The sequence below is a fragment of the Dendrobates tinctorius genome, unplaced genomic scaffold (assembly GCF_039654945.1).
Source record: "Dendrobates tinctorius isolate UK_male_01 unplaced genomic scaffold, ASM3965494v1 ptg000129l, whole genome shotgun sequence".
In the NCBI taxonomy this organism is placed as follows: Eukaryota; Metazoa; Chordata; class Amphibia; order Anura; family Dendrobatidae; genus Dendrobates; species Dendrobates tinctorius.
The window spans coordinates 24538848-24663980 of NW_027361797.1; the positions used below are offsets into that span (position 1 = coordinate 24538848).

At 44.4% G+C, this 125133-nt stretch overlaps 2 protein-coding genes, 1 long non-coding RNA gene and 2 pseudogenes across 7 annotated transcripts; 3 read left to right on the forward strand and 2 right to left on the reverse strand.

Moving 5' to 3' along the window:
- Window positions 1-241: 241 nt before the first annotated feature.
- BFAR (bifunctional apoptosis regulator) lies at window positions 242-85586 on the reverse strand. 3 transcript variants are annotated; one of them, XR_012219880.1, is made up of 9 exons: window positions 78332-78484; window positions 62155-62493; window positions 55803-56010; window positions 41496-41665; window positions 39021-39165; window positions 28934-29104; window positions 12904-13106; window positions 3866-4200; window positions 242-2114 (listed from the first exon to the last, which is right to left on the reverse strand). XR_012219880.1 is itself a non-coding variant. In XM_073542877.1 (8 exons), exons 2-8 carry the CDS (start codon window positions 62406-62408, stop codon window positions 4008-4010), a joined length of 1344 nt encoding a protein of 447 aa, XP_073398978.1. In that variant the 5' UTR covers window positions 62409-62493; window positions 85457-85586; the 3' UTR covers window positions 242-4007. The 3 variants fall into 3 exon arrangements, 2 of the variants coding, with proteins under 2 accessions (XP_073398978.1, XP_073398977.1); XM_073542877.1 differs by lacking the exon at window positions 78332-78484 and adding an exon at window positions 85457-85586 and having other exon boundaries at window positions 242-4200; XM_073542876.1 differs by having other exon boundaries at window positions 242-4200.
- Window positions 56517-58369, reverse strand: LOC141047877 (developmentally-regulated GTP-binding protein 2 pseudogene; annotated as a pseudogene).
- Window positions 58423-59083, forward strand: LOC141047821 (developmentally-regulated GTP-binding protein 2 pseudogene; annotated as a pseudogene).
- Window positions 85587-85627: 41 nt separating the features above from the next.
- LOC141047674 (fibroblast growth factor receptor substrate 2-like) lies at window positions 85628-98238 on the forward strand. 3 transcript variants are annotated; one of them, XM_073542879.1, is made up of 6 exons: window positions 85628-85717; window positions 86007-86077; window positions 89237-89423; window positions 92706-92819; window positions 96323-96456; window positions 96582-98238. In XM_073542879.1, exons 2-6 carry the CDS (start codon window positions 86012-86014, stop codon window positions 97374-97376), a joined length of 1296 nt encoding a protein of 431 aa, XP_073398980.1. In that variant the 5' UTR covers window positions 85628-85717; window positions 86007-86011; the 3' UTR covers window positions 97377-98238. The 3 variants fall into 3 exon arrangements, with proteins under 3 accessions (XP_073398980.1, XP_073398982.1, XP_073398981.1); XM_073542881.1 differs by having other exon boundaries at window positions 85630-85717; window positions 96326-96456; XM_073542880.1 differs by lacking the exon at window positions 85628-85717 and adding an exon at window positions 85778-85923.
- Window positions 98239-101381: 3143 nt separating this feature from the next.
- On the forward strand, window positions 101382-106619 carry LOC141047878 (uncharacterized). Its single transcript, XR_012219921.1, has 3 exons — window positions 101382-101654; window positions 105634-105773; window positions 105945-106619. It is a non-coding gene; the product is annotated as an uncharacterized lncRNA (long non-coding RNA).
- The last annotated feature ends 18514 nt before the right edge of the window (window positions 106620-125133 follow it).

The window sequence follows — 125133 nt, forward strand, 5'->3', positions numbered from 1 at the left end:
AGATTCTCTTGCACTCAAGAGCTCCATAGCATCTGCAAGGTCTGCACTATACAGTCCCCTGAAGAGAAGCTAGGGCCTACCGGAGGATCCGCCAGTTCTCTGGTGGGCCAGTCCAACCCTGCGCTTATGTAAATGTACAAAGTCAACTAACTACTATGACCAACAACCTGTTTTCTAGATTGTTTATTCTGGATATAACTGATCGGTGCAATTGTGATGTTATTACATTTCAGTCACTCCAAAAAATTAACTCTTTATTAACTTGCTTATTACAAGAAAGGGTTTCTCAAACATCATACAACGCCTTGCAAAAGGTCTAATAATTCATATTTTGATTTAATTTAAACCAAATTCCTAAAAGAAAAACAATTCTGAATTGCGGGGTTTGATTTTCACAGTACTTGCATACAAAAAAAGAGACTAATTTGTGAAGGTGCCATCACAGTGACACAAAGTTAACCTAAAATAAGTTCATTTTGTTGGTATTAAATAAATTAAGATATTTACATTCTGCAGAAAATACATATGTACAAAGTGTTACAGTAAAGCACAGCAAGAAGAGCACGGATGTACATGTGCGGCTATACTGGAGCTCAGCACTGGCCAGAATGAAAGGTGGGAACTGTAAGAGGCAGGAATGGTGCACGTTGTCGCACATTAGCTTTCTATAAGAAGGCCGCCCCCTTATAATGGGTTATCCTGGCTCACTTTCGTATTGGGAAGAGGTCATTGAGGCTACAGCTATCTGATTGCTTGCGAGCGTAAGTGGCAATCAGACATGGTATTTTTTTTAGACCAGTGGGCGACAGCTTAATTTGGCCGATATATGTAGACAGAAAGGGGTATTCCCATCTCCAAGATCCTCTCCCAATATGTAGTAGGTGTAGTAATATTAGAAAATAACTCCAATTAGAAATGTAGTATATAGTTCTTCTGATTGGCTATGTCAGGGCATTGCAGTAGCTTAGATATCCATGGTTACGACTACTCACAACTAATGGTCAATATATGAGTGGTCGTAACCACGGATACCTAAGCTACGGCAATGCCCTGCACATGGTGAAACTGACAAAGCAAATCAGAAGAACTATACTGAATTTCTAATTAAAAGGTATTTGCTATTACTACTACATCAAATACAGATTTAAGAAGGATCTTGGAGATGGCGAAACCGCTTAATGTCACCAGTCCAGAAATGAGCGGAACCTGGTTACCCCCCCATGTCTGATCACTGGAAACCTAATTTCCAAACTTACAGCGGTCACGTCATACCCCTACAAAAGATAACCATGATGCCTACAGCATTCTTGGCAGAGGTTTAAAGAGGGTTTTGTCAGCATAAAATGACTGTTCCATCCAACCATGGGACCTCGGTGCACTCTTGGCACGGTACCTGTAATGCCAAAGCTGTCTATCAAGGAAGATGGGCCAGAGATCGATGAAAACCGAGGTGTAAAAGTGCACTGAACTGCTCTCCCCACCAAGGGTGCACTGAGCGCCTGTGCTTGGTTTGATCAGTTATTTTGTACTGACAAACTTCCTTCAATATCTGCAACTTTAATGTCTGGTTTCATTTAACTGGAAGACATTGCAATATAGTCTTCTACCCCAAAATACAAACAAAACCGGTCTAGTATTGTTATTAAACGTATGTCATGTATAAAGGCCATCTTCTAGGCTGGCATGTTTTATCAGATCTGGGTACATGAGGATATGGGCAGTGAAACTGAGCTACAGATTATGCGTGTTCTCCAGCCTAGAGATCATCAGAGGGTGCCGCCAGAGGCTTATCTTAGGCCAGCACAACAATATGGACACTTAGTTAATTTATTAGATGTCATTCAGCTACTACAAAGTCTCTTCATCTATTCCATTTACTTACTGGCATCGCTAATAGGCGGCCCTTAGAATACAGGCTCCATTGGCAGACAAGATAATGAGAACTGCTGCTGCAGGCAGTTACCTTACCGCCAGACACTTGCCACCGGGACGTGTGTTAAATACTTGATGATGGAAATATCAGTAGGATTGAGGATTAGGATTTATCATCTGCATCGAGAAGCTGGAGTGCGCCTCTCTGAAAGGTGGTCCAGAAGGTGAAGGATTGTGAAACACTATGGAGAATAAGGAGCACATTAGCATTAGAGACTGCCTCTTGAAGCACTGGTGGCAGTGGTACGTGCCAGATCAAAACTTGTCTTTTACAGATATGATAATAAAACCACCTACACAGGTAGGCTGAAAGTGTTTGTAAGAGATTATATATATAAAAAAAGACGGTATAAAAAGGTCTAACCACCACAGCCCCAAATGCAAGCTAATCCAATAGTCTCCAGGTGGACAACAAGCGATCATGTCCTTTTTCGTCATTACCTGATGCTTGTGATTGGCTACAGCGGAGTAGTGACTGGAAATGAATTTTATTCATAAACATATCTGACTGCTCCAGCCAATCATAGAGACCACCAGCCTAGCCTTCACTTCACGCAGCCTTAGCTAGAGTCACGAGTGTTAAAAGAGGATGAATATAGCAATTTCCATCAATTTTTAAATCAACAGTTTTAAAAACCCTCTAGACAGCTTTCAAGGTCATACACACAAGGCTTGCAGCAGTTTTACAGGGTCAGAAATGGGTGAAAGACTCACTTTAAGGCCGGAATCACACATGCGAGAAACATGGCCGAGCCTCACATGTTAATACCCGGCACTCGGATCGGAGCGTGCAGCCGCATAGCAATACAGGGAGCCACATGCTCCGCTCCCAAGTATTAACATGCAGACTCGGCAGTGTTTCTCGCATGTGGGATCCCGGCCTAAGAAGGACAATTGAGCTCTTCTAGCAGTAAAGGAATTTGTACCAAGGACAAAAGTTACTTTATTCATAGGATAGGGGACAACTTCTTGATTGCTAAGGGACCATTAGCTGGGACCCCCCACCATTGACCACGAAAACCTCTGCGCCATTTATTCCACTCCGTTCTCTAGTGTCCCATTCTCCAGATCAGTGGGGTCCTAGGGGGTTAAGAAGTCATCCCTTATTCTTTGGATTTGGGGGTAACTTCCATATTTGGTACAAACTATTTAATTAGGATTAATAAATTGTAAATTTATTGCATGAGCCTAGCGACAAAGTTATTCGCACAAAGCTTAGAGGCAGGGTAGGGTCATTATTTGATTCCACAATGCAAGAAAGTCATACAAAAAAAAATGCGAGATTTCTACAATATTGAAAAGTGACAGATTTCTGAAAACATTATTCTTTTCACATTTTAGAATTACTAAAAATTGCACTTCGTTTGTTGCTTAGATTCAATATCCTTCAAAGTAAAAACACTAAATAACTTAATGTCAGAACTATTGCTAGTAGCAGGACACAAGGCTTAGCCCGCACAGGGGAAGAATATGGCAGATCTCAACTGCACCAATTTTGGAGCCAATTACTTTATAAGCGTTAATTTGAAGAAAAAAAAAGTGTAAGAAATTCTAAACATGTTGAAAACTACAATAGGGGTACAGCATATAAAAATATGTAGGCACCCCACTGTCAGTTCTCTTGAAATGGGGGAAATGCAAATTATAAGCTTCATTTAAAATGGTCAAAACTTAAACAATGTGTGAATAGCAAATCAAATTCTCACTGACCGCACAAAAACAACCAAAAACGCGCCCTATGTGAACGCAGTCTTAATAGGATAGCACTTAAGCTGCGCATTATTCCTATGTAGGCTGTAAACCAGAAATTCACTCAAAATCTCCAATGCTCTAAAATAGGACAAAAAAAAAAATAAAATTGATGCCTAAGGGAAAGGAAAAAAAAAATTGCATAATTACACTTAAAAAAAAAAAAGTATGAAAATATTTTGACCTTAATAGTGCCTCTTGGATTTAAAGTCTTATTAAAATAAATGGATCACACAGTGACTGTAGAAAGAGGAGACGTCTTCCAGCCTTTAATTCAGTGTCACGACTTGTGTCCAATCCTGGGAAGAAGGAGAACTTCTCAGATCTCACACTGCTTGGGTCTCCAATCTTCGGAACTTTTTCACCACCAAGTCAATGTTAATGATTGGGTTGAAATATAAAGCCCAGTAAAACAAGCAGTTGCAGACAAACTGTGGGATTAAAGACCACAAGATGGCAACAAAAAGTCCTTGGGTTGACATCTTCCAAAAATGGCCCCACATGTGTCGAGGAAGGGACCTGAAAGAAAGAGGCGAAATGTGTTAACACGGTGATGACGTAGCTTACACTTACACAGGAAAAAGATCTCAGAAGCAAGTCTGCCATTAATCGATTACATTATTTCATTTTATAATTGTTCAAATAAAAATAATTTATTAGAGGAGAGTTGAGCAAAAAGATTCACAGGACGGTCCAGAGACCCTGACAATAGTCCGTGGAATCCAGACCATAACACTGAAAACCTCTGTAGGCCTCTTTTAGAAGTTGTCCCAGTTGAATCAGCTACAGGAAAGCGCTGTTTTTGTAGCGGATCTGCAGCTGGCATTTTTCACTCTATACTTAGAAAGAGGGCAGCTTTTCTTTAACAGACCTTCCAAAACACGTGTTAAAAAAAAAACCCACCAAAATGTATGTGCACATGGTGTTTATTAGACTCCATTGTAGCTTGAATTCTGCAGCCAGGATCATATTCCTCACCAATCGTTACACCGATGCCTCTACCTTGTGCCAGTCATTACACTGGCTACCCATCCACTCCAGAATTCAGTATAAACATATTACACTCACCCACAAAGCCCTCCATGGCTCAGCACCACCCCACATCTCCTCCCTTGTTTCAGTATACCACCCTACCCGCGCCCTCCGTTTTGCTGATGACCTGAGGTTAGCATCCTCAATAGTCAGAATCTCCCACTCCCGTCTCCAAGACTTTACACGTGCTGCGCCAATTCTTTGGAATGCAGTTCCCAGGTCAATACGATTAGTCCCCAATGCCCACAGTTTTAAGCATGCCCTGAAAACGCATTTATTCAGACTGGCCTATCGCCTCAACACATTAACCTAATCTATCCCCGTGTGGCACAGCCAAAAGTTTTACCATAACCAGGTTCCCCGCATCATGTTCCCACATGCTTTATGCATCCATTAGCCCTCTGTGTCTGTACTGTTACACTCTTAACATTATGGCTGGTCCATACAATCAGGGCAACTGTTACTTTCCGTGTCTACCTCTTTCCTCATAGACTGTAAGCTTGCGAGTAGGGCCCTCTTTCCTCTTGGTATTTGTTATAATCTATGTGATTATTGTTATGCTGTAATGTCTATTGTCTGTACAAATCCCCTCTGAAATGTAAAGTGCTGCGGAATATGTCGGCGCTATAGAAATAAAATTTATTATTATTATACAGTATTGTAGCTGCCGAGTTTTTCAAGGTGAAACAGTTTCAGAAAACACCGGCAGTAAAGTTCCTGACGCAGCTAGGGGTTGTTCTTGCGCTGACGGCACATTTCGCTCTGTGCTATCAATGTAGAGCAGGGTGGGAACAGCCTGAAGGAGGAGTAGGTTTCTGAAACCTGAAGCGATTAAAAGACAAGACAAAACATGTGCAGAGCAATGTGGTTTATTCATTGCTGTGGAGTCTGTTTATTTTATGGCATGCTGGGGAATCTGCCTGAAAAAAATGCAACGTGTGCCTATCCTAATATGGGGTCCTGGGACCTCTACCGATTAGCGACCAGCACCCCATCATTACATTGCACACATGACAGACGTCAGATGTCATAGGTGGTGAAGAGGTTCACAATGCACTGGTCCAATCCCCACAGACTATCAACACAACCACTGGACCAGGTAATGAAAATATTTTTGCTCAACTTAATCACTTGCCGCTCTGATACTGAAACTTCCCTAATAACATGCAGCCGTGGGGACTCGAACACATTATTGGAGCACACAGAAGACACTCGGATAACACCGGAGCATGCTCAGATAACACCTTATCCCAGCACGTTCGCTCATCACTAGTGAATACTATTGCCGCAACAATCTGATGCTATTGGAAATGGTATATTATGTTTTGGGCAGCGTCCTTCCTATTACCTGGAAAAGGTCATTTACATTAAGTGATAACGTTGTTGATGAGACATTATCTTATCTGATATGAGGCAAACAGACATTACATTTTTCAGCAGTCTATAACCTGTATGCCCATATTAATAGTTTGTATAGAGCAAATGTAGTGACAGATTTCCTTTAAAAAGACAATAGGTTCATAAACCTGTTTTTCACATATATACACTACCGTTCAAAAGTTTAGGGTCACTTAGAAATTTCCTTATTTTTGAAAGAAAAGCACAGTTTTTTCCAATGAAGCTAACATTAAATGATTCAGAAATACATTCTATACATTGTTAATGTGGTAAGTGACTATTCTAGCTGCAAACATATGGTTTGTAATGCAATATCTTCATAGGTGTATAGAGGCCCATTTCCAACAACCATCACTCCAGTGTTCTTATGGTACTTTGTGTTTGCTAACTGTGTAAGAAGGCTAATGTAAAGTTAGAATACCCTTGAAAACCCTTGTGCAAGTATGTTAGCACAGCTGAAAACAGTTTGGCTGATTAGAGAAGCTATAAACCTGACCTTCCTTTGAGCTAGTTGAGAATCTGGAGCATTACATTTGTTGGTTCCAATAAAATCTCAAAATGGCCAGAAAAAAAAGAACTTTCATGTGAAACTCGACAGTCTATACTTGTTCTTAGAAATGAAGGCTATTCCATAGGAGAAATTGACAAGAAACTGAAGATTTCCTACAACGGTATGTACTACTCCCTTCAGAGGAGAGCACAAACAGGCTCTAACCAGAGTAGAAAGAGAAGTGGGAGGCCCAGCTGCACAACTGAGCAACAAGACAAGTACATTAGAGTCTGTAGTTAGAGAAATTGACGCCTCACAGGTCCTCAACTGGCAGCTTCATTAAATAGTACATGCAAAACGCCAGTGTCAACCTCTACAGTGAAGAGGCGACTCCGGGATGCTGGCCTTCAGGGCAGAGTGGCAAAGAAAAAGCCATATCTGAGACTGGCTAATAAAAGGAAAATATTAATATTGGCAAAAGAATACAGACATTGGACAGAGGAAGATTGGAAAAAAGTGTTATGGACAGACGAAGCCAAGTTTGAGGTGTTTGGATCACACAGAAGAACATTTGTGAGGTGCAGAACAACTAAAAAGATGCTAAAAAGACGCCATCTGTCAAGCATGGTGGAGGTAATGTGATGGTCTGGGGTTTCTTTGGTGCTGGTAAAGTGGGAGATTTGTACAAGGTAAAAGGGATTTTGAATAAGGAAGGCTATCACTCCATTTTGCAACGCCATGCCATACCCTGTGGACAGCGCTTGATTGGAGCCAATTTCATCCTACAACAGGACAATGACCCAAAGCACACCTCCAAATTATGCAAGAACTATTTAGAGAAGAAGCAGGCAACTGGTATTCTATCTGTAATGGAGTGGCCAGTGCAGTCACCAGATCTCAACCCCATTGAGCTGTTGTGGGAGAAGCTTGACCGTATGGTACGCAAATAGTGCCCATCAAGCCAAACCAATTTGTGGGAGGGGCTTCTGTAAGCATGGGGTGAAATTTCTCCAGATTACCTCAGCAAATTAACTACTAGAATGCCAAAGGTCTGCAATGCTGTAATTGCTGCAAAGGGAGCATTCTTTTATGAAAGCAAAGTTTGAAGGAGAAAATTATTATTTCAAATAATCTTTTTTTTCGAACCTTGTCAATGTCTGGACTAGATTTTAAATTCAGTTGGCAACACATTTGATTAACCCCTTCATGACCCAGCCTATTTTGACCTTAATGACCTGGCCATTTTTTGCAATTCTGACCAGTGTCCCTTTATGAGGTAATAACTCTGGAACGCTTCAACGCATCCTAGCGATTCTGAGATTGTTTTTTCGTGACATATTGGGCTTCATGTTAGTGGTAAATTTAGGTCGATAATTTTTGCGTTTATTTGTGAAAAAAATCAGAAATTTGGCGAAAATTTCGCAATTTTCAAATTTTGAATTTTTATTGTTAAACTAGAGAGTTATGTGACACAAAATAGTTACTAAACAACATTTCCCCACATGTCTACTTTACATCAGCACAATTTTGGAAGCAAAATATTTTTTTGTTAGGAAGTTATAAGGGTTAAAAGTTGACCAGCGATTTCTCATTTTTACAACAAAATTTACAAAACCATTTTTTTTTAGGGACCACTTCACATTTGAAGTCACTTTGAGGGGTCTATATGGCAGAAAATACCCAAAAGTGACACCATTCTAAAAACTGCACCCCTCAAGCTACTCAAAACCACATTCAAGAAGATTATTAACCCTTCAGGTGTTTCACAACAGCTAAGGCAATGTGGAAGGAAAAAATGGACATTTTAATTTTTCCAACACAAATTTCCTTTCAGCATCAATTTTTTCATTTTCACAAGGGCAACAGGATAAAATGGATCCTAAAATTTGTTGGGCAATTTCCCCTGAGTACACCGATACCTCATATGTGTTCATAAACCACTGTTTGGGCGTACGGCAGGGCTCAGAAGGGAAGGAGCACCATTTGACTTTTTGAATGGAAAATATGCTGGAATATTTAGCGGTTGCCATGTCGCGTTTGGAGAGTCGCTGTGTGCCTAAACACTGGAGCTCCCCCACAAGTGACCCCATTTTGGAAACTAGACCCCCCAAGGAACTTATCTAGATGCATAGTGATCACTTTGAACCCCCAGGTGCTTCTCAAATTGAGCTGTAAAAAAAAAAAAAGTACTTTTTTTTCACAAAAATTATCTTTTAGCCTCAGTTTTTTCATTTTCACATGGGCAACAGGATAAAATGGATCCTAAAATTTGTTGGGCAATTTCTCCTGAGCACACCAATACCTCATATGTGGTCATAAACCACTGTTTGGGTGCAGGGCAGGGCCCGGAAGGGAAGGAGCGCCATTTGACTTTTTGAATGGAAAATTAGCTCCAATCGTTATCGGACACCATGTCGCGTTTGGAGAGCCCCTGTGTGCCTAAACATTGGAGCTCCCCCACAAGTGACACCATTTTGGTAACTAGACCCCTTAAGGAACTTATCTAGATGTGTAGTGAGCACTTTGAACCCCCAAGTGCCTCACAAAAGTTTATAACATAGAGCAGTGAAAATAAAAAATCATTTTTTTTTCCTCAAAAATGATTTTTTAGCACGCTATTTTTTATTTTCACAAGGGTAACAGGAGAAATTGGACCACAAAAGTTGTTGTCCAGATTGTCCTGAGTACGCTGGTACCCCATATGTGGGGGGGGGGGGGGGGGCACTGTTTGGGTGCACGGCAGGGCGCAGAAGGGAATGAGCGCCATTTGACTTTTTGAAATGAAAATTGGCTCCAATCGTTAGCGGACACCATGTCGTGTTTGGAGATCCCCTGTGTGCCTAAACTTTGGAGCTCCCTAACAAATGACCCCATTTTGGAAACTAGACCCCCTAAGGAACTTATCTAGATGCATAGTGAGCACTTTGAACCCCCAGGTGATTCACAGAAGTTTATAATGCAGAGCAGTGAAAATAAAAAAATCTTTTTTTTTTTCCTAAAAAAAAAAATTTTTAGTCTGCAATTTTTTATTTTCACAAGGGTACCAGGATAAATTGGACCCCAAAAGTTGTTGTCTAGTTTGTCCTGAGTACGCTGATACCCCATATGTGGGGGATGACCACTGTATGGGCACACGTCAGGGCTCGGAAGGGAAGTAGTGACGTTTTGGTATGCTGACTTTGATGGAATGGTCTGCGGGCATCATGTTACATTTGCAGAGCCCTTGATGTTCCTAAACTGTGGAAACCCCCACAAGTGACCCCATTTTGGAAACTAGACCCCATAAGGAACTTGCCTAGATGTGTGGTGAGCACCTTGAACCCCGAAGTGCTTCACAGAAGATTGTAACGCAGAGCCATGAAAATAAAAAATCTTTTTTTTCCTCAAAAAATGAATTTTTAGCTCGCAATTTTTTATTTTCACAAGGGTCACAGGAGAAATTGGACCCCAAAAGTTGTTGTCCAGTTTGTCCTGAGTACGCTGGTACCCCATATGTGGGGGGAAACCACTGTTTGGGCACACGTTGGGTCTCAGCAGGGAAGTAGTGACATTTTGAAATGCTGACTTTGATGGAATGGTCTGCGGGCATCATGTTACATTTGCAGAGCCCTTGATGTTCCTAAACTGTGGAAACCCCCACAAGTGACCCCATTTTGGAAACTAGACCCCATAAGGAACTTGCCTAGATGTGTGGTGAGCACCTTGAACCCCGAAGTGCTTCACAGAAGATTGTAACGCAGAGCCATGAAAATAAAAAATCTTTTTTTTCCTCAAAAAATGAATTTTTAGCTCGCAATTTTTTATTTTCACAAGGGTCACAGGAGAAATTGGACCCCAAAAGTTGTTGTCCAGTTTGTCCTGAGTACGCTGGTACCCCATATGTGGGGGGAAACCACTGTTTGGGCACACGTTGGGTCTCAGCAGGGAAGTAGTGACATTTTGAAATGCTGACTTTGATGGAATGGTCTGCGGGCGTCATGTTACATTTGCTGAGCCCCTGTGTGCCTAAACAGTAGAAACCTCCCACAAGTGACCCCATTTTGGAAACTAGACCCCCCAGGGAACTTATCTAGATGTATGGTGAGCACCTTGAACCCCCAAGTGCTTCACAGAAGTTTATAACGCAGAGCCGTGAAAATAAAAAATCATTTTTTTTCCCCTCAAAAAAAAAAGATTTTTAGCCCGCAATTTTTTTTTTCACAAGGGTAACAGGATAAATTGGACCCCAAAAGTTGTTGTCCAGTTTGTCCTGAGTACGCTGATACCCCATATGTGTGGGGGAACCATTGTTTGGGCACACGTCAGGGCTCGGAATGGAAGTAGTGACGTTTTGAAATGCAGACTTTGATGGAATAGTCTGCAGTCGTCATTACGTTTGCAGAGCCCCTGATGTGCCTAAACAGTGGAAACCCCCCACAAGTGACCCCATTTTGGAAACTAGACCTTCCAAGGAACTTATGTAGATGTATGGTGAGCACTTTCAACCCCCAAGTGCTTCACAGAAGTTTATAATGCAGAGACATGAAAATGAAAAAAAAATTTTTTTCCACAAAAATAAATTTTCTAGCCCCCAATTTTTTATTTTCCCAAGGGTACCAGGAGAAATTGGACCCCAAAAGTTGTTGTGCAATTTTTCCTGAGTACGCTGATACCCCATATGTGGGGGTAAACCACTGTTTGGGCACACGTCGGGGCTTGGAAGGGAGTGAGCACCATTTGACTTTTTGAACGCAAAATTGGCTGGAATCAAAGGTTGCACCATGTCGCATTTGGAGACCCCCTGATGTGGCTAAACAGTGGAAACCCCTCAATTCTAACTCCAACCCTAACCACAACCCTAACCCCAACACATCCCTAACCCTAATCCCAACCCTAACCCCAACACACCCCTAACCCCAACACACCCCTAACCCCAACACTAACCATAACACTAACCACAAGCCCAACCCTAATTCTAACCCTAACCCTCTTTTCAACCCTATCCCTCTTTTCAACCCTAACCCTCTTTCCAACCCTAACCCTCTTTCCAACCCTAACCCTCTTTCCAACCCTAACCCTCTTTCCAACCCTAACCCTCTTTCCAACCCTAATCCTCTTTCCAACCCTAATCCTCTTTCCAACCCTAACCCTCTTTCCAACCCTAACCCTAATTCCAACCCTAACCCTAATTCCAACCCTAACCCTAATTCCAACCCTAACCCTCTTTCCAACCCTAACCCTCTTTTCAACCCTAACCCTCTTTCCAACCCTAACCCTCTTTCCAACCCTAACCCTCTTTCCAACCCTAACCCTAACCCTGATGGAAAAATAAAAATAAAAATATTTTCTTTATTTTATTAGTTCTGCCTACCTATGGGGGTGATAATCGGGGGGTTCATTTACTTTTTATTTCATTTTGATCACTCTGAGAGTGATCAAAATGAAATAATGGAATCTGCAGCCGGCAGATTCGGGCGGGCGCACTGCGCATGTGCCCGCCATTTTCTAAGATGGCGGCGCCCATGAACCAGACCCGCCGGACACCGGGAGCGACGGGGGGACTTGGAAGGTGCCGGGGGCGGTGAGAGTGGGTGAGGGGGGATCGGAAGCTGGCGGGGAGCGAAGGGAATGGGAGGGGGGGCAGATGATGACAGCGGCGGCAGATCGCCGCTGTCATTCAGTGGCAGGGGGGGCGATCGCCGGTGGGGGGGGGGGTGTCAAATCGGTGTCTCCAGCCATGTCCGATGCTACTGCAGCATCGGCCATGGCTGGATTGTAATATTTCATCAATTTTCATTGATGAAATATTACTATCGTTCTGATTGGCTGTTTCACTTTTAACAGCCAATCAGAGCAATCGTAGCCACGTGGGGGCGAAGCCACGCCCCCTGTGGTGAATTACAAAGCCCCCTGTATCTGCGGGTCAGGTGACCTTTCATTGACCCCGGTCACCCGACCCGCAGGGGGGCTTTGAATTCATGACACAGGGTATGCGTCATAGGTCGGATTGGCACCGACTTTCATGACGCATACGCTGTGTCACAGGTCGGGAAGGGGTTAATAAAAGTATGAGTTTTCATGGAAAACAAAAAATTGTCTGGGTGACCCCAAACTTTTGAACAGTAGTGTACTTATGATGGACAAATGTATTTGGCCTAAGACACTGGAATTAATTCAGAAATATTGCGTGGACCACCCCTAGTCTGAATGAATTTGGCAAGAACATTTTGCAAATCTTATACCATTATTCTGCACCAAGAAGCAGAAGACAACGTTGCACATACTGAGAGATCGCACCATCACAACGCAGAACATGCTCTTACCGTACTTGGCTGGTCGACCACAGTCTCCAAAATGAAAATAATTCCAGCACTGTAAGCAGCATGGCATTTACTATTATGAATCGAGACGTCCAGTAATGAACCTCTAGCCAGTCCCATGCAAACTCTGCAAGTAGTTGATATGGAAGAAACACATATTTGACAAGGAACTCTCGCCACTGTGTCCACGTCGGATCCTGCAAATCCTGAAGAAGGTATAAGGCATGGTTAGAGTATGAATATTGTGACATTAGTAGCCGACACGAGTTGTCACTCATCCTATGTCTGGAACTGGCTGGATGGTTTTTTCTTTTGCATGTGATTCTGGGGCAAATCTCAGTGCTTCCGCATTGTATGTGTGGTCTGCCACTCACGGTGTGCACCATATAACTACACTTCGCATGCATTACGGGGTGCATGAAAATAAAAAAAAATGGAGTTACATCCAAATTTCAATAAAAAGTGTTACAGTCAATATTTTGTTAAAGCAAATAATATCTTCCTATTCTCAAACCAAAGTCTTATTTTCACATTCAGATCTATTCACAATTCCTCTGGTCACACTCATTGGGCTAACGTTGGCCAAGATCGTCAACTTATGTGCATAGGGGCGTGACTATGCCGTGAACGGGAGAGGACGCTGGCAAGGAGAGCTCCTCATCATCCTGCTGGATCCTGGGCCCTGAACCCCTTTCCTGGTGGCTTACCTAATGCTGGCTGGATCCCCTTAGACATCGGGACCCCCTGGGTACCCCGCGGCAGGTCGGGAGGCAACTTCTGAGAGTGGGCAGCGGGGGAGAGAGGATCGGGCGGCTGGTTCCCCACGAGTCGGCGGCCATCTTGGGCGCGCAGCTCAGCTACTGAGAGCTGCAGCGCCGGCTTACATTGCTGAACCGCCGCCGGGCAGTGAAGAAACCGGCTGACAATCTGAGGAAGCGCCGCGGTGAGTGCCCTGAAAAAGTGGGCCCTGTGTGGTATCCCTCTTCTATTATCTGCTCACTGCGTCGGCTGGCGCCATTACTAGGGGAGGCTCTGTACACCCTCCCCCATTGCAGCTATCTGTGGGGCCCCCTCCCTCCCCTGGCCATAAGGAACTGTACTGAACGAGGCTGGTTGCCTTCCTCAATCCCTGAGGTATCCCTCTGTAGCCTGATCTACAATTATCTGTTACCAGCCCTGCTGTAACCTTCATCTGTGGGGGGCGATACCTGGGCCACACGTTCTCAGCTGTTTTATTAGACCGCACTGCAGATAACCATGAGCCGACTTAAAGGGTCAGGAGTGGCAGAAAAATTGAAGGAGTTTGTCAAACCTGACCCCGCTGAAAGTGCACAACATAATAAGAGCAATTCCTCTCAAGTTCAGCGCAAAAATCGCCCTTCTGGGGGTGAAGAGGAGATGGAGCAGGATGAATTGACCCTTAATAAACAGGTATATGAGCAATTGATGCAGGCTCTCTCTTTGACCAGGACATCCCTGACGGAGAAAACTGAGGATGTTTACACGGAGGTGGGGAGGCTTCGTCAAGATATGCAGGCCATGAAGGGACGCATTACGGAAGTGGAGACAAGGGTGTCCAAGGTGGAGGATACCATTACACCTATGGAGGCTAAATTAACGAAGGTGGCGGGCTCCAAGAATGCTTGGAAGCAGAAGGCGGATGATTTAGAAAACAATGCGCCGGAATAATATCCGTATCGTTGGTCTGCCTGAACGCTCGGAAGGTCAACATCCGGAGCAGTTTTTGGAGGATTGGCTTAAGACCACCCTGAGAGATGAATTCTCCTCAATGTTCGCTGTTGAAAGAGCTCCCAGAGTCCCTACAAGACCCCTGCCTCCGGGGGCCCCACCTCGACCTTTCCTGGCACATTTGCTCAATTGTAAGGACAGAGATACCATTCTGCGTCTTGCACGACTGAAAAGTCCTATTAAGTTCAGCAATGCTATCGTTTCAATCTTTCCGGATTTTTCCATGGAACTGCAGAAGCAGCGGGCACAATTCATCGAGGTCAAGAAACGGCTCAGGGACAGAAACATTGTATACTCGATGATATATCCGGTCCGACTTCGGGTTATTCATGAAGGTTCCTCCGTATTTTTCACGGATCTGGCGGAGGCGACTGAATGGCTGCGGACCCATGGGGGATCCCCTGCGAAGGAATCCTAATATGGCGGCTGTTACTTCGGATCCTTTCAATCAAAGGTCTAATTGGAGCTCTCTCGGCGAATTCCCAGATATCAACAATACCGGACGCTGTGCTCAGTGATGGTATCCCCTTGTTTATTTTTTGATGGGGGCGTGAGACTGTGCTCCTATGTTACTAGGTTCCCGTTTTGTTCTTTCTTTTTCAAAAGTTTTAGTTTTTATAGTTGTTTAGGTAAATGCCGCAGCGGACGCCAATTTTGCTATCTGGGTGGGACTCTGCACTTGGTTTGGGCACCATTATGCATCATATTCAGATAGACGGCAATGGGTTCTGAGCTGATTTGTATGACCTGGAATGTAAGAGGCATTAAAATCCCTCAAAAGAAAATTAAGGTGTTCTCACAAATTAGACATTACCGTCCTCACATTGTGGCTCTGGTGGAGACGCACCTGACCAGGGATGCGATTTGGTGGGTACAGAAACCGTGGGTGCAATGGTTTATACATGCTTTTCACACCAGCTATTCAAGGGGAGTTTCACTGTTAATTCATAAAGATGTTCAGTGGGAGGCCCGGAAAGACCCTGAGGGACGATGTTAGTGCATGCGCTGATTAACTCTCAGAAATATGTTATTCTTTGTATTTATAATCCCCCTCCGGCCAATATGTCAATTATTCAGAAGACCCTGAGCTTCGCTTTGAATTACCCAGATGCACATGTCATTTGTATGGGAGATTTTAATTTGGTCATGAACAGCCATCTTGATAAATTGAGATTAGATGATGGAGTACAGGGTGGGGTCCCCCCCCGGGCACTTCCCAACTGTCATAATTCATGGCGGGTAGTGGGTGACTGGATCCTTGGAGAGTGCGCCATTCAGAGACCAAGGGGTATACTTGCCATTCCTCCACTAAACGCTCTCTGTCTCGCATAGACTACATTTTTGGATCCAGCAGTCTGGCGACGTGGGTAGATGATATTAAACATGGAGGTAGGGGGATTTCGGCTCATAGCCCAGTTATTCTTAAGCTTAAATACAGGCCATCGACTAATAGGATAACATGGAAGTTGAACCCTTTTTGGCTGAAGTTAACATCCCCTGATAGAACGATAGATCAGTTGCGTTGCTTCGTCTCGTCCCACCCCGAATCCCAAAATATTAATGTATTTTGGGATGCTCTTAAAGCTTATTTACGGGGTTGTTTATCCTCTACGATCTCTTACATTAAACGGGTGACATCGGAGGAGGATGGCGACAACGTCTGAAAGATTCGGAGGCAGCCTATATCTCTGATCAAACTAACAGTAATAGGGTGGAATGGTTGACTACTCAGAGGTTATATGCTCAATACACTGACACCAAGACGAAACGTAAATTTTTTGCCCGGCAGTATAATTTTGAGATGGGGAATCAGGCAAGCAATTTTTTGACTTACTTAGTAGGACAGCATAATGCGACTAACACAATTCTACAGATCCGTGATTCGGGTGGTACTTTGGTTTCCTCAACTGAGGAGATACTGAAATGCTTTTCTGACTATTATGGTTCACTATACAATTCTAAGACTGATGTGGATGGCCCGGAGTGTCTAAATTATTTGTCAGAGAGTTTCCTACGATAAGTCCTTCCCAGCAGGGCTTTATGGATGCTGCGTTTACTCTGGAGGAAGTAGAGGATGCCATAAAAGACATGGCTTCCGGGAAGGCCCCTGGGCCGGATGGATTTCCTGTGGAATTATATAGGAAATACCAGGATATACTGGCGCCCCTTTTGTTCACAGTGTTTCGTGGGATTTGGGAGGGGGGATGCATGCCGGAGTCCTTTAATGAGGCCAATATAATAGTTCTTAAAAAGGAGGGGAAGGACCCTTTAGATTGTGGATCTTATAGGCCCATATCGCTAGTAAATGTGGGATTATAACATTTTTACGAAAATTTTGGCCAAAAGAGTGAATTCAGTCATATTAGATCTTGTACTCTCTGACCAAACTGGTTTTATGCCTGGTAAGAGCACCTCCATTAATATCAGACGAGTCCAGTCAGTGCTCCAATATAGCTCTCTGGTACCAGATAATGAATGGGCATTGGCATCGCTTGATGTGGCCAAGGCCTTTGACTCTCTTGAATGGCCTTTTCTCTGTGCATGTTTACAGAGGTATGGATTTGGTGATAGATTCCAAAAATGGGTCAGTGTTTTATACATGAAGCCTATGGCCCGGGTCATCGTAAATAACTCCATATCTGAACCATTTTCTCTGCATAGGGAAACTCGTCAGGGGTGTCCCCTTTTGTGATGGTGTGATATGCTATGTGGATATCATTTTTTGTATATTCCTATTTTTCTATTTCAGTCATTTTCATAGTGTTTTTCTTATTACATTGTAACTCTACAGCCTCACTGTATCTGTCTCTTGATGACTCCCTGTAGTGCATTAATCCCTAAGGCCCTTTGTTCTCTTCTGGGAGGCCTGGAAACCGGCCCCAACTTGTTTGACTACCCCTGGACAAGGAAGAGGGGGGGGGGGGGGAGAACAGCAGCTGGACAGGTCAGTTCCGGTGTGGACAGGATGGTGTTCAGACAGCACTTCAGAGAGAGAAGGACCCATTTTATCCTCTGGTGCTAGGGTTTTGGAATCTCGTTTCCCTGGACATTTTATCCTGATACTGGACTGCATTCTTATTCTGGACTATCTTATCCTTTGTGTGGTGGACTGAAAATGGACCTTTTCGTATTTTTGCCTGAATAAAGGTCTTGGAATTGTTCACTCTTCGCTTGCTCTGTTGATTGTGTGATACCAGAGAAGGACCCCGTGACAACTGGTGGCAGCAGTGGGATCAACAGAGCGTAACCCAATGGAGAACCACCCACAGAGTGAGTACAGAAATTGGACTGCATGCAGTTTACAGGAAAGAGCCAGAGACCTGGGCCTGAACTACCAGGGACTGACTAAAGAGGCCTTAATCGATCTACTGGTGGGCGCTAGCCCGGCCACCTCCTCCCAGATGTCTGAAGGACGAGCACTGGAGACAGGGATCCCCTTCCAGAAAAGCCAGTGGTTGGTGTGGTACGAAGAAGAGATGGTGGTTCTGGGTCCCGGTGTCTCTCAGGAGTACAAGGAGGAGGCTGCCCGCCGGGCACAGCGGAGACAGGAAGCAATGGAACTTGAAAAAGGGAGTAACGCAATGTGGAGTGTAACCCCAACAATCCGGGAGCCTGTACGGATCACCCGGACAGAGTTTAAGCCATTTGATGAGGCTTCTGGAGATGTGGAGGGGTTCTTCAAAGACTTTGAGCATCAGTGTGCTGTGATGGAGGTGTCCCACTCTAGCTGGATGCGTTTGTTAGTGGGGCTCCTGAACGGAAGCATGGCGGAGGCTTACCGAACAATTGATGCACTGCGGAACCAGGATTATAACATTGTAAAGCGGACTATCCTGGATTACCATGCTATCACCCCAGACTCATATAGGGCCAAGTTCCGAGACCTCCCATGCACCACAGGGGGGATCGTTTAGGATATATGCACATAAGATGTCTGAGGCATGTCGGAGATGGCTGGAAGCAGAAAACGCCTTTACTGTGGAAGATGTTATACAGGCGTTCCTTATAGAACAACTTCTTGCCAAGTGCCCTGCAGAGGTACGGGAATGGGTCCGGGAGCGCACGCCGTGTACCGTGGATAGAGCTGCAGCCCTGGCCGATGAAGCCCTTACTATCCGGCCGCAATGGAGGAGGCTTCTGGACAATGAACCACGGCCTGCTCCCGCACCCCATCCCCCTCCAGTTATATCTGCCCTTCCACCTAGTCGCAAGCCGATGACAATCACGCCTCACAATCCTAGGCCCCAACAGTTCCGACCACGACCTGGGGGTATCACAGAGAGGAGGTGTTATGGGTGTGGGCAACCTGGAGTTTTGCAGTCTGGCTGTCCCTCCAGGATTTGGAAGGAGCCCCACCTCGTCCAGTGCATCTTGTACACTCCACCACACCTGAGGAAGAGCTACCACCACCCCCACCAGAGTGGACCACTGACCACGACACCATAGATACCCCTCCTGGAGTGTACGGACTCTGGCCTCTGTCCTTTAGCTACTCAGAGCAACGGCATCGCCACCTGCAGGATGTCTTTATTGATGGATACAAAGTGTCAGGATTTAGAGACACGGGGGCATTCTTGACTATCGCTGACCCCCGTGTGGTTCGACCCGAGGCAATCTACCAGGGTCCGGGAATTCCCATTGCCCTGGCGGGGGGTGCCCGCTAATATATACAGCGAGCTTCTGTGCGTTTGGATTATGGTTGTGGAGAAAAACTGTGTTGGATTGGAGTTATGGGAGGACATCCTGCAGATATCCTCCTTGATAACGACATCGGGGAGTTACAGTGCCAATTTGTGGGAGCAGTCACCCGACTACAGGCCCTTCAAGCACTACGTCATCCGGACCCCACCGGGGAGCAACCACCACAAACCGCATCAGAGTCGGTAAGCAATACTTTCGCTGCTACTACACTGGGAGAGTCTTGGGACAGAGAGGAGTTTAGGCGCGAAATAGAGGGTGACACTACCTTAACAGCCCTTAGGCGAAAGGCAGAAACTGGGCACATGGGAGATAATGGGGATGGCTTCACTCGAGAAAACGGACTGCATTATCGTGTAACAAAGGGCAGTGACCAGGGCAACCCTGACGCAACGACCAGGCAACTCATTGTCCCTCAGAAGTACAGGGCACAGCTACTTCAACTGGCCCATGACATCCCCTTGGCTGGGCATCAAGGGAGAAAAAGGACTGAAAAGAGACTCACCAAAAGTTTTTACTGGCCGTTCGACTCGCAGTCGGTAGCCCATTATTGCCGCACCTGCGATGTGTGCCAGCGAATGCGGAATCCAGGTGCTCGACATAAGGTACCCCTGCAATCCCCGCCCATAATTGAGGAACCATTTCAACGTGTAGCCGTCGACATAGGTCCTCTGGCCCACCCCAGCAGGTCGGGGAAAAAATATATCCTGACCGTGGTGGATTATGCCACTACTTATCCTAAAGCTGTGGCCCTGTCCAGTATTACAGCAGTAAAGGTAGCCGAGGCCCTTGTTACCATCTTTACCCGGGTAGGGTTTCCTAGTGAAATATTGTTGGATCAAGGCACTCAGTTCATGTCAGATCTGGTCCAGTCCCTACGGTATACCTGTGGAGTTCGAGCCATTCGCACCAACCCATACCACCCGCAGACCAATGGACTATGTGAACGCTTTAATGGAACCCTAAAAAATATGCTGAGGGCTTTTGTTGACATTGAAAGAGACTGGGAAAAGTACCTGCCACATCTCCTCTTCGCCTATCGGGAGGTTCCCCAAGAGTCCACAGGGTTCTCTCCCTTCGAACTACTGTTTAGCCGGAAGGTCCGTGGGCCTCTCACTCTTCTGAAAGAACATTTGGAGGGAGACATCTCAGATACCGAAATGCCCATCGTTCCCTATGTTCTAGATCTCAGAGACCGTCTCGCCCAGCTAGCTACCTTCGCTAAAGAACATCAGCGAATGGCCCAGTCCAGACAAAAAAACCTGGCATGACCGTAATGCCAGGAACCTGGAATTTATGGAAGGACAGCAAGTGCTCATGATTACTGCTTCCCCTGCCAACAAGCTTCAAGCAGTGTGGGAAGGCCCTTATCAGGTTGTCAAGAAAAGTAATGACACTATGTTATTGCACTGGACTAGCGGTCGACGACAGAAAACCGTCCACATTAACATGCTGAAAGACTACCACGACCGATCTCTGCCTGTTCTAGCTGTCTGCCACCCCCCTAGTGATGCCGACGACGACGAGTATCTCCCAGATCTCCTCCAGGTTGCCCAAGCGGGAGGATCACTGGAACAAGTGCCCCTGGGCTCCCATTTATGAGATATACATAAGGACGATATTGTTGCCGTACTAAGGCCGAGGGCTGCTGCTTTCTCCTCAAAGCCGGGGAAGACTACTCTCACCAGCCACCGTGTGGAAACCCCCGGACAACGCCCCATCCAGCAGGCTGCCTACCGGGTTCCAGAGGCTGTTCAAGGCATGATAAAGAACGAACTGGAGGAGATGAAACAACTGGGAGTTATTCAGCCATCTCACAGTTCTTGGGCCTCTCCTGCCGTCCTGGTCCCCAAGAAGGCTGGTACAGCATGATTCTGCGTTGATTACAGACGACTAAATGATGCCACCAAGAGTGATGCTTATCCCATGCCCAGGATGGATGATCTATTGGATCGTCTGGCCAGTGCCCAATTTGTGACCACGTTAGACTTGAGCAAGGGGTACTGGCAGATACCCCTAACGGAGGACGCTCGGGAGCGCTCAGCCTTCATTACTCCATTTGGGGTTTATGAGTTCCTGGGAATGCCCTTTGGGATGAAAATTGCCCCCGCTACTTTCCAGAGACTGGTGGATCGACTGTTACAACAATGTCAGGACTTTGCCTGTGCTTACTTAGACGACATCGCCATTTTTAGCACAACCTGGGAGGAACATCTTAAACACTTGGGCATAGTGCTGGACTGTATCCTTACTGCAGGACTGACCATTCGCCCTGATAAAGTGCCAAATAGGGATGGCTGAGGTGTAGTACCTCGGGCATAGAGTAGGGTGTGGGACACTAAGGCCTGAGCCTGCCAAGGTGGAAGCCATTAGCAACTGGTGTAGACCCCAGACAAAAAAGTAGGTACTTGCATTTTTAGGAACTGCTGGTTACTATCGCAAATTTGTTTCTAACTTCAGCACCTTGGCCAAGCCCCTAACCGACCTGACCCGCAAGAACATGCCTAGGAATGTGACGTGGACGACGACATGCGAGAATGCCTTTTCGGCATTAAAGACTGCCCTCGTCACTGCTCCTGTCTTGGCTGCCCCGGATTATAAACGCAGGTTCCTCGTGCAGACAGATGCATCCACCTTTGGGATTGGTGCAGTACTTAGCCAAGTGAACGCCGCCGGAGAAGAACATCCTGTTGCTTTTGCCAGTCGGAAACTACTGGATCGGGAAGTTGCCTATGCCACTATTGAAAAGGAGTGCCTTGCCATAGTATGGGCGCTAAAAAAATTGTAGCCATACTTGTATGGCAGAGACTTTACGATTGTTACAGACCACAACCCCTTCACATGGCTGAATCGCGTATCAGGGGACAATGGAAGTTTGCTGCGGTGGAGCTTGTCCTTACAACCCTACAGCTTCTCCATCCAATACAAGCGGGGAAGTCAACACCAGAACGCCGATGGACTGTCTCGACAAGAAGAACCATAGGCTCCCCAGGCCGACCTACCCCTGCCACTGTACAAGGAATTATAAATAACTGAGCAATGTGGACTAAAGTGAGCAGGCCAGAGGTCTGTGTAGACTTCATGGCGTGCTCACTTATTATGGGGGGGTGGGGGGGAGAGGTTGTGATGGTGTGATATGCTATGTGGATATCATTTTTTGTATATTCCTATTTTTCTATTTCAGTCATTTTGATTGTGTTTTTCTTATTACATTGTAAGTCTACAGCCTCACTGTATCTGTCTCTTGATGACCCCCTGTAGTGCATTAATCCCTAAGGCCCTTTGTTCTCCTCTGGGAGGCCTGGAAACCGGCCCCAACTTGTTTGACTACCCCTGGACAAGGAAGGGGGTGGGGGGAAGAACAGCAGCTGGACAGGTCAGTTCCGGTGTGGACAGGATGGTGTTCAGACAGCACTTCAGAGAGAGAAGAACCCATTTTATCCTCTGGTGCTAGAGTTTTGGAATCTCGTTTCCCTGGACATTTTATCATGATACTGGACTTCATTCTTAATCTGGACTATCTTATCCTTTGTGTGGTGGACTGAATGTGGACCTTTTCGTATTTTTGCCTGAATAAAGGTCTTGGAATTGTTCACTCTTCGCTTGCTCTGTTGATTGTGTGATACCAGAGAAGGACCTCGTGACAACTGGGCTCTTCCATATTGATTTTAGTCCCATCACTTGGATCAATCTGTGCCGTACACAACAACCGGCTTTGGCGCAGGAGGTCCAGCACCGGAAACACTGCGCTCAGGTCACCTTCTGCGCCTGTCCCCGGCCCTTTTTGCTCTTGCTATTGAGTCACTGGCAATTCGCATAAGATCTTCCCCTAATGTTGCTGGTATAGAAATAGCAGGTCGGACGGACACCATAGGCCTATATGCTGACGATATGGTGATATTTATGGACAAAGCGGAGGAGACTCTGACAGGAGTTATCACTACTATAAATAAATTCAGTAAATATTCTGGCCTATATGTAAATTGGGAGAAATCTGCTTTGATGCCTCTTTCCCACACTCCAATGCCACGACTTGAGACTCTCTCCTTACTGCCCATTGTATCCAGTTTTAAATATCTGGGTATTCATATTTCTCAGAGTAGTAAATTTGATCTACAACTCAATATACAACCATTGCTGGAGATGGTCAAAGGTAAATTCGCGATCTGGTGTAAACTTCCACTGTCTGTAGCCGGATTTATTAATTTAATTAAAATATTACTCCCCAAGCTTAGTTATTTACTTCAACATAGTGCAGTAGTGGTGCCCAAATCCTTTTTGGCTAATCTGAATTCCCAAACCACATCCTTTATTTGGGGGAAAGCCAGGCCTAAACTTAAGCTAACCACTTTACAGAGGCCCAAGAGGGAAGGGGGGCAGTGTTACCAGATTTCTTCTTATATTATTTGGCTGGACAGGCCAAGGCCATAAGTACATGGATGACTGGAGGTCATCTCCCAAATGCTGCATGGATTAGTTGCACACTGGGTTTTTTAGAAATGAGGAAAATAAATGTCTCGAGACTGTTACCTCTGCTTCGTCTGGCATGATCGATATGGAGACAGATTAAAGGTACTGTCACACTTAGCTATACACCAGCGATCCCGACCAGCGATATGACGCGGTCAGGATCGCTGGTGCATCGCTAAGTGGTCGCTAGTGAGCTGCCACACAGGCAGATCTCACCAGCGACGGGGGTCGCTACTTATCTGTCACACCAGGCGATCCTGCGTCCTCCCACCCGGCTCCACGCGTCGCTCGTCGTCACAGCAGGAAGCGCCGCAGGAAGCTGACGACGAGAAACGGTCCAGGACGTTCTCGCGCGATCAGCGATAACCAGCGGGGGAGCGGGTTGTAGGTAAGTATCACACAACGATATTGCTAGCAATATCGCTATAAAGTCACAAGTTATAGAGATATTGCTAGCGATATCTCTTAGTGTGACAGAGCCTTAAAGGGGTGGTTGGATTTGGGGATATTATAGCTGAAATGCCCCTATGGAATAATGACTACCTCCTGATGCTACTTGAACATCCATCCGCCGAGTTTTGGGCTCAGTATAGTGTCTCTACGATAGGTGATCTATATGATCATGGAACTTTGGTGTCCTTTGAGCAATTACAAGTTAATCGCAGTGTCCCGAGATCCCAATTTTTCCGTTATTTACAACTAAGATAAGCTTTTCAATCACACAAGATGTATAGGTAATGCCATTTCGTCTCTACCCCTGATAGGGATCCTCAAATCACAGGGCCCTCAAGGTCTCATCTCCTCTCTATATACATATATGTTGTCAGTGGGGACAGAATGTGCCTTAGATTCCGTTAAGAAGAAATGGGGGGGGGCTCATCCCGGATACACAGGGTGAGGAGTGGGAAGAAATCCTGGAGTCGCCAATCTGGGTGTCTCCGTCTGCCAACAACAGGATGATACAATTGTATATTATTAATCAATCATATTTAACTCCGATTCGACTCTTTAAGATGGGCCGATACCAGTCATCGGAATGTCTGAGATGTCACTCAATAGATGCAGACTTTATCCATATGATCTAGTGTTGTCCTGTTGTTGCGCAATACTGGAGGGAGGTGACATTATTATTGACATCTTTGGTACAAACCCCTGTTCCCCTTGAGCCACTGATATGTCTATTTGGAGTGTGGGATGAGGATGCATGGGGTCATTATGTTGGGATTTTTCTACGAGAGACACTGTTTATGGCACGAAAGGTACTAGCATTACGGTGGATGGGAAATTCACCTCCTTCTCTCGGGTCCTGGATCAATTTGGTAATTTCTATTATCCCATATGAACATACGCTGTATAAAAATAGAGGGTGCCCAGGCAAATTCGGAAAGATTTGGGAGAGGTGGAACTCCTCTCACCTCACTTTGCAGAGCAGAGATGTCGCACAGTAAACAGCTCATTATGTGGAAGTAGGCTGCGGAATAGTTTATGTTTTTGTAGACGTAGGTATGGTTTAGAAGCTAGGCAGATTTCATTATTGGCATAATAACACAATGCTACTGTGATTCAATTGGTATTATGTTTTGCTTTATTTATGTACAATTGATGCACACATTATGCTTCGCATTTTCATGTTATTTGAGCATATGTATATTTTGTATCAAGCTTAACATCATATACTAAAATGTGTGTATTGTATAACTGCTTATGGTTTAATAAATGAATTAAAAAAAAACAAAAAAAAAAACAAAAAACTTATGTGCATAGGGGGAGTCTAGACTTCACCAGGACACCTTGAAATATAGGAAAATAAGAATCGGGTGTCTCAAATGTCTGGAAGCAGCCCATTCTCCTGTCCCTATTGAAAATACATGCATGCTCCACTAAGCCAAGCATCCACATGTATGGGGAGGTTCATCCACTGACCATCGTCACAGACTACAGATTATTCTCTTAGACTGTAAGCTCTTGGGAAGAAGGATCATCGTCAAGGCTGAACATACAATCGATTATGTAGGAGAAATGCTGACAATTGTGTGCACAATGAAAGGGATTCTGATCTGCAATCATTATCAATCACAAAAAAGGTAACTGTTAGAAATCAGATCCTTAATCATATTAGTGTTTGTTAGTATGCACACAAGGCTACACAACACAGTGTATTAGCTCAGATCCCAGCTTACCCGCACGCCAGAATTGCCACGTAGTGCGCTTAAGGCTACAGACACCTGTAGGTTATATAACATACAGAAATCCCTCACTGCCCCGCTGTTAGAGATACACGCAACTAAACATTTTGCAAAGGGTATACCAGAGTGTAGACAAGATATGGTTATTTTTTTGTCAAAAACATATGGAAAACTACCTGCAGTTTTCAGATATCACATGCGTTTTTATATATGCGGTAAGTGGCTGAAATTTTACTAATTCGGAAAAAAAAAAAAAAAAACACGTTAAGCACCGTATCTTTAAAAATGCATGCGTTTTCCAAAAGTATGTATTGGACTTAAAAATACTGTCCATGCCTTCTGCATATAGTTACAATGGTAGAGGAGAAATGGGGCATGTACTAGTTCTTCAAGTGTTTGTGGCCAATCATAGAGAAGCAACAACACACACAAACAAGAAAAACACCCCACAATAGCTCAGAGCAGGTTTCTCTGTGTGAGAGATGTAATGATAGCGCTCTGATATCTTCGCGTGGCCAGCTACGTGAATAAATGAGGGGAAATGGGAAGTGCGGCTAAGGCTAGCTGTGCCACATTACAAACCCTTCTATCAGCTCTCCTGATTACAGAGTCTGTCAGTAATCACACTTTTGTCTGCTGTGCTCAAGGAACTTGTAATCACTCTGCAGCGACACCAGGACTGTCATTACATCTCACACAGTAATAACCTACCTCTTCTGGACTACCCTTGTGTGAGATAGGAAACCCAGCTATAGTCTCACAGCAGTGCGATACTGGCACATCTCTAGACAGGCAGTGTAGGGGAGAGGTAATAGGGACGTGACAGTGCCAGTAGAAGAGGAGAGCCAATAGAAGGGTGTGCAATGTGACACAGCTAAACTCGCTGTACACAAGCTATATTGACAGACCATGGCCGCAGACGTCTGATCAGTGGGGATTCTATCAAGGAGACCCACACTGATCACAAAGGTGAAGGAGCACCATTTCAGCTAGCACTAGTGAAATTCTGACTCCTCATCATTAAAAAAGCATTATCAAGACGGAAAAGTTGCGTAATTAAGGAAATCACAGATGAATACATACGGTAAGGAAATGTGAAATATATGCAAATAATTGCAAAACATCTCGATTCAGTATTGTGTATGAGCACCACATGCAGAACCGCCTGCACTTACACGCTTTGGCTGCTATCAATGATGCCATTACTGGTTGCTGAGGAATATTCTGCTGCACTGAATGCACTTGGGCAAATCATCATTGGTTGACAATTGCAGAGGATCCCAGATGTGCTCAATAGGAAACAAATCCGGAGGCGCTGCAGGACTTGGCAGTACGTTTAGGCCATGAAGGCTGTGCACAGTAGCACCAGCAACATGCGCCCTGGCTTTGTCGTAGTGAATTACTACTCCTGGGGCACTTTGGAGAAATGACAATACCACTGATTTGGCCAACTTTATGCAATGCCAAGTTGTTAGTGTACCTGGAACGAAGACTTGGGGTCCAGGTACCGCACATTATGTCACCCCTCACCATAATCCCTAGAGTAGGACCAATGTGACATTCCCTCGTGAAGGCCACATCATGGAGTTGCCCACATGGTTTTGTCAAATGTGAAGAAAGGAGTGTAGTGATCCATTCTGTATTGCAAGTGAAATTAGATGTCACATTCCAAAAATAAGGCGTCAAACAATGCCTACACAAACCATCAGGAGGTGTTTGCAAGACATTGGACTAGGATCCACATGTCCAGTTACAGGTGTTAAACTGATCTCACGCTGCTGCTAACAAAGGCTATTATGGTGCAAAGCAAGATGGATGGAATGGAGGTTTATCTTTTCAGTGATGAGTCCAGCTTTCATCTTGGATACAGTAATATCAGGAGTTTTGATTGGTGACCACATGAGCAATGCAGGGGACCATTTAGAGCTCTTATAGACATTACTCCCTCTTTAATTGAGGTGTTGCTGTCTCTGGGGACGCCCTCGACAGCCATCTGTCTGTATTCATGTATAGCAACATGGTATTTTTGCAGTTGAGAGGTGTTCATTAGATTATGTATGTGTACACATGTATAGTTTGCACATAGAAGTCAAGTTTACGGTATTCTTCAATTGAGAAGTGTTCATCAGATTGTGTATGTGTATACATGTATAGTTTGCACACAGAGTATAGTTCACAGCTGTCCCCTAGTGGACATGGGCACGGATTGTTGGTTTTAATTGTTTTTAACCCTTGAGTGTTTTTTGTGAGGTTAATAAAATTATACGTTTATGGATATTCAAGTGTGCACTGATTATATGTCATGGTCTTTTTTTTTTGCATATGTTCCACATGAGCAATGCAATGAAGAGGCCTAGACACGGGAACCCATCCGTTTTTCAATACAACAATGCCAGACCGTGTGTAGCTTACGTTACGGAGAGCATCCTGCTTGGCCTAAACACGTGCTACCATAACCTGCAGCGCCTCAGATTTGTCTCCAATTCAGCACATCTGGGACATCACTGGTCGGCAACTGCAAAAAGGAGCTGCCAGCAGCAGATCTTGTTGATTTGCCTTGTTGAAATGCATTCGGCAGAACATTCCTCAACCATTAATAACCTCATTGACAGCAGCGAAAGCATGCAAGCGCGGAAATCTCCGACTCGATACGGAATAAATAGAGATGATTTGAAGATTTTGCGTACATTTTTTCATCATTTGCATATCATGGACGTGTAAATCCCCAATGCAATCTCCTTTCCTTCTTGGTATTGCAATCTCAATGTTGAAGAAAGTATATAATAGACTTTCCATAGAGGAGATGATAAACTAAATTAATACACTACAAGTATCATAAATCTGATCCATAGAGACTGGAACCACTGGCCTAGACTTGGATAGGTAAAAATACATGCTACTGGATCAGGAGTCAGTGATGTAACACTTACTATGAATTTGGTAATAATGTCTTCTTCATCCTCCTCCTCCAGAGGACAAGTAGTGTGGATGAAGGGTAAAAAGGTTTCCGAGTAATCAAACAAGTACATGTATAACATGCTGAGCCGCGGCGAGCTCTTCAGAGCATACAACAGAAAAAGGGATTTTCCAGGGTTTACAGCCTTGAGAGAAAAAAAAAAAAAAAAAGAATTACAGTGTAAATGCATTTCTACTGGAAACAACCAAATAAGTATTTTCCTTCCAATAAAACAAAATATCACAATAAAAGATCTCTTCCTGTGTTGAAGGGTTTAATAGAGCCGTGCGAGGGCTCAGTGTTTCTGGGACAAGATGTTGATGGGAACGACACTTATGTCAATGATTTTTTGAGTTTTGTTTTCACGGCGTTCATTGTGTGGTATAAAAGACCCCAGGAATATGATTCTCCATGGTAGTATGATTACAGCGATACCAAGCTTGTCCAGTTATTTTTGTTCAAGTGTAGAAAAAAAATAATGAAGATTTTGGGTACTCATCATAAAATCTCTATCGGAGCCTTCATTGGGGGACACAGGAAACCATGGGTGTATGCTGCTGCCATTAGGAGGTTGATACTATGCAAAAAGTTAGCTCCACCCCAGCAGTATATACCCAGCGACTGGTAGGAAGCTCATCAGTTAGTGAGAAAGCAGTAGGAGAAGCAACAGGTATACAACTATCATAACATAACCACAACCAACAATAAACAAGGGCAGGTGCTGTGTCCCCCAATGAAGACTCCGAGAAAGATTTTACAGTGAGTACCCAAAATCTTAATTTCTCCATCGCTTCATTGGGGGACACAGGAAACCATGCTATGTCCTAAAGCAGTCCCAAGGGTGGGTAAACTTGGTACTGACAAATCAGAGCTCGGGTCATAGCTGCTTGCAGGACCATTCTACAGACATTCGCATATGACTAAACCTATTTGTGAACCTTGTAGGAGTTGGCAAAGGTATGACAGGAAGACCATGTAGCAGTCTAACCAATCTACGAGACCAATTCCTTGCGGTGGGTGACAGAGGAGGCCCCCCACTGAGTGAGAGGAGCATGGTGACCTTAAATGGATGCGATCTGTCCATTAGTCGGTAGGCTTCAGAATAGCAGAGCGAACCAGCAGGACTCGACAGACTTGGAAAGAGCCAAGACCTTTACAAGTACATTCTGGGATTAAGAACAGTGAATCTGCCATCTGATAGGTGCTGTCCTGTGAAGGTAGAAACAGAGAATTCTACCAGGTCCAGTTTGCTTAGAGACCATTCTTGATAAAGAAAGGGAACAAAAAAGGACCTCCTACTGACACTAAGCTAAACTGAAGAAATTAGTGCCGGTCGGTGGGGTGTATACTGCGGAGGAGGAGCTAACATTTTTTGTGCATAGTGTAAGCCTCCTAGTGGCAGCAGCATACACCCATGGTCTCTGTGTCCCCCAATGAAGCGACAGAGAAATCTGCCATACCAGAGTTTGTCAATTATTTGAATAGTAATTACTTTAATTTGCGGTTTACTTATGAATTTGACAATTCTTCAATTTCTTTTTTAGATCTCACATTGCGGGGTCATGTTGGTATGTGTATTTCTACCTCCACTTATTCTAAACCCATGTCTGGGAATAGCATTCTGCATGCCCGTAGCAGTCACCCCCACCATACAATCAGATCTATCCCTGTGGGGGAATTAACCCGAATCTCCAGAAATTGCAACAACCCATTAGAAACAAAGAAACAGATGGAATTATGTTGCAATAAATTAAAAAGGAGAGGATATCCTGAATGGTCTTTAAATAGAGCTACTAATATTGTCCAGAAGAAAAACCAGGTGCGATTTTTTTGCTCCAAAGAGTAATAAACTGGATGATCAAATGGATAAAAAATGGTGCTCTGTGTACAATATAGGCCACAATTTAATTCTATTAAATCTATCAATCAACAGCATCTCCCCATTGTATGCTGAGATGAAATTTTATCATCTATTTTATCATCTGGTTGCCATATAGTAGCCAAAAAGGCAACCACTATTGGTAACATGATTTCCCCTAGTTTATTCACTTCGGATAAAACTCACAAAACGTGGCTTAATTATTCTGGTTTTTATAAGTGCGGTTCTATGCGCTGCAGAACATGTGCTCATTCCGTGGTGGCTCATGAGTTTTCTAATTGCGATAATTCCAAACAATATAAGATTTCACAGTACATTAATTGTAATTCTAGGAATGTCGTATATTTGATCAGCTGCTCTGTTTGCGATCTCGGTTATGTTGGATGTACCACCCGACATTTAAAAACTCGCATTTATGAACATATCACAGATATTATTTCGGTAGGAGGTTTTAACCGCAATTTATCTTCAGCCTCTAAACATTTTATTCTTTACCACCAGAGAAATATTTCATCTTTCAAAGTGACAGGCATTGAAAGAATTGTAAAGCAGCCGCGAGGAGGAAATGTCAGAAAACGTGATGAGGGGCAACACCCCGAAACAGCTGTCTGTGGATGGATACCTGGCCTTGGTATTTCTCTTGTCATATCTGTAAACTCGTGAAGAGCTGGATATCGACTTAAAGGGGCACTTAATATGGTGGTAATGGTGGTTTCCGAAAGGAGCCACTCCTTGGCTGGGTCCTTCCCTGGAGGAAGATCTGGCTAGTCCCGTGTTTGAGACTCTTAAATGAGGCTCCATGGTCTTTATTTGCATATTCGTATTTCCCAGGGAGCAATGCACCTAGGATTTCACTGATTGAGCGCCTTTGCCGGCTGCCGACGTTTTCTTTGACTGGTCTCCCTGAGGTCAGTGATTGTTTTGTGATGTAGAAAACATTTGACACGTAAAGCTTATTAGATTTTCTGCTTAGGAACGTGCAAACCGGGCGGTTTAAATGCATGGAGAGAGATTTTGTATCATTACTAATGTGGAAATCTTCTCAATTGGTGTAGTGTTTTCTGTTTTGTGATCATTCTTTAAAATGTTTTTTTTTTTATTGTTATATGTTGTCTTATATGTCTATAGCAACTTTTTTTTACCTTTTAATTAAAATTACTATTTATCTCATGTGACACGTGTTAATTGTTGTCTATTGGCTGAAGCTATGTATAAAATGTTACCTGCCAGCATTATTGTCAGCGTTTGGATAAAGAACACAGTTCTGGTGTGAACTCTGTCTTACAATATACTACTCAATAAATGGATCTTTTAGAAGCTGGGATTTTTTTCTTCTTTTTAGAACACTAGAACGGCTGCTGCAATTGACCAGGAGGTACGTGGCAAATGGTGCATCTGATACACCAGTGGTCAGAAAATGTGGACAGCACCTGTGATCGACCATGAGGTACATGGTAAAAGGTACATCAGACTCACTGGGTAGGGTACCAAACACTAGAGCGGCTATTCCTATAGTACCTAAAGTCTAATTCCCCATGGATAGAAAAGCTGGGGGGCATAGGGAAAAAAAACACTCCATTGCTGTAGTCAGGTCGGGATACCTGACAGAAATATACTGAGTCTGCAGGAGCTACATTGGGAAGGACTATAAAATACCGTATACATAAACAAAGGACAACCCTGTCTGTCTAAAAGAAAAAGTGTGTCCTGGAGTCATTTTTTTTTTTTTTTTTTTTATATATATAACATTAGAGACCCAGGTGCTATAAGCTACTGAGTCACCAACACTGGATGATTGGGAGGGGGAGCTCTCCTGGAGGGAATGAAATTGAAACATGTACGGCTATGTGCACACGTTGCGGGTTCTGCTGCGTTTCTGGCCCTGCGGAAACGCAGCAGTTCCGCAGACATGGTACAGTACCATGTTAGCCTATGGCATTTCAAATCTGCTGTGCTCATGCTGCGGTTTTTTCCGCGCGGTTTTGCTGCGGTTTACAAACCACAGCATGTCAATCGTTTGTGCGGATTCCGCAGCGGTTTCACACCTTTAACATACTAGAGGTGTGAAACCGCAGGGCAAAACCGCAGGCTAATCCGCAGGAAAACCGCAGGTCACTTTACCTGCGGATCTGCGCGGAAAAACCCGCAGGTGAATCCGCAGCGTGTGCACATAGCCTAAGCGTCTAGACTGAGCGTCTGGCCCAAATCCTGCAGTACAGCAGGTGGATGTCTGCTCATGATACTCAGGGTAAAAAATATGGTGCCAGTAGTCAGCATTAACCCCTTAACTCCCAGAGCTGTTTTCGATTTCGCTTTTCACTCCCCTTCTTCCCAGAGCCATAACTTTTTTATTTTTGCGTCAATATGGCCATGTGAGGGCTTATTTTTGGTGGGACGAGTTGTACTTTTGAATGACACCATTGGTTTTACCGTGTTGTGTACTTGAAAACGGGAAAAAAAATTCCAAGTGCAGTGAAATTGCAAACAAAGTGCAATCCCACTTGTTTTGTGTGTGGCTTTTTTGCTAAGTTCACTAAATGCTAAAACTGTCCTGCCATTATGATTCTCCAGGTCATTACGAGTTGATAGACACCAAATATGTTTAGGTTCTCTTTTATCTAAGTGGTGAAAAAAAATTCCAAAATTTGCGGGGGAAAAAAAAAAATTTGCACCATTTTCTGAGACCTGTAGCGTCTTAATTTTTCGTGATCTGGGGTTGGGTGAGGGATTATTTCTTTTACACGCCAAGCTGACGTTTTTAATGATACGTTTTTGCAGATACATTCTATTGATCGCCCGTTATTGCATTTAATGCAATGTCGCAGGGACCAAAAAAACGTAATTCTGGCGTTTTGATTTTTCTTCTCGCTACGCCGTTTAGCGATCAGGTAATTTTTTTTATTGATAGCATCTGTGACGAACAGCCCGCCGCTGTTCGCCAATACGCGACGGACAGCGGAACCTGTGTCACCAGTCACAATCCCACCACTAACACCGGTGTATCAGCGGACGGAGGGACGCGACACACTGCCGGCACACGGCTATCACAGGCACAGTGGGGGCTTATCTTAGTTATCCCACCACTGACACCATGTGACAAAAATATCCAGCAAGCTAATCTCGCTCTAACAATTTGCCGCAGGGGGGTATTTTGGGTGCCCCACCACTGCTATCAATCTTCTACGAACTGCGGGGATTTATGTATATCCCACTTTCTCAGTTCCACTTTGGAACTCGCAGCTCTCCGGCGCCCCCCTTACCCTCAGGTCAGTCAGGGAACTGCACCTAGGATAGTCGCCGGACGGGCTGCTTGTTGTGGACCGGCGGTTTGGCTACTGCAGTGAGGGAATTATCAATGCTGTGGCCAGAGCCCCTCATTCAGCAATATAAGACCCTTCTGGACTGCCAACTTGCCACAACAACCGTACACAATGCGCTGCCACCAGTCACGGTTGACTTAATTCACAGAGTTAATTAAGAGGGTCCGTGGCAAACCCCTTGAATTAGTAGCAATCTAAAAGAGGTGCTTAGTTCGTTTCTTAGAGCATGGAGACAGACTAAATATTAAATCATTTATTCCCCAAAAAAGTAGGGCAGTGGTTATACAGATAAAAGGTGATATAAAATTGAGACATAAAATATGTACAGTAGACAAGTATAAAACAAAAATGAATGAAAGAAATTACACTCACAGTTGTATATTGTTCCTTAGGCAGCCCATGCGGCGTTGGGGAGGGGCCAGACATCCCAAGACATGGGGGTAGGTCTGGTCAGCATCAAAACTCAGCTCCAACTGCGCGGGATATCATAGGGAATGCCCATAAACTAGGGTTTGTGACCTCATGACAGGGGCGGTCTGGAGGGGTCCCACCTCTCCCTCTTCAAGTTATGATCTGGCTACAAACTTTAGAATAACCATAACTTAGCGAGAGGAGCTCGGACAAACACATGTTTGGTATCATTGGTTGTCATTTATCGGTAAATAGAATCCGAAAACACCAAACATGCCATAACTGAGACATTCTATTTGGGTGCAATCCATATCTCAGTCTCTGGAAGTCCGACAACTATGCAAGAGCCACTGTAGGGAAGCCGGGATCGCGCAGATCACAGAAATATGATTGTTATATCCGTGCTGGGTATGGTTTTTGCAATATGACTGCTTTTAATATTTCTCATATTGATCCCAGCACATTTCCAGAGAACAAAGGATTTCCTTTCCTGTGCAGGCAGGGGGGAAGGGAAGAATTCCACACTAAAGGTACTTGTCACACTTAGCGATGTACCAGTGATCCCGACCAGCGATATGACGCGGTCAGGATCGCTGGTGCATCGCTAAGTGGTCGCTAGTGAGCTGCCACACAGGCAGATCTCACCAGCGACATCGCTGGGGACGGGGGTCACTACTTACCTGTCACACTAGGCGATCCTGCGTCCTCCCGCCCGCGTCCACGCTCGTCTCTCCACAGGAAGCGCCGCAGGAAGCTGACGACGAGAAAAAGTCCAGGACGTTCTCGCGCGATCAGCGATAACCAGCGGGTCGTAGGCAAGAATCAGACACAGCGATATTGCTAGCAATATCGCTATAACGTCACAAGTTATAGCGATATTGCTAGCGATATCGCTTAGTGTGACAGTACCTTTACTTCGAGAGGAAGGGGCCGGTTTCAGGTTTCACAGAGCTGCAAGCAGGGGGGCACTGGTCTGTGTGTGTGTGTAAGCTGTGGGCAAAAAGAGGAGGGGGGAAGCTGCAGCTCCATGCCAGGCTGACAGTTTACAATGTCATAGAATGGAGGATTTCTAGCACATTCCAACAGAAAACATATTTTGGAGACATTGTATATCACAGTATCGCTGCATTCAGAATTGCCCGATCTAAATATGTGTAGGTTTGATTTTTTTTTTTGTTTTATTTTAATTGGGGCAAAAGGGGGTGATTTAAACTTATGCTTTTTTTTTTTTTTTTTTTTAACTTTTGGCATGCTGCAATAGTCTCTATAGGAGACTAGAAGCATGCCGTATTTGATCGGCTCTGCTACATATGGGCGATGCTCAGATCGCCTATATGTAGCAGAAATACAGTATTGCTATGAGCGCCGACCACAGATCTTTGGTTGTCATGGCAACACATCGCTGACCTCCCGATCACGTGGCGGGGCCAGCGATGCGGTCATTTCCGGCCAGGTGCCGGAAGTACTAGTTAAGTGACCACTGTCAGCGATTGACAGCGGGATTTAACTAGTTAATAGGCGCAGGCGGATCGAGATTCCGACGGTGCTTATTGCGGACGCATGTCAGCTGTTTATAACAGCTGACATGTCGCAGCTTTGAGGTGGGCTCACCACTGAAGCCCACCACTTCAAAGCAGGGGATACTGACCGCTGACGTACTATCTCGTCAGCGGTCAGTAAGGGGTTAAGGATAAAAGGGCGTGTTGAGTTCCCGCAGAAGATGAGTACCCGTGCTTCTGGGGATCAAGTCACACATAGATACCTATCCTGAATGCCCCGGAATCCATCTTTGCAGCACGATAATGAAGACGATCATCAGACATCCCGGAGGGACGGGCGGCTGGAGGATACCTGGTCCCAGGCAGTATGTCGGGCGGCTATAAAGGTACAGATACAGTCTTCCCACCCTGCACGTCTGGCTCTGGAGGGAGAGCAGGCTAGGGGGTGTAGTGGCAAAGACCGGTCTGCATCTTCGGTCTTCAAACCCCTGAATGACCGGGTCTGGAGGGCAGAAGGCGCAGGGGGTACTGGCAAGGACCAGTCCGCATCTTCGGTATTGCGGATGCCCCAAACACGCTTGAGGTGAAAGGAGACATGGGGTCCTGCCTGCCAGACACGAGAAGGTACAGTAGTGACGCATTCCCCCACTGTGCTCCCGGTCTCTGGGGGGAGAGCGGAGTGACCCATTACACTCCGCCTCCCAGATCACAATCTGAATCTGAGAGATCATTAATCTAGAAAAAAAACAAAAAGGTAGACACGGGGCAGAGAGAAGCCCGTGTTCACCTCATACTGACACCAAGCTAAAACTGATGAGCTTCCTGCCAGTTGGTGGGTGTATACTGCTGGGGAGGAGCCAACTTTTTTGATTAGTGTCAACCTCCTAGTGGCAGCAGCATACACTCATGGTTTCCTGTGTCACCCAATGAAGCGATAGAGTAATACAAATTATTATTTGTATAGCTACTTTCAGAGACCCTTAACTCTTATTTTTCATCAATGGAGCTGTGTTTGAGAGCTGGTCTTTAGCATGCTGAGCTGACGATTTTATGGATACCATTTTGGGTGTATAGACGTTTTGATAACTTATTATATTTTTACACATCATCTAAATGCTGCTTTTAGAGACTGACAGCAACATTTAAATGGCTAAAGTGGGTTGTTCAGCTTTGGGACTAAATTTGGATGTGACTGCAGATTTGTGGATCCTCACATCACGCATCGCACACTGTCAGGATTCTCTACTGCTGGCAACAAGAGTGGGTGGCCACAAGGGCGTAAGCACGCGATTTGTATTCTGACCAGACATGCACAGCCTCACTCAATACAAGTGAATTAAGCAAGAATGGGCACATCTAGTCGGCATGTGGCTGCATGTATGACAGTGTACAATATGCTCGATGTGAGGAGTCAGCAGTAGGGCGACTGCAGACTTTCAACCCAAACTTGAACAACCCGTTTAAACTACAGCAATCAGAGTAGCAGTTGGAGTCAGAAACCAGCTACGTAACAGAGGGTGTGTGCCTGGTATGAAGCAGGTTCAGCTCCGTAGCGGGATTCATACTTTCCTTAGCAACCTATGATGAAAATGGACATTATAATTATGGGCCTAAAGAGTCACTATTTCCTTTTAGGATTCCTGACTCCAATAGGTGCCACTTGAGTTCCTGTTCTCACTCTCTTTGAAGATACTTTACCTGGCCTGTTAGTGGTCTAAGTAGTAAAGTTTCTCCTCGATGACCATGCCAAACTATCTCACCCAACAAGCAACCTAATTTGCACTGATGAAGAGCAAGAACCCAGAAACCAAAAACTGCAAATGGAGTTCTTTGAGTTTTGGAGAAGATTCTGGTTTGGCTTCCTAAATCATTTTACAAGATTTTTTAAATGGTATTATGGACTTCTAAGATTGCTGCTGACAACAGGTAGAGCAAAAGACTGTTCTCTTCTTCTTTGAAGAAAGTATTTGCATAAGAAAATAAATAAAATAAATTGAAAAAAAAAGAACGGATGATAGATTGAAACCAGATGAAAAATAAACCATCACACAGAACAAACAGTCCATTTATTGGTAGACAAAGAACACTGATGTGTGAATAAGGCCTGTTACACGGTTGTGAGGCCTCAGGCAGCATCACATTTTTCAATAGGACAGGTGGGCTTTTCTGACAACTTCGTTTTAGTAAATGCTTGCATGCCCCAATATAATAATGCCGTAGCACCTATATAAATAAATTGACAAGTGGGTGTTATCACATGGGGAGTGTCCCTACACAATGCAATCAGTGCTGAAGGTACAAGGCTGCTGACGGTACAGATACAAACCTCTGAGAGTATCAGACTGTGAGACTGTGTAGGGACATGCGCCAGAACGGCGAAGGTACCAGACTGTGTATGGACACGTGCCAGACCGGTGAGGGTACCAAACTGTGTAGGGACATGCGCCGGACAGCTGACTATGTCATACTGTAGAAATACTCCTCTTTCACAAATTAATCGGTAACTCCTAGTTTACATATGTATTTTCAGCAGGAGTAACAGAATGACAATGCAGAGTTTTATGAAAAGATTACTGCTTAGGGCCCTTGTCCTGTGAATCCAAGTGATACACTTGTTGAGCATGGATATGTAATTCTTTGAAAAACAAAAACACTTGGAGACAATAACAGTGAATGACAGACAGAAAACAGGTCTAGGAAGCCTGAGGACTACAGCACCTTAGCACCTTCATACTAATGATCTTGGGACATAGACGTTCCCGGATGATATTATCTTGACACGTTTCACTGACATGCAGTGTGGTTGACAGATATGACAGGTCTCCTGAAGATATATACTAGTTGCTGCAGAGGCGCATTAACCATGTCTGGTGCTAATACAAGAAAATAACACATCTCTAATCTTTACTTGTACCAATACAATATAACAGATGAAAAAAAAAAGTTATATACCTTATATTCCCACAAATTCTGAGGTGGCTTCACCCCCAGTGTTTTAACTCTATCCAGCTCCATGATAATAGCTTTCCGGTGACTGTTGCTCTCTATACTGTATGGCTCTTTAGAGAATTCCTCCTCAGCCAGTGTCAACAGGAGCCTGTTTCATAGAATTATCTGTTAGTAGTGACTGCAAATGCTAAAACATACACATCATGGCATTCTGGAGAGAAATGTTCGGTCCAGTGTCAGAAAGCTTGGTCTGAGGTCACAGGACATGGGTCCACCAACAGGATATTGATCCAAAAGGCAACTAAAACATCCAGGAATGGGAAGAGTGAGGCTAAGCCCCAGATTTGGCGCATCTTATTTATGCGCCATTTCTGGGGCGGGTGAGGGGTGATGCGGGTGAGGGGTGATGCCGGGGGGGCAATATCCCTGGCCCCTTCCCAGGCTGTTGTTATCAAATCACAGCTGTCTGTTTAGCCTTTGCTGGTTAGAATTTATAGGGGTGCTCTACGTCTTTTTTCTGGAGTCCACTGTAAACTAAAAAGTAAAGGCTAAGCAAACAGCTGTGAGCTGTTATTAATAGCCTGGGAAACTTTTGGGATGTTGTCACCTTAACCATATTAGCAACATCAGCCCCCAGCCGTGTTCTTTCCCTTTGCTGGTTATCAAAACTACGTGGGCGCCCACGCCAATTTTTATATGTATATTTTTTTTTCAAATTACACACAACATATTCTGAATACAACTTCCATCATTGCCGCCTTGTCCCGTTGATCTCAGGGAGAGAAAGAGACAAGGATTAGAGCTGTCTTCAGCACCCAGCACCTGGGAACAGTGTGAATTGTACAGCTTTTTCACAGGCACCAGTAAGTATCTCGCTAATGAGACATCACAGACAAAATGTGTGTGGCACACTGATGACACACGGATGTCTGTGATGCGTGTAAAAAACTGACAATGTCTGCGGGTTTTGATGCTGTTTTGAAGGCAAAGGCGATGTTCACACATTATGGAAAATCTCTGCCAATTTGGTTACAAGTCCTCGACAAACTCACAAGGAAATACCCAAGTAACGGATTTCTCTCTGCTCAATATACTCAGCATGGAACAGGATGAAAAACACAATTAAAATCAATGCCATGCTTTCACTTTTGTGTGGATTGTTTTCCGCAACTTGTATAGTACTGTAAATTACAGGGGATGTCAGGTGCAGAATCCACAATGTGTGAACTTAGGCAATAGGATGGTCATGTCAAATATTGATTTGATTTCTGTTTTGTTCTTTCACTTTGAATTTTCGTTACTTGATGTAAAACATCTTCGATCGTAAGCTTGCGAACAGGGTCCTCGATCCAAGTAACTGTTGAATTATGTATTACTTTTTAATGTCTGATATGCTCTGTACATGTCCCCTCTGCTGAATTATAAATTGCTGACGAATATATTGACGCTATAGAAATAAAAACCCTCTACTTAACACTTCCATTTCTTAAAGCATTCATACTTCGCAGCATGTTATGTGTATGTATGTGTAAAGCTTTTTCTGATACATAACTCCAAATCCCCTACATAAATCGCAATGGTTAGCAAATATTAAATGCAAAAATTGCTCATTGCCTTTAGTTCCCTATAAACCTTTAGTTCAACTTAACCACACCAACACTCACAGTGCAGATGACCTGGGTTAAAGGGGTGGTCTGAAACACAAATTAATTTCCATCCTAAATGCCAATTTATTTAATATCATAATCCAATCTATTTTCCAGTATTCTTTAATTAAAAAGTCCATTCCATCCCTACACCAACTGCTTTTTTTTTTTTTTTTTTTTTTTTAAACTACTTGTGGGTGCAGCACTAGTTTCTGCAAGCCGGGTAATCTTCTTACAACCCACACTGAAAGTGCGCTCTCTTACTGGCTCATTTTTTCTAAGCAGAACAGGTGGACAAGCGCACTGTCATTGTGCACAACCTACTGAGCACCCGTCGGAATTGACAACCGATGCATGCTCAGTAAAGCAAGGACTAGCCTAGCCCCTGAAATGAACGTCACTGATGACACTTCGTCTCAGGCTGCCTCATGATGATTCCTAGTATTCCAGCCTGCACAGGGATTCTGAAATGAAGCGTCATGAAAAAACAAGTTCCAAAAAAATAAATAAAAATAAAGCAGTTAGTGTCGTGGGGGGAAAGGTAGGGACTTTTGTATTAAATATTAGAAAATAAATTAGATTATGGCATTAAATAGATCGGTATTTAGGATGAAAATTACTTTGTGTTTCGGACCAACCTTTTAAAAGGACTGAGCACCACACAAAAAAAAAAAAAAAAAGAAAACATGCCTTGTACAGCATGTTATTTTATGTTTCTGCTTGCCCACACCATGTAAGATGTCAGGTAATCAGCAGTGAGACAGGTAATTACCTGTCATGTTCCGAGTGAAAATATTCATTTACAACAATAAAATGACACCAGTATTCTCACCTTCCATTAACTCTTCCTAATAAAAAGCTATCTTTGTAATGGGAGGCCCATGGACCCAACTGTTCAAGCCAGAGGACTACTTCTTCAGGAGTCCATTTAGACACCGGTTTGTGAACCAAGAGGTCATGTTCAGATTCCCGACTGCTCCAATGATACACCAGTAATACCACCTGCGGCAGAGAGACAAACCATCTGATGAGAACACAGCTGATGCCCAACATCTACTTGGTTGTGATTCTGTGATACTGAATATACAGAATGTCACACAAGGTTTACAGAGTTAAAAAATAAAATCTGGAGCACTCAGTGATTTAGGCAACCTCCATAATTATCATCATTAAAAGGGGTTGTCCAGCTCAGAGGACAATCTTCTTTTTTACATAAATGCATGTATTTTGGGCTAAAAAAAAAATCATCATTTCTGCTAATGTCTTTCATTAAAAATGTTGCATTGCTGGCCTTTTACAGACTTTGGGTTGCACTGTGTATTGCGGACTGCAGAATGAGGAATCTAAGAATTCATCAGTGAGCTCCTTCTGACAGCTTTTTTCTTCCCCCATTTTTTTTTTTTATAAGCCGATTTCTGAGCATAGACCATATGAAAAGGTGAATATGCAAGAAAACAAAGAGCATATAAATGCAAAATTTTTCATGAAACCAAATTGCAAAAAATATTTTATAGCATGAAATACATGCATTTAATGGAAACTGTTTTTTGCAAATCTCTGCCTTCCTGACCATGCACAGTAAGCTTGGTGTACACCCCTCCCCAGGTTCATTAGGGCTCTTTGCATGCCCAGGGAAGCAGTGAAGACATAGGATCAGGCAGTCATTAACGCCCGACTGGCTGCGTCCTATGTCACCGCTGCCTCCCTGGGCTTGCACAGAGCAACGATGAAGCTGGATGCGTACATCCAGCTTACTGTGCACTGTCAGAATTAAAAATTGTCCTCAAAGTTTGACAAGCCTTTTAAAGGTTATTAAACTTAAAGTCAATAATTGCACAGGTACTTAAAGTCATTGTTGACAAATTTACAGGGGTATTTTATTACTTTTTTTAATGTTTAAAGTTTAGTAGGAAAATATCTTCCTTGGTCGGCAGAAACAAAAAAAGTATATTGAATGATCATCTGTCCCCTTTAGTTTAAGTTCACACAATGAATTTTTAAAGCTGCGCATTTTCGCTGAGCAAAATAAGCCTTCAAGTCTTACAGCTCCAGCAAAGTGGATGGGATTTATATCAACTCAGGCCCACTTTTTTTTTTTTTTAAACGCAGCCTAAACAGAGTGCAGAGTTTCCCCCCATAGAAGCGCATTAGATGCAGAACACCCACAGGTAAAAAGAAAAAACACGTGTTTTCAGTGAGTAACCCACACAGAGCTATCAAGAAAGTTGTGAAAGCCAAATGCCAGGAAGTATCGAGAATAAAGCAGATTTGTTTTTGTAACCCCTTCAGCCCCAAGGGTGGTTTGCACGTTCATGACCGGGCCAATTTTTACAATTCTGATCACGGTCCCTTTATGAGGTAATAACTCTGAAACGCTTCATTGGATCCCGGCGATTCTGACATTGTTTTCTCGTGACATATTGTACTTCATGTTAGTGGTAAAATTTAATTCAAATAACTTGCGTTTATTTGAGAAAAAAACGGAAATTTGGCAAAAATTTTGAAAATTTCGCAATTTTCCAACTTTGACTTTTTATGCCCTTAAATCACAGAGATATGGCACACAAAAAACTTAATAAATAACATTTCCCACATGTTTACTTTACATCAGCACAATTTTGGAACCAAAATTTTTTTTTGTTAGGAAGTTATAAGGGTTAAAAATTGACCAGCGATTTCTCATTTTTGCACCACCATTTTATTTTTACGGACCACATCACATTTGAAGCCACTTTGAGGGGTCTATATGATAGAAAATACCCAAAAGTGACACCATTCTAAAAACTGCACCCCTTAAGGTGCTCAAAACCACATTCAAGAAGTTTATTAACCCTTTAGGTGCGTCACAGGAATTTTTTGAATATTTAAAAAAAAAAATGAACATTTAACTTTTTTTTCCACTAAAACAAATACTTCAGGTTCAATTTTTTTTATTTTACCAAGGGTAAAAGGAGAAAATGTACAGGAAAAGTTATTGTGAAATTTGTCCTGAGTACGCTGATACCTGATATGTGGGGGGGAACCAGTGTTTCGGCGCATGGCAGACCTCAGCAAGGAAGGAGCGCCGTTTGACTTTTTCAATGCAAAATTGGGTGGAATTCAGATCGGACGCCATGTCGCGTTTGGAGAGCCCCTGATGTACCTAAACAGTGGAAACCCCCCAAGTGACCCCATTTTGGAAACTAGACCCCCCAAGGAACTTATCTAGATATGTGGTGAGAACTTGGAACCCACAAGGGCTTCACAGAAGTTTATAACGTACAGCGGCACAATTTAAAAATCATATTTTTCCACAAAAATGATCTTTTCACCCCCAATTTTTATTTTTCCAGGGTAACAGGACCCTAAAAGTTATTGAGCAATTTGTCCGGAGTACGCTGATACCCCATATGTGGGTGTAAATGACTATTTGAGCGCATGGCAGAGCTCGGAAGGGAATAATAATAATAAATAATAATAATCTTTATTTATATAGCGCCAACATATTCCGCAGCGCTTTACAGTTGAACAGTTTCAAACACAACAGTCATAAGTAACAACGTTAACAATACAATAATTAAAGCGAAATAAGACGACCCTGCTTGTGGAGCTTACAATCTACAATGAGGTGGGGGAGATACAAAGCATAGGTTTGTATTTACAATGATGTATTTACAATGACGGTCCAGCCATCTTCAGGGGGTGGGGGTTAGATGGAGATAGTGAATGGGCCACACACACACAAACCTAACATGACTTTGATTACTGAAGGTGATAGGCCGCTCTGAACAAATGTGTTTTGAGCGAGCGCCTAAAACTATGCAAATTGTGGATGGTCCTAATATCTTGGGGTAGAGCATTCCAGAGGATTGGCGCAGCACGGCAGAAGTCTTGGAGTCGGGAGTGGGAGGTACGGATTAGGGCAGAGGTTAGTCGAAAGTCATTTGCAGAGCGCAGCGGTCGGTTAGGCCGGTAGACAGAAATGAGGGAGGAGATGTAAGGGGGTGCCGCACTGTGGAGAGCTTTGTGGGTGAGAACAAGTACTTTGAATTGTACCCTGTAATGAATTGGCAGCCAGTGTAACGACTGGCGAAGAGCGGACGCGTCTGAGTAACGATTAGCCAGATGGACAACCCTGGCTGCTGCATTAAGGATAGACTGGAGAGGGGAGAAGCGCCATTTGACGTTTTTGGCTGGAATTGAGATCGGACACCATATCGCGATTGGAAAACCCCTGATGTACCAAAACAGTGGAAACCCCCCACAAATGACAACATTTTGGAAACTAGACCCCCCAAGGAACTTATCTAGATGTGTGGTGAGCACTTTGACCCCTCCAGTGCTTCACAGAAGTTTAACACGCCCGGGCGTGAAAATAAAAAAAATCGTATTTTCTCCACAAACATGATCTTTTAGTCTCCAGTTTTTTTATTTTCCCAAGGGTATCAGGAGAAATTGGACCCCAAAAGTTGTTGTCCAATTTGTCCTGAGTACGCTGATACCTCATATGTGGGAGAAAACTACTGTATGGGCACACATCGGGGCTCGGAAGGGAAGTAGTGACATTTTGGAATGCAGACTTTGATGGATTGGTCTGCGGGTGTCATGTGCATTTGGAGAGCCCCTGATGTACCTAAACTATTGAAACTCCCCAAAAGTGACCCCATTTTGGAAACTAGACCCCCCACGGAACTTATCTAGATGTGTGGTGAGCACTTTGAACCAGGGCTGTGGAGTCGGTAAGCCAAACCTGCGACTCCGACTCCTCAATTTCCCTTACACCGACTCCGACTCCCACACATATTGCTTATATTTAAGTGAAAAATTTATTGTAGTACAATGTGAATCTCAGACATTTAATCATTTTTATGATCCAATAATCAAGATATTTAGATAGAACAGAATATATATTGGTGTACTACCCGGTTTTCATTCTTTTTGGTACAGATACGATATGGATAGACAGATATGGATAAATGGATAGATAGAGCAGATTTCTAATCTGCTTTTGCTATTGAAAACATTATCTATGAGCTCAAAAACCTTTCAGGTGATGCAGTTTTTTAAAAAGATGATCAGCTTTTGCAGCTGAAAAACGTATCCTCAAAAAACACAGGAAAAACGCTGTGTGTGAATGTAGCCTTAGATCAGGAATATAACAGCCATTTATAGGACATTTCATAACTTTCCCAAACTCCTATGAAAAAATATTCAGCACGTCCTGCATTGAATTACTGTACCCAATTTATTATATATTTTAGGAGTCGGAGTCGGTCCATTTTATACCGACTCCAACTCCACCAAAATGAGCACCGACTCCGACTCCGACTCCACGACTCCGACTCCACAGCCCTGCTTTGAACCCCCAAGTGCTTCACAAAAATTTATAAACGCCAGGGCGTGAAAATAAAAAAATCATTTTTTTCCACAAAAATGATATTTTTGCCCCCAATATTTTATTTTCCTAAGGGTAACAGGAGAAATTGGACCCCAAAAGCTGTTTTGCAATTTGTCCTGAGTATGCCGATACCCTATATGTGGGGGTAAAACACTGTTTGGGCACATGGCAGAGCTTGGAAGGGAAGGAGCACCATTTGACTTTTTCAACGCAGAATTGGCTGGAATTAAGATCAGACGCTATGTTGCATTTGGAGAGCACCTGATGGGCCCAAACAGTGGAAACCCCCCAATTATAACTCCAACCCTAACCCCAACACACCCCTAACCCTAGCCCTAAACCTAATGGGAAAATGGAAATAAATACATTTTCTTTTAGTTTTATTATTTTTCCCTAACTAAGTGGGTGATAACGGGGGGGTTTGATTTACTATTTATGGCGGTTTTATGTTTGGCGGCTGTCGCATGGTAAAAGACGCATTTTATTGTAAAAATAGTTTTTGCATCACCACATATTGAGAGCTATAATTTTTCCGTATTTTGACCCACCGAGTCATGTGAGGTCTTATTCTTTGCGGCACGAGTTGACGTTTTTATTGGTACCATTTTCGGGCACCTGACATTTTTGATCGCTTTTTATTCTGATTTTTGGGAAGCAGAATGAACAAAAACGAGCGTTTCATGAATTTCTTTTGGGGGGGGTGCGTTTACACCGTTCCGCGTGTGGTAAAATTGATAAAGCGGTTTTATTCTTCGGGTCAGTATGGTTACAGCGATACCTCATTTAGGTCTTTTTTTATGTTTTGTCGGTTTTTTGCAATGAAAACAATTTTATATAAAAAATAATTATTTTTGCATTGCTTTATTCTGCGAGCTAGAACTTTATTTTTTTTGCGGGACAAGATGACGTTTTCAACGGTACCATGGATATTTATATGCGTCTTTTTGATCGCGCGTTATTGCACTTTTTGTTCGGTGGTATGATAAATCATTTTTTGCTTCGTTTTTTTATTTTTATTTTTTAAGGGGTTCGCTACGGACGCGGCGATACCAAATGTGTACTTTTGTTTGTTTTTTTTTTATTTTCAAAAAATGAATTTAATGGGGAATTTTTTTTTTTACTAATTTATTTAGCGATTTTTTTAAAATTATTTTTACACTTTTTTTTTTTTTTTTTTTTTTTTTTTACATAGTCCCAGGTGGGACATCACTGTCCTGTGACAGATCGCTGATCTGTCACATCACAGATCACTGTGACAGATCAGCAATCACAGGCAGTTCTGCAGACTTACTCATGCCTGCGCTTTGCAGGCACTGAGGAAGCCAGCTCCCTACAGGCCCCCGGATCCAAGATGGCGACGGGGGAAGGAGTCCCCCGCAGCAGCGCTGCACATTGCGCTGCCGTGGGGGGCTCAGGGAAGCATGGAGGGAGCCCCCTCCCTGCCTATGCTTCCCTTTAACCCCCGGTACACCGCGATCGTGTTTGATCGCGGTGTACAAGGGGTTAACGTGTCGGGGGCGGTCCGTGACCACCCCTGACACATTGTGCCGGGTGTCAGCTGTGATAATCAGCTGACACCCGGCCGCGATCAGCGGCGCTCACCACATGGGCGCCGCTGATCGCATTAGACGTCCTATCCTGCCTTGGGAATTAAGTCCCAGGGCACATGGACGGGATAGTACGTCTAATGGCAGAAAGGGGTTAAAGCATGACATCAATAAGACAAAAAAAAAAGTGAAACGTCAAACGTTATATAACATGCATGTAAAAGCTAACGCAATAACAAAATTGCAAGTAACCCAAGTTACTTAAACTTTTTCTGGCCAAATAGAACAGTACAGCAAGGTTATTTATCATGAGGATCTGTAAATCGTGGTTAAACAAGTTTGTTTATGAATAGGTGTTGTTAGTATCAGCTGTTTTCTTTGTTTTTATTTTAACTTTTTTTGTATGAAGTGAAGATTTTGGTTGCTTACCGTAAAATCTGTTTCTCAGAGTCTTCATTGGGGGACACAGAAATCGTGGGTGTATGCTGCTGCCACTAAGAGGTTGACACTATGCCATGAAAAAAAAAAAAATGTTTACTCCGCAGTAAACACCCCTCCGACAGGCTGTAGGACAATCAGTTAGTAAAAAAGCAGTAGGAGACATTGTCAAGTAAGCCAATCATATAAACATAAGTAACAATCATGGGAGGGCGCGGTGTCCCCCATTGAAGACTGAGAAAAAGATTTTACGGTAAGCAACCAAAATCCTGCTCTCTCTTTCGTCTCATTGGGGGACAGAGAAACTGTGGGACGTCCAAAAGCAGTCCCTGGGGAGGGAGAAGACAAACTTCCTTCAGGTCGGAGAACTCACCACTGCTGCCTGAAAAATTCTTCTGCCTATGCTGGCATCCGCTGAAGCGTATGTATGGACCTTATGGAACCTTGAAAAGGTATGAACGGACGACCAGGTAGCTGCTTTGTACAATTGCATGGCTGATGCCCTATGGTGTACCGCCCAGGAGGCACCCACCGCACTGGTTGAGTGAGCCTTGACCCCAGCGAGGGACACCCTGTTCTTCACCCAGTAGGCTTCCAGAATTGACACTCTGATCCAGCGGGCGATTGTCGCCTTTGAGGCCAGCCGGCCTCTTCTCACACCATTAGGAATGACAAAGAGCGAGTCTCTCTTTCTGAAAGGAGCAGTCCTAGCCAGGTAGACCGTTACCGCCCAGACCAGGTCCAGTTTATTGAAAGAACGCTCCAGAAAATGAGTTGGGGCAGAACAAAATGACGGAAGGATTATATCCTTGTTCAGGTGGAAGGCAGATACCGCCTTAGGAAGGAAGGGGGAGGCCACAAAACAACCTTGTCTTGGTGTATAATCAAAAAAATGGAGGGCGACAGGACAGGGCCGCCAACTCTGCAACCCGCCTAATAGAGGTGATTGCTACGAGAAATACCACCCTCCATGACACAAAGGACACGGGAGCTTCCTGGAGGGGCTCAAAAGGGTGACTCTGTCAAAGCTTCCAAAACCAGGTTAAGATCCCATGGAGCCACTGGGGATCTGTGTAAGGAGGAGCTGTATGCGCCACCCCTTGAAGAAAGGTTTTAACCTGCAGGCGAGAGGCCAATTTCCTTTGGAAAAGAATAGAGAGAGCAGATACTTGGCCTTTCAAGGAACTTAGGGCAAGACCGGCATCTAATCCTGCCTGGAGGAAGGCTAGGACAGATGGCACGAAACAGGGTATAGGTGTGATGTGATTAGATTCACACACCCCAAAAATAAGCCTTCTAGGCTCGATAACAGACCCTGGAAGAAGATGGCTTCCTAGCCTGGATCATTGTATTAATGACTCGGTCCGAAAATCCCGCTGCTCTACGCATTGTGGATTCAATGGCCAAGCCGTCAAATTGGGCAACCAAGAATTCGGGTGGCAAAACAGCCCCTGAGTCAGGAGATCTTGTCTGTCGGGGAGTCCCCAGTTGGTGCTTGCAGGAAGATTGGTAATTTCTGCGAGCCAGGCCCTCCTGGGCCAGTATGGGGCGATCAACATGACCGGTACCCCTTCCGCCTTGATCTTCTTTAGCAACCTGGGCAGGAGAGGAAGGGGAGGGAACAGGTAAGGGAGTCTGAACTGTGCCCAGGGAATGACCAGCGCATCGACCCCTATTGCCAGAGGATTACGGCACCTGGAGACAAAACTGTTGGACGCTTCTGTTCTGTTGAGACGCCAGAAGGTCCACATCCGGAATCTCCCATAACCAGCAGACTTGATGGAAACAAGTCCTGATGTAAGGACTACTCTCCTACTGCGAGCCCCTCCTGACTGAGGAAGTTGGCAGCCGTGCTGTATGTGCCGGGGATGTAAACTGCTGATATTGCAGGAATCGCGGCTTCCGCCCAGCTGAAGGTTCTGGATACCTCGGCCGATGCCCGGGGACTCCTGGTTCCCCCCTGGTGATTGATGTATGCCACGACTATGGCATTGTCCGTCTGAATCCGGACTGGCTGATTCTTGAGGCATCCTTCCCAATGTAGGAGTGCTAGAAAGACCACCCTCAGTTCTAGAAAGTTGATAGACAGTGAGGATTCTTGCCTCAACCATCGCCCCTGGACCGTCAGGCGACGGAATACCGCACCACAGCCCAGGAGGCTGGCATCCGTAGATATCACCTGCTAGTGAACAGGGGGAAAAGACCGTACCAGATGAACAAGGAACAAGGGGGGGGGGGGGGGTTGGGAGTCAGCCACCACTTGAGGGACTGCCTGTCCTGACTGGCAGAGAGAAAGGGGCGATCCAGTGAGGAGATGGACCTGTTCCATTGAAGGAGGATGTCTCTCTGAAGTATCCTGGAACGGAATGAGAACAGAACACACCGACACTGGATACAATATATTGTTCAATTAAAAATAATAGCAATAATAGTTAATACTAAAATTATTAAAATGTATCACCAGTGTCCGGTGAAATCAGTGATAACACACTGTTTAGAATAAATACACCAACCACCAATCAAAAGACCTCTATCCCAAAGAAAGCCAGACAGTGTGTAATTATTAAATTTTTATTATATTTGCATTATACAAGTGGTTATATTAAAAACCAATTAAAACAAAAAAAGTGCACGTATAGGGACGATATAACAACGTTCAAAAAAGAATAATAGGACCCAATTGTTATATCAGAATAAGTATACCACATATATTATAAAATGACCATTTTCCAAAGAGATAGTAAAAAAGTGCAAAAGTGCATCTATTTTAGGAAGAAAATTAAAACCACAAAGTGAAGGAGCAGGGGCCATAGTAAACCATATCTAGCAGCATGCTCAACAACGCAAACCCACGGCCCCCATCAGCACTGGAAATAGACTAAAAAGGAAAAGAGGCAGCATTTGTCCGTCTTCCTGTGATAAAAATATAGGGATTTTTGTGTATTCACCGTAAAATCCTTTTCTCCGAGCCAATCATTGGGGGACACAAAGACCGTGGGTGTTATGCTGCTGGCCACTAGGAGGACACTAAGTAAACCAGAAAAAAGTTAGCTCCTCCCCTGCAGTATACACCCTCTCGCTGGCTGAGATTCTCCAGTTCGGTGAAAAAAGCAGTAGGAGCATAAACAGTTAACAATAACCATAACAATATCAACGCCTAAGAATGCTACAGTGAGCCAATAGGCTAAAAAGGGTGGGTGCTGTGTCCCCCAATGATTGGCTCGGAGAAAAAGATTTTACTGTGAGTACACAAAAATCCCTATTTCTCCTACGCCTCATTGGGTGACACAGAGACCGTGGGACGTCCAAAAGCAGTCCCTGGGTGGGGCGCATACATATGCTAATACCCCATGTACCACTGAGTGAACACCGTGGTACTGCCGATTGCAGGCAGCGCCTGCCGAAAGCTGCATCCGCAGAAGCTTGAGAATGAATTAGGCAATGTTTGTAAAGGTACGCAAGCTGGACCAAGTCGCAGCCTTGCGGAGAGGCCTGAGAATGAATGAGGTAACTTTTTGTAAAAGTATGCAGACTGGACGAAGTCGCAGCCTTGCAGACCTGTTCTCCCGAGGCCTGGTGCCGAAAGATCGAAGAGGCGCTCACTGACCGGGTAGAGCGCGCCTTAATCCCAACTGGGACAGGCACGTTCCTGACATGGTAGGATACCTGAATCGCCAAGCGAATCAACCTGGCTAGACCCTTCCTATGCCCGTCTGGAAGTATGAACAGGGCATCTGACTTGTGGAAAGGAGCCATCCGCGAGATGTACCGTCTCAGCGCGCTAACCACATCCAGGGTGTGGAGGGTCTTCTCAATTCGATGGACTGGCGCCGGAACAAAGGGAAGGCAAAACAATTTCCCCGTTGAGATGGCAAGAGGAGAGGACCTTGTCTAGGAAGGACGGGAACGTCCTGAGAACTACTTTTTCCTGATGAAAATTCAGAAACGGAGAACAGCAAGAAAGGGCTGCCAATTCCGAAACTCATCTGATTGACGTAGTGGCCACTAGAGAGACCACCTTCCAAGAGAGGACGATCAGCGACACGTCCTGCAGCAGTTCGAAAAGGAACCTCCTGAAAGGCCCCGAGAACCGGGTTAAGGCTCCATGAGTCAAATGGTCTTCTATAACAGGGTTCCCCAACTCCAGTCCTCAAGGCCCACCAACAGATCATGTTTTCAGGATTTCCTTAGTATTGCTCAGGATGATAATTTCTTCACCTGTGTAATACAAAGGAAATCCTGAAAACATGATCTGTTGGTGGGCCTTGAGGACTGGAGTTGGGGAACCCTGTTCTATAAGGAGACGCCACATGGGAAACTCCCTGAATGAACGTCTTGAGCTGAAGCTTGGAGGCAATTTGTGTTGGAAAGGCACTGACAAGGCCGAAATTTTGCCGCTGAGCGAGCTAAGCGCAAGGCCTGATATTAATCCGGATTGAAGGAATTCCAATATGGCCAGAAAAGGAAAATACCGGAGGTGATCGACCATGAACCTTGCACCACAAAAAAAGGAAAGTTGTCTAGGTGCGGTGATAGATGCGCATGGACACAGGCTTCCTGGTACTAATCATGGTGGAAATCACGTCGGGAGGGAAACCAGCCTGAGCTAAAAAACCAGGATTCAACGGCCACGCCGTCAAAGACAGGATCCCGGAATTCTGGAGGTAAATAGGGCCCTGCGAGAGTAGATCCATATGATATGAAAGTCGCCAGGAGCCGTCGGTGGCTAGTTGTATTAGTTCTGCATACCATGCTCGGCGCGACCAGGATCACTGGCACTATCTCCGCTCTGATCCTCTTGATGACCCTTGGAAACAAGGGAAGGGGGAGGAGAAGAGATGTACAGGAGCCGGAACCGGAGGAGGGGGCGGTGACGATAGCGCGGGCGGCGCTATTCAAATTGCAAATTGCGGCCTAGTGGGCCGGAAAACCTGGGACTAAATTTATGGCCTACCCACTGTAGGTGTCGGGGGCGGGGAGGGGGCGGCGCTATCGAGGGCGGCGCTATTTAAATTGCGGCCTAGCATGCCGAAAAAGCCGGGGGCTAAATTTCTGGCCTCCCCGAAGTAAGCGCCGGGCGAGGGGGCCGCGACCGGGCGCCAGTGTACCACCGCTGACGCTAAGTCAGCGCTTCTCCCGGGGACAAGGACCCGACCCCATACCTCCAACTCCTGTGCTCAGTCAGGTCGTCGCTGTCCAGGGTCTTTCAGTCTCATCCTCCAGGCGATGTAGCAGAGCTGGAGGAGGTTTTACAGGGGGGTATTGCTCAATCGATCCACCCTGTGGTAGGGGGACGGAGAGCTCTGGGGCTGATTCAGGGCATCCGAAAAAGCGCTGTTCTGCTACGTCCTATTGCGCTTGCCCTCGTATCCGTGGAGTACCGACCATAAGTGCCCCATTCGTCGCAGGAAAGTGTACGTAAAGGGTTACTCCACGTGCTTGCCTGCTGTTGGTTCGGGGGAGAGTGGGCCGTAGAAAGGAACCGTCGCCCCCTTCACTCCATTAAAAAATAAAAGTTTACCGAAAATTCAAAAATAAAATAAAACGGTGGGGTCTGAAACCAGACCCAAGTGCCTCCTACAGACACTAAGCAAGAACTGGAGAATCTCAGCCAGCGAGAGGGTGTATACTGCAGGGGAGGAGCTAACTTTTTTCTGGTTTACTTAGTGTCCTCCTAGTGGCTAGCAGCATAACACCCACGGTCTTTGTGTCCCCCAATGAGGCGTAGGAGAAATTAAATGTTCTAGTCATAAACAAATATTTACTACGCCTAGAATATGTAATATGGAAAGCACGTGCGAGTTATTTCTGTGCAGAATGTAAGAATGCCTAATATAGCAATTACTAAACCTGGACAACCCTTTGCTTTTTCTTTAGAAAACTGAAGTTTTGATTTTAATTTTCTCTTGTTTTTGACCAGCCATGTTCACGTACAATTAAATAATTCAAATCGTATTCAAATAGTACGCTTAGAGCAGCCAAATGTCAAAATTAACAGACTGTAATAGGTCTCACTGACCCAAACAGTACAAGTGTATAGTCAATATGAACAGAACAGCAGTGTTAATAGGTGATGAAATGCTGCGCCAATCTTTAACATATTAAAAAAAAAAAATAAAAAAAAAAATAAAAAAATTGGACTTATCGTGAGAAACTATCCTTGCGGTATGTGCACACATCATGTATTAGATTCATTTTCTCAGATGAGCTTCTTTAGGAAGACGCTAGATGATTTCCTAAAGTGGCTTCACTGGTGGCCATGCCGTTGGTCTTGCGACTCCACCACCTGGCGTCTTTCGCTCTATGCTCTCTGTATACAGTGCAGGGGGCTTCCCAGTGAAAACCACTTGAACGACAAGTATGTCATTTTAACCACTTCAAGGTTGCTGAACCCTGAAGCGGTTAAAGACGCATGTCAATTTGACATTGCTGTGCACCATGTTCATTTCAATGAGCCTGACTTAAGACATTGTGTGCACATGCCCTTACGATACGAGTTTAATCTACCATTTAACGTTGGCTTGACATTGGTTGCATAATTTGTACGAATGCGATTGATCAAATGCATTGCATTCCAGGAGATATATTTATAAAAAAAAAAAAAAAAGTAAAAAAAGATTTGAATCTCCATGTGCATAGCTTAGGCTGGTTTCACATTTGCGTTTTTTAGCGCTGGAAAAAAACGCATATGTGCGCATGCGTTTTTTCCCCTATATTTAACATGGGTGCGCATACCTGCGCGCTTGTAAGCGCATGTATGTGATTTTCATGCGCTGCGTTTTTTTGGGGTGTGCGTTTGTATTTTCCAGACGCAGCATGTTGCATTTTTTGGCCCTGCAAAAAAGCGCATGCGCACATATGCGCACGTTTTGCGCTAAAAATGGCCATTATAGCCTATGGATGCGCATATGTGCGCACTGGCATGCTCATGTATGCGTTTTTTTGCATATGCGTTTTTTTTTAACCATGGAATTTAGGGGTTTGGGTTAGAGTTAGGGTTAGTTAAGGGGGTTTAGGGTCAGGGTTAGGGTTGGGGTCAGGGTTAGGGTTAAGTATGCTTTGGTTAAGGGTTAGGGTCAGGGTTAGGGTCAGGATTAGGGTTAAGTATGGTTTGGTTAAGGGTTAGGGTCAGGGTTAGGGTCAGGGTCAGGGTTAAGTATGGTTTGGTTAAGGGTTAGGGTCAGGGTCAGGGTTATGGTCAGGGTTAGGGTTAGGGTTAAGTATGGTTTTGTTAAGGGTTAGGGTCAGGGTTAGGGTCAGGATTAGGGTTAAGTATGGTTTGGTTAAGGGTTAGGGTCAGGGTTAGGGTTATGGTCAGGGTTAGGGTTATGGTCAGGGTTAGGGTCAGGGTTAGGGTTAAGTATGGTTTTGTTAAGGGTTAGGGTCAGGGTTAGGGTTAGGGTTAGGGTCAGGGTTAGGGTTAGGGTCAGGGTTAGGGTCAAGTATGATTTGGTTAAGGGTTAGGGTCAGGGTTAGGGTTAGGGTCAGGGTTAGTAAAGTCATGGTTTGGGTTAGTGTGAGGGGCCACCTAATGTTGGAAAAAAACGCAAACGCGGTAAAAACGCACTAAAAACGCATACAAACGCATAAAAACGCTGCGTTTTTTTCATGCATGCTCATAAAAATGCTTGAAAAAAAACGCAGCAGTTGTATGCTTTTGTATGCGTTTTTTCAATGCGTTTTTTTGCGGGAAAAACGCGCTGCAAAAAAAAGCAAGTGGGAAACTAGCCTTAGAAATAAGGTATACTACAAAAGGTTACGTTAGAGGGTCACTTACTGCAACTCCTGTTAATGCAGTCAGCACCCCTGAGAAGAAGCCACCTCCACCTCTCTGTTGGTTAGCCTGTCCTTCCCTGGAAGACGACTGATTCTGGTCATTCCCATACTTATTGAAGGCCTGTAGGGCCCTGGCAATTTCAGTACTCTGCTCAAGGTCCTCGTATTTTTCTTTTATCGTATCAGGAAATAATTTTTCAATGACATCCCTGAAAAATAAAATTTCAGTGAAAAGGTTGTTACAACAAGATAGATGCTATGTAACAGTACTCATTTTATAATCTAATTATATTTAAAAACAAAGTCTAAAACAAAACTCTATTGCAATTCAGAATAAATCCTACTCTAAGGCTATGTGCCCACGTTAGTGTTTTAAAACGCTCAGAAAACCGGACTCCTTCCCAGAAAACGCGCGTTTTATTTCCGCGCGTTTTTGATGCGTTTTCTGGGAACATTGGAAACAGCTAAAAACGCGGACCTATGCGGAAAATAATGAGCATGCTGCGTTTTTAGCCGCTAAGCGTTTTCTGAGCGGAAAAAAAAAACCGCATGCATTGGCACAAAAAGCCACAAATGCATTAAACTGAATGGGAAGCTTCTTTTAAGCGTTTCTGAAGCGTCTGATCCGGCACAAACGCTTCAAAAACGCAACGTGGGCACACAGCCTTAATCGGCAGCCGGAGGATGTCCAGTCACTGCTCCCCATCCTGCTCAGCTTGGCCTTGCTATAGAGCAGGGGTCCCCTACCTGTAGATTGGGAACTCACATGTGGCTCGCGGTCCTATGAATTGTGGCTCGCGACTGTCAGCTTGATGCATTAGCTCCAGGTCTAGCAAACAGGTATGAAGAGCACATCACAGAATGGTGAATTTTGTGAGTAGCCCTGCACAGAAGTGCAGATCTGCATGCTCATATACTGGTCTTAGGGGTTTAGAGATGATTTAGGTATAGTATGCTGGAGGATGGTACTACGTGTTAGAGAAGATGCTCAAAGCTGGATGTGACAGTGTGTTGGGAGAATACTGAATGTTGTGGGAACCCCAGGATCTCAGTTTACTGCTTTGGAATAATTTCGGTGGAAAAGCTGTGGTTATCATTATACCTGTAATGGGGGCTTTGGTTGACACTACTTTGAAGGGGGTGGGAGCTTGATGTGGCTCGTGACCCTCTCTCAGTGCTTAATGTGGCTCATGACCCTCTCTCTAAGCTGAATGTGTCTCTCAAGGCCAGAAAGGTTGGGGACCATTGCTATAGAGGATGACCACTCTCAATCTGCTGAAATGGGCAAGGAGAAGCTGGCGGGGACATATCTCTGTAACTTGTCATGTTAGTCGCCTTGTTCCTGGCTGATGCTGTAAATTAGATTTTCTTGTGAAACGTTGCAGAATTTCAGAGAAAAATCTACATTTCTGCAATAATAGATTTATCTAAGATATATGTTCAGTCTTAAATGTGTTGTCCGGCTTCAGACTACAAGTCTGCAGTCACTTTATGTGACTGCGGACTTGTGAATCCTCACAGCGTGGATTCTCCAGAACAATGAAAACACAAGTTTGTATGCGAGACTAAATAAACCTGCAGGATTCAGTTATAATCAAGCAGTTCACTATCTAGCAAAAATGAACCATATCATTAATAGAGCCTATTGAGAAAAAAAAAATGCTGCAACACTCTGGCCATATCTACAAGATACAGGTAAGTGCCAAATATTCCCATAACATTTCCAGTAGTCCAGGTTCAGCTTCATTCTACAACTGATGACCACGCTGTGCGGTTGCCGGGCCAGTCTGTCCACCTACTCCATGGAGATCTGATCTATTTTATTATACACATACAGACACTGCATATACACCCTGTTCCCCACAATGACATCTATGAAGTCATCTGGGCTGAAGTCCTCCCGAAACAGCACCTCGGCGTTGAACAGTTTGTATTCGTGCAGAATGAGCTGTACCAGCTTCTTGGAAGACTGGGTCAGGGGGAGAGTCAAGTAGAATGAGATGCCACCTCCTTTCTTGGGATTAAAGTATGTATTGGGCTTTGCCTTCTTCAGCCGTATACAGACAGATTCCAGTTCTCTCTCCAATAAGGATCTCGGATCTCTGGACTTCACCTTTCGTGGCATCCAGCATCATAATGACCATGTCCGATGTCCAAGCACCAGCAATGACCTGGTGACCTCTGCCCTTTCCTTGTGCTGCACCTTCGATAATTGCCGGCAGCTCCAACAGCTGAATGTTTGCTCCTTTATACTCTATTACTCCTGGGATGCAGGTCAGCGTTGTGAACTCAAAGGAGGCAGCCTCACTAGTGGTGGAGGTCATCAGACTCAAAAATGTGGACTTACCCACAGAGGGGAACCCGATCAGTGCCATACGGGCATCTCCATATTTCATCACATCGAAGCCCTCTCCTTTGGCAGCAGCAGATTTAGACGGCTCTAGGAGCTGGGCTCTGTACTTGGCGAGCTTCGCCTTCAGCAATCCCAAGTGATACTCAGTGGCCTTGTTCTTCTGGGTCCCGGCAATCTTCCTTCTCAATCGCGGAGATTTACTCCAGGATCCCCATGACTGCAGCCTCCTGACTGCTGTCAGCACAGACATCTGTGCTGGCGCAGTCAGGAGGCCGCAGACATGGGGATCTTTGAGAAAATCACCGAGATCGAGAAGGAGATTGCCAGGACCCAGAAGAACAAGGCCACTGAGTATCACTTGGGATTGCTGAAGGCGAAGGGCTTCGATGTGATGAAATCCGGAGATGCCCGAGTGGCACTGATCGGGTTCCCCTCTGTGGGTAAGTCCACATTTTTGAGTCTGATGACCTCCACTGCTAGTGAGGCCGCCTCCTACCTGCATCCCGGGAGTGATAGAGTATAAAGGAGCGAACATCCAGCTGTTGGAGCTGTCGGGAATTATCGAAGGTGCAGCACAAGGAAAGGGCAGAGATCGCTAGGTCATTGCTTTCGCTCGGACATCGGACATGGTCATTATGATGCTGGATGCCACGAATGGTGAAGTCCAGAGATCCTTATTGGAGAAAGAGCTGGAGTCTGTCGGTATACGGCTAAAGAAGGCAAAGCCCAATATATACTTTAAGCCCAAGAAAGGAGGTGGCATCTCATTCAACTTGATTCTCCCCCTGACCCAATGCTCCAAGAAGCTGGTACAGCTCATTCTGCACGAATAAAAAATGTTCAATGCCGAGGTGCTGTTTCGGGAGGACTGCAGCCCGGATGACTTCATAGATGTCATTGTGGGGAACAGGGTGTATATGCTGTTATGAATGAGTCATCGGAGAAAACAAAAATACAAGCTAAGTCCAGAAAACCGGAGAGGTTGGTAGCTATCGGATTGCAGACCCCTGATCCTATACACCACAACAGTAGCCGTGGGGGGTTCCTACGGTGCCCTAGACCCCTCGTCACAGCCGGAGAACTACATAAGACTAAAGAAGGAAAGGGGAAATCTAAACTGCCCCAAAGCAATAGACAGCCCCCAACATGTATTGTCGGTGAAAAACAGATGAAAACACAAACACAGACAGAAAGACAGGCTGAGCAAATGATGGGGCCCAACTAACTAGATAGGACAGGACAGAAAAGATGCTGGCTGCAATCCGCAAAAAACCCTACAAAAATGTCCCAACCGTCTGATAGGGAAAAAGGCCCCGAAGTCGCTAGACTTCAAAATCACTATATCAGCACTCAGGTATATTCTGAAAACAGAGCAAAGATCAACTGATCAGAGACAAAAATGGAATTCAGCCAGTCCCAACCAGGACTGGCTGAATACAAACACTAAGGAAATCAGACAAAATCTCATGGAATAATAGCAGGGCAAAAACTTAGCTCTTAGTAGACAGGAACTAAGCTGGATGCAAGAGCTCAGAGTAGAAAGGATCACCAGCAGCCCTGCAGGGCGTCGGCTGCCTTATATCCACTCAGAAATTCCAGATGTCCAATCACACTCCGCCTGTTCAGATGACAGGTTCTTCCCATCCCAATCAACCTCACTACCTCTCTTCACCAGCATTCATCAGACATCAAAGGTGAAGGGGAGAATGAACTCACAACAATATGCCGTGTCTGTATGTGTATAATAAAATAGATCAGATCTCCATGGAGTAGGTGGACAGACTGGCCCGGCAGCCGCACAGCGTGGTCAACAGTTGTGGAATGAAGCAGAACCTGGACTATTTACTGGAAATGTTATGGCCATATCTACAAGAGTAGCAAATTTTCTTTAAAAAAAAATAATGTGCAGCATGACTATGCAAACCTCTTTTATTGAGGAATATACAGTGGGGCAAAAAAGTATTTAGTCAGTCAGCAATAGTGCAAGTTCCACCACTTAAAAAGATGAGAGGCGTCTGTAATTTACATCATAGGTAGACCTCAACTATGGGAGACAAACTGAGAAAAAAAAATCCAGAAAATCACATTGTCTGTTTTTTTTTTTCATTTTATTTGCATATTATGGTGGAAAATAAGTATTTGGTCAGAAACAAGCAATCAAGATTTCTGGCTCTCACAGACCTGTAACTTCTTCTTTAAGAGTCTCCTCTTTCCTCCACTCATTACCTGTAGTAATGGCACCTGTTTAAACTTGTTATCAGTATAAAAAAAACACCTGTGCACACCCTCAAACAGTCTGACTCCAAACTCCACTATGGTGAAGACCAAAGAGCTGTCAAAGGACACCAGAAACAAAATTGTAGCCCTGCACCAGGCTGGGAAGACTGAATCTGCAATAACCAACCAGCTTGGAGTGAAGAAATCAACTGTGGGAGCAATAATTAGAAAATGGAAGACATACAAGACCACTGATAAACTCCCTCGATCTGGTGCTCCACGCAAAATCCCACCCCGTGGGGTCAGAATGATCACAAGAACGGTGAGCAAAAATCCCAGAACCACGCGGGGGGACCTAGTGAATGAACTGCAGAGAGCTGGGACCAATGTAACAAGGCCTACCATAAGTAACACACTACGCCACCATGGACTCAGATCCTGCAGTGCCAGACGTGTCCCACTGCTTAAGCCTGTACATGTCCGGGCCCGTCTGAAGTTTGCTAGAGAGCATTTGGATGATCCAGAGCAGTTTTGGGAGAATGTCCTATGGTCTGATGAAACCAAACTGGAACTGTTTGGTAGAAACACAACTTGACGTGTTTCACTATATCAAAAAGAATACTGAGTTGCATCCATCAAACACCATACCTACTGTAAAGCATGGTGGTGGAAACATCATGCTTTGGGGCTGTTTCTCTGCAAAGGGGCCAGGACGACTGATCCGGGTACATGAAAGAATGAATGGGGCCATGTATCGTGAGATTTTGAGTGCAAACCTCCTTCCATCAGCAAGGGCATTGAAGATGAAACGTGGCTGGGTCTTTCAACATGACAATGATCCAAAGCACACTGCCAGGGCAACGAAGGAGTGGCTTCGTAAGAAGCATTTCAAGGTCCTGGAGTGGCCTAGCCAGTCTCCAGATCCCAACCCTATAGAAAACCTTTGGAGGGAGTTGAAAGTCCGTGTTGCCAAGCGAAAAGCCAAAAACATCACTGCTCTAGAGGAGATCTGCATGGAGGAATGGGCCAACATACCAACAACAGTGTGTGGCAACCTTGTGAAGACTTACAGAAAACGTTTGACCTCTGTCATTGCCAACAAAGGATATATCACAAAGTATTGAGAAGAAATTTTGTTTCTGACCAAATACTTATTTTCCACCATAATATGCAAATAAAATGAAAAAAAAACAGACAATGTGATTTTCTGGATTTTTTTTTCTCAGTTTGTCTCCCATAGTTGAGGTCTACCTATGATGTAAATTACAGACGCCTCTCATCTTTTTAAGTGGTGGAACTTGCACTATTGCTGACTGACTAAATACTTTTTTTCCCCACTGTACATATTTAGAGTACTGGTGCTGGCAGTGAGTCAGCACTTAGAACAACACATATGCTGATCCTTTCACTGCAATCATCCGTGCTCCACAAGCATACATTGTGGATCCATTAATAAAGTGATTAGCAAAGTTTAGAACTTCCCATGCTGGACAAAATGAATAGAAAAAAAGTAAGTTTTTGTTTCTTTTAAAATGCAATTATAATCTTTAACTTGGCTCCTACTTATGTATATTTAAGAGCCGAAGGCAATCAAGGAATTGGGTATTTATTTGGCTGGCACAATCTTATGTGCCATTACTAACAGCTCATGGATGCAAAAGTGGTGGGGATTATCACCACAGTCTGATGATGATCCAAGTGACTCAAATAAATTTACAGTGAAATAATTTTTTTTTTTTTTTTAATTATATTACGATTACATTTAACCGTCGGCTCCATTTACCTAAGAAGTATGTTCACTTTGGGAAAGCCTTCCCACTTGTCACGGCATTCAGGACACTCCGTCTTCTTTGAAGACACCCACCACAGGGCAAGGCAATGCCGGCAGAAGCTGTGGCCACAGTTCAAAGTGGTGGGGTTCACCAAGATATCGTAGCAACAATTGCAGGAAAATTCGCTTACTGAAATGTTCCGGTCTAATTTTGGACCCGAAGCGCCCTCGCTTTTGGCACTTTCTATCTTCACATCTTCCTCCATGGCTGCCCCGTGTGCAAAACGTCAGCCACAAAAATAAGAAAACCAGGTCCACCAAAGACTCATTGAAATCCGATAGTCGTTAACCCTGTAAGCAGAATGACATGATTGTGAACATTCAGAATACATACATGAAAGCACAGCCTGCATTATGTGTTAGCACCATTAGAAGTCAAACGGGATCTTGTAAACCACTGCAGAAGCCATCAACTTAACAAAAAGTAATCCCCCACCAATAGACATGAAAAAAGTTTATTTTTTCATAAACACTATTGTTCAAATTTCACTTTAAAAATACATATTTGGCACTACCAGAATCGCAAGCATACTTCCAGTGAGCGACTTAAAAACCTCATACAATGCAAATGTAGAATTTAGATATGACTGCTCTGTCATTTACTTCTAAGCTGCATACTGGAATCAATTCACTTCACTTTACTTCCTCCCTGCTGAGACAGACACAGTTTGCTAGAGAATAAGAGGGATGCAACTAAAATAAGCAGACTATCATACTCAAATATAGAGTGTTACATTGTTAACTAGGACTTGTACTTTACAGACAAAGTCCTGTGATTACAGCAGACTTGGCACCGACGTGACCCTTCCCATCATGTGCCTCACGTGTATGTTACATATCAGTTGCGGATGAACGAAATAGGTTCACCTACTGCCGGCAATGTTATACAACTGGCACCTGCCTCTAACACCAGCAATCAAAACTGTCTTCAGTCGCTGCCGTGTAAGCTCTTAAATGCTTCGGTCAATCTGACAGTGGTAATCAAGTGGCATCATAACGTGACAGCCATTGCCGCGATCATGTGGTGCCAATGGGTCCCCATGGCAGCTGAAGGCCTCTGTTACTGCCATCTGTGTAGTCCCATGACGCCCAGCCACAGGGTGGGCTTCATGGTAAATAGTCATGTCTTCTACAGTGGGGAAAATAAGTATTTGATACACTGTCGATTTTGCAAGGTTTCCCACCTAAAAACAATGGAGAGGTCTGTAATTTTTATTGTAGTACAATCCAACTGTGAGAGACAGAATACAAAACTCAGAAAATCACATTGTATTATTTTTACATATGGTAATCAATTTGCATTTTATTGCATGAAATAAGTATTTGTCCACCTATCAACCAGCACGAAATCTGGCTCTCACTGAATTTTTTTTTTCTTAAGAAGCCCCATTACTCTGCACTTATTACCAGTATTAAGTGCACCTGTTTGAGCTTGTTACCTGTATAAAACACACCTGTCCACACACTCAATCACTTCAACCTCTCCACCATGGCCAAGGCCAGAGAGTAGTCTAAAGACACTAGGGACAAAATTTGTAGACCTGCACAAGGATCGAATGGGCTACAGGACAATTGGCAAGTAGATTGGCGGCAAGGCAGTAAATGTTTTCACAATTATTAGAAAACGGAAGAAACACAAAACAACTGTCAATCTTCATCGGTCTGAGGCTAAATGCAAAATCTCGACTCGTGGGGCAAGGATGATTCTGAGAGCAGTCAGTAATCAGCCCAAAACTACAAGGGAGAACCTGGTCAATGACCTGAAGAGAGCTGGAACTACAGTCTCAAAATTACTATAACACACTACGTAGTCATGGATTAAAATCCTGTAGGGCACGCCAGGTTTCCCTGCTCACACCAGCACATGTCCAGGCCCTTTTGAAGCTTGCCAATGACCATCTGGATGATCCCGAGAATGCATGGGAGAAGGTCATGTGGTCAGTTGAGACTAAAATAGAACTTTTTGATATGAACTCAGTTTTGGTATAAACTCGCCAAGTTTGGAGGAAGAAGGACGAGTACAACCCCAAGAACACCGTCCCATCTGTAAAGCTAGGTGAGGGAAACATACTTTGGGGGACGCTTTTCTGCAAAGGGGACAGAACTACTGCACCATACTGAAGGGAGAATGGATGAGGTCAGATGCATCACAACATTTTGGCCAACAACCTCCTTCCCTCAGTAAGAGCAATGAAGAGGAGTCGTGGCTGGGTATTCAAGCCTGACAATGACCAGAAACACACAGCCAGGGTAACTAAAGAGTGGCTCCATAAGGAGCATTTTAAGGTACTGGAGTGGTCTAACCAATCTCCAGACCTGAACCCAATAGAAAATCTTTGGAGGGAAACTCAATGTTGCCCAGCAACAGCCCCAAAACTTGAAAGATCTGGAGAAGATTTGTATGGAGGAGTGGGCCAAAATCCTTGCTCCAGTGTGTGGAAACCTGGTCAAGAACTACAGGAACCGTCTGACCTCTGTGACTGCAAATAAAGGTTTCTGTACCAAATATTAAGCTATGTTTTTCTATCGTAGCAAATTTTATTTTATGCAATAAAATGCAAATTAATAATGCAAAAAATCATACAATGTGATTTTCTGGATTTTTTTTAGATTTTGTCTCACAGATGAAGTGTACCTACGATAAAAATTACAGACCTCTCCATTCTTTGTAGGCGGGAAAACCTGCAAAATAGGCAGAGTATCAAATATGGTACTTATTTTCCCCACTGTATACACTGCAGTGCTGTTGAAACAGCCTCTTGTCAAAATCGCATATACATTAAATCAAATAATTCGGGATTGGTGTCCGTAAAAGTCCAATCTATGAAAATAAAACACAAAAGGTAAATGCCTGTATGTAAAGGAAAAAGCTGAAATGCAAGAATTGCCATTTTTGTCAACGCACCTCGCACAAATACTGTAATAAAAAGCATTCAAAACATAATATGTACAAAAATGGTATAAATAAAAAGGTCTGCTCCCCCACAAACAAAAAAAAAAAAAAACAAAACAACTTATTTACTCCCTGCAGTTGCTCGCTTCATCTGGACAGTGCAGGAGTTGTGAACAGTCAACGCACTGCAATCACGGACCCTGTCTTCTTGACCAACATGTGTAGCCTGTGTGCTGAGCAGGATGTCTGTAAAGAGAGGGCTAACTTCACAACTCCAATAACTCGAAGTGAGCAGCTGCAGGGAGAACATAACGTCATTTTCTCCCTGCAGCTGCACTTCCAATTACGACTGCAGCACTAAGCAGTTCTTACCTGCAGATTACCAGTATGGCTACAGTTAAATACTTTTTTTTTTTCTTGCCAACAGAGGTTTCCCTTTAGGCCGGGGTCACACTTGCGTGTGTATGGCGAGAAACTCGCACGAGTCTCTCGCATCAATAATCGGCCCTCGGGAACGGAGTGTGCGGCTGCATAGAAATACATGCAGCCGCACGCTCCGGTCCCGAGTATTGATGCACGAGTTTCTCTCATTAGACACACAAGTGTGACCCTGGCCTTAGAGAAAGGCATGCACCGTTTAAAAAAAAAAAAAGACTAAACTTTGGAGAGAACAGCTAAGAAGTAAATCTAATAATTTACTAGACTATCTAAGTCTCTAAGAAAAAAAAAAAAAAAAATGCTTTAATATGGCTCATGGGGAAACTGGGGCTCATGCCGTACATGGGGAGGCTGTGTGGGGGGCTCATGCTGTATATAAGGGGCTGTGGGGGGGTTTAAAGATATATAGGGGGGTGTCGGCATACTTAATTCTGCTCAATATTAAGTGATAATATTAATTTATTAATATTAATTGTGAGTAGAATTAATTTCAAGCTATTGGTTCAGCCCTCCACAACAGTCATGGTCTCATGCGGCCCCTTGGGAAAATTAATTGCCCGCCCCTGTTCTAGGGGATAGCTCACATGTCCGATTTTTTCCCTTTGACCAAGTGCACAAAAGCACAAAGACCTGTCAGATTAAAGCGGCTGTCCAGGCTTTTGCATAAAGTCTGCAGTCGCTATATATAACTGCAGTGAGCAGTATTGTGTCAAGTACCGTATATACTTGTGTATAAGCCGAGATTTTCAGCCCCCTTTTTTGGCTGAAAAAACACACCCCACCCAACCCCCCCTCCCCTTGGCTTATACATGAGTCATGGTCCCTGCGATTAAAGAAAAAAAACCGAGAGGCGAGTATGTTTTTTTTCTAATCGCAGCAGCAGCATATGGGGCATATTGTATTATGGAGCACATTATGGGGCCACTATTAACCTTTGTGCATCATTATATGGGGCATCTTATGGGGCCAACATTATCCTTTGTGCAGCATTATATGGGGCCACAATTAACCTTTGTGCAGCATTATATGGGGCATAATTTTCTGTGGAGCATCTTATGGGACAAACATTATCCCTTGTGCAGCATTATATGGGACATATTTTGTATTGCGCATCTTATGGGGCCCATCATCAACTTTTATGGAGCATCATGAACTGTATGGAGCATTATATGGGGCTCCTGATTCAATATGGATATTCAAAAACATTTAACCTACTGATGTCTATTTTAATTATACTTTTATTGGTATCTATTTTTTAAATTTACCAGTAGCTGCTGCATTTCCCACACTCTGCTTATACTCGAGTCAATAAGTTTTCCCAGTTTTTTGTGGTAAAATTAGGCTATGTGCACACGTTGCGGATTCACCTGCGAATTTTTCCGCGCGGATTTTGCACAATCCGCAGGTCAAAAGACCTGCGGTTTATCTGCGGATTACCCTGCGTTTTATCAGCTCCACAAGGGAGGAGATGGCAAACCGCAGCGGAATCTGCAGAAAATGACATGTCAATTCTTTCTGTGGATTTAAAACCGCGTGGATAAATCCGCACCGTCTGCACAGCGGTTTCAATTTTCCATAGGTTAGAATGGTACTGTACATCACCTGCAGTTCTGCTGCGGATCCGCAGGGCCAAATCCGCTGCGCATCCGCAGCAGAATCCGCACCGTGTGCACATAGCCTTAGGGGCCTCGGCTTATACTAGGGTCGGCTTATACTCGAGTATATACGGTATATAATTTCACACCATACTTCAGGCCACATTCTGACTAGACATGTCCGGCCTCACTCACTTTACTTTTATCACCCAACCGGAGGATGACAGCTATATACATTTCTATGAGGATGTCACGCTGGGACCGGAACACCTGTGACCAGTCTGCGCATTGCGGCCCGCAATTGGATTGAGATCCACTGAAGTCTGCATGAGTCCTAAGGGCCCGTTCACATGACTGTATTTTCGGTCCAAGTGCAGAACATAAAAAAACAGACAACAGTTGAACCAATGACATTCAATGGGACATTGAAGACTTTTTTCACTGACCGAATCTGCATGTGAAGGGGGTGGGGGTGGAAAATCGCAGCAGGCATCGGTATCTTCTACAAAATGAATCATACTCACCCATTCAAGTCTATGGTTGCGCAAAAAAAACCAGACAGATGCCGTACGTAGAGGACAAGATTTTTCAAATACATAACAATTCTGTAACAAACTCTAAATCATTAATAGTTGCTGTTGTAAAGAAAAAAAAGGAATGCACATTGATAACAAATGCAAAAGATGTGAGAGTTTCATGGATGAAACGGAAAAATTTTTGGACAGCCGTGGGAACGTGACCTAAAGGTAGTAGTAAAAACGGACACCGCGATCAAAAACACTGATGACACTGACATCTGAATGAGCCCTAAGGCTCAGTTCCCAAGATGAGTTTTTGACGCTGCGTATTTTCAATGCGCAAAATAAATAAATAATGCAGCATCTTACAGTTCCGGAAAAGTGGATGAGATTTATAGAAATCTCATGCCCACCGTGCTTTTTTATGCTACAGAAACTGAACCACGTTGCATTTTATTTGTATATTTTCTCCATGGGCTTTAATGAGATGAAAAAAGTCAGCAGATAAAAATCGCTTGTGTGTTTAGATTGCATTTTTTGCAGTGGAAAAGCACCAAAAACTCACGTAATCCACACAGGACTAATTTTTATTTTTACTATGGACCTAAAAACTAACAGGCAGGTGGCCACTGGTGATTCAGCTTCTCCATGTCAACAATGCAGCTCTTCTTCTGAGCCGCTCTGTCAACAGGGCGTGACTGCGATGTCATGCTGATTGACAGCTGCCTCCCCGCAGTTATGCAACAGTGATCCAGCTGTCAATCAACATGACATCAACAGTCACTCTCTGTTGACAGAGCGCCTGGAAGCGAAGCAGCTGAATCACCAGCAGGAGCGGTCAGTGACAGCTCAATGCCAGCAAAGATCCGCACCAGGCACAACAGGCAGGGACTTAGCAGCTGAACTATGGGCCTGTAAGTTCTTAGGCCCGTAGTAAAAATATTAACTAGTCCTGGATAGCCTCTTACATACAGATGGTTGTTCAGTATATGACCCTGTGGTGTATGAAATACCAGGCAGCCCTCTCTGCAGAGAAGAATGTTGGCTCCATCAGATTAGGCGAGTGTGAAATATAATGTTCTAGTGGAGTGGCACAAAGGCAGCATTATTACTTTTGGAGGGGGCACTAACAGTTTCTAAATAGTGCACTATAAGTGGGTTAGGGGTTCAATACTTGCCCTGTGAGACGGCTGCCCCAGCTACACTCCTGGTGATGGGCACAAGTCTATGGGTAACAGGCACAGCACTACAGGCAGGCGGGCTGGTGGCCAGCCAACCATATGGCAAAACCCAGCTACACTCTTGGTTTTGGGCACCAGTCCAGGGGTAATAGGTACAGCAGGATTGAGTAGTGGGGCTGGTTATACGTGTGCCCAGAGAGAAGGTAGCAGATCAAGCTACACTCCTGGTTGTGGGCACAGGGCTATGGGTAATAGGCACAGCAGGACGGGCTATTGGTGCTGGTTATACGTGTGCCCAGAGAGTGGGCAGCCGACCTTATGGCGGAATCCAGCTACACTCCTGGTTGTGGGCACCGGCCTATGGGTAATAGGCACAGCAGGACAGGGTAGCGGTGCTGGTTATACGCAGGGCTGTGGAGTCTGTAAGCTAAACCTGCGACTCCGACTCCACCATATATTGCTTATATTTAAGTGAAAAATGTATTGTAGTACAATGTTACATCTTACATTTAATCATTTTTATGAGACAATAATCAAGATATTTAGCTAGAACATAATATATATTTATTGGAATACAACTTTAGAACACAAAACTGTAATAAATTGTAAATATGTAATACACTATGTAATATTGATATATATATAACTATGTAATAAACTATGTAAGTGGCAAAAAACAGTTTTCAACAAAAACATACTAAATAACATTTGTGCAGTCTATGAATTTGTTCTAAGAAATAGAATTGCCTCCATCAGATCCTCCTTCATAGATGACCTCAAATCTGACCTAATAATTTTAAGGCTAGAGAACAACCTCTCTACAGTAACTTGGATTGGAGAGATTTCATGGGAGATTTCAACTATCCAGACATTTGTTGGGAATCTCTCTCAGGCAAAACTAACAGGTCAAGGAAATTCTTATCCTCTCTAGCTGACAACTTTATCTTCCAAAAGGTAGGGGAGAAAACAAGGGGAACTGCTACCTTGGATCTAATCCTTATAAACAGGGAGGAAATGGTTGAGGAGGTAAAAGTGCCTGGAACCCTAGGAGGTAGCGACCATGCTATTTTAGAATTTTGGATAACTAGAGGCGGAAGACCTGTGAAGACTCAGACGTCAAGGTTAGATTTCAGAAAGGCAGATTTTAAGGGATTCAGAAAGATAATTGGAGGGATCCAATGGCTGGATATCCTTAAAGACAAAAATGTCCAGGAAGGATGGGAAATCTTGAAAAATGAAATTCTCAAAGCACAGTTGTTAACAATTCCGAAAAGAAGAAAGAATAGGAAGCATTTAAGGAAACCAGGATGGGTGAACACAGAACTTAAGCACATGCTAAAAAGGAAGAAAAAAATGTTTATAAAATGGAAAGAGGGAGGCATATCTAAAGAAGAATATAATGCTGTCTGCAGAACCTGCAGGGCACAAATCAGATTATCTAAAGCTGAAAATGAATTGAGGCTTGCAAGAGATGTCAAAAGCAATAATAAAGGATTTTGGGGATATGTCAAAAGTAAAAGAAAAGTCAAAGATGCTATAGGATTTTTACAGGATGAAAATGATGAAATGGTAAGACAGGATGTTGAGAAGGCTGAACTTTTAAATTCCTATTTTGCATCTGTTTTCTCTCAGAAAGGAAATGTAACACCAACTGTTATTCACTGTCCTATTAAGGGAATAGAAGAATCCAGGATATCTATAAACAGAAAGATAGTGAGGAAACACTTAGCTAACCTAAATGAATTCAAGTCTCCAGGTCCAGATGAATTACACCCCAGAGTACTGAAGGAGATAGCAGAAGAAATTTTTGAACCCCTTTCCATAATCTTTGAAAATTCTTGGAGAACAGGAGAAGTGCCAGAAGACTGGAGAAGAGCAAATGTTGTTCCTATCTTCAAAAAGGGGAAGAAGGTGGACCCAGGCAACTATAGGCCGGTGAGTCTGACTTCTATACCAGGAAAGATCTTTGAACAAATTATTAAACAACATGTATGTCAATACCTGGATAAGAATGAAGTGATCAAACAGAGTCAGCATGGGTTTGTAACTAATAAGTCATGTCAGACTAACTTAATTTCCTTCTATGACGGTATCACTGATTGGGTGGATCAAGGAAATGCTGTAGATATAGTATATCTTGACTTCAGCAAAGCATTTGACAAAGTCTCTCATACAATCCTTATTGAAAAAATGACTAAGTATGGAATGGACAAGGCAACTGTTAGGTGGATTCATAACTGGCTTAGTGATCGGACCCAAAGAGTGGTCGTAAATGGCTGCACATCCAGTTGGAAGAATGTCTCAAGTGGGGTACCACAGGGCTCTGTCCTGGGCCCTGTATTGTTCAACATCTTTATCAACGATTTAGATGAAGGAATTGAGGGTAAACTGATTAAATTTGCGGATGACACAAAGCTAGGAGGGATAGCTAATACTAGAGAAGAGAGAGAGAGGATTCAAAAAGATTTAAATAAACTGGAGAAGTGGGCAGCAACTAACAGAATGGTTTTTAACAGGGAGAAATGCAAAGTACTACATCTGGGCAATAAAAATGAAAAAAGCATATATAGAATGGGAGGAATAGGGCTAAGTGACAGCACATGTGAAAAAGACTTGGGTATACTAATAGATCACAGACTGAATATGAGTCAACAGTGTGATGCAGCAGCAAAAAAGGCAAATGCAATTCTAGGATGTATTAACAGAAGCATACAGTCTAGATCACGTGAAGTCATTATTTCCCTCTACTCCTCTTTGGTCAGACCTCATCTGGAATATTGTGTCCAGTTTTGGGCACCACATTTTAAAAAAGACATCAACAAACTGGAGCAAGTTCAGAAAAGAGCGACCAGAATGGTGACCGGTCTGCAAACCCTGTCTTATGAGGAAAGGTTGCAGGATTTGGGAATGTTTAGTTTGCAAAAGAGAAGACTGAGAGGAGACTTAATAGCTGTCTACAAATATCTAAAGGGCTGTCACATTGTAGAAGGATCAACTTTATTCTCATTTGCACAAGGAAAGACTAGAAGCAATGGGATGAAACTGAATGGGAGGAGACACAGATTAGATATTAGAAAAAACTTTTTGACAGTTAGAGTGATCAATGAGTGGAACAGACTGCCACGAGAAGTGGTGAGTTCTCCTTCAATGGAAGCCTTCAAACAGAGGCTGGACAGACATCTGACTGGGATGATTTAGCGAATCCTGCTTTGAGCAGGGGGTTGGACCAGATGGCCCAGGATGTCCCTTCCAACTCTACGATTCTATGATTCTATGAAAAGCCGTAACCACATATCTATGACATGGTGGGGATATCTGAGACATGGCTGGACGAGAGCCATTACTGGGCGGTTAATTTACAGGGCTATAGTCTGTTCAGAAATGACCGTACAAATAAGCGAGGGGGAGGCGTGTGTTTATATGTAAAATCATCCTTAATACCCATCCTTCGTGATAATATATATGAATCTAATGAAAATGTAGAGTCCCTGTGGGTAGAGATAAGGGGAGGGGGGAAAAATAATAAATTACTGATAGGGGTTTGCTATAAGTCTCAAAAAATAATGGAAGCAACAGAGAATATCCTCATAAAGCAAATAGATGATGCAGCGATTCAAGGAGAAGTCATTATTATGGGGGACTTCAACTACCCTGAAATACATTGGGGAACCAAAACCTGCAGTTCCAGCAAAGGTAATGGGTTTTTGACAACTATGAGAGACAATTACCTTTCACAACTGGTTCAGGACCCAACAAGAGGGGGGGGCACTGCTAGACCTAATATTAACCAACAGGTCAGACCGCATATCAAATGTAAGGGTTGAGGGTCACTTGGGTAATAGTGATCACAAATTAATAAGTTTTCATGTATCCTTTAGTAAGATGTGTAGTAGAGGGGTTACAAGGACACTAAACTTCAGGAAGGCAAATTTCCAACAGATGAGATGATTTTGGTGCAATTAACTGGGACGATATCCTGAGACATAAAAATACACAAAGAAAATGGGAGACGTTTATTAGCATCCTGAATAGGACCTGTGCACAATATATACCGTATGGGAATAAACATGCTAGAAATAGGAGGAAACCACTATGGCTAAGACAGAGAGACTCATTGCCAGAAAAAGTAAAAATAATTCTTTAACTACATAATTAGTAAGAAACTAAAAAAATGATAGTGTTGGCCCCCTTAAAAATAGTCTGGGTGAAATGGTGGATGAGGATGAAGAAAAAGCCAATATGCTAAATTACTTTTTTTCAACAGTATTTACACAAGAAAATCCCATGACGGATAACATGATCAGGGATAAAAATTCTCCATTAAATGTCACCTGCTTAACCCAGCAGGAAGTACGGCGGCATCTAAAAATCACTAAAATTGACCAATCCACGGGCCCGGATGGGATACACCCCCGAGTACTGCAGGAATTAAGCACAGTCATAGATAGACCATCATTTTTAATCTCTAAAGATTCCATAATAACAGGGTCTGTACCACAGGACTGGCGTATAGCAAATGTGGTGCCAATATTCAAAGAGGGGACAAAAACTGAACTTGGAAATTATAGGCCAGTAAGTTTAACCTCAACTGTGGGTAAAATCCTGGAGGGTTTTCTAAGAGATACTATACTGGAGTATCTGGAGAAGAATAACCTTATGACCCAATATCAACATGGGTTTACAAGGGACCGTTCCTGTCAGACTAATCTGATAAGCTTTTATGAAGAGGTAAGTTCCGGACTGGACCAAGGGAATGCAGTGGACGTGGTGTACAAGAACTTTTCAAAAGCTTTTGATACGGTGCCACACAAAAGGTTGATACATAAAATGAGAACAATGGGGATAGGGGAAAATATGTGTAGGTGGGTTAAGAGCTGGCTCAGGGATAGGAAACAAGGGGTGGTTATTAATGGAGCACACGGACTGGGTCACGGTTAGCAGTGGGGTACCACAGGGGTCAGTTTTGGGCCCGCTTCTTTTTAACATATTTATTATTGACCTTGTAGGGGGCATAGAGAGTAGAATTTCAATATTTGCAGATGACACTAAACTCTGCAGGGTAACCAATACAGAGGAGGACAATTTTATATTACAGGAGGATTTATGTAAACTAGAAGCTTGGGCTGAGAAATGGCAAACGAGCTTTAATGGGGATAAATGTAAGGTCATGCACTTGGGTAGAACGAACAAGATGTATAATTATGTGCTTAATTGTAAAACACTGGGCAAAACAGTCACTGAAAGACCTGGGTGTATGGGTGGACGACAAACTCACATTTAGTGGCCAGTGTCAGGCAGCTGCTGCAAAGGCAAATAAAATAATGGGATGCATTAAAAGAGGCATAGATGCTCATGAGGAGAACATAATTTTACCTCTATATAAGTCACTAGTGCGACCACACTTAGAATACTGTGTACAGTTCTGGTCTCCGGTGTATAAGAAAGACATAGCTGAACTGGAGCGGGTGCAGAGAAGAGCGACCAAGGTTATTAGGGAACTAGGGGGTCTGCAATACCAAGACAGGTTATTACACTTGGGGTTATTTAGTTTGGAGAATCGAAGGCTTAGGGGTGATCTTATTACAATGTATAAATATATGCGGGGACAGTACAAAGACCTTTCTAATGATCTTTTTACTCTTAGACCTGTGACGGGGACAAGGGAGTATCCTCTACGTCTGGAGGAAAGAAGGTTTAAGCATACTCACAGACGCGGATTCTGTACTGTAAGAGCAGTGAGACTATGGAACTCTCTGCCATATGATGTTGTAATGAGTGATTCCCTAATAAAATTTAAGAAGGGACTGGATGCCTTTTTTGAAAAGTATAATGTTACAGGGTATGTATATACACTAGTTTCCTTAATATTGCGTTGATCCAGGGAGCTAGTCTGATTGCCGTATGTGGAGTCGGGAAGGAATTTTTTTTCCCCAATGTGAAGCTTACTGTTTGCCACATGGGGTTTTTTTTTTGCCTTCCTCTGGATCAACATGTTAGGGCAAGTTAGGACAGGATATGGGTTGAACTAGATGGACTTAAAGTCTTCCTTCAACCTTAATAACTATGTTACTATGTTACATGGGCAACATCTTTAACAATTTCCGAGTATAAAGGAATTGCCTCATGCACAGTCAGTTTTGATGAACGGTTGAATTGTTCTATTTCTTTGAGAGCAAGTGAAACATTTTGCTGAAATATGGTCAATCTGCTTGCTATAGGAGACGGAGTGAAATCTTTTTCCTTGCGGCAACGCTTTGCCTGCTCCATATCATCCAAATACTTGTCAAAGTCAAACTCCTCATCGGATGAAGATGAAGATATGGCAGCAGTAGCACTGTCAGGACCCAAGTCCTCTTGCGCCTGCCAGTCCTCCTGTAGGCCACTCATCCTAACTGCTACCTCAGTCAGAGCTTCTTTTCCTTTAGTAAGCTGTTGTCGATCAAGCAGTATACGATGACTTGGGTCCACATAAACAGCTGCCAGAAAAATTATATTTTCCAATAGCTGTGTCTCTCTCCGTTTCATTGAAGCAGAAATGCCATCTGCGATTAAACCACGTCTTAGGGACAGGCAAAATAGCAAGTTCTTCCACTCCCTTATGAAAATGCCAGGAGTTAAATCCTCAGCTTGTAATTTTTTAGTCAATGTAAATGGGTGATGAAGCAATTCCTTCAATTCAGCCACCTGTGTCCATTGACCTTCATTTAGGGTTACCTGAGGGTTCGTCATATCTATAAGAAACGGTTTTAGTTTAAGCAATCGCTCAATCATTAAATAAGTGCTGCCCCAACGAGTGGCTTGATCGACAATTGCCCCTTTCCCAGCACGTCTCTTCAAGATGGAATCAATTTTAGGGGTTCTGGCGGCACTAACCAATTTCTTCACTTTTCCAATCAGATTTCCAGCATGTCCCTCTTGCAGACTATAGGCCCCATAAAACACAGCGATCTCTCCAGCGATATCGCTGTGTGTGACATGGATCAGCGACCGCCGCCCTGCCGGGTATCGCTGATCGCGCTCGAGCGTCCTGGGCCGTTTTTTTGATCGCTGGTCTCCCGCTGGCCAGCATGCATCGCTGCGTGTGACAGCGAAAGACCAACGATCAGCGACGCTGGTTTCCAAGTTAAACAGCGGGTAACTAAGAGCTGCGTGGCTCTTAGATACCCGCTGTTTACATTGGAAACCAGCTTGCTCGCTGATCGCTGTCTATGTGACAGCTCACCAGCGATCAGCTAATGATGTCCCAGCTATCCCATCCACGTTGGATCGTTGGTGGGATCGCTGGGACATTGATACGTGTAATGGGGCCTTATCTATTATTGCCAGCTGCAGCGTGTGCACAACACAGCGCATGTGATGAATATAAAAGTGTTTTGAAGCAGCTTCAACAAGATAATCTATTTCTAAAGTTTAATTTTGCTGTTCTTCTGTTGTAATATCTGTTTGTTCCTCAGTTACATGAACAGCACTGTGGCCTTCCATCTCAAACATACTGAATCCTAAATTTTCTTCTAGCTGTTGTTCATTACTCCCATTCATCAGTTTAATTGTACTTACCGCATATACTCGAGTATAAGCCAACCCCCCTAATTTTGCCACAAAAAAACTGGGTAAACTTATTGACTCGAGTATAAGCCTAGGGTGGGAAATGCTCCATAGATTATTCCCCCATATGCTGACCCCATAAGAAGCTCCTTAGATTATTCCCCCATATGCTGACCCCATAAGAAGCTCCTTAGATTATTCCCCCATATGCTGACCCCATAAGAAGCTCCTTAGATTTTTCCCCCATATGCTGACCCCATAAGAAGCTCCTTAGATTATTCCCCCATATGCTGACCCCATAAGAAGCTCCTTAGATTATTCCCCCATATGCTGACCCCATAAGAAGCTCCTTAGATTATTCCCCCATATGCTGACCCCATAAGAAGCTCCTTAGATTATTCCCCCATATGCTGACCCCATAAGAAGCTCCTTAGATTATTCCCCCATATGCTGACCCCATAAGAAGCTTCTTAGATTATTCCCCCATATGCTGACCCCATAAGAAGCTCCTTAGATTATTCCCCCATATGCTGACCCCATAAGAAGCTCCTTAGATTATTCCCCCATATGCTGACCATATGCTGACCCCATAAGAAGCTTCTTAGATTATTCCCCCATATGCTGACCCCATAAGAAGCTTCTTAGATTATTCCCCCATATGCTGACCCCATAAGAAGCTTCTTAGATTATTCCCCCATATGCTGACCCCATAAGAAGCTCCTTAGATTATTCCCCCATATGCTGACCCCATAAGAAGCTCCATAGATTATTCCCCCATATGCTGACCCCATAAGAAGCTCCTTAGATTATTCCCCCATGTGCTGCCTCATGTAAAAATAACATAGTCACCTCTCCGTCGCTGGGTGTCAGATACTCACCTGTCCTGTGTCCATGGCTGCTCACCGCTATCTGCCACGTCATCGGTCAGTGACATTCAGACTGCAGGGGACGCGGCGCGCACTAATCACGTCACCGCGCCCTCTGCTGTCTGAAGTCACTGACCGATGACAGACAGCAGCAAGCAGCCATGGACGCAGGACAGGTGAGTATCGCTATACTTACCCGTCCTGACGCTGTCTCTCTTCCTGCGTTCAGCGGACATGTGACACCGCTCATTAAAACTCATGAATATGCGCATATTCATGAGTTTTAATGAGCGGTACCACGTGACCGCTGAACGCAGGAAGAGAGAGCGCGGAGAAGCTGGGGCCTCAAGAGACAGCGTCAGGACGGGTAAGTATGACCTGACACCCTCGCTCCCCCCTCCCACTCCGACCCCCCGATGTATATGACTCGAATATAAGCCAAGAGGGGGACTTTCAGCCCAAAAAATTGGGCTGAAAATCTTGGCTTATATTCGAGTATATACGGTATGTTAGAAGCATTGTCCGTTACAATAGCAAGAACCTGTTCTTGTGTGAATGTAGCCTTAGATCAGGAATAGAACAGTCATTTATAGGACATTTCATAACTTTCCCAAATTCCTATGAAAAAATATTCTGCACATTCTACATTGAACTACTGTACCCAATTTATTATATATTTTGGGAGTCTGTCCATTTTATACCGACTCCACAGCCCTGGTTCTACGTGTGCCCAGAGTGCGGGCGTCTGACTGACCATATGGCAGAATTCACCGGCGTTGCTCAGTCTCCAGGACGCCGGGCCATTTGGAGTCTATCCGGCCCACCTGGCATGGAATACCGCGGCAGCAGGTGGGGGTCTTCATGGCACTGAGGGCAAGAGCCATACATCATGTGTCCACACAGGTGGCGTATGGCGGTAACACCACAGCTGAGGTAATGCCCCAGTGTGCACGCCTGGCAGCTCTGCCCCATGCTATGGTGGCAGCTGGATGCCAGTAATAAGTACCTGTGCTCCCGGTGCCAACACACAGAAGTCGCCATAGCACTGACAGCCGCCATACCCTTCTTCCCCAGTCACCCCGTACACCATTACCTGCTCTGCCTTCACTTGCAGCTCCCGAGGGTGCCGCCATCTTCCCCCGCGTCAGCGGATCACTCGCTCTGCTTCCGCCTGACAACCCTGGCTAATGCTATTGGCAGTCTCCTGCGCATGCGCGGCCCAGCTGTGTAGTCACGTGACGAGACCTGTCTCAGTCGGTTTTGCTCCAGAGTAGCGTCCCGTCTCAGTGACTGAGCGTCCGTCACATAACACTGTGTGACCCTAGTGTGCCCTGACGGGAGGACACGCGTGGGCACAGCTCTTGCACTCATTTGTAAACATAACCAGTACCACACCTTGCCATCATGGCTTCTCTCACAGGGGCATGAATTCACACCTTGCAGGTTTTTGAGGTTTTTTTTTAGCAGTCCTTATGCCACTGTCTAATCGGAGCGTACCGAAAAGCCCATGTGCGAGACAGCCGCACACACTCCAGTCCTAGGAGTTATTTTCGCTCCCGCGTAGTATTTTTCATGGAACACATATAATGAGGTCTCGCAGCCGCCTGAGGCTATGTGCACACGGTGCGGATTCTGCTGCTTTTCCGCAGCGGTTTTGCCCCTGCGGAAACACAGCAGTTCTGCAGACCAAGTACAGTACAATGAAACCCTATGGGGTTTTCAAAAACGCTGTGCTGACGGTGCGGTTTACAAACCACAGCATGTCAATTGTTTTGGGCGGTTTCACACCTTTAACATAGTAGAGGTGTGAAACCGCAGGGTAAAACCGCAGACCAAAACGCAGGTCACTTTACCTGCGGTTCCGCGCGGAAAAAAACGCAGGTGAATCTGCAGCGTGTGCACATAGCCTGAGACGGCGCGGTCTCTGCTGTTCGTCCCTTCACAGATTTCAGAGCTCAAAGAGAGTAAAAGAAGTTACAAAAGATGGCACATCTGCACAGCGAGTCGCCTGGATGTCGTGCATACCTTTATTTTTTGGCTTTTTTGAGTCATTTTTCAAGCAGGTTCAAGGCAGAGAATCTGCAAGAATAGCCGCCATATGCACATACCATTAATCAGGAGCGGGCAGCCTGCAGCCAAATCTGGACACGGTGCCTTTCTGTGCGCCCCACACTCCAATGTAAATATTAGGCTCCGTTCACATGTTCAGTATTTGGTCAGTATTTTACCTCAGGATTTGTAAGCCAAAACCAGGAGAGGAACAATGAGAGGAAAAGTATAATAGAAGCTCGTCACTACTTCTGTATTTATCACCCACTCCTGGTGTTGGCTTACAGATACTGAGGTCAAATACTGACCAAATACTGACCGTGTGACCGTGACCTTAGGAGAATTGCTTCACTTGGCTCCTGTTTCGCCTTCCAAATAGGTGCAAGAGTAAGGCCGGGGTCACACATGCGAGAAGCTCAGCCGAGTTAATACCCGGCATTGCCGCCGGCACTCAGGAGCGGAGTGTGCGGCTGCATGTATTGCTATGCAGCTGCACGCTCCGCTCCCGAGTGCCGGCGGCAGCGCCATGTATTAAGATGCGAGACTCGTCCGAGTTTCTCGCATGTGTAATCCCTGCCTTAGGCCAGGATCACACATGCAAGAAACACGGCCGAGTCTCGCATGTTAATACTCGGGAGCGGAGCGTGCGGCCACATAGCAATACATGCAGCCGCACACTCCGCTCCTGAGTGCCGGCTGCACTTCCTGTTATTAACATGCGAGACTCAGCTGTGTTTCTCGCATGTGTGATCCCGGCCTTAGGGTAGGTGCACACTAGGGTGACCGCAAAAAATCGATGTCGGAATTTTGTCCGTCTGGACCCCACAAAACGATTCCCCTTTCCAGATATTGGCCAAAATTTGAGCTCGATCAAACGACGTTAACCCGTGCCACGCGTCGCTCAAAGTTTGAAAAAATCCAAATTGAGGTATTTTAAGATTTAGGTATTTTGCATAGTCTGTTAGACTATAAAGAATGTGACAACAACATTGCAGAAATAGCCCTGACCAAATTTTCGAACCATTTGTGGTATTTGAATGCAGAGTTGGTGGGATTATCGTTTTTTGATCCCACCATTACAGACAATGAAAAGTTGTTAATGGCTAATAAATTGCTCAGTAGCACAGATGAACCATCAGAGCACGCTAGGGTTGTAAATCCAAAAGTTAGGAAAGAAAAATTAAAAGAGGTAGGAAGTAACCGACTTTAACGACCTTCTGACAAAAGATGAAGAACAAAAGCAATATGTCCTGCAAGTTGTAAGCAAATGCCGAGCATTATATTCTGACGTTTCAAAAACTACTTTAACAAAAGCTCTAGAATAGATGAGATAACTATGTAAAATTATCAACTCATGTAGGTTAGCGTGCTCTGATGGTTCATCTGTGCTACTGAGAAATTTATTAGCCATTAACAACTTTTCATTGTCTGTAATGGTGGGTTCAAAAAACGATAATCCCACCAACTCTGCATTCAAATACCACAAATGGTTCGAAAATTTGGTCAGGGCTATTTCTGCAATGTTGTTGTCACATTCTTTATAGTCTAACAGACTATGCAAAATACCTAAATCTTAAAATACCTCAATTTGGATTTTTTCAAACTTTGAGCGACAAGCGGCACGGGTTAACGTCGTTTGATCGAGCTCAAATTTTGGCTCTCTCAATATCTGGAAAGGGGAATCGTTTTGTGGGGTCCAGACGAACAAGATTCCGACATTTTTTCCCCCCCATATGAGATCCGGTCACCCTAGTGCACACGGTCAGTAACTGGCAGCGCTGCTGGCTTTTGTACGCAGGTGCATCTGCATGTGTTCATTGAACCATGCATGAGGAATCACCGCGTCCAATACATTGTATGGGTGAGATTTATCTTGTGGAGACTCACATTTCCACAAGATAAATTGACATGCTGGAAAGATGTGCCGCATGTCCGTCTGTGCATGCATAGTGGGCACGGGATTTCTTGAAATCCCATCCACTATGCTGTAACACCTGGATGCTGCGTTTTGGACACTGCGGATGTACGCAGCATCCAACCCGCAGCATTTACGGACCGTGGGAACATACCCTTAGTGGTGGTCATCTATGTATGTGGCTCTCTCATTGTAGTGTATGACAGTAGAGTTTATAATAGGGACAGCTACATGCACAGCCTCCTCTCGACTTTAGAGCGATATGTGGGTGTAAGTCCCACTTTCTGGACACATAATCTATCCTGCATTTGTAGCATAAAGAGTTTCTAGTCCATGGAAGTCAATGGATGAATTGTAAAACGCATGTTTTGTGTTTTGTTCTATTTGTTTTCATGCGTATTTCTCCCACATTACAAAAACAACAAAAATAGTATAGCAGTAAAAGAACCTGAGAACAAAACAAACATGCAGGAGTGACACATAGAAGGAACAAAAAACAATAAATCCATATTCCGTATCCATTCTTAATTCATTCCATTTTCATTCATGTGACTGAGACACAGGCTGCATCTTACACCACTAAGCCTCACACTTCACCTTTTGTATACAACACGTACCCATTATAATCTATGGTGCTGTTCAGATGTCTGTACTTTTTAAAGACCCATGTGTCTGTGCAAATCTCATGGAGACCTGTCTGATTTTTTACACTATCATGAATGAAAAGGATAAATACAACTCTAAAACACGTGCAGCACACAGATGGTATTAGTGTTGTCTGCACATAGGCAAATTATGATTAGGGCAATCCGGGCTACTGTCCAAGGCTTTGGGGGGCCATCTCCAGATTTCCCCTCATCATAATGATTTGTGCGCCGCCATCTGCAGCACACATATTCCGGCAGGGAGCTTTCCTGATGCTGTGCAGCCGAGGATACTGAATGGCAGTGCAACGTCACGTGTCGGCTCGATGATGTCATCAGCTGGCGCTAACATGTATGCACTGGCCAGACTAGAAGTGGAACCTCGGGGACGGAGCAAAGCCCCAGGGGAACGGGAATGAGATTAGTATGTCTTTTTTATTTTTCAATTAATATGGGATGTGCGGGCTCATACTGTATATAGGAGGCTATATGGGGGCTCAGACTGTATACAAGTGGCTATGTGGAGGCTCATATAGTGCATTGGAGGCTATATGGGGCTCATATATCATGTATACAGGAGATTATGTGTGGGGTCACACTGTATATAGGAAGCTATGTGCAAGGTAATACTGTATATAGTAGGCTATATGGGTGCTAAGACTATAAACGAGGCTATGTGTGGGGTCACACTGTATATAGTGAGTTATGTGTGGGTCATACTGTACATAGTGAGCTATGTGTGGGGTCATACTGTATATAGGAGGCTATATGGGGTTCATCCTGTATATAGGAGACTATATGGGAGCAAATACTGTATATGGGGCTCATAATGTATATATGATGCTATATAGGAGCAAATACTGTATATTGGGGTCATTATATATATATATTGGATGCTATATGGGAACAAATACTGTATATGGGGCTTATACTGTATATACGAGGCTATATGGGAGCAAATACTGTATATGGGGCTCATAATGTATATAAGAGGCTATATGGGAGCAAATACTGTATATGGGGCTCATAATGTATAAAAGAGGCTATGTGGGAGCAAATACTGTATATGTGGCTCATACTGCCCATTTTACCTAATGGGTGCAGAAAATCTGCAACATCAAAACTCATTGTTCAATGTAGCCTTATACAGCAGTTGTATTAGGCTGTACTTATCATGTTGTTTAACACAATTGGTTTGCCACTCTCCTGTATTTCAATTCACATATATATATATATATATATATATATATATATATATTTGTCTGTGTTGATCTGGGAAGTTTATGATTAAGGACCATGCTAGTTTGAAATGCATCATTCATTTGGTGTTGGGATTGCTGGATTTTCTTCTCTCTTCATTATTCCACCCAGTAACCAGCTGTGACATCACCTTCCGTGCTTCCCTTTACAAATTCGGGGCATCCCCTTGCTACGCCACACCTTGGGAGAGCTGATAAGTATATTTTTCTCTTTGTTTATATGTGATATGCATGCCCTCGGCCACATTCCAACTAGATGAGCGCGGCCTCGCTCTAAGCAAGTGTATTGAGTGTGGCCGGAAACAGTCTAGTCGGAATGTGGTTGGCACTCGTATTTATATCGCATTCTTGCAGCTACATGATCGCTCGCTCCCGGCCCTTAAGAATTCTCACAGAGCACAGTGTGCACAATGTGAGGATTCACACGGAGTGACTGCAGACTTGTAGCTTTATACCGGACAACCAGTTTAACAGCACACTACTCTTAATGAATAGGGCGAAGCGCAAAGTAGCGTGCACCTCTGTAGGCGCCTGGCCACAGTCAAATTCTGGTTGGGGACATGAGTAAAGGCCCCGTTACACGTATCAATGTCCCAGCGATCCCACCAACGATCCGACATGGATGGGATCGCTGGGACATCGTTAGGCTGATCGCTGGTGAGCTGTCACATAGACAGCCCCTCCAGTGATCAGGACTAGCGAACAAGCTGGTTTCCAATGTAAACATCGGGTATCCAAGAACCGCGCGGCTCTAAGATACCCGATGTTTACATTGGAAACCAGAGTCCAGCGTCGCTGATCACTGGTCTCTCGCTGCCACACGCAGCGATGCGCGCTGGCCAGCGGGAGACCAGCGATCAAAAAACGGCCCAGGATGATGGAGCACGATCAGCGATACCCGGCGGAGGGGTGGTCGCTGATCCCCGTCACATACAGCGAGATCGCTGTGGCGTCACAAAGTCAGCGATCTCGCTAGTGAGATCGCTGTGTGTGACGGGGCCTTAAGGTTTGTGGTATAGCAAACGCTGCTTGCTTGTCGCAAATTTGATGACTGAGGTTTGCCACACGCCGCCCTAAAACTGTTTTGAAAAGTTGCAAAAATTTTTGGGCAATTCCCCTTTGCGCAAAACATATTGTGACTTTTCAAAGCTTTTATTTTGTCCAGAACTCTGGCGTAAAAGCTGTGATGAATTGGAGCCATTGTGTGCACATACCATAAGTGTATGCTCAGATAAGCATAGCAAACAAACAGCAAACGGACCATTGTAACAAGTCAATGGTAAGGCTCACTTGCATGGGTTTACACACAGAACAACGGGACTCATGTAAACTATTAGGGTATGTGCACACGTAGTTTTTAGGTGCTGCGGATTTCTCTTTGCAGATTTTGTCAAATCAGGTAAATTTCAGGTCACAAGACCTGCGGTTTACCTGCGGATTAGCCTGCGGTTTATCACCTCTACAATGGAGGAGATGGTAAACCGCAGCGGAATCCGCAGTAAAGAAGTGACATGTCATTTCTTTCTGCGGATTTGAAACTGCAGCAAAACTGTGCGGAAAATACCGAGGCATATGCACAGCAGTTTCCATTTTACATAGAGTAAAATGGTACTATACAACGCAGCAGCCAGAAACACTGCGGATCCGTAGCAAAATCCGCAGCGTGTACACACACCCTTGTAGCAAGCACTAATCTAATCTGTTTTTAGCACAGAATCACCCTAATGATGGGTGCGTTAAAAAAAATGCGTATCACTGGGAAAACCATCTGAGTTGGGTTTTTTTTAAGAAATTTTTACCAAAAAAACTCAGCTTGGCCTATTATTATATTTTAAAATTGTTGATGTATACAACAAATGTTGTACAGATGTCTTATGCATGTGAAAAATGGACATACAGATGACATATTAATGGCATACAAATTGCTAAGCAAGTGAAGAAAAAAAATTTTGGGATGGAAAACGAGACAATTTGTCATAAGCTCACCTGAGCCGGGCTTGAAGGCCTCACTCAGTCATAGGTTTTTCACATAAGTATGTTGTTAGTGTGTTTTTACTGAACAAATACTCATTATAACCTATGGGCTATTCACTTGTCCATGTGTTTTATCCGAAAAGAAAAATAAACGGAGACGTGTCAATTTTCGATCCATTTTACAGATCAAATGCGTTCATTCCAAGCAAAAAGGTGTACAGCAGAGTACTCCGGCCACGGATTGCCACAAATCACATGCAGGGTCTATTTGCACACTGCAATTATATTGTATTTTTCCCATAATTGTGTGAAATTTTAAAGCAATTGTGTCACATTTATGGCAAAAACTGCAATACAAGAACTAAATATTTACTTACTATTATTGCTTTTATTCCGTAGCGGTTTACAGAAAACTGAGACTCAATTTGCTGAAGTTTTTTGGCTTTTTTTTTCCTGAGTCGGCGAGGATTTTAGATGTAGCCTTGAGCTATGAACATTTGCTCCAATTAGGGGTTTCCATTGGGTGGGATCACATCATCGTCAGCCATTATAAGGGTGTTCACATGAAAATGTTGCACCTTGGAGCACCAGTGAGAGAGATTGCAAGCCCTTGTTGGGAATAGGTTTGCTTGCAGAAGGTGACGCCATTTATTTTTTCATGTATAGTGTTTATTACCAGTAGGTTCTGGGGTGGACAAAGGCCAACAAGAGAACTTGTATAACAACAGAATATTGGCCCAGTGCAGGCTGTGACAGAAGCTGCTTTGCAGGTGGAAGTGGCCCCTGCATGGCTGCAGGTTGCACCATTGTATATTTGCTTCTGAAGTATTTGCCAGACAAGCAGGTTATGCCTTTTTAATGATTCCTTGAATGTGTAACACATTAAACTCCAGAAAACAACCATCTACATTTTTCTTTCCCTTGCAGGAGACATGGGCATTTGTCATTGCAGCGCTGCTAAACATTGTGAACCTGAAGAAGGCGTAAACTGCTTTCGGGTGAGTGTACTCACATGGTTGCATTTTTAGGGATCCATCACAAAGGGCAGTTTTGGTCCAACTTGGCTAACTTTTACCAGACTTCCAACTAACTTGAGGCCACATTCCCACAATGAGCTGTTGTGTTTTAATGTTGCACAATGCACCTATTGAACACGAGCTACTAATTTAGGCTTGTTTTGTTGTCTGAGGAAATTCTACAAAACTTTGTGTACCTGCAAGAGAAATTGACATATTGTGGACATGAAACGTTCACAGCAGGTCATTTTATGCCATGCTAAAAAAAAGAACAAACAGCGGGTGTGAGACTTCTATAAATCTCATCCACCTTCCTAGAACTGCAAGATGTCATGGTTTTCATGCAGTGTCAAAAAAGCACCAAAACTTAACTGGGAATGTAGCCTATGGCTAAGTTCACACTAGGCATATGTGTATAATTTTTTTTTTTTTTTTTTTTTAATTATGCAAACTTTCTGCTGCGTTTTTAAGTGTCAGCAAAGTCTGAGACTTCAGAAACCTCATGCTGTGTTTTTGTGCTAAAAGTTGATTCTAGAGCGTAAGGGGTACTTCACACTAAGCGAGATAGCTGATACATCGCCGATTTTGTGACGCATCAGCGACTAGTCCCCCTCCCCGGGTATCGCTGATCGTGCAGGAATGTCCTGGGCTATTTTTTTTGATCGTTGGTCTCCCACTGGGCGGCATGCATCGCTGCGTGTGGCTGCGGGAGACCAACGATAATCAAGCTCCCAGCGCTGTAAGCAGATGCTGGGAGTTGGTATCCAAGGTAAATGGCGGGTAACTAAGCGCGCGTCCCTTAGTTACCCACTGCGTACCCTGGATACCAGCATGCTGGGAGTTGGTATCCAAGGTAAACAGCAGGTAACTAAGCGCCGCGCTTAGTTACCCGCTATTTACCCTGGCTACCAGCATCCTCGCTGGTCCTGATCGCTGGTGAGTCTGCCTGTTTGGCAGCTCACCAGCGATCATGTAGAGACGTACCAGCGATCCAGGTCGTATCTTTGTCGGGATGGCTGGTGCGTTGTTTAGTGTAACGGGACCTTAAGGCCTCAGTGATAAACAATGCATTGTCGCACTGCAAAGTCTGAAGTCTACAGCATAAACTGACATCTTGTAAAATCTGAACCACAAAACTGCTACTCTAATGTGCTGCAGACTAAAAAAAAAAAAAAAAAAACTTTGCATAAAAGCCACCTGAGCATATTCCCTAACATTGCCAGACACCCACTACTTTGCCTCTTCTGTCCCTTCCATGCTTCAATATGCAACCTTTTTTTCCCAGATCACTTGAGGTGCAGTCAGAAGGCCATTTAAATCTGCCCAAGATCGGAACGCAGTGGACTGACTGGCCGTTGGCTCTCCCGACTCAAGCGTGTCAGCTTCATATATTTCTATGCAGCTGCCACATTTGAGTTGGAGCCATCGACCAGTCTGTGCATTGCGTTCTGATCTTGGCCAGATTCAAATGGCAGTCTTACTGTGCCCTTAGACTGTGTTCTACATTGCATTTTGTTTTTTTTGTTTTTTCCTCTCGCTGCAATTATGGTAGAACTGCAATGTTTTTTGCAGTGATTGTGGTTTAAAGATAAATTAAAACCCATAACAAGTGACTGACCTTGCAGCTGTATGCTGACACGGCTATTCTGAATCTTGCTCTTTGGTCTGATCTTAAAGGGAATCTGTCAGAAGGTTTTTGCTATGTAATTTGAAGACAGCATGAGGTAAGGGTTAAAATACAAATTTCAGCATGCATCTCTATCATGCTCGAGACTTTACTTACTTTATAATTGTTTTTCAACCAAGAGCTTATCTATGCTGTGACTAGCTAGTCCTTTAAACCTTGGGTATGACACTTTCCCCCCTTCTGTGATAAGCAGCACACTGTCTACAGTATGGACTTTGTGCAGAGATCCTGGTGTGGGTGGGGTTAGCTTTCTCAGCTCTGCTTCTTGCTAAATCTAAAGGCTGTCAGAACTGCTGCTCCCAGTAATGTGAGTGATACATGGTTAGATTCAGTTTCTCATGCCTACATTACGCTGCTCAGATGAGGTAGCAAAAACCTGCTGACGGATTCCCTTTGGGGGAGTAATATCCTTTTCATCAATCTAAAGCATAGTCATTGCTGTACTATAAAACTAAAGAAGCTCTACCACTAACTTTTATTTTCATTACATGTGTGTGAGCACATTTAATGTAGTGTAATTTTTATATAATATATATGCTCACCCACTGCTGTGGTCTCTGGTATCCAGCGATGCGCTTTTGACATTCCCACCATTGCTGGACATCAGAGAGCAGTGGTAGGTATATTAATACACTCACTACATAACATGCATGTACAATGTAATGTAGGGCAGTAGCCGCTGGCAAGGTACCGGTCTCTTGCTCACTGGCACATTACATGAAAATGAAGGTCCTAGCTGGGTATGCAGACTTAAGCTGTGAGGGCGCTACCCCCTTTCAGGCCACATGTAACCGATGTTGCTGGTTTGCCAGGACCAGATGTTTTAATGTTCAACTGAGACAATCAGTCAAAAATCTTCACTGAACAGGAACTTTGTAGGAAATGTGTACAGAATAGAGTGGGTACACAACTTGTATACTTACCGCCGCACTGGACACTCCATCTCGTGTACTCGGTCCTGTCTACGCCCATAGCCTCTTGGAGTTATAAACTCTGGGCCTTACAGCTAGGTGTCTTCTCGCAGGACCTGTCTCCAGAAAATTAATTGTTTCTGTGTTGAGTCTCTCAGTTTCCTCTTAAAGATGTGCAAGAATGCTGCACTGCTCAGTGGACCCTAGGTCCTGTCTTGCCCACTACCAGGAAACTTTGGCTTTCCCTTCAACTTGTCCCCTCTTGCTCGGGGCTAGTCCCACCCTTAACGCTCACTATCCCTGCTGTCTAACTACACACACTACCAATCATTAACACAAATCACCATTCACAATTTACATATTCTTCAACGGGGAACATGAGCAACTTGTCCATCTCCCCACATACACTTAAAGAATCTCTCCCACTAACTTTCAAATTCATTTAGTAGGTTAGAGGTTTGATCACTATAATTGGCCATATAAAGACTTGGGTAAACTTCTGCCGTGATATATCCTTAATATGCCCTTTCTGTTATTTTTAAGGTTATCAATGTGAATGACAATGGCAAAAATGTCTGTCCAGGAATCATGGAGCTTACAGAGACTACTCTAATCTTTCATATTGGGAGAGGAGGGTTTGTGAGATGGCCTTACACAAGCCTGCTGAAATACGGCTATGACACCGATCTGTTTTCGTTTGTCTGTGGCAGGAGATGTCAGACTGGAGAAGGTAATATTGGTCTATTAACAAAAAATCACACCTGGTATATGTACACCGTCTTAAAGACTTCATTTTTTTTTTAATTTTTTTTGCAGAATTTTCAGCTTAGAAATTGAGCAGAACCTTTATGTTAAAGGATCTAGACTGTGCTGGAACAACTTCTGAGCACATAAAAGCATGTGCAGAGCATAGTTTGAGGAGTCTTTTGGAGTGTATCTGCAAAAAAAACCAAAAAACTTTAACATAAGTGGTTTAGGACCAAAAAAGACATAGAATACTTTCCTAAAGGAATTTGCTTGTAAAACTTGCCTTTTGAGTGTGCACAACCCTTGTAGACTACTGCTTCAAACATGTGGCTCTATGGAGTTCAAATCCTCTGCCTCTCTGAAGAGGCAATGTGCATATTACATTTTCCAGTAGAGCGAGCATTGCACCATGAATAAGCCTCCTTACATTGGCATGCCAAAGCCATTATGTCGCTCTCCATAAGGAAAAACATTCCCTCTTAGACCTCAGTTCTGAGCCTCTCATCTAGCCAAATAGCTCATACTTTGCACTGATGAGGGGCAATACCCCAAAACACCATGTCTGCAAACTGAGATTCTGATTTGGATTTTATCCGAAGTCTCATTTCAAGGCCCGTTAAAGGTTTTGATTGTGACTTGTATGATTGCTGCATCCAACAGGTGGTGCTTTATAGATAAAGTCCCCTTCCTATCTGAAGAGGCAATTTGCACATAACTGTTAGACACTTTTTACACTTTCTAAATGATGTGATTAGATGCTCAATGCACAAAATAACAATGCTTTTTAGCTGTAAAAAGGGTCATCTGGTCTGGAGATCTGATTGCAGACTTCTGAATCCTTGTGGCACCACAGACTGAGATCCTCCAGTGTTGATGAGAGCATGCATGCAGTCGCGTGCTGAATAGACCCTCCATTTACTTGGATTGAGCGAGGCCAAGCAGATCTAGTCACTGTGGAAGGAAGTATGCATACTTTACTTGCTCAACACCGGAAAATCCTGACAGTGTGCCATGTAGTTTAGAAGGCTACAGGCCTCTATCACACAATCAGATAACCCCTTTAATGCCATATACATATGCTTGGTGTCTGAGGAGAAGAGAAAACAGCACAAACTGCAATTAGACTAATGTCAAGTTGTGGTGTGGAGGTGAAGAGAAACTATGGGTTAATAGCGGGGATTCTAACCCCTTTTTGGCTTTGAAAAGTTGATCTGAATATGCAGCAGAAGCAATGATGGGTGTGAAATTGGGAGGGGGGGGTGAACCCATCGCCGAGGCAGTATACTAATGGTCAATTTGAATAGTAATTACACCCCCATCCCTAAATATAGATATACTAATCGCATTGCTAGCTGCTGGGCACCCAGGGATGGAATATTCACCAATAGTTGCTGCAAAATTCAAATAAAAATATCAAGAAAGGAATATTCACTAATATAATACTCAGAATAATCTCTCCTAATTTTCATTAATGACTGCATAGAAGACAACTACTGGAAGTATGTAACAATACATGATTGCAAAAGATCAAAAAATGTCAAACAGATGAGTTTGTGCACAAAGATCCACATACATTGTCAATGGTTCAGTATACAACACAAAGAAATGTTAATTGATTAATACAGTATATTGTGGATATCATCCTAATGTAATAACATTGTGCCCATTTACTCACAAGTCCAAACTGTACCCTTATGACTAACCTGTGGCTATAGTGAGTATATGAGCATTTGGTTCAAAAGTCCTGGAAAACTTTTTTTTTTCCTGTTGTCACGACATACAGAAAAATCTCCTCTATTTGTATGTTATACTAAATCAGTTTGCAGAGAACCTGCTCTTGGCCAATATTACCTGTCTATAAAGTCCACACCGAAGTCTTGAGATCCGGTTGCGTCACCTCCTGTTACTGAAGCGTGTACTTATTTACCGAGCAATAATTACACCAAGATTACTAGTATTTCAGGACATCAAAAACCAAAGGTCGGCACTTCATCTGCTTTCCCAGATAGAAGTCAAAAAGCCAACACGTGTAACTGAAGCGTGGTGCAATTTTTAAAAATTACAATCTATAACTAAAGCTTTGTTCACATCAATTAAAAATGCCGGGTTGTGTGATGGAAATTGGACCCTATTCTAGTCAGTAGGGTCCTTCATGTCAGAGATCCAGCACTTCTGTGACTGAGCGGAAAAATATTAAATTGCCAACGCAAAGCTGTAAAAAAAAAAAGTAGCAAGGGGGTTATAATGACGCAATCGGGATACATCAAGGCAGAGGTGAGCCAGAACTAGTCAGGAATTGGATCCTGTAGTTGTTTTGGTATTAGGTTCAGCCCAAAGTCAAAAGCAAGACTGGCGTAAGCCAGGAAAAAGGCCAAGCCCATAATTGGGAATCAATTATTTTGATGAGAATTTACTGTACTCTTATCTAAAAGAGATCTCCTTCAGTCTGGAGGCAACACATGTGCACCAGCCAGTCTCCATTAAGTCATGCAACTAAAACCTATGTTTTAGGCTACTTTTACACTTAACGTTTTTTTTTTTGCGGCCTGTAGCACCGGCATTTTTATGGGCTGCCACAATAATGCACCACAAAACTTTCATATCGCCGTTTTTTTATGTTCCAATACTATGGAAATAGTATTGGCGGGGGGGGGGATGTTCCGCAAAATCGGAAGTCACGCTGCACCGCACAAACAAACTTCCGTTTGTATTTGCAGCCCCATTGATTTTCAATGGGGGCCATGTCCATACGCCATGAAAAAGATTGAGCAGGCTCGACTTTTTTTGTTTTGTTTTTTTTTTTCACGGCCGTACGGCGCACCATGGAATTTCTGCCGGCCGATCTTGAGGCCCATGGAAATCTATTGGGGCTGCAAAAACATGGGTAAGTGTAAAAGAAGCCTTAGACTTGCAGCATAAATGTAAAGTACAACCAAATGGCTGATAAGCAAATTGCGTCATAGTCCATGTGTCACTTGCATATAGCGATGGAAAATACAACACGTGCCAATGATGCAAATTCAATCATGCAGAGTCCTATTAGTGGCTGCTTGTTACTATTAGTATCTGACATGGCCAGCATGAAGCTGAGGGTTGAAGTCTGTATCTGGAGAGACGTGACTGTTTCAGCATGTATCATACACCAGAGTTCCACGTTCCTTACTTGGTAGTGCAGTCTTTACACCAGGAACTATGTAGAAACTTTTATGTTAACTTTTTCTGTGGATTGCTTGTTTTTTAATTTTATTCATTCCCCCAACTTTAGGCATATTTGGGTTCAGATGTAACCGTGCAGAAGAGCTTTTTAACTTGCTACAAATATGCATGCAAAACAACCGAATAAGTGTAATTTCTGATACAGATGGAGACTCTCCAGTAGGTAAGTGCTAAGTAGTTGTTGTAGTTGCCCTGTGACTGCGTTGGAGAACCTGACAGCACATATTTGTAATGTAATGGTGCTGTATTGCTGATAACATATCTGATGCCTGTGAGGAAATAGTCTCTGTGGTTTTTCTTTAATTTGGAGTTCCCTGCTAATCAGATTTTGCTGGGTCTTCTCCCTATCTGAGTCCCCGACTCCTCCACCTGGCACCGATCTGTGAAAGACAGGTCACGGCTGAGCTTTCATACCAAGAAGGCTACATAATCAGACACGTGAGGAGGAGACCCAGGGTACAGACCGGCCCCTGTGTGCTAACATCTAATTAGCAAAACACTTCAAATGCTGATTAATACCACTTTGTGGTTCTTCAATGTAATTTGTATCACTGCTGACTCGCTCGCGCCCCCCCCCCCCCCCCCCCCCCCCCCAGAGGCTGTGGGGTACTCGGTGCCGGGCCCGTTTATTTCAATGGGAGATGCCACAGTGGCAATGACCCGGTCCGTGGCCTCAGGCGGTCAATGTAAAAGGGGGTAGAGTGATGGGGATAAAGTAATTGAGATGATTCGTGATGCCACCTGTGGTTTCTGGTCAGTTTGACCAGTGCTGCAGGGTTGCTTCTCTGAGACAGATGGTGTGATGCAGCTATGATGTTGTAGCCCTCCACAGGTAGGGCTGTAGTCCCAGGGCAGAGTAACTGAGGTTGGCAAATGAGGAGATAGTGAGAAGTAGATGGTGCAGTGTTAGGCACAGAGATGTAGCAGTGCTGAGTGGGTTGGTGCAGGAAGAAGGCAATGAGACAGAAGAATGGAGTTCCAGTTCTTTTACTCACGTTCTTGGCACAGACAGGTGCCCGCTTCAATCTGCGGTCTACAGATCAGGGGCTCAGCCAACTCCCAGGCAGACGGAATTAACCTTTCCAGCTCTCCCTTTCGTGTGCCTGTTCTGAACGTCTCCACACTAGTGCTTATACTGAAGTACTTGTAGTTGTGTGTTAAACCCAAGTTCCTCCTCTTAGATGTTCCTTGGAACTCTACTCGCATGATAAGTGACTGTAGCCTGCTTCGGGGACTCATCCGTCATGTCCCGGCTCACACATAGGTTGCCACCGTGTTTTCAAGTCTTTTGGGGGAATAGAGTGGTCACAGCTCCTATTCCTCCGGTGTCTGCTGCTGGAACATTAGTTTCACAAACAGCCTCGGGGACCGGACCCTGGCCATGCGCTTTGAACTTCAGGAAGGGTTCTGCTCTGACCCTAGTCCTTAGTTTAGTATGGAACGTAAGGAGAAGAGAGCTATCTTCCTTCTGAAGAATCAGGCTTTCTATGGCTTTCCTGTGCCAGCAGCTCCAGGTCACTGAAGTCTGCTGCAGCACCTCCTTCACTCCATCCATCTCAGGGGATCTTCTCTCAGACTGACCTTTTCCTAATATTTTCCACTCTCGGGTGCAGTCTAAGCTCCACCCACCTCCCAGCACTCTTCGTGCTCCAAGCAGTGAGCCATGAAGGTTGCTCTGCTACACTGTGTGGGATGCAGGTGTTGGAGGCTGGTCAGGTGTTACATCATACCTGGAGCGTGGGATACTACACCTCAGGAGGGGGTACAGTACCTCTGTGGCGACTGAACCCTCAGGGGTGCCACAACCGCACCATGACAAAATCATGCTTGTACTTATAGTCTTGTTTTTTTTTTTAATTTTTTTTTTTTTTTCTTAAAGAAAAATGAATTGGACCCCAATTCATTAGTTCACACCAGAACTCTTGCATAACCCCTTCATGGCATATGTGAGGGTAGTTTGCCTACCTCTTTGATGTGGGCTCGCAAGCATCAAAGTGTTGGAAATTACACGTTATAAATTTTTAAATAGGAATGTACTTGGTGAATGGAGTATGGAAGCTGAAAGATGCACAGAATTAAAGGGAATCTGTCACCTATCTTTATCCCTATCAGCTGGTGGCACTGCCATCAGGGCTTATCTACAGCATTCTGTAATGCTGTAGATAAGCCCCCAATGTAACCTGAAAGAAGAAAAATAAGTTGGATTATACTCACCAGGGCGTTCGGTCCAGCACCTCCCATCTTCATACGATGACATCCTCCTCCTTACTTCTGCCGCGGCTCCTGCGCAGGCGTACTTTATCTGACCTGTTGAGGGCAGAGTAAAGTACTGCAGTGCACAGGCGCCGGACCTCTGACCCTTCCTGGCGCCTGCGCACTACAGTACTTTACTCTGCCCTCAACAGGGCAGAGAAAGTACGCCTGCGCCGAAGCCGCGGCAGAAGTAAGAAGGCGGGCGGCATCGTATGAAGATGGGAGGCACCGGACCATACTGACACCCACCGCACCCGACTGCGCCCCCGTGCAGTATAATCTAAATTGTTTTTCTTATCTTTCAGGTTACAGCGGGGGCATATCTACAGCATTACAAAATGCGGTACATAAGCCCCTGATGGTGGTGGCCGCAGTTTATAGGGCTAAAAATAGGTGACAGATTCCCTTTTTAAGAGGTACTTTCATGTTATTCCAGATGCCTTGCATCAAGGCTGGCATGCCAACTGCCAGTCTCCATAATATCTTCTAAAATGTGTACATGGTCGTGCACTTTTTTTTTTTTTTTTTTTTTTTTTTTTTTTTTTTTTGTGGCTCCGCACTAATGCTGAGTTAACACGTGGCGTTTTTTTCGCATTTCCACGGCGGTTTTAACCGCGTGATTTTGCCACGAAAAATAAGCATCCCATGCATTCCTATGGGATTCAGCAATGCTGTGCTAATGCTGCGGTTTTTACAGTGGCGGAATCGCTTCGCGGTAAACGCAGCATGCACATTAATTTCGCCAAACCGCAGCGATCCCGCACCCATAGGAATGCACTGTTCTGATTACTTTCTGCATGTGGCTGTGCACACCATGCGAAAAGTAAGTGGAACATTTGCGGATGGTACCCACGGTCCGGAGGAGACTATCCTCTGGGCTTTGGGTACCATATCCCTGTAAAAAATAGAACTTTTCACCTTCCGACGTCCCGTGCAGCCTTCCTGCCTCTTTCCACGCTCCTGGTCCCAGTAAGCCTTTGCGAGCAATGACGTCCGTTCTTGCGGGATCGCGAAGTCTCGCAGTCACTCGCGGTAATTGTCGCAAAGGATTACTGGGACCAGGAGCTTTGAGAGAGGCGGGAAGGCTGCGTGGGACGTCGGAAGGTGAGAATGTGTTAGAAAAATATTTTTTTTTTTTTTTTTTTTTTCTTTTACTATTGAGGCTGCATAGGCAGCCTCAATAGTAAAAAGTTAGTCACAGTAGTCAAACACTATGACAGGTTGGTCACTCGTCAAACATTCAGTTCTCCAAGCGATGCTCCAGATCGCTTGGAAAATGCTAGCAATTCTGCAAGCTAATTACGCTTGCAAAATGCTAGTTTTTCCGTGGGAATTTAAAATGTGATTATCCCCCCCCCCCGCTACGTGTGAACCCAGCATAAATCTTGTTTCATGATGCACATTTGTCTTTAGCAGATGCTGAACAAAGTTTCCCATACCGGTATGACACCTATCCCACTCTCCCAGCAACCTCACTAATCTCATCTACCCTAAGGCCAGAGCCTATTGGAAGCGAATTCATCACTTCTTCTACAAGAACTTCAGAAGTGAGAATCATTTGCTGTTCATTCTTTATGTATTCTTTTTAGCTCTGTCATTGTCTCTAATGTTTAGCTCTTTTTTTTTTTTTTTTTTTTTTTTTTTTTTTTTTTTTTTTTTTTCTTCCCCCTAGAAATCCAAATTTCCTGATTCTAACAAGATGAAAAGATCCAATTTACCGCTACACCATAAGCTTTCAGATGGAGGCATGAGTCAAATGTCTATGCAAAGCTATCTTAATGTAGATGAACATCTTGGACTTGACCAAGCCTGTGTGGTTGGGAACACAATAAAAAGTGAAGAGGGAAAAACATTTAGTAGTATACAATCTGGAGATTTAAATGGAGCCATATGGGACACTGGTTATGACAGTGATGACCGTCAAGAATCCTCCTGTGTGAGAAGAATGGGGTATGAAAATGTTAGAGCTCTTCCAGGAGTGTGTCTTAAGTCCCGGAGTATGTTGGTTTCATTCAGTAGCTCAGAGTCACAAAGCAGTGATAATTTAACACCTGATATATCAGGATGTGTTAATAGCAAGGCATCGTCTCCATCTATCATTGAGCAAAATATGGCCTCCATGAAGGAAGACAGCAGTTCATTAGACACAGAGAAACTTCCTTCAGTGAGAGATTTCAAAATGCATAAAGACAGAGCACCCATCTATTTTAACTTTGATGTCAGGCAGTCCTCTAGGGAATCAAAAACTCTCAACTACATCCAGGTCGAGATGGAAAGTGGTATTGACTCAGACAACCCTGAAACACCTCAAAGTCCTGATGTACAATGGAGCTTGTGCCGCGAGTCTCAGATTTACACAGAAGTGGACTTGGCAAAAACCAAAGCTTTGTCACTTATACAGAGGAACTGGCCCAAAGAAGATGGCACTAGGAAAACTCGACATAATAGCAAAACTTTCCCAGTTTGACCATGTAGTGTAGTTTTTAACAATTTAGTCTTTAAAGCAAAGCTTCTTTATTATTGAGCACATAGTTTAGTATGTGAAGTCTAGAATCTGTAATTTTGAGTACTAGTCTTGCAGTCTTCACTTGTCTTTATCTGGTTTTCGAGCAGTTTAAACAAACAAAGGGACTAGCGCCTCTTGTTGGCTATTAAAACATTTTTTTTTTTTTTAACGTAACTACAGTATATTGGCTCAGTCATGGGTCCAGTTGACTAATTTATGACACATGGTCACTTGCAGATCTTAACAAAACTGAAGGATTAGGCCTTATGACCTATCCAAAACGTACTAGTATGAATATGTTGCATAGCAACTTCTACATGAAGTGAAACTCTTCCAATTCCTGGGACTAGTTTCAAATGCTAAATTCTGACAACACAACTGTTATATAATTTATTGGGTTTGCCTTGTGGCCATCAACATTCCTACTAGGAAAAGTTCAAAAAGGCCACCAGTAGATTGTGTAACACTAATCCCGCAGTTCTTGTTCCACCAAATGTTGAGTAAGCCTAAACTTTTTTTTTTTTTTTTTTTTTTGTTCTGTAGCTAAACTGAGCCTGATGGGAGATTCGTGATGCTCAAACCAGTGTTTCAGAGTAAAAATTTACAAGGCTGCAATAACTCTTTGTGTCCACTTCACGTTACCCAAATTTTGTTGGGTTACATTAAAGTTCTGTCCTAAAATTTCACATGACAATTTCTTCTGTCTATATTGGGAGATGGTGGGGAGACGTTAACTTTTTTTTTTTTTTTACTGTAATATTTTCCAATAGTGACAAACTGCATGTATAACTTGAATGCGGTTAATAAAGCATTAAAGTTTTTACTATGTCTCATGCCTATTCATGAACTGAGAGAATCTGACAAGTGGCGTGTGTGCCAGGCCAAAAAAATAGTAAACTAGTCCCTGTTTGCAGTAATAACATGGTAAAAGAACACCACACGTGTGTATAAGTGCACAAGTAGGTCCCCAATGCAGAGGAAGAATTTAACAACGCAAATATAAAATTTCAAGGTGACTTGCGATCCAGTGAGAACACAACAGGTGGGACTGTGCGTACACCTTCCTCAGCTGCATGGATTGCCACCAGAAAACAAGTGTAAAGGGCTGATTATGGAAGGCTTTAGTAGCCTAGAGTAGTGGCAAATTCACTATAGGTGTGGTGCCTTTGTAAGACACACATCTTGATAGGCTTCCAAAGGAGCCACACCTGCAGTGGATTCTCAGTGATGGTATGTCATCTGCTGGTGTAGGTCCACTGTGTTTTAAGAAGACCAAAGTCAGCGCAGCCGTCTACCAGGAAATTTTAGAGCACTTCATGCTTCCCTCTGCCAACAAGCTTTATGGAGATGTAAATTTCATTCTCCAGCTGGACGTGGCACCTCTCCACACTGCCAACAGTACCAATAACAGGTTTAAAAACAGTATTATTGTGCTTGATTGGCCAGAAAACTTGCCTGACCTTAACCCCATAGAGAATCTATGTGGTATTGTCAAGAGAAAGATGACACCAAACCCAACAATGCAGACGAGCTGAAGGCTGCTATCAAAGCAACCTGGGTTTCCATAACACCTCAGCAGTGCCACAGGCTGATTAACTCCATGCCACGCACCATTGACATAGTAACTGATGTAAAAGGTACCCTGACAAGTATTTAGTGCATTTACAGAACACTCCATATCTTTTGGACTATAAGATGTGCTTTTTTTCCCTCCCCAAAAAATGGAGGAAAAGGGGGGGGTTTATCTTATAGTCCTGAGGTACCTGCTCTGGCTGTGGTGGGGAGTTGGGGGACCAGCAGCAGGTCACTGGAATAGGTGGCTGCAGCTAATTCCTGTGGCCAATGCTAAAGATAAATGAATATAAACTGCATTCCACACCCACTGATGTGGAAGGTAATGAATATTAACTTCTCTTTTAATAGCATTCTTGTATGCATGGACCCAGTGGCGGATTATAATGAGGTCAATCTGGGCAGTAGCCCAGTGGTGTGGAGGGGCCACCAGCCCAGGATCAATTGCCCAATTATAATCTGCCACTGGTCTGGACTCTGAAGCTGTCCGTCCAGCTGTGGAGGTTGTGCTGCCCCCTCCTCTGCCCCGGCTGCCCCCTCCTCTGCCCCGGCTGCCCCCTCCTGTCAGCTGCGCCATACAGCCGGCTCCTCTGCTCCCAACGCCTGTGCTGCCTCCTCCCCCTCTCGCTCTCTCCATCCTCCTCTCTCCCTCCATTTCTGTCTAGCTCCCCACTCTCAGCCCCATCGGACCGGAACCTCAATGATTACACCATGAAGACAGACAGGGGCGCAGGCTGTTATCTTCTGTAAGCACAGGACCTGTGATGAGGTCAGGGGTCACATGATCACCTCCTTGTGTGCAGAACTCTGCTGTGCTGCCGATTGTCATCATGGTGCTGGATGAGGTAAGTTTCTGTGTGAGGTCAGGAGAGGTTTACAGGGTGGGATGTAGCAGAGCTATGTGTGTACAATTTTGGATGGAGTACAGCCGCGTGTGTACGGAGCAGAGATGTGTGTATTTTGGCATGGGGGGGGGCCCCATTTGAAAGTTCGCACCGGGGCTCATAACTTTGTAGTTACGCCACTGATTGACAGGCATTGCTGCTGCCTCCTACTCCAATGCCTGCCGCTTCGGAGGCTGTGGACTCCACTTTACCACCCTGGCCGAGCTGATTGAGCACATTGAAGACAACCCCAGGTTGGGTGCACACCTCTCACCCTCTGACCAGTGCAGGATGCAGGGGCTGCACTGGTGCATTGCTCCAGACACGTTCGGGCTCCCAGGGCTGCAGACAGCTGCCCATTAGGTTGGCAGCTCTGCGCCGGGCACCCCGAAGAGTGTGCATGCAGGAGGTATGGAGAGAGCAGTGGTGGCCACGCAGCACATGCACTCACCTAGGCACCGCTGGCACCCTGTCTGTGCAATGCTGAGGTGCAGGGTCTGCCCCTGTGGGTGGGGGGTTTATAGATGCTGCAGCCACCCCTGGGCCTCTGCAATTGGTGGCAGCCATTAGCCTCGCTGTGGCAGAAAGTCAGCTGGAGTGTACAAAGTATAATAGATGTTCTATGTCCCCCCCCCCCCATGTAACCCCTGGCACATAACAGCAGGGCCATGGGTGCAGGCAGTTACCAGGAGGAGCTATGAGAGGGGAAGAGATAGGAGCAGGCGGGGAGTGGCTGCCTAATGTTTCTTTAGGCTGTGTGCACACGTCTGAAATTCCCGAGTATTTTATGCGATTTTGCCGCGAAAACTAAAGGCATAGAATAAGCAAGCCATTGTATTAAATGGCATTCCGCACATGCTGTGCTAATGCTGCGTATTTTTTACGTTGCTAAATCGCATCGCAGAAAAATACGCAGCAGGCTCATTCTTTTTGCGGAAAATGTGTGGATAGTACCCAGGGTCTGGAGGAAAGGAGACTGTTTTCCAGGCTCTGGGTACCATATCCCTGGTAAAAAAAAAAAAAAAGAATTAAAATAAAAAATCGTTGATATTCTCACCTTCTGGCATCCCCAGGCCTCAGCGATGTTCCCAGTGATGCCTTGCGCGACAATGACCTGTGATGACGTAGCGGTCTCGCGTGATGGTACATCTAAAGAGGTCATTGTCGCGCAAGGCATCACTGGGAACGGGAGCTGCCGGGAGCATCGCGATGATCGGGAACGCTGCGGGGGACGCCGGAAGGTGAGAATATCACAATTTTCTTAAAATTATTTTTAATATTATATATCTTTTACTACTGATGCTGCATAGGCTGCCTCATAGCTAAAAAGTTGGTCACACTTGTCAAACACTATGGTTCATGAGTGTAACCAACCTGTCAATCAGCATGCAAATTTTTTGCGTATATCCCGCAGCAGGGAGTTGCGGAATTGCCACAGAAAATTGTGCGAAAAATCCGCATGTGTGTACGTAGCCTAACTCTCTCTCCTTGTTTCCTGGTCTAGTTTTGTGTGATCAAGCAGCAGCGCAGAGATGACAGCGAGCAGCGGCCAGGACTAGCTGTCATACATGTCCTCTCCACAGCCGGAAATCATCATCACAAGCTCAGTAATACAGCAAATCTCTTCCTGCTGCCAAACTCTCTGCCCCCTGAAATCTCTGCTGCTCCCAGACTAGCATGGAGAGGGGATCCCCGCCTCTGTGTGGAGCGCAAGGCCAGGGCTGTGCAGAGGGATCCGGTGTACAGCAGGTTGAGTCAGTCCCTGGGGCTGCCGGGGGTACAGGTAAGACCTGGCTGCTCCGTGCTGCTCAGGGGGGCGGTAGCTGCAAGTTCACGCACTTCAAGCTGGGATACTTCTTGCGATACTCTTCTAGGGTGTATCTCAGCCGAGTTATGGAGGTACCTCAGTGTGGAATAGCATTATACAAGGAGTCCAGTCATCTCCATAGTGGCTGGTGGGGAGGTCCTGGGGTCAGTAGTAGCCGGTGCCACTGAGGGGTCGTAACATTGTTACATTGTAGCCAGGATTTAACCGTTTCTCTGGGAAGGTGTCCATACACAGACGGCCGGTAGCCAATCATCATAGTGGAAGTCTTCTGTTTCCATCAACCTTGTTATATGGGCAGTGGGCACCTCTAGTAAGGTGGGCACGAGACTGCGGGTCTTGTCACCTCTGCCTCACACATAAGTTACTATGAGGTGTACTTTATTCCTGCCACATTTCTTTCTTGGCCTACTTGTCACGTTTCCGCCAGACTTAGGGCCTGCTGTTGCGGTCGCGGCCTCTAGGAGGCGCCGGACCGCCACTTTATCGTCAGACTCAGGGACGGCTGTTCCTGCCTCGGCCACTGGACAGGGCCGTGGTTCTGTCACGTCAGGCTCAGAGCCTACTGTCCCGGCTTTAGCCTCTAGGAGGCGCCGGTCTGTCACGTCGCCGTTAAATTCTGGGTCTGCTGCTCCTGTCGCGGTCACTAGGAGGCGCCATGGCTCGCCCGGGAGTTATGGTGCTGACAGAGTAAGGGCACCTGCGCAGGCATCTGGTGGACGCAGGCTCCACCCCTCTGTCAGTCATCAAGAGGTTACTGCATCTCCATCTGGCCTGGTCCTGGGGGCGGTACTGATGACATCATCAGTCCAGGAACCTATGAGGGGTGACCTGATCCCTGAAATACCTTGGGACTGGTCTTGCAAGCCGCCGGATATATTCTTGGTTCCCCTGTGTGTTACTGTGTGAATTGCTTTCTGACTGACTGACTGACTTTGGCCTGGACTTCTGACTCTCCTTCTGCCTAACGATTCTGTACCTCTGCTACTCTCCTGGTTTATGACTCTCGGCCTGAATCTGACTCTGCTTCTGCCTAACGATTCTGTACCTCTGCTACTCTCCTGGTTTATGACTCTCGGCCTGAATCTGACTCTGCTTCTGTCTACCGTTTTTGTACCATTGCTGCCCGACTGGTTTAGACTCGCATATCTCCACGTTTGTGTCCTGTATTGGAACACCTTTCTGGCGACCGTCCTGCTCTGGTCACTGCTCCTATTCAGACAGCGCCTCCTGGGCTCTGCTATAAATCCAGATCCCTGTATAGGGGTAAAGGGTATCAGTGTTTCTCGGGGTGTTGCCTGGCTGCAGCCCAGACCCGCAGGCGGACGTCACACTACTGAGAGAAATGTTTTGACCAGTTGAAAGTTATACAACCTGAGGATTGTGCATGTGTGCGCTGCCTGCATGTAGTAATGTGTGTGTATATGTGTGTATATATATATATATATATATATATATATATATATATCCTCCATCCCATAGTCCAGTGCCCATATACCCATCACACATCCTCCATCCCATAGTCATCCATTATGACATCATAATGAGCGGCGGGGCTTGCAACCTATGATGACATCAGCGTCGCCATGGCAACCATTATGACATCATAATGAGGGGCGGGGCTTGATATACACACACTTTTTCCCCATTATGTAGATAGGGGCAAAATTGTTTGGTGAATTGGAACGTGCGGGGTTAAAATTTCGCCTCACAACATTGCCTAGGACACTCTCGGGGTCCAGACGTGTGACTGTGCCAAATTTTGAGGCTGTAGCTGCGACGGTGCGGATGCCAATCCCGGACATACATACATACATACATACACACACTTGAGCTTTATATATTATATATATATATTTAAATTTACTTACTCCGACCCCTATATAAACCCTGCCCCTCCGACCGCTGTCCACTTTCCCATGCTCCTGTTCCAATCCTAGGATCTTTTTTGTCCCCCCTTGGTCCTCCACAGGCTGAACATCTGGGACATGACTAACATTGCGCATTGTGCGCTTGTTTGTTGTCAGATGCAGCGTCGTGTCCAGTGTGTGAGGAGACGGTGACTTGTCTGTGGCATTAACCCCTCTGCTGCCATGTTGGGCACAGCCTGTAACGAGGAGCGTCTCTTGCTGTGTATCTGGCCACAGGCTGCACATCATAGGCTGCTTCTTCTATCTGGGGAAGTTCATGAAACAGAAGCCTCTGTGTGACTCATGTGAAGTAACTTGCCTGACAGGTCATGGGTCCAGGTCAGCAAGTGATTGCAGACTACTAACTGGTTTCGATGTTAGGTACAGGTGAGTCAGGACTAGATGTTGGGTGGAAGCCTTCCAGCATTTGTAAGGCCTCGTGCACACGCTGAGTGTTTGGTGAGCTTTTATCTCAGTATTTATAAGGCCTCATGCACACGCTGAGTATTTGGTGAGTTTGTTGATCAGTATTTGTGAGGCCTCATGGACACACTGAGTATTTGGTGTTTTTTACCTCAGCATTTGTGAGGCCTCGTGCACATGTTGTGTATTTGCTGAGTTTTTTACCTCAGTATTTAACCCCTTCCCGCCCATAGACACACTGTATGCGTCATGAAAACTAGAAAACACCGTGTGCACTACTGTAGTGGTGCCAAGTTAGGTTCCCAAACCATATATGATAAAATGAAAACCTGGCACTCAACTTAATGCTTGGTGAGGCAGTTTATTGTAGTACCAGAAAACGTTTTGGTCGATATAGACCTTCATCAGTTACGTGCTAGTATGTTTGAAAGTAGCTTGAAGGAGGACACTTTTTATGTTATTCACTGATAACACCAGTAATCAAATGGTCAGAATGCTGCTGTAATGCAGGATAATCTTAATAGTTGAAAATATCAGCGCAGCCCGTTCCTCCTGGACGTGGTAAACAGTGATTACTGGTGTTATCAGTGAATAACATAAAAAGCGTCCTCCTTCAAGCTACTTTCAAACATACTAGCATGAAAACTAGTGACTTCCTAACCCCATCACATGATCGGGGGGACCCACAGAGTCTGAACAGCCCGGGGCCCTGGTTACCCTTAATCCACCCCTGCATGGACCAATCAGAAAAACAAAACATTACACTTACCTTCCCTGCGCTCCCTTGCAGCGTCTTTTTCAGATGTCAGCAGCTGCTTTATGCTTGTAATCAGCGCATGGCAGTGACATCATGCACTACTTACAAGCTGGAGGACAGCTGCCGGAATACTCACTGTGCTGCTCGCCGGGACTATGTTCATGCAAGGCAGGGAGTATTAATTTCTCGATCTTTAGTAGCGTGCACAGTGTCAGCCTCCAGCTTCCTTCCAACGCCCCAGTGGCCTGATTCCTCAGATTGAGCGCTAACAAGTGGGCATTCACAAGTAGTGCTTATTTCTTCCCCTACATAGACTATTCGCATCAGTCATACTCATATTTGCCCTTTAGAATGTTTGTTTCCGCTAAACCAGTTGGCAGAATAACAATCCTCCCATAGACTTTTATATGCTGTTTTGATCCTGTGTTTTTTTTTTTTTGTGAGAGCCACAGATGGCAACAATGGAACACTCACCAAGCAACAATACATTGAGACAAATTTTAATCTGCTAGCTATGGTATCTGTAGTGCAAGGGTGGGGAATTTTCTGGACAAAGTCATTCGGTGTTGGCTTGCAAGCCCCGTTTTTCTGTTTGCTGGTTCTTTGAATCTTATGAATTGCGTTCATACACAGTATTCACTAATGAAGACCGTGGCACATGTGATTTATGCAAGAGTCGCAGATTCTCCTATGTGATGTACATGGCAGTCTCACTGTAACCCATTTGATGTATACAGAGCAGTCTCAGTGTCTCCTATGTGATGTACCGTATATACAGCAGTCTCAGTGTATTCTATGTGATATATACAGCAAACCTCCCACATATTGTGTTTTGTAATCGTTACAGGAACCACAATGAATTCCCTACTCTGAGACATGCAGTGAACTACACATCTGCGTTCAGAACAACTTATTGTTGCACGTTCCTTACAAAACTTCCCATCATAAGGAGTCCCTCCAATCTGACGTACACATGGAAAAGCACTTGTGAGTAGCAACGTCATCCATACCACCTAACACACATCATCATATAGAAGAAGCTATCATATTATGGGCGACTGAATTAATTATTTGACTAATTATAGAGGAACATTTTTGAGTTGATAATTTTGTATGGCTCAAGACTGATGGTATAAATATTCAAATGACACTTTACAGAAAAGAGGTTCCCCACCCCTGCTATAAAGAAAGAAATGAGCGCTACATGTGAGAGGGCTACTGGAAAACTTCAACTCGAGTGGACTAAACCACTCGGACCATGAAGAATGGTGGGAACTTCCACAGACATCATCTCCTTTTCTGTGTGTACCTAAATTGTTTCAATCCTGAGTATGAACTAGCACTAGGAAGACTATCTCCTGTTATGACTGACACTGTGTAAGAACTGACAGTCGGTCTGTTAATGGGATTGGTCTCCATGAGCTCCCAGTTGTTATTTTAGGTTGTGATTTCAAACATTTGGCAATGATATAAATGGGAATCACCAGACTTATGGAAGTTTGGAAGGTCTAACTGCATATCGCTCTATATCAGGTGTTAAAAGAAGAGTAAATCAACTCTGCTTCTTTGTGTAGGATCCAATTAAACAAGCAATACGTCAGTTTTCTGCTGTAAAACAACTTGAAACAGTGCAAAATGTTTGCGCAAGTTGTAGATGCACAAAAAGTGTGATTCTTGGCATTTATACGCCAATCCTGATCCATAAAAAAGATGGACATGTGAACAGCTCCATACATTATCAGATTCTCTATATTGTCCAGCTGTTCCCATCACGCTTGGAGGATTCTCGGCTCACCTTGCTGAGTTGTGCTAGTTCACGGTTCCCCAACTCCAGTCCTCAAGGCCCACCAACAGATCATGTTTTCAGGATTTCCTTTGTATTGCACAGGTGAAGCAATTATCACCTGAGCAATACTAAGGAAATCCTGAAAACATGATCTGTTGGTGGGCCTTGAGGACTGGGGATGGGGAACCCTGTGCTAGATTATAGGCACAACTCTACTTCTTGCAGTGTCAGATCCTTTCTCTGAATCCGCTCGCCATCGGGATCAGTAATATCCTAAGACTATTGGTGATCACAAAGTAGGAAAAGTTGTATCCTAAGAAGGTTGAAAAAGCGATGACTATACGATGTCTTAGGATCCTAACCTGATAATCCATTGGATCCGGTGGCATTTATTTGCCTTTTTAGCCTTCATTGGATTAAAGAGTTGATGTACCGCTGTTTTGTAATGACAATTGTATGGGCTTGTTTTTTATTTATTTTAATTTTCTAACACTTCATTTAAAATAAATTAAAAAAAGATTTGCTTTGTGATGCCAATTACTAGACCCCATTTTCTAAATATTTCCGCAGATACTGCTATGTGAGGACTTCTTTTATAGGACAAGGTGTAATTTATATTGGTACCATGTGGTACATAGAACAATTTGATTGCTTTTTATTACATGGTTTTTTTTTTACTGCTGTTGGATCTTTTCATTTTATCAGCATTTCAGTGTGGGGTAATAATTTTGTAAAACTGTTTTTACATTACATTATGAACATGAGAGACAAGATGGTAGTTACATTGCATTCAATGGGACCCTAAATGCCACAGTACACCTTCAGCTCCCTGTGATGGGCATCAGACATGTGACATACATGTAGATCGCATGTCAAGAAGGGGATATATTGTTTTTAATCACAACACTACTTGTACCCTAGTATACATGTATGCAGGAAAGTGGGATGATCAGCAGCCATGTTTAATGGTAATGGCTATACAAAGTAGTCCAGTGCTATGTATATTCTGCTGTATTGTAAAGATCCATAAAAGAAAGCTCAGATACACATAATATGCGCTGACTTCATTAATAACTTTATTCAAGTTGGATAATGTGGAATTTTTCATTAGAAGGACAATAGTCTTTAATGTGGCCCTGATGATGATGGGCCCTTGACTCCTGAAGAGTCGTCCTTTAACAGAAGAGGAAAAACCCCCAGTGGAGGAAACCTCTAGGGAACCAAGGTTAAAGGAGTGCCCTTCCCTAGGGCTGCGAATAGGTGAGACCAGAGACTGAGCCTAGAATCTGCGTCTTCTTACAACCGGTACCTCACCTGTGTCGTGGGTACACTTGGCTGCTGAAAGTCTGGTAAATGTCATATGAATGGATGAGAGCAGTCCAAGCCTGGAATCTGCCTCATTGTGCAGCAGGTATGTCACTTGTCTGTGAACATGTCTGACTGCAGAAAGTCCAGTAAGGGTCATATTCATAGGTGAGAGCAGTCCAAGCCTGGAATCTGCCTCTTCATGCAGCAGGTAAGTCACTTGTCTGTGAGCACGCCTGACTGCGGAAAGTCCGGTAAGTGTCATGTCCATAGGTGAGAGCAGTCCAAGCCTGGAATCTGCCTCTTCATGCAGCAGGTAAGTCACTTGTCTGTGAGCATGCCTGACTGCGGAAAGTCCGGTAAGTGTCATATCCATGGGTGAGAGCAGAGACCGAGCCCGGAATCTGTCTCTTTTTGCTTAATCACAGGTTGCCTGATCCTCACATGGTAGCCACCATGTAAGGGAGTTGTAGCGGAGTCGTCGTCTCCTGCTGGATTCCTTGTTCATTACTGTAAATAACAGCGAGAGTTTTTCTGCAGAAACAATAATGGATTATGAATAAACATGGAGCAGCAGAATATTATGTATAAGAAACATACGATATAGATTTTTTTTTTTTACATGACATCCCCTTAGGAGAATCTAGATAATATTACATCACTAATCTATGGCCTATTGCAGAATTCAGTTTGATATAAATGATGGTTTGTATCCTATAGATCAGATCTCAGGGCTTCTCTATAGAAAATATAGACTATTACACAAAACAAAATCCTAGCTTTAAGGGGCTATTCCCATCTCATCAGTTTATGGCATATCCACCTAATAGTTTGTAGAAAAAAAAAATCACCATTGAAAAAAATAAAATAGGATGAAGTAGATAAAGCACAGAAGAAATTAGGAACTCATTTCTTTACTAAATCTACTGTAATCATCTAAATAATGGGACTGAGCAGCAATAGTTAAATTCTCTGAATACAGCGATGAAACATTGCACGTTAACCATTTAACAACACAGTATTTGCAGAACATGTATATTGCACCTGAAATACAATGAAATCTCCCGCATTAGTGGCTGTAATAATTCCTCACACAAGACTCTAGTCTTTTAACCAATGAACCTATTCCCACCACAATGGGACACATGGGAGGTGGAAAATAGACTTGTGAATTTTAGGAAGTGAATGGAATACTGGTGTAAGTGGATTATCCACCAATAATTATTCCACGTTTTTTTCAGACAATACTCCCAAAACAACTTCTTCATGTCGGTCTGAGGAGCCGCACTGAAGTCAGACGATCCTGAGTCATAGAGAGGTATACACCTCTTTATATATCAGGATTGTTTTATTATAGGTGTGCACCTCTGGTGAGAGTTTTTTGTGGTTTAGCATATGCCGCCGATTGTCATGAATTTGATGAGAGGTGGTTGCCACTCCACCCATCCTGCCCAAGCTCCAGCACATTGTCGGAAATGGGTGAAAATGGCGTGAGAATGCCAAAAGTCACAAAATTTTACAGCAATCTGGAGTTTCGCCAAAATGTTGACGTCTCAAAGCTTTTTACGTAACAATACTGGTGTAAAAGATTTGATAATTGGGGCCCTAAGTCCTTTTAAAAGAAATTAAAGATAATCTTCTGGTAAACTTTGATCTGAGATATGAAAAACACTCACTTATTTTAATGCATTGTTTGTATCGTGAATATCTCCTTTCATATCCAGGTTGTGAGGACTCAGAATCATAGATATAAACATATTGATCATCCGATTCTTGAAAAGAAACATTTTTCCCTGTTTTTACATTTTTCATTGGATTTCTTCCTTTTAGAATAGATGGAGGTGTCTGTTTGTAATCATTTAAGTCAGGATTCATCTCGGACGCTTTCACCTCCACCTTCTCATTTGTAACAGTTCTTTTGACCTCATGATCACCTGTAATGGAAAAAATTGAAAGTAACATTAATAAAATCTTCTACGTTTATTGGAGATTATCAGTATATACACTACCGTTCAAAAGTTTAGGGTCACTTAGAAATTTCCTTATTTTTGAAAGAAAAGCACAGTTTTTTCCAATGAAGCTAACATTAAATGATTCAGAAATACACTCTATACATTGTTAATGTGGTAAGTGACTATTCTAGCTGCAAATGTCTGGTTTGTAATGCAATCTCTTCATAGGTGTATAGAGGTCCATTTCCAACAACCATCACTCCATTGTTCTTATGGCACTTTGTGCTTGCTAACTGCGTAAGAAAGCTAATGGATGGTTAGAATACCCTTGAAAACCCTTGTGCAAGTATGTTAGCACAGCTAAAAACAGTTTGGCTGATTAGAGAAGCTATAACCCTGACCTTCCTTTGAGCTAGTTGAGAATCTGGAGCATTACATTTGTTGGTTCCATTAAACTCTGAAGATGGCCAGAAAAAAAGAACTTTCATGTGAAATTCGACATTGTATTACTGTTCTTAGAAATGAAGGCTATTCCATATGAGAAATTGACAAGAAACTGAAGATTTCCTACAACGGTAAGTACTACTCCCTTCAGAGGAGAGCACAAACAGGCTCTAACCAGAGTAGAAAGAGAAGTGGGAGGCCCAGCTGCACAACTGAGCAACAAGACAAGTACATTAGAGTCTGTAGTTTGAGAAATCGATGCCTCACAGGTTGTCAACTGGCAGCTTCATTAAATAGTACACGCAAAAGGCCAGTGTCAACGTCTACAGTGAAGAGGCGACTCCGGGATGCTGGCCTTCAGGGCAGAGTGGCCAAGAATAAGCCATATCTGAGACTGGCTAATAAAAGGAAAAGATTAATATGGGCAAAAGAACACAGACATTGGACAGAGGAAGATTGGAAAAAAGTGTTACGGACAGACAAATCCAAGTTTGAGGTGTTTGGATCACACAGAACATTTGTGAGGCGCAGAACGTGCCTGATGCCATCTGTCAAGCATGGTGGAGGTAATGTGATGGTCTGGGGTTGCTTATTCTAACAAGATCCTTTAAGAGACTATTTTTCTTCTTTATTCTTGTTTTTATATTAAATACATTTATACATAGAAGAGGACAAATCGGAATTTGATGAGAGGTGGTTGCCACTCCACCCATCCTGTCCAAGAACCAGCACATTGTCGGAAATGGGTGAAAATGGCGTGAGAATGCCAAAAGTCACAAAATTTTACTGCAGTCTGGAGTTTCGCCAAAATGTTGACGTCTCAAAGCATTTTACGTAACAATACTGGTGTAAAAGATTTGATAATCGGGGCCCTAAGTCCTTTTAAAATAAATTAAAGATGATCTTCTGGTAAACTTTGATCTGAGATATGAAAAACACTCACTTATTTTAATGCATTGTTTGCGTCGTAAATATCTCCTTTCATATCCAGGTTGTGAGGACTCAGAATCATAGATATAAACATATTGATCATCCGATTCTTGAAAAGAAACATTTTTCCCTGTTTTTAAATTTTTCATTGGATTTCTTCCTTTTAGAATAGATGGAGGTGTCTGTTTGTAATCATTTAAGTCAGGATTCATCTTGGACTCTTTCACCTCCACCTCCTCATGTCTTGGAGGAACATCCTCATTTGTAACAGTTCTTTTGACCTCATGATCACCTGTAATGGAAAAAAATGAAAGTAACATTAATAAAATCTTCTATGTTTATTGGAGACTAGCTGAAGAGCCCGGCGCTGCCCGGGCATAGTAACTAACTGTGGTTAGTTATAACAAATTATAATTATCCTCCATCCCAAAGTCCCGTGCCCATATACCCATCATACATATCCACGATCCCATAGGCCCATGCCCATATACCCATCATACATATCCTCCATCCCATAGTCGAGTGCCCATATACCCATCACACATCCTCCATCCCATAGTCCCATGCCCATATACCCATCATACATAGTCTCCATCCCATAGTCCCATGCCCATATACCCGTCATACATATCCTCCATCCCATAGTCCCGTGCGCATATACCCGTCATACATATCCGCCATCCCATAGTCCCGTGCCCATATACCCATCATACATATCCTCCATCCTATAGTCCCGTGCCCATATACCCATCATACATCCTCCATCCCATAGTCCCGTGCCCATATACCCATCATACATATCCGCCATCCCATAGTCCCGTGCGCATATACTCGTCTTACATATCCTCCATCCCATAGTCCAGTGCCCATATACCCATCACACATCCTCCATCCCATAGTCCCATACCCATATACCCATCATACATATCCTCCATCCCATAGTCCCGTGCGCATATACCCGTCATACATATCCGCCATCCCATAGTCCCGTGCCTATATACCCATCATACATATCCTCCATCCTATAGTCCCGTGCCCATATACCCATCATACATATCCGCCATCCCATAGTCCAGTACCCATATACCCATCACACATCCTCCATCCCATAGTCAACTATTATGACATCATAATGAGCGGCGGGGCTTGCAACCTATGATGACATCAGTGTCGCCATGGCAACCATTATGACATCATAATGAGGGGTGGGGCTTGACACGCACACACTTTTTCCCCATTATGTAGATAGGGGCAAAATGGTTTGGTGAATTGGAATGCGCGGGGTTAAAATTTCGCCTCACAACATAGCCTAGGACACTCTCGGGGTCCAGACGTGTGACTATGCCAAATTTTGTGGCTGTATCTGTGACGGTGCGGATAAGTATATGGAAAATAGGATGACATTGGGGAAACAGCTACCGCACCACACATAAGACGCTGTGTGAGTCGACAAAGCTGAATCGTAGCTATATGGTTCAGAAGACGACCAGAATGGCTCCGGAAACCGGAGAAGACGGCAAATGGTAAGTATTTTATCACATGTACACTACACTACTGATATATCTAGGAGGGATTAGACAATACATATGGAGCTGGAGAGCTGCTGTAATGTCAGATTTATCCGGCTGTAGTTACCATTTAGTTTGGTGTTGCTTTCTGTAAAGTTGTCGGCACAATATTGGCTTTCAGCATCTTGCATTGGCTTTTTCTTTTTCAGACAACTATAAAATTAAAAAATAAAGGTCACATTGTAAATCACAAAGTAAAACATGTCTGTATTCAGCAGAATGTGAGAATTAAACATTTTATCTAGTCCTATCAGTAGAGAGATCACCAGTCAGTCATGTTGGTGTCTATGACAATCAGCAATTTAGTAAAGTACATACAAGTTGTAGCAGAACCAGGTAGGACAGGGTTAAGTCAGAGCTTTGCAGGATTTGATAAGAAGCCCCATATAAATTTTTGCTGAAACTAGGGCCTGTGTTCACAAGATGTTTCAGTCTGCTGGATGGAGATTGTGAGCTGGATTTTTATGAAAGGAACTAGCTGAAGAGCCCGGCGCTGCCCGGGCATAGCAACTAACTGTGGTTAGTTATAACAAATTATAATTATCCTCCATCCCATAGTCCTGCGCCCATATATCCATAATACACATCCTCCATCCCATAGTCCCGTGCCCATATATCCATAATACACATCCTCCATCCCATAGTCCCGTGCCCATATACCCATCATACATACCCTCCATCCCATAGTCCCGTGTCCATATACCCATCATACATATCCTCCATCCCATAGTCCCGTGCCCATATACCCATCATACATATCCTCCATCCCATAGTCCCGTGCCCATATACCCATCATACATATCCTCCATCCCATAGTCCCGTGTCCATATACCCATCATACATATCCTCCATCCCATAGTCCCGTGTCCATATACCCATCATACATATTCGCCATCCCATAGTCCATTGCCCATATACCCATCACACATCCTCCATCCCATAGTCCCGTGCCCATATACCCGTCATACATATCCTCCATCCCATAGTCCAGTGCCCATATACCCATCATACATATTCGCCATCCCATAGTTGAGTGTCCATATACCCATCACACATCCTTCATCTCATAGTCCCATGCCCATATACCCATCATACATATCCTCCATCCCATAGTCCCGTGTCCATATACCCATCATACATATCCGCCATCCCATAGTCCCGTGCGCATATACCCGTCATACATATCCTCCATCCCTTAGTCCAGTGCCCATATACCCATCACACATCCTCCATCCCATAGTCCCGTGCCCATATACCCATCATACATATCCTCCATCCCATAGTCCAGTGCCCATATACCCATCACACATCCTCCATCCCATAGTCAACCATTATGACATCATAATGAGCGGCGGGGCTTGCAACCTATGATGACATCAGCGTCGGTATGGCAACCATTATGACATCATAATGAGGGGCGGGGCTTGACACACACACACACTTTTTCCCCATTATGTAGATAGGGGCAAAATTGTTTGGTGAATTGGAACGCGCGGGGTTAAAATTTCGCCTCACAACATAGCCTAGGACACTCTCGGGGTCCAGTCGTGTGACTGTGCCAAATTTTGTGGCTGTAGCTGCGACGGTGCGGATGCCAATCCCGGACATACACACACACATACATACATACGGTACATACATACATACACACCCACATTGAGCTCTATATCTAATATATAAAGCTCAAAGTGTGTATGTATGTGTGTATGTATGTGTCTTCAACATGTATGTATATGTCTTCAAACAGAGGCTGGACAGACTGACTGGGATGATTTAGCGAATCCTGCTTTTGAGCAGGGGGTTGGACCAGATGGCCCAGGAGGTCCTTCCCAACTCTACGATTCTATGATTCTATGTGTGTGTGTGTGTGTGTCCGGGATAGGCATCCGCACCGTCGCAGCTACAGCCACAAAATTTGGCACAGTCACACGTCTGGACCCTGAGAGCGTCCTAAGCTATGTTGTGAGGCGGAATTTTAACCCCGCGCGTTCCAATTCACCAAACAATTTTGCCCCTATCTACATACTGGGGAAAAAGTGTGTGCGCGTCAAGCCCCACCCCTCATTATGATGTCATAATGTCCCTATTTGCATACTGGGGAAACAGTGTGTGCGTGTCAAGCCCCACCCCTCATTATGATGTCAATGGTTGCCATGGCGACGCTGATGTCATCATAGGTTGCAAGCCCTGCCGCTCATTGTGATGTCATAATGGTTGACTATGGGATGGAGGATGTGATGGGTATATGGGCACCAGATTATGGGATGGTGGATATGTATGACGGGTATATGGGCACGGGACTATGGGATGGAGGATGTGTGATGGGTCTATGGGCACTGGACTATGGGATGGCGGATATGTATGATGGGTATATGAGCACGGGCCTATGGGATGGAGGATGTGTGATGGGTATATGGGCACGGGACTATAGGATGGACGATATGTATGACCGGTATATGGGCACGGGACTATGGGATGGAGGATGTATGATGGGTATATGGGCACGGGCCTATGGGATGGTGGATATGTATGATGGGTCTATGGGCGCGGGACTATGGGATGGAGGATAATTATAATTTGTTATAACTAACCACAGTTAGTTACTATGCCTGGGCAGCGCCGGGCTCTTCAGCTAGTATTAGATAAAGCTGCAGCGGTCTGGACCAAACCTCATTGATTATGTGAACAATACCTAATACCTGAGAGCGTGAATCCCTACAAAGTCTAATATATACCCATCAGTTACCCCCAGGGCACAGCTCCAGGGTGACGTGTGAGACACAAGAGGCCTACACTAAAATATTCCCATTACTGGAGTAACCTGAGGATGTGACATTTCCTCTACAGACTCCTGTGTAGCCCATAAATCATGACTTACTATACTTACCAATAGAAGATAGCAATGTCACCAATGATTACTGCGAGGACGATGAGAATGACGGCAGCAGGTATAACAATCCTATAGACTGTATCCTCAGATGTTTCTGGAGGCGCGGTGACATTCTCTAAAAAGAGAAAGAACATAAGTGATCAGGTAACCAGAGCTGGAATGTGTGCAGAAGTGGAAACCAAATACATGGACTGGGCGGCCTGAGGAACCAAGTATGACTATTAAAAAGAGTAGAATTTCGTTTGGAAAAATGATGGATTATTTTTACGTCATGCCAATATATAATAGACAATACAGAGATCTATTATTTTATATTTCTGGAATAGGGAACCAACACATGATGGGAGACGACACCTGAAATTACAAGTAACACACGAAAAATCCTCCATTCCATGTATTATGTGACATCATATAAATCTCCAGTCACAGAAGAGAAGTTACAGAACCCCTAATGACACGGAGCCTGACGCTCATAAACTGGGCCCTAATAATGGATCCTAATAGTTTCTGGGGCTGGAGGTGAAATGTTACATGTGAAGGACATATCTGATTTCTGAGCTGCTTATCGCCTGTCTCTTGTGGGCGCCTTCTGCTACATGCAGTAGTCAGTGCATCCAGCAAGGAGAGAACAGTATTAATGCTCGGTGTCTCTGTGTTATTAGATTGGACACTGGAAGCCAAACTGCGTCTTTCCCCAATTTCACATTGAATGGTAAACTGAATGGTGTCATTCACAACTACAACTCGTCCCGTATAAAGATAAACAAGTCCTCATACGGCCATATGAAGGGAAAAAGTTATGGCTCTTGGAAGAAGTGGAGAAGAAAAAAAAAGCAAAAACGAAAATTCACTGAGGAGGGAAGGGGTTAACCCCATAGTCAGAGTATATCTGGTAATGGACTTACCTTCTTTAATCCTGATCTGCTCGTGTGATCGAGGGTTGCGGATAAAGATGGGAGCACCTTCCGCAGGTGCTAATAGCACGCTGAGAACTAGAAGTAGTCTAAACAGCATTGGAGCCTGGAGGAACATCGCTTACTGTGTACGGCACAATCAGCTTCTCCAGACAAAGGATCTCACTGCAAAATCGCTGGTTATAACCAAGCATTCCGTGACATCACAACTGGAACCCAATTGTGACATCACAAGAGGCGGGGCTACACATGAGTGACATCACAATTGGAACCCAATTGTGACATCACAGGAGGCGGGGCTACACATGAGTGACATCACAACTGGAACCCAATTGTGACATCACGGGAGGCGGGGCTATATATGAGTGACATCATGGGGGCGGGGCTACACATAAGTGATGTCACAATTGGCGCTCATTCACTAAACATTCCAATTTCTATCAGACCGGCCTCTTATTACGGCTAAATGTAGGAAGACTTTACATGACATGTTGGTGCACGGTCTTAATATCCCTCCGACTGCAATATCTTTATTTGGCTGAAAAGCCCCCAAGTGGGGCACTTGGAACTGTGGAAGCTGCAAGGCGAGCAAATATACTGACAATACAGATACCTTCTCAGATTCAGCAAGAGAGCGCGATATCGAGATATTACATTGTATCAGCTGCAGGACGACCTTAGTCATTTATCTTACAACTTCCCCTTGTGGTCTGATTCATGTTGGCATAACGCAGGAACTGAGAATCCGGATCCTTAAACACATGAAGGATATTCAGGCGGCAGAAAAAATCCCACAGGAAGACTTGGGGGCGAATGTAAAATTTAACCCTATAGCCAGATATTTTTGTGAATTCCATCAGTGGCACTTACTCTGCTTTTGGGGAATTGATCGCCTTTATCCAGGTATATATTAAGTTTTTTCTGTGCTGTATCTCTGTGATTTAAGGGCATAAAAATTCAAAGTTGGAAAATTGCGAAATTTTCAACATTTTCGCCAAATTTCCATTTTTCTCACAAATAAAAGCAAGTTATTTGAATGAAATTTTACCACTAACATGAAGTACAATATGTCACGAGAAAACAATGTCAGAATCACCGGGATCCATGGAAGCGTTCCAGAGTTATGACCTGATAAAGGTACAGTGGTCAGAATTGTAAAAATTGGCCCGGTCATGAACGTGCAAACCACCCTTGGGGGTGAAGGGGTTAAACTTTTTTGATGAATTTTTTCATGAGCTTGTATCATATTGTACTATACGATCTCAACACTTGATTGGTTGTTACTTAGTATAAACGTTGTTCTCTTGGTGCTTGTTTTCTTCTATGACTAAGATCTTTGTGTGCACCAGAAACACGTCAGAGAGTGCTTTACTGATCATGCTGGACTCTCATGATGCTTGGTGGAACGTTGGCCTCATTCATGGATTGTGAACGGTGTAACAAAGAATATTGTTTTTATTGAATTATTCCCAGTTGTGGTATCTTTGGTAGCATGGGGCAAGTTTTTCAAAATAAGTAAAATGATTTTAGTGTATTCTGATAATAAAGGTGTAGTTTTTACAGTGGTAGGTGATGAAATTATTGAGTCACTTGGTGCTTTGTTGCATGAAGTCAAACATTTTGGTGAAAAGCTAAGTATTTAAAAGGCAAAAAGACAGAAAATGATTTTACATCTTTGAAATGTGGTAATGGAGAAGGATGTTATCAATTCCATGGATGGCAAGAAGAACAAACAAATCTATTTTAGAGCAAATCAAGACAAACATGTCACTTGAAACAAGAATCACCAAGCTGCGACTTCCCTACTTTGAACACATCATACAAAGAGAGCAATCATTGGAGGATATCATGGTCAGAAGAATAGAAGCAACAAGGTGAAGAGGAAGACCAGCCATCCGATGGCTTTATACTATCAAGAAAACAGTGGAGAAGAACTTGGTGGACCAATCTAGGCTTGCTCAAGATCAATCTTAGTACAGAACGTTCATCCATCATGTCGCCAAGGCTCAAGACCAAGCCAAAGGTCATTAAAGGAAATCTTTCACTTATTTTTTCAACTATCAGCTGCCGGCACCGCCATCAGGGGTTTTTCTACAGCATTCTGTAATGCTGTAGATAAGCCCCCGATGTAACCTGAAAGAGAAGAAAAACGAGTTATATTATACTCACCCAGGGCGATCCGGTCCGGGTCTGGAGGGAGTCGCAGGCACATGCAGGCTCCAGTGAGATGCTCACTACAGGCACTCGGTCACCTCAGCGCTGAGCAGTCTCTAGAGTGCAGGCGTCGGTGAGCTCCTCACTAAAGGCACTCAGTCACCTCACCACTAAGCAGTCTAGAGTACAGACACAGGTGAACTACTCACTACAGGCACACGGTCACCTCAGCGCTGAGCAATCTCTAGAGTGCAGGTGTGGCGCCCCCATGAGTTTGGCCGCCACAGTGGCTTTGCCTTCCTCCAGGGAGGGTAATGCCAGGCTTGGAGGCAATGACGGGTCTCTCTCGCAGTCAATCTATGCATGCAACACAGTTCCACTCCAGGCCAGCAGGGGGAGCTCTGAACTGGAATTCAGGGGAGGAGTGCTCTCTGAGGGCCAAGAGGAAGGAGTGGGTAGTTAGTCTGCGGAGGGTGAAGTGTGCAGACGTGTGGATCGCTGAGATAGAGCTGAGAGGAAGAGCTCATCTCCCGTAAGAGCGCATGAACTGAAGCCTGGTCTCCACGGCTGTATGGACACTGATGGTCCTACAGCTGACACCAGAGGAATAGAAGGCTGTAAATGCAATACTCCCATCTAAGACTTGAGGGCACAACAGCAACACGGATAGTGAGCCGGGACTTAGGAGTGAGGAGTCCCTGGAACAGGCTACAGTTGTCTGCCGTACAAGTAGAGTTCTTGGGAACATCCGACAGGAGGAACTCCGGTGTAACTCAGTACTGGAGATCCCTCAAGTAAGTGCTAGGAAGGAGACTGCACAGCCCATCTGCTGAGAGAGAATCCCTGAGTTGCTTCCAGGCTAGCCTGCTCCAGTACCATCTGTAATCAGGACCCTGGACTGCATTTACCAAGTAAAGGTACAGAAATTGCACCCCGCTGTGTCTTGTCTGCCTCCTACCTTTCCAGCACCGCTACATCCCCGTGCCAACCACATCTACACTGCCCTGGGACTACAGCTTCACCTGTGGGGAGCTTTTACATCTATGCTGCAGCATACCACCAGTCCCAGCGGATCTGCATGCAGCGTCGGCTTAACACCTCTCTTGCCGAGCACCGCAGGTGGCGTCACAAACTATTCCATTCACTACATTCTACCATTCAATTTCCCCCCCATTAATTGGGCGCCCAGGGCCACGGACCGGGTCACCGCTGCTGTTACACATCCCGCCAACACCGGCCCGGTACTGAGTACCCCACAGCCCTGGGAGGGCAACCCAATTTGGCATCACGAACAGGATTGCGGAGCCCGGTACCCCCGGGTCCTGTGTGCCATAGACTGTGTTTGTGTAAAAGACTGTGTGTGAAATTGGAGCCAATTGCCGCCATTGCCGCGCTACTTGGCGCGCGCAGCAAGAAAAAGGGACAGGCCTTCGTGGGCGGAGCCTGCCACAGAGCGCGAAGAAGTGCCGTGCGGGAAGAGAGGACAGCGCGCGAGAAGGGGAGGAGCTGAGGCCTACAGCCCAGAGCGTCGGGCCTGTGAAGCGGCCGCCAGTGAGCTCTCACAACCCCCGGCCCTGGCTAACGTTAACTAGGGGGGGAAGAGAATGTCTGTGCCAAGCAGCAATGTAGCGGTGGACGCCGTCGCCACCCAGCAGCGCCGCAAGGAGGAGCACCCGCCGCAGCGGTCCCCATAATGCCGCTGTCTATGCCCTACCTTCCGGGAGCGGCCTGGCTACCACAGTACTCGGGTGAGTCGCATACCCTGAGTGAATTTAAAGAGAGACTGTGCAGTTTGTTTAAAGTATACCCTCTGTCTGAAAGCCAGAAAGTTAATATCCTGATTGGACAGCTAACGGATGCAGCACAGAGAGAGGTGAAAGCCTGGCAGGACACTGATAAAGAGACTGTTGCAAAGATCCTGGCCAAGCTGAGAAGCACCTTTGACACCCGCACTGCAGCTGAAATCAAGATGAGGTTCTTTGGCTGTAAACAGAAGGCGCAGGACAGTATAAGAGACTATGCTCTCAACCTGCAGGAGGCACTGCGATCAGTTAAGCAAGTTGATCCTGACAGTGTGAAGGAGGAAGATAAACTGTTAAAGGAGCAGTTCATTGAAGGACTTCTATCCAGTACAGACAGAGGACAGTTGCGCATCATAACCCTGCAAGACCCTGATCTGGACTTTGCTGATTTTAAGGACAGGGCTATACAGGTACTGCAGGAACCCACTGACAGCCGTCCAGCGCCCCTGAGGCGCCCAGCGATCACCTACCACCAGGAAGCAACGTCTTTCCCTTCCATCTCTGTGGAGGCTGATGCACAGACTCTGGATAAAGATCCAACTGAAGAGCTGCGTCTTCAGGTTCAGGAGTTGACCAAAGGAATGGCTGCGCTTACTAAAACTGTGCAGTCTCTGCAAGTGTCCTCCAAGGAAAAGATCCAGCTGGCTTCCAGCCCAGAGGATGTCCCGTGGCTCCGGAAGAGGAGAGCTTCGCCACTCCGAGGGAGGAACAATGATCGCTATGGCCAGGACGGACGTCCCATCTGTCGCCGCTGATATAAGGCAGGTCATCTTGCAAGATTCTGTCCTTTAAACGAGCAACCCCTGGGGCATAGGGCCACAACCCCCAGGAATAGGATCCCCAGGCCCAAAGAACGGGAGAGCCAAGTCTGTTGGAGGGAGACCAATCCTTCCAGTGGTGATTGACGGTATCCCCATGAACGCTCTGCTGGACACTGGCTCTCAGGTGACCACTATGCCGTACATTCTTTACAAGAGGTATTGGGCTGATTCTGAACTTACCCGTGGCCCAACTGATGAACTGACAGTAGTTGCCAGTAAAGGTCAGTCTTTGCCGCAGATTGGATGTAAAGAGATTACTGTTAAAGTGGGTCGGGTAGAGCTAAAATCTCAAGGTCTGATAGTTGTTGGTATTGATCGACGTGAATGTAATCCCATGGTGACTCTTGGTACAAATGTAATTGAAAATTGTCTTTCCGAGGTTATTGTGTTGTTGCAACAGGTAGCTGAGACTGATGGTTCCAGTGAACAACGAGTCCTGCAGAAGGAGATCAGAGCCCTGATGCAAAGACAACAGGTAGAACTCTCTGGCGGAGAAATTGGCAGTGTCACAGTGAGTGATCCCTTCCCCATTGCAATACCCCCCCAGATGTGAAATGTTGATTTGGTGTCGGGCAGCTATAGGTCTCAGAGGGAGAGATTACCAGGCATTGGTAGAGCCAGTATACTCCGATAGCAGGCCCACTGTCCTGATAGCCAGAGGGGTGGTTGATGTACGAAAAGGGAGAGTGCCTGTACGCCTCTTGAATTGTGGGGAGGAGGAGGCCTCAATACCTCGGTACGCCACAGTTGCTAAGCTGCTCACTGTTAATAACTCATTGCAGGCAGCAGAGCCCTTGGTCTCATCCGACCAGGTGGAGGACAATGGCTCTGGAAAGCAGCTAGAGGAGTGGTGTCAGCAACTGCAGGTGGGAACTGACTCTACGCCCTCATACCAGAAAAATGGGGTTTACAGAGTGACACAAGAATATGAGCGGGTATTCAGCAAACACCCACTAGATTTTGGGCAGGCAAAAGGGGTTCAACATCATATCCCCACGGGAGAGCATCCACCCATTAAAGAAAGGTACCGGCCTATACCCCCAACACAATACCAATGTGCTAAGAGTATGTTGAGAGAGATGAAGGAAGCTGGGGTTATCAGAGACAGTTGTAGCCCATGGGCTTCTCCCATAGAATGTGTGTTGATTACAGGAAAATTAACAGCATTACACATAAAGGCGCCTACCCATTACCTAGAATTGAGGAATCATTAGCTGCACTTAAAACTGCTAACTACTTTTCCACCTTGGATCTCACTAGTGGGTATTGGCAGGTTCCTGTGGCAGAGGCAGACAAGGAGAAAACAGCATTTACCACTCCAATGGGTCTCTGTGAGTTCAACTATATGCCATTCGGGCTCTGCACCGCTCCAGGAACATTTCAACGGCTGATGGAGTGCTGCCTGGGACACATGAACTTTGAGACGGTCCTGTTGTACCTGGATGATGTCATTGTTTTCTCCAAAACCTATGAAGATCATCTGGAACACCTGGCTGAAGTGTTTGAAGCTTTGTCCAATTTTGGCCTGAAGGTGAAGTGTTGTGAACTCATTTTCTGGTTTACCTCTGGCTTCTGGTGAGGGCGGTGGAGCTGGCTGTGATGAGAGGAGTCGTGAGTTCTCCATCCGGGCTCCCTCTGGTGGTGACAGTAGGTACTGAAGCTGATCCAAATGGCAGAGACCTGCCACCTGAGGAGGAGGACTGTGAGTGGACATCAGGAGTCTCTGACTGGATTTAAGACAGCCGACTCCCTAATTTTGTGCTGGTGATTTTTCCTGCCCTGAGATTCTGGTTTCCAGTTCTGTTCCTGCCTTCTCAAGCTAAGTGTGCTCTGCTATTTTTTCACATGAGATTTGGTCTGTTTTACTCAGTTTTTGTGGTCAGCCAGCCCCTGCTGGGGCTGTGCTGAATTTCCATTCTTATGTCTCTGTTTATGCCAGTTTGCTTTTTGTCCCTGATCAGATTGGTCTCTTTTTGCTCTGTCTTCAGAATATACCAGAGTGCTGATATAGGGAATTGAAGTCTAGCGACTTCAGGGTTTTTGTTATCAGAAAGTGTTGGACATTTTTTGGCAGGGTTTTGTGCGTGATTGCAGACAGCATCTTTCCTTTCCTGTCCTTTCTAGTTAGTGTGGGCCCCATCGTTTGCTCAGCCTATTTTTCTATCTGTGTTTGTGTTTTCATCTTATAGAAAGAACACCGTGAGCACAACTCAAGATGGTGCTAAGGTTAGGTTCCCAAACCGTTAAAGCAACAAATATGAACCTAGCACTCAACTTAAAGGTATTTGTAAGGCGGTTTATTGTAGTACACGAAAAAAGACGTTTCGGTCAATGTGACCTTCTTCAGTTACGTGTGGTATATAGATTGTGTAGAGCTTATAGGCATCTATCAGAAAGGACGATGGTGCTTTAGGCATTGAGGAGAATGGCCGGTGGACACCGCATCTGGAGGCACGTTTGCCCCTCTCCTATATACTGACAAGCTCATTACCTTAGAGAGATTATTCTCCTCAATGCCTAAAGCACCATCATCCTTTCTGATAGATGCCTATAAGCTCTACACAATCTATATACCACACGTAACTGAAGAAGGTCACATTGACCGAAACGTCTTTTTTCGTGTACTACAATAAACCGCCTTACAAATACCTTTAAGTTGAGTGCTAGGTTCATATTTGTTGTGTTTTCATCTTGTCTCACCGACAATACATGTTTGGGGGCTGTCTATTGCTTTGTGGTCTGCTCTGGGGCAGTTTAGATTTCCCCTTTTCTTGCTTTAGGCTTATTTAGTTCTCCGGCTGTGACGAGGTGTCTAGGATCATCGTAGGTACGCTCCACGGCTACTGCTAGTTGTGTGGATAGGATCAGGGGTCTGCAATCCGCTTAGTTACCAACCTCTCTGGTTTTCTGTGGCTTAGTTTGTTTTTGTTTTTCCTTCTCGGTGACTCATTCATAACAGTGAAGCCTTCCAAATGCCACCTCCTGAAGCCCAAGGTACAGTACCTTGGTCATGTGGTCAGTGCAGAAGGTGTGGCACCAGATCCTGACAAGGTCACAGTCATCCGGGACTGGACGAAGCCCAGCAACCTCCATGAAGTACGCCAATTTCTTGGACTGGTAGGCTACTACCGAAGATTCATCAAAAGTTTTACTGAAATAGCCACCCCTATGCAAAATCTTCTGGTGGGGCAGTCCAAGAAGACCAAACAGAAAAATTCCACCTTTGAATGGACTGAAGAGTTGGCGAGATCCTTCACTCGGCTGAAGATGGCTCTCACAGGTGACGAAGTTCTGGCCTACTCAGATTATGACAAAACCCTTTGTGCTGTACACTGATGCCAGCAATGTGGGACTAGGAGCAGTACTGTCGCAGGTACAGAATGGAAAGAAAGAGTGATCTCCTACGCCAGCAGGAAGCTGCGTCCCACTGAAAGGAACCCTGACAACTACAGTTCTTTCAAGCTGGAGTTCCTTGTCATAGTCTGGGTTGTCACCGAAAGGTTCAAACATTACCTAGCCTCTGCCAAGTTTACTATCTTCACGGACAACAATCCGTTGACCCACTTGGAAACTGCAAAGCTAGGTGCACTGGAGCAGCGATGGGTGGCTCGGCTATCTAACTATGAAATCACCATCAAGTACCAAGCAGGGCACAAGAATGCCAATGCTAACACGCTGTCCAGGATGCCTAATCTGCCTGGTGCAGGAGAAGACCCTGGGGCTCTTGAAGAAATAGAGCTACCTCCCTTCCACCGGCCAATTGCGGCCCAACGTGCCCAAG

Coding starts and splice junctions, on each gene's coding strand:
- BFAR (XM_073542877.1), bottom strand. CDS start 62,408: ATGGAGGAAGATGTGAAGATAGAAAGTGCCAAAAGCGAGGGCGCTTCG. Junction 39,166..41,495: donor TTAGGAAGAGTTAATGGAAG/GTGAGAATACTG, acceptor TCTATGAAACAG/GCTCCTGTTGACACTGGCTG. Junction 29,105..39,020: donor AGAATTTGTGGGAATATAAG/GTATATAACTTT, acceptor TTTTCTCTCAAG/GCTGTAAACCCTGGAAAATC.
- LOC141047674 (XM_073542879.1), top strand. CDS start 86,012: ATGGGCATTTGTCATTGCAGCGCTGCTAAACATTGTGAACCTGAAGAA. Junction 89,424..92,705: donor GAGATGTCAGACTGGAGAAG/GTAATATTGGTC, acceptor CCCCAACTTTAG/GCATATTTGGGTTCAGATGT. Junction 92,820..96,322: donor AGATGGAGACTCTCCAGTAG/GTAAGTGCTAAG, acceptor ATTTGTCTTTAG/CAGATGCTGAACAAAGTTTC.